Source organism: Halichoeres trimaculatus, unplaced genomic scaffold (genome assembly GCF_033239565.1).
Source record: "Halichoeres trimaculatus isolate MK-OKI-2021-1 unplaced genomic scaffold, fHalTri1.1 fHalTri1_scaffold_1, whole genome shotgun sequence".
In the NCBI taxonomy this organism is placed as follows: domain Eukaryota; kingdom Metazoa; phylum Chordata; class Actinopteri; order Labriformes; family Labridae; genus Halichoeres; species Halichoeres trimaculatus.
Window position 1 is genome coordinate 21276094 of NW_027437179.1, and position 124620 is coordinate 21400713.

The 124620-nt window shown below is 39.9% G+C and overlaps 10 protein-coding genes across 17 annotated transcripts; 5 read left to right on the forward strand and 5 right to left on the reverse strand.

Moving 5' to 3' along the window:
- Positions 1 to 10701: 10701 nt before the first annotated feature.
- LOC141798945 (calcium/calmodulin-dependent protein kinase II inhibitor 2-like) lies at positions 10702 to 12706 on the reverse strand. Its single transcript, XM_074680921.1, has 2 exons — positions 11899 to 12706; positions 10702 to 11051 (listed from the first exon to the last, which is right to left on the reverse strand). Exons 1-2 carry the CDS (start codon positions 12065 to 12067, stop codon positions 10981 to 10983), a joined length of 240 nt encoding a protein of 79 aa, XP_074537022.1. The 5' UTR covers positions 12068 to 12706; the 3' UTR covers positions 10702 to 10980.
- Positions 12707 to 14182: 1476 nt separating this feature from the next.
- LOC141794171 (trypsin) lies at positions 14183 to 21243 on the reverse strand. Of its 5 annotated transcripts, none has more exons than XM_074674958.1 (6): positions 21225 to 21243; positions 21036 to 21135; positions 18749 to 18872; positions 16643 to 16784; positions 15609 to 15875; positions 14183 to 14559 (listed from the first exon to the last, which is right to left on the reverse strand). In XM_074674958.1, exons 2-6 carry the CDS (start codon positions 21100 to 21102, stop codon positions 14389 to 14391), a joined length of 771 nt encoding a protein of 256 aa, XP_074531059.1. In that variant the 5' UTR covers positions 21103 to 21135; positions 21225 to 21243; the 3' UTR covers positions 14183 to 14388. The 5 variants fall into 5 exon arrangements, with proteins under 5 accessions (XP_074531059.1, XP_074531061.1, XP_074531057.1 ...); XM_074674960.1 differs by having other exon boundaries at positions 16643 to 16703; positions 18713 to 18872; XM_074674956.1 differs by having other exon boundaries at positions 18713 to 18872.
- Positions 21244 to 26483: 5240 nt separating this feature from the next.
- On the forward strand, positions 26484 to 28674 carry LOC141789320 (serine protease 1). Its single transcript, XM_074668701.1, has 5 exons — positions 26484 to 26547; positions 26647 to 26797; positions 26998 to 27139; positions 27934 to 28191; positions 28525 to 28674. Exons 1-5 carry the CDS (start codon positions 26484 to 26486, stop codon positions 28672 to 28674), a joined length of 765 nt encoding a protein of 254 aa, XP_074524802.1.
- Positions 28675 to 29331: 657 nt separating this feature from the next.
- Positions 29332 to 34194, forward strand: cdab (cytidine deaminase b). Its single transcript, XM_074676371.1, has 4 exons — positions 29332 to 29650; positions 30438 to 30549; positions 32510 to 32567; positions 33864 to 34194. The coding sequence occupies exons 1-4, from the start codon at positions 29470 to 29472 to the stop codon at positions 34002 to 34004; spliced, it is 492 nt and encodes a 163-aa protein (XP_074532472.1). The 5' UTR covers positions 29332 to 29469; the 3' UTR covers positions 34005 to 34194.
- An 88-nt stretch (positions 34195 to 34282) lies between these two features.
- Positions 34283 to 43263, reverse strand: dnajc16l (DnaJ (Hsp40) homolog, subfamily C, member 16 like). The gene is made up of 15 exons (XM_074678567.1): positions 42827 to 43263; positions 42612 to 42678; positions 42353 to 42498; positions 41599 to 41774; positions 40959 to 41143; positions 40365 to 40469; positions 39930 to 40088; positions 39655 to 39785; positions 39242 to 39419; positions 38847 to 39029; positions 38677 to 38753; positions 38485 to 38565; positions 38276 to 38365; positions 36307 to 36477; positions 34283 to 36230 (listed from the first exon to the last, which is right to left on the reverse strand). The coding sequence occupies exons 1-15, from the start codon at positions 43012 to 43014 to the stop codon at positions 35750 to 35752; spliced, it is 2418 nt and encodes an 805-aa protein (XP_074534668.1). The 5' UTR covers positions 43015 to 43263; the 3' UTR covers positions 34283 to 35749.
- Positions 43264 to 43861: 598 nt separating this feature from the next.
- On the forward strand, positions 43862 to 47681 carry b3galt6 (UDP-Gal:betaGal beta 1,3-galactosyltransferase polypeptide 6). The gene is made up of 2 exons (XM_074675167.1): positions 43862 to 44170; positions 44760 to 47681. The coding sequence occupies exon 2, from the start codon at positions 44770 to 44772 to the stop codon at positions 45787 to 45789; it is 1020 nt and encodes a 339-aa protein (XP_074531268.1). The 5' UTR covers positions 43862 to 44170; positions 44760 to 44769; the 3' UTR covers positions 45790 to 47681.
- Positions 47682 to 48065: 384 nt separating this feature from the next.
- LOC141789326 (voltage-dependent T-type calcium channel subunit alpha-1H-like) lies at positions 48066 to 56236 on the reverse strand. Its single transcript, XM_074668705.1, has 23 exons — positions 56207 to 56236; positions 56000 to 56125; positions 55635 to 55783; positions 55279 to 55455; positions 55048 to 55165; positions 54342 to 54515; positions 54174 to 54263; positions 53997 to 54082; positions 53602 to 53725; positions 53370 to 53438; positions 52483 to 52667; positions 52238 to 52364; positions 51674 to 51799; positions 51313 to 51402; positions 51005 to 51173; positions 50757 to 50914; positions 50555 to 50664; positions 50334 to 50467; positions 50145 to 50203; positions 49820 to 49898; positions 49253 to 49374; positions 48921 to 49079; positions 48066 to 48347 (listed from the first exon to the last, which is right to left on the reverse strand). Exons 1-23 carry the CDS (start codon positions 56234 to 56236, stop codon positions 48066 to 48068), a joined length of 2943 nt encoding a protein of 980 aa, XP_074524806.1.
- Positions 56237 to 64254: 8018 nt separating this feature from the next.
- On the forward strand, positions 64255 to 89947 carry LOC141798469 (mitogen-activated protein kinase 14A). 2 transcript variants are annotated; one of them, XM_074680441.1, is made up of 14 exons: positions 64255 to 64442; positions 65459 to 65590; positions 69558 to 69678; positions 77531 to 77660; positions 81770 to 81828; positions 82739 to 82850; positions 83261 to 83290; positions 83415 to 83462; positions 83567 to 83681; positions 84588 to 84659; positions 86723 to 86802; positions 87303 to 87381; positions 87629 to 87802; positions 87932 to 89947. In XM_074680441.1, the coding sequence occupies exons 1-14, from the start codon at positions 64433 to 64435 to the stop codon at positions 87997 to 87999; spliced, it is 1230 nt and encodes a 409-aa protein (XP_074536542.1). In that variant the 5' UTR covers positions 64255 to 64432; the 3' UTR covers positions 88000 to 89947. The 2 variants fall into 2 exon arrangements, with proteins under 2 accessions (XP_074536542.1, XP_074536535.1); XM_074680434.1 differs by lacking the exons at positions 69558 to 69678; positions 77531 to 77660; positions 81770 to 81828; ... (7 more) ...; positions 87629 to 87802; positions 87932 to 89947 and adding an exon at positions 66975 to 68235 and having other exon boundaries at positions 64261 to 64442.
- Positions 89948 to 91018: 1071 nt separating this feature from the next.
- srpk1b (SRSF protein kinase 1b) lies at positions 91019 to 113775 on the forward strand. Of its 3 annotated transcripts, XM_074667645.1 has the most exons (16): positions 91019 to 91114; positions 91734 to 91788; positions 104659 to 104786; positions 104917 to 105025; positions 105288 to 105375; positions 105497 to 105584; positions 107691 to 107797; positions 107903 to 108068; positions 108643 to 108668; positions 108784 to 109015; positions 109253 to 109678; positions 110693 to 110787; positions 110940 to 111047; positions 111315 to 111384; positions 111932 to 112024; positions 112348 to 113775. In XM_074667645.1, exons 1-16 carry the CDS (start codon positions 91102 to 91104, stop codon positions 112530 to 112532), a joined length of 1989 nt encoding a protein of 662 aa, XP_074523746.1. In that variant the 5' UTR covers positions 91019 to 91101; the 3' UTR covers positions 112533 to 113775. The 3 variants fall into 3 exon arrangements, with proteins under 3 accessions (XP_074523746.1, XP_074523737.1, XP_074523753.1); XM_074667636.1 differs by lacking the exons at positions 91019 to 91114; positions 91734 to 91788 and adding an exon at positions 95062 to 95246; XM_074667652.1 differs by lacking the exons at positions 91019 to 91114; positions 91734 to 91788 and adding an exon at positions 99095 to 99502.
- lhfpl5a (LHFPL tetraspan subfamily member 5a) lies at positions 113763 to 118606 on the reverse strand. Its single transcript, XM_074667664.1, has 3 exons — positions 117697 to 118606; positions 115445 to 115681; positions 113763 to 114208 (listed from the first exon to the last, which is right to left on the reverse strand). Exons 1-3 carry the CDS (start codon positions 118097 to 118099, stop codon positions 114198 to 114200), a joined length of 651 nt encoding a protein of 216 aa, XP_074523765.1. The 5' UTR covers positions 118100 to 118606; the 3' UTR covers positions 113763 to 114197.
- Positions 118607 to 124620: the final 6014 nt, after the last annotated feature.

Here is a 124620-nt window from a genome sequence, read left to right on the forward strand (position 1 = left end):
CTTGTCTTCTGTCAACAACAGAGAGTACACAGAGAAAGACTGAGAGAGGAAGATAGCGTGAGAGACACAAAGAAGGAGAAAGTAAGAGAGAGTTAGGGGCTGACAGCTGGTTGGTATTCCTGAGGCTTAGCTAGAGAGGCTGATGGTGCAGAGTGGACATCACCGAGGAATTTCAATGTGGATAGAGCAGCTTGCTGTTGTCAGAGTCGGTGCTCTCGCCTTTATTTAACAGACCTGACCGTTTTGCAAAACACCATTTCTTCAATAAAGCAAATCAAGTCAGGTTGGAGATATAATCACACAAAGGGGACTGATATAGGTTTGATGCTTGATGACAGTAACCTGCTCTGACAGAAAAAGTTGCACCTTATCATCAACTGTGTGATCATTAATATAAAACAGATATCACAAGTTTTGTGCATTTTGTTTTTATTTCATAAATATTTATACGAATAGACACTTCAGAGGTATGGCACCCGCAAAGAGGTACCTGCAAGTGCCTCTGTGTCTATGGTGGTTACTGGCTCCCATACATCGCTGACTGGGTCTCTAAGAGGAGTCCAGTGCTGTATTACCTCACAGGACCTGCCTCTGGTGCTTGAGGCCCTTTGCCTGCCTTACTTCACTCCGCAGGGCAGTGAGAGGTAAGATGGCTGTCAGGAAAGGTTTCTGTTGTTTGGGCAACAACATCAGCAGTGAGTGTGTGAGTGTGAGCTGCATGTCTTGTTGGGGAGTTGGTGAAAAAACTGTTCACTGGTCAGATGGCATTTGGCATTCTTTCCCAAAAGGCTGTCCTGAGCCCCTCCAAGATCAGGTCATTGAAGTTACTGCTCATGACCCCTCTTCCCTGTAGGAGGAAGAGGCTGATTCAGCAGAAGTCTTTTCCCCAGTGAGGGCCTTGAGACACAGGTAACCTCTGGGTTTGACTAATGATATCCTGTTTGTTTTAGGTAGATTTTTCAGGTGATTGAGGAGGCATGCAAAACAGACAGTCTGCCTTTGCCTCAAAATGTGGCCATTCCACCAGGAGTGTCTCCACACCCTGGGCTGCACTAAGAGGTGTATCCCTGAGGGAGATTTGCTCTGTAGCCTTCAGGGCTACACCATGCACATTTGCTTGTTTTTACAGAGTCAATTAAGCTCCTCCTCGCACACTGGCAACTGCTGTCTTTCTGAAATCCTCAGCCCACAAGTGGATATTTCTTGTGACCATGTTGTTGTCTTCACCCAGTGTTAAGAAGAATTAAATAAAACAAGAATCATGAAACTTACCGCGGTTCGGTCAATTCTATCTCCTAATATCTGTTAGAAGATTTGGTAGGGATAGTTTTCATGATGACACAGGTTGTGTTAAGAGACGCTTCTGGCAGTCATCCAGAATTCATAGCTCCACAGCTACAGCCGTAACCTCCTGTCAACTCAAGAGCATGCAGTGTCATTAATTTAATTCATAATCACGTTGCTCTTTTCTCGAGAAGTACATGTCACTGACAAAGTTGAAGAACAATTTGAAGGAACTCTATGTACAAAGAGGTCTTTGAATCACAAAACATACAAATACACATCCATTGAATCTTGGTATTGAATATTTCAGATGTCACAGGATCAATTAGACACTAACACCCAAATTCAAAGAAATAAAAAGCATAAACATGATGCTTAAAGGAAAACTTAAAACTTTTATTGAACTGGTCCAGTGGTATTGTAATGGCTTGGGTTTTTGGTTTGTGTATTTCTGGGTTTTCTTGTGTTTTAGTCTTCTTGTGTTTCTTTGTTATTCTGTGCTTGTCCTGTGTTTCTGTGTCACCTGTGTTATCATAGTTATTCTTCAGTGTTCTGTGTTTCCTGTTTTTTTTCTTTGTTTGCCATTCCTCTGGTTGTCCTGCTTCATGTCTTATGTGCTCGCCATGATTGGGTTCCTCTTGAGTTTTTGAGTGCTTTTGGTTTTGTTTCTCTTGTTAGTTTTTTGAGTTTTGAGTTTAGTTAAAATAAAAGTTTTGTTTATCTGCATCTGGGTCTTCCTCCTTTGTTCTCCCTTGGTTGGACCCTTGGTGGTCCTGGCTGGCCGTGAAGGACCACCACGCTTCTTATGATGGCCTCCTGTGTCTGGAAAGATGGCCAGTCTGGTTCCCCTCCAGGGAGACTAGTCCTGACCCTCCACAGTCCATTCAGGGCCACGAAAAAAATGATTGAAAATAAGAAACTTTATTTTTTTTAAATCAAAAGACTCCTAAAAATAGGCTGGATCCATCCAAGGTTGGGTCATTCTGTCAGGAGAACCCAGAGAGAACAAAGGAGGAGGACCCAGATGTAGATAAACAAAACTTTTATTTTAACTAAACCCAAAACTTAAAAAAACTATCAAAAGAAACAAAACCAAAAACACTCAAAAACTCAAGAGGAACCAAATCACGGTGAGCACATGAGACACAAAGCAGGACAACCAGAGGGACAGCAAACAAAGGACAAAAACAGGATATACAGAACACTGAAAAATAACCAAGTTAACACAGGTGACACAGAAACACAGGACAAGCACAGAATAATAAAGAAACATAAGAAGACTAAAAACAAGAAAACCCAGAAATACACAAACCAAAAACCCAAACCGTTACAGGTATAGATGCATGAATCCACACATTTTGACATATTTTGGGAACTTTATCTATAATATTTTTTATATCAGTACTTGTAAGAGAAAAAAAGGTAAGGTTTTATGACCAATAAAGGGTCAGACCGACATTTACTTGTTTCATTTGAAGTTTTATCCTTTGAACATATACATTTGAACTTTTAGATGGATTATACTGAAGATCAGTTATAATGATCAAAGCAGGTGGTGAGATTCATTTCGTTTGGAGTCAAACAGACATGGAGCATTAGCCTTCACAGGTTTGGTCCCAAGACTGACAATACAACCACAGCATCTGGATCCAGACTCCCTTCCTTCTCCAGGGAAGATCCAAGGCTCACTTAACCGAACCATTTCACCAAATAACCAGCTGGAGTATTACATAATTCAAGGTGAAGGCTGGATAGCCTTTAGTCCTTTGAAAAACCTAAAAAAAAGCAGACTTTTCGTGTGTAGTTTGAAGCTCAACAGTCATTGACAACCATACAGCCGTGAACATTCATCCACTGGGGCCAAAGAGCTCTGTGGCTGTCTAGGCCCGGCTCAACAATTTTCAATTCCTTAATAATTTATTAATGGCAGGCAGTCAAATTGCATATCAATAATGTAGAAGGGTTCAGTACAATGTTGATACAAAACACCCTTTCAGTCGGGCTCATTCATGCTTACAGACCTGCAGACATACAGTATGTGCTATGTTTAGTCCCACGTGGTCCAGCGCTGGCACACTGCATGAATTCAATCTGCATCATTGAGCTGTGTAATGTTAGTTGATGAGGGAGCAACAAAAAACGCTTCTCATGTTGGGAGTCTGTGTCTGAAAATGTATGTGGTAATGGAGTCACAGAGGGGAAATCTGCTTTTAATAGAGGGGCTTCAGAGAGGAACTAACACATAGAAACATTGATGGGGCAATTTGTTTGGATACAAATGTGATATAGTTTGACTGGGTGAATGTATCACATATGCAGTAACTAAATGCATCCTTAACTCTGTGCAAAGGCAATGTTTTTCTGTCCAACTCTGCGTAGAGAGTTTAACAACACTGTGGCAGCATTTTGCACACACGCATGCCGCCTCAGCTCTCCCTCCATTGGGCAGCTATGTTGTGTGTCTGGGCACAGGCCAATCACGCATGTAGGACAAATTAACTGACCAATGGCGGATTTCCATCTAGGTCAGTATCTTTTATTCAGCAGGCACGCGTACACAGTTACATGCCATCTCGCCCCGGGGGCCCTGCCGAGACCCACTCTGCCACCGCGAGATGGCCCACCATTTTGTTCTGTTTTGAAAATGATCTCCATGCATGAGATTAGCTAGGGGGCCTCCAAGCTCTTCCCTTTGTTGTGCATCCCATTTTTAATATTCCTCTAACAGTGTGTGTGAATGTCTGTGCAGGGTTGAGCATGACACCAGGTTGCATGTGCACGCCTGCATGCATAGTTTAAAGGAGGTTTTGCATGTTGCATTTGTATGCCCCTAAAGTGCACTGCAGCTGAGCTTTAGGAAGACACTTACGTCATCTTCACGGTGCAATGCACACCGTGCAGTTTGAGTCCCATACTGTGCACAACGCAGCAGACACCTGTGTGTGTGTGTGTGTGTGTGTGTGTGTGTGTGTGTGTGTGTGTGTGTGTGTGTGTGTGTGTGTGTGTGTGTGTGTGTGTGTTTGTAGGTGTGTGTTACAGCCCCAAGACTCCTCCTGGGGCCTTTTCTTTTAGCTGCTTGTGTGCACCGTTTCACAATACCTGTGACTGAACATGACATGTCGGGACATCATCAGTCTGTATGTTTTGTCAGACACGCAACCAGGAGCAAACCAGAAGCATTACGCTGAATCTAAATGCGTGTGCACTCTAGTATGTAAAGTTTGTCATGAGGATTTTACGATGCCACTGCACCAAAATGTTAAAAACTCTCTTTCTCTCTCCTTCAGCTGTTGGTTTTCCTCCACAGACTTAAAGCAACAAAAAAGCAACTAAGCAGAGAGGGAGAGAGAGAGAGAGAGAGAGAGAGGGAGAGAGACTGGGGATGTGGTTGCTATAGTAACCATCTGGTGGGTCTGAACAGTTTCTCCCTGGCTTTCGTTTCATCATACCAAGCCTCTTTCTCTCCCCTCTCACTTTTGTTTATCCCTTTTTTTCCTCTTTCTCTCCTGGCTCTCCATCCCTCTTATATCCTCATCTCCCTCTCGTGCCTCTTCACACCCCCCCCCCCCCCTCGTCTGAGCTCCCTTCACTTTCCTTGGAAAACAGCGAGAGTGTTTAATGATAATTTTGCATCTTTGTTTACCGTTATTTCCGTTTTTGTCACTGTGCTGTGAGCGTCCCATCTGTTAAACCTGGACTCTGACCTTTCACAGAGTGATGCATGCAGTTCAGATTTTTTGGACATGGGTAAGAGATGGACTAATATCTGAGAGGGGACTCGCTTGAAAGATTGACGTCATCCAGTATCACGATTTAGCAGCAAACAAAGTACCACGGTATCACAGGCTGGGCTGCTTTTTTTTTTTTTTGGTCAAACACTCAGATTTAGCTCTATGGTACAAAAATACTCGATCTTAAACCCCATTCAGAAGCAGACAGAATATTTTGGGGTGGCATCAAAATGGATAGTCGATTATTTTCCAAACCCAGACTGCTACAAGGACTGCATTTCCCCTTTCCCTCTTATCAGCGGTCGTCCTTGTGAATTCCCAGTAGAGTCTGAATCGGCGAGAGAATACCTGATCCCACTGCCAATTGAGCTTGTCTGCCTGCCACACACACACACACACACACACACACACACACACACACACACACACACACACACACACACACACACACACACACACACACACACACACACACACACACACACACTTACACACGCATGGCACACAGACGTACACTCCAGTATGTGCATATACCCTTGTAGGCATAGACATGACAGGAAATCTGGATATGTAGACCAACATCTGTACACGTGCACGTACACACACACACACACACACACACACACACACACACACACACACACACACACACACACACAGGTTCATGCACTACAATAAAATGCAAATGTCGCCTCAGCCATTTGCATGCAGTACACATTCTGTGACTGCATCGTATGAAGCCGGCTGAAGACACAGAGGAGGCAGTTTTCCCCCGTGAGCAGCGCAGTGTGAGGTCACTGTGGGTATTTCCCAGCAATGACACAAAGGTCAGATTCAGAAGTCCAGTAAGGAAGAGGCTACTGCCGTGTGAGAGACAGATAGGCCAGTGTTTGTGTCTGCACGTGTCTACATCTGTGTCTCTGTGTGAGTCTCCCTGTGTGTGTTAGCTCACAGGGTGTGGTTTTACTCTTTGTGACAATAACCCATGAATGCTCCTTACCCTCTCTTTTTGCCCTCTGTCTGGTGTCTCCTCTTTTTCTTTTTCTGCTGCTATCAAAGTGTTTGAACCCCCCAGAACCTCAGACTGCCCCATTCACAGCTTCAACAAGCTCTCTATCGATTCATACGATGATACCTGTTGGCCACATGATACCAAAACTTAAGGTTTCCCATTGATTGGCTGACAACACTGAAATTTTTGCATCCTTATTTCTCTTTAACTGAGATCAATCCTTCTCACCTGGAGTGAGCTGTGTCTACTTCTTTTATTAACAGCATCAGCATCTGTGACTGCATCTAAATGAACCGGTAACATTATAACTTTGTAACATGAAGCAGTCTGGGTTTTGAATAAACTCAACCCTTCATGTATTTCCGGATGCACTGTAGTGATGTCAGTAAAAATGAGAAGTTGGAGCTTTTGGTAGACAACCTCAAACAGATGCTATGTTGCTGCATTGTTGTGAATGTATGTTTGTAGTTTTGTGAAATGGCTGAAGCTCGTGCTTTAATTTCGTAAACTTCTCAGAACTGTAAAAGACATCAAATAAACACGATTCAAGACATGAATGGTTATCAGTAGCTCAGTCCACTGTCCACACAGGTCACAGACTTCAAATATACATGCACTAATCAAAAACAGATGTTACAGCACAAAAGTTATTGCTGTTCCGTTCTGTCTGCAAATGATCATTCTTTGAACAGCCTGTAAAAATGAGCCAACATGGCTGGGTGCAATCAGTTTCTCAAACAATCAATTCAGTTTCATGTTAACACATTTAATAGTATGAATAGTTGAAAATTAAAAGTGTCAGTGTTTCATTTGCCTCCTGAATTCTCCTCATTTCACTCAGCTAATTTGTCAGAAATTCATTTTGAATGTCTGTGACTGATGTGAGTCACATGTTTAGGTTTAGAAAACACAATTTCAGTATCCTAAAAGCCCAGCTTTTCTTCATCAAACACAGGAAAACAGCTCAATAAGATGGCTTTATGAAATTTTATGTAACAGATGGGCTCAGTGGTGCAGTGATTAGTGATGTTGCCTCACAGCAAAAGGTTCCTGCTTCATTTCCCAGGCTGGGCAGGAGTTTGCATGTTCTTCATGCATGCACGGGTTCTCTCTGGCATCCTCTCATTATCAAAAAGCATGCTCACCAGATCGCTCTAAATTGCCCATAGGTGTGATTGTGTGTGAATGGTTGTTTGTCTCTACTTCTTGTTCCTGTGAAAGGCTGGCAACCTATCCAGGGCGTAGCTCACCTTGCTCCCAATAACAGCTGTGATAGGCTCCAGCCCCCTTGTAACCATGACAGAAAAAACTTGGTAGAGATGATGGATGGATGGATGGATGGATGGATGGATGGATGGATGGATGGATGGATGTATGGATGGATGGATGGATGGATGGATGGATGGATGGATGGGCACAGCCTTTCAAAGACCAGAAGTAGTTTTGATTTTTCCATCAAATTCAAGTCCATAATGACTCCTGTATTCCCTGTCACAGTCTCTATCCATGACCGCTGCCCCTTCATTATCTAGTGTTTCAGCTCTTTGCTCATGTAGTTTCTCTGTATCTGGCACTAACAGGGGGTCAACATAGGAAGGGATCTCCAGGGTTTGTATATATACTGTTCACCAACAACAATTTTAGGGTGTACACAAAAGTATTGTTGCGTTGTGGCTTCAAGTTTACACAAAAACGGCGTAATGCAAACTTTTGAAAACAGCCTCCTTGACACCATTGCAGTGTAAACAATAAGCTGGTGTTCTTAGTGGAAATGCTTATGTCACACCCCCTGCGTGCAAGCATAAACAACATTACAACAGTACCGTTGTTACAATCGTTGCGGACAACCGTGTTGTGCTTGTGCTCAATCTGCTGAAGCTGCTGACTGTCCTTCAACAAAATGTGCATCTGTTGTACCACTTCTGCACTATTCGCCAATACACCAGATGATCGGCTCAACTCTACTTCAGTGGAGATCTACCAAAAGTGGCTTCTGGACAAGGCAGTCATAGCGCCAACTACAGGCCATTTGCAAACAGCAAATGATAGTTTAGGATTTAAGGGCTGTGCTTTGATTGGCCAATCAGATTTTTAAGTGGGCAGTGCCACCCTGGTCCCCCCACTATACACACCCCTGCTCTAATTATGCACCATCAACCCAGCCATGTTCTCGTCTGGTCTCTTTGTAACAAGTACAGTGTTGTTGAGAAAACCCACTCTTCCTTTCAAAGCTCTGCCAAAGGTGATGCAAGCTGGTAATTGATATTCCATTTACTATGAGTCACAGTTGTAGCTGTCATTGTAGAGTAGTTGTGATTTACTATGAGAGCAAAATTATGTAACAGAGAGAAGTTTAAAGAGTTATGGGGACACAACAGCAAATACAACAGAAAAAAATGGAGATTTCCTCTAAAGTTATTAATTCTGTGATTGTCCTTTGATATGATGCAGTATGAAGCTAAGTGGGTTCAACAGGTTTCCCTGAGTGAAGTATTACCCAAGCATATCTCTGATCACATGAAAACACAGCATCATAATGCATTTCATAGAATATCACAGATTATTAGTCTCTAAACGTAACTTTCTCTCTCCCTCTCTGAGGGAAAAGGCTGCTACTGCAGTGGACACCATTGTCATGGTTGACTGCTGTCTTGGAAGAAGGGACTATTTTGTCAGGATAATGCGGTCACACACTGAGTGAATAGGGGGGTCTTGAGAGAACAAGGCAGAGATAAGAGAAAAGGGAACATTCCATTAAAGATAGCGATGCTATCAAGTCAAAGGCTTGGGGAAAGACTATTCTGCACTGAAAAAAAAAAACACACCGCAGCACCCATTGAGTGCAAGGTGCATCTGTTACCATGGTACCCAGCTTAGGCAGCCTCCTTTCATGTCTGTCAAGACTGGGGAAGTAGAAAGACGAGCAGTATGTTTGTCTCGCCTGCAGTTGGAGCTCAAACAGACATGTGTTTAGCCTTCTTTTTTTTCATGTGTGTTTTTTCTCCATATATATGCTCCCAGGGTTTAAGATGCTGTACGCTGACTGAGACTCGTCACACGACATGAATCATTTAGCCACCACAGCAGAGTAGGAAATGTCACGTCTCATCAGTGTTCCTTATGCCTCGGTGGCCCTGCATCGTTTACATCTCTGGGAATAAAAAAGGAGGGACTTGATTAAAGAGAGGAGCTGAGATTTTTAGATGCAAACAGACATTTATTGCATTGGAAAGCAGTGGTGTACATTTTCCCTCCACAGAATCATTTGCAATACCGCAGCACTTTGCCATATCGTAGTCTGTTGTGCAGTTGTCCTCCCCAAGCGTCTTAACATATTAGGACAGAGAGTGGATTTCAGATTATTTGCTTGTCTTCTTTTTTCCCATCCCTGTCTCATTCCATATCTGATCTTTCCAAAAAATGGGATGCTACTTTTCTCACAGTGGAAAATGCTGACTTGGCCTCCTTAGGCTGCCAGATAGTTAATCCAATAACAACAGGAGAAAACTGTACAAGGGACATATCCAAAAGTCAGCCTGCTTTACACAAGTTTTCATCTATCTCATACAAAACTATACTTTTGTGTTTTTGCTACAGTTTCAAAACAATTTCAAAACAAGTAAAGCAACATCAAGTACAGCATTCCTTACTGTAAACCACAATCAATACTAAACAGTGAATAGTACTTTGTCATAATCTTTATTACAAGATATTAGGCCACTGTACAAATCAGTGTGAATCGTACAGTACAATGCAGAATTAAGACTGTTTCTCGAGGTTCGTCATTCAAAGCTGTATACGAGGTGCTTCAAGAATACACAAGAGTTTCAGAACTTCTGCCGTGCATGCATGATTTCAATATTTTGCCATGCATGAGTTGGTATTTCAGTGTTTTTAAGAAAGAGCCCTAAAAATGGCAACCAAACAAAAAGACTGAAATGTATGAGAAAATGTAGAAAGCACAAAAAAATAAAAAAAGTTGTCTGGTTACAGTTTATCCCCTTAAGAGATTTGGCACACACGATAATGCACAATGCAATATAAATAGTTTATCAATAGGGTGTGTACAGTCAAGTTACAGTATCAACCAATCCAGGTGAAAGCCTGGGAAGCTTACAAACAGGTGGGAGGTACACGGTATATAAATGACTCATTAGCTGCAAAGTATGGTAACAAAAAACACTCAGGCAACATCGAGAATCGTAAAGTGAAAAACAATGTCAGTCTCATTCACTCGTTTTTTTCTCAGCATACAAAAAATACTCCCTTGGGCCTTTCATCAGGGCAAACACAACTGATTTTTAAAGGATCAATAAATAAAGTCATCAACACAGAGAACAAACCAGTTTTACAGCCTCCCACTTTGTGCAAGAAAATATGGGCTACCCTTTCCATATTTACAAACGCTGTTTAATTTGCCCTCGAAAATGAAGAGCAGAAAGAATGGTACCATAGAATGATTAGTAAGATATAAGGAGAAGTGTGTGCTTTAGTTTCAAATCAGATCTATTTCTGTTTCCTGTCCCTGATTTCTGCATTTCGACAGCATCGCCTCCTCTTTGCTCCTATCCGTACCCCCCATCTTGTTGTGGTCTCCTGCGTTTAGATTTATGGCGAAAACCCTGGAATCAGAGTTTGTTTGTGTGTGTGTCTGTGTGTGCCAGCGCTCGTGTGTGTGTGTGTGTGTGTGTGTGTGTGTGTGTGTGTGTGTGTGTGTGTGTGTAAGGGGGGGTCCACCTTGGGGTCTCCTTTTGCTTGCTGCCATCTCCCGCCCCTGCCAGTTTGTGTCACCCTGATGGCCATGACTGACTGGGAGAGGAGGGCGTGGAAGTGCTGCTTGCTGCCACATGAGAGAAAGTGCTTATATACAGTGTCTTTGGATTAAAACTGGTAAGTATCGGCATAAAAAAATTTCAAGAGAGTCTTTTGGGGGTCGTCGGCGAGCTGAGAGCACTAAGCCTCTGCTGGGGTCTTCTCTGTCCCATTTTTTGCTTCATCGTCGCCATTCTCATCCTCAATCACAACTGTGGATGACAGGAAGAGAGAGAGGAGTTAATGAAGGGGCTGGGGTTGGGGATGGCGGGGGCAGCTCATCTTGGTGTGGCGTCTTGAAAATTCACCATCAAACTGACAGCAGGGCATGAAAGCCCAGAACCATTAGCACTGCGCTGTCTGAGCAGAGTCGATGTGTGCATGCATGAGAGAGCAGGAGCATGCAGAAAGAGATGGATAAACATGAGCGTGATCCCTTGCGTGTGTGTGTGTCCGTGTGTGTCCGTGTGTGTGTGTGTGTGTGTGTGTGTGTGTGTGTGTGTGTGTGTGTGTGTGTGTGTGTGTATGGGCATGTATGATGCACATTTTTGAATGTGCAGCATTGCTGGATTTCTGCATGTGCACCTTCAAAACCAGTGCTTGCATGTCTGCCTCATTGCCATGTTGTGTCTGTGCTGTGCGTGCACCTGTCTTTGCATGTATGCGTGTGCAATGAGACTGATCCTTTCAGGGAATGCGAAAAAAGAGCAAAGCAGCCCAAATGACCATGCAAACACATCAATCACTAGAAGATAGAAATATCAATCATTCAAATCCTTCAATGAGGAGGTGACACTCTATTGAGCAGCATTCAGAAAGCATTTAGCGTCACGCACTGCGCACCCAACTTGTGTTGCAATGCGAATAGAATATTTAAAAACTAGTGCTTTTCAATCAAACACATGCAAACAGATTATACAGAGTCTCTGCAGAGGAGCACGTCTGGCAAAGGTGCAGCCTATCTGTCTCCTCACAGACATCCTTAATGAAGGTGGTAACCTATGTGCGCATTCAACACAACACCATGCGAACAAAAGAAGGGCTAAATTCGATAATTACCCCGTTTGCTCCTGCCTATTTGTCCGAGTTTGGGCGGACGTTTGTTCTGTGAGCCATTGAAGAAGTTGTTGGTGTCTTGAAGACGACAGGTGAAGGAAAGGTGTCCCTCGTCGCCCTCATTTCCATAATGACTCATATTTTCTTCGTTGAAAGGTAGCACTTCCGACATCTCCAAAATGCGTCTTTATCACCAAGGCGCACGAAGTGTAATGTGGAGCTGGTCGCCAAGCTTGAACTCGGCGGTCTTTAACAAACAATAGAGGAGGGAGAAAAAATAAAACAAAGCTATCGGCTGACACGATCTAGCCCTTTCTGTTTACCCCAAAGACACGTGTCAGTCTCCCTAGGTACGCAACAGAAATGATACGAAATCAAAATGTCCTTAATTTCCTCCTTCGTGCAGCTTCGGCAACATTATTTCAAAAAATGTCCAGGGGTTTCTTCTATCTCCGTGCGTATTGCTTCAGAAATGGAGGCGCACGTACAACAGAGCCGTGGAGCGCCCGCTGGTTTCGAGCGGCTGAACCCGTCGCACGGAAAATCTGAGGAAGAAATGCAAATTGAGGAGCGATGCAAAACACGGATTCCGGGGAGACCTGGCAAAGGGAGCTGCACGGGGGTTTTCTGGTGCAGCCCAGAGAACCTTCCAGTTGGAGTCGTGGTGTGTAATAATGTTCCACTCTCCGGGATCTAGATGCAATCAAACACTGGCGATTCTATAGGCTGATCAAAGATGGCACACTGATGTGAGCCAAGACACACACGCGCGCACACAGAGACGTAGTTTACGCGCCACCAGTCGACATAAAGACGTCAAATGCTCCAACCTGTTTAACAATATGACAGATTTGGTGATTTACTTTGTTGGGCGGATTTTGAGAGCTGTCGTGTCCACGGAGTGTGACCTTACCGGTGGATGGCAGTGTTCTTCACTGGCTTAGGTGTGACTTTTGGCCCTGTGGCGCACTTCCAGCTTTGATGGTGAGGGCCTGCGCTGTTTTTTCACAGAATTTAAACTTATTGAGATTAAAGATCGTCTTAATTATGACCTCCAGGAACTTGATGTTGTGTCAGAATAACATTTGTAGGGTAAAACTGACCCTTTTCAAATTATGAAACGAAAAATTATTGTGGAAGATTGGATGATCCCCAAAGTTTATTGGGTAAATAAGGCAGATTCCCTACATGTCTATTTCAGATATCAGACAGTGATTCATAGACGGATTCATAGTAGACAGAGTGATGATTCATAGTAGACAAATAAACAATGTGTCCAAATTGAGCACAATTCAGTGGGGGACATCACAGCTGTTAAGTTACCCGCTCACGTGCAGCAGATAGTTGGTTTTCTTCATTAAATGAAGAAGCCCCCCCTGGGATCAACTTTTGGGCCACCACCCAATACAGCACGTACTATTTGCATGAATCCACCTTCTCCTGAAGCAGCAGCAAGAAAAAGATCTTCAGAGCAGATATAGAGCAAAAGACAAAGAGTGATAAAGACAGTGTTACATTTTTAACACAGACTACAACGACATGAAAAGTGATATGTGAGCCTGCAGCAGAATGCCATCAACTATTCACAGAGGAGGAGCAGTCATGACACACCTGCTCCCTGTGGACAGGAAGAAGCCTTGATTTTATCACAGGTTCACCTTTAGTATCAGAACACCCCAAGATTTGTTTCTCACATGTTGAATGGCACGTGATCATATTGAAATCTTATTAAAACTGATCATAGATAAGTTCAGTTAAAAAAACCTGCCTTTGTTGAACATAAAAGTAAATGTTATACATATTTTCTGTTCATGCACCTAAACAGTCATATCTCTGAATACATAAACGTGACAGGGAAACAAAGAGTTAGATTGTGTGGTTAAAGAGCAGAAAAAAGTGCACAGAATTAAAGAAACGAAACAAATTAAATGGATTATTAAATGAAAATTTGAAGAAGATTGCTAGTCAAGTCCAAATAGAGATGAGAACTTTTACAAGTATATACAACTGTATAGAGTAGCCTGCAAAAAATCTTTAATTGGATTAACAAAACCCTTCAAAATTGATTTAGTCTTTGATCACCATCCCAAGAGACTGGGTTCAATAGCTGGAAGACATCCCTTGTAAGAAAAAGAAAACACTTACCATGTTCATGTGTGAACTGGTGTCAAAGTCAATTGAAGGAGAAAAACAGTTTTTAAGAGGTCTCTGAGTTGTACAAGATGTAAGAATTCTCATTTATACCAATCTAAGCTTTTAAACTAAACATATATGTGCAGTAGTCAGTATTAATGATCCAGAAAAAAAGCCTTTCCTAATTTTTACTGTTTATTGAAAAGTATTTTGCATATTACACATCATAGCATCACATCAAGAATGTGTTTCGGAGACAGCTGGGGTACAAAGCGCCCACTGTAGTATGTCCAGCATTAACTGCGCTGGATGGGAATTGCATTTCTAGATTATTCAAAGCTGTAGTTTTGGCTTTCTCCATCAGTATCTGGTACAGCGATAGTGTGAGCGGTAGATGGTTTGGTCGATCCATCGGCGGAATCTGGACACCGCTGTATACACTCCTGGATACTTAGCATTACCACAGCCCTGGCCCCAGGAGACCACACCGTAGACTCGTCCCCCACACACCAGAGGTCCCCCAGAGTCTCCCTGCAAAGACAAGACCACACAGTGGATCAGTTCATATGACACAATGAACCGTATGAAAAAGAGTTTCCCAGTTAGGTGTAAAGCCATTTTAGCGTCCTTGAATTATGTGAAAAAAAACACCTGTTTGTTTTTTGTTTTTTTTTACAAAAAGTAATGTTTAACAGTTTTGAGGTCTCAAATAACAGAGTGTGAATAGGTCACCTCGTTTTTTGCATCAGGAAAGACATGGAAGAGGTGAGAATGTGATGAGAAAGCTGTTAGGTTTGCACGTTAATCTGGTAGTTTTTGAGTACAGATTCATGTTCATCACGTGTATGTGCTGCGTGGCGGATTTGTGATTCATCCTCGTATACAATTGTATTTTTATTAACACTGTAAGTTTATACTAAAACATGCTATAGAAACATTACAGTCCCCACACAAGATGGTTGGATTCATAAAATCATAAGCTGCCACTTGGAAATGCAGACAAACAAAGTTGCCTACTGCAGGGTTAAATATAGCACATTTTAATTAGTCATTCAGCTCTTTACCTAAGGCAGAATGAAGCCTACTGGTATATCACACATTGAATTTCACATTATTTTCCTCTCACACCAAATGTTGGGGCAGAATTTCTTTTAAGACACAAACAAATCAGAAAAAGAAGTTGGCAGTGGCGATAGTTGTCAGGACTTTGGATTTACAACAAGAGTTTTAGCCTTGATGCTATTTCAGGCTTGCTTTATCTCTTCTGTAACTATCAGAAGTCCTGAGGGTGGACTGCCACGACTGCTTAATAAAAGCTTGTAGCTAAATCAACACTGACATGATGAACTACATCCTCTTACTGTCAGGGGGGATGAGCTATCCAAAACTGTGTTATTGTATCGCTTTGATATGAGCTGATGAAAAGAGGACGACTCTGCACTATTTGATACACACACTGAAAATCAGGGCTGCTACCTTGGAGGATTTATTATTTCTAAATGGATCTTATCGTTTTGGCAAGATCAAAAGATTTTTTTTTTTTGTGAAAATGGAGCAGATTGGGCAGTGAGCGTGCAAACCTTGCATGCATCTCTCCCTCCGGTCTTGTAGCCAGCACAGATCATGTTTGCTGTGATATTCCCGTTGAAGGACTCGCTGCTGTTACACCTGGCAGTAGAAACAATGGGCACGGAGACAGTCCTGAGTGTGAAGGGGGCCTGGCCTCCACCAGCTTGGTTATAGCCCCACCCAGACACCCGGCACACCAGGCCCTCAACTACTCCCGTCCCTTGCCTGGGCAGAGGTGCCAGTGAAACATATCTGTTCAGCACCATGGGGGCTCTCAACTGGAAGAAAAACCAGAGAGGACAGTTTTGAGCAGGACAGCTTACAACTCAACCACTGTCGGTCATTATCAAGAGTTGCCTGTTGATACTGGCTGTCCTCTTTTTTTTTCCCCTTAACCATGTATTTCTCTCTGTCTCTCCTGCTTTATAGCCATCTAAACTCATCCAGTCATCTACAGTGAGTCTGGTTCGCTCTAAGTTTCTGCCTGTTCAAATAAAGTTTGTGCTCGCTGATGTTGACATATTTACTGAGTATTTGCTTACTGTACATTAATGTTTGGTCTCTTAAAAAAGGACTATTTAGGCCTGCTCTGACATGAAGTGTCCACACAACTTTTGTTACAATTCATAGGAACATATAAACAAAAGTTGATCATATATAGACCATAAACATTGCAATAATAGGCCAAGCTACTAATAAGTGTTTCTTCAATAATGAATCACGCAGAACAACTCAAAATCAAACACCCTTTTAATCCTCATCTCTATAAAGCAATTTTGTCTAATTTCTTCAGCCTGCAAACTCTTCTATCAACATCATTTTTATTTAGAAAAAAAAAATAATTCAAATCAAAAAATCTTTTTTTTTTTTTAATCAAAACTTTTTGTAATACAAACTGCGCTGAGAAAAATGGTGAACTAAAAGACCCCAAACTATATCTGAAACAGTATATTTGCAATGGCTTCACAGTACTCATAAATCTTAACTTAAGGATATGATGTCATGTTTGACAAGCATAGTGTTATTGTACATTCTCAGCGCTTACCTTGATGAGCATGATGTCTGCGTTGTTGGTGCTCTCATTGTAAAGTGGATGGGTGACCAGCCTGTGGGGTTTAGCATACTGCTCAGTGCCCTCAAAGGAGTTCACAATGTAGTCTCCTGCCACAATCATCATATGCTCTGCCCTAAAAGACAGCGCATTCCCATTTTACTGTACATCTGCAAAATGTCACAGCATTTATCATTATATGCCATCAATGTGGAAAGAGGAGACTAAACGTGCACAGTATGATTTACACAAAATACCATGACGAGGTTCAAAGTCACAGCAGAGAGTGAGACTGTGAACTCTGAGTGTCCATCCACCAGGAAACAAAGGTTTACTGTGTGAGGCCAGAGCCAGGATAGTATTGCAGAAGTACAGCTGATTTCAAGGATCCAGACAAAATCACCCTTTCCTTCCACAGACACGCATTCATAAACACAGCGATGATGTGCTAGCATCCACTGACTTGGCTGCATCTGTGTGTGTTTGACTTCCAAGTGGCCCGTGTACTGGTTAACTGTGTCATGATCAAGCGACATCACTTTGACGTAAGCTACTCACAGCAAAGTGGATGTTTGCTTTTAGGCATCTGTTGGGACCATCTGCTCTCACTATAAAATCATGCCAAGTTAGATTCAACACACTGACTTCTACGGGGTTCACTGTGAGAGCACCAGAGGAACACTGATGCCTGCTCAAGTGATACAAAAACAGTTAAAGCTGTCAGGTAACATTTTATGTGAGAAGAGTTGTATTCAAGAGGTAGAAAAGCAGCCTTTATTAATTATCCTCCCATAAACTCAGATTTGTGTTGAACAAACCAAAGTTTACAGAATAAATATAAAGATCAGTGCATGTGAAGCTCAACAGTTTATCATAACAAAAGCAGATTTGTTGTTGGTTGTTTCGTCAAAAAATTTAAGTTGGAGACAGAGAGACAGCACAGTACCTAACAGTCTGAGAGACACTCCCATGAAAGGAGAAACAATATATGGTTGAGCTCTATGGAGATGCTAGTGCCTAGCTGTTCATTGCAACATAGTATGGTGTCAAAAGATTTTCTGAATGCCCATTTTTCCAGAAGTTTGCTCCTTCTCCATAAGTTTTGTTTCTTGAGATTGTTCACCTAAAACAAAAGAATAACTTAGACTAGAATAAAAACTTGGCCAGGGTTTTTCCGTCAGTCATTTAACAAAGTGAACATATCATAGAACCAGGGTATAACTGGACCTTGGTCAAAATATACCCAAAAGTGTATTTTTTTTTCTGTCAAGGTTGTCGCGTGCACATGGGCCACCAAGTTGACTTACCATGTAAAAAAATATTATGTCGTCAAGAATAGTTATAAAAATACATAAGGTTAGAAATGCAACAGAAAGAAGACATTAGATAGCTACTACACCAGGTTTTAACATCCTAAACTGCCTCAGAGCATCATTATTTAAGTGCTGTTACCAATGTTACATTTTGGCATTGTTGAATTTTTATTTTTGCATATTTTATATTTGACAAACCCCATTAAATGTTGAAAAATAATTCTTGTATAAATCACTCATGGGGTATAATCTAACCTGGGCTTCTTTAACTCTGAGTATACTCTGGACAGAGGGTGTATTTTAGCCTGTTGCACCAGCATGGCATAATGTAATTATTTAACATGATATCTGTTATACCAGTTTGTTCTTACCAAGACCATTTGTGTCTATGTGTATTTTTTCCCCAGAGAGTTTAAGTTTCAAGTTTAGTTTAGTTTGATGTCTTATGAAGCAAAAAGTTTCATTGATCAGGAGGGTAGAGAAAGCAATGGTACAAACATTTATACAAGAGCTGCTCAATGTTCTGCTTCAAACACATAACTCTGTTATGATATGCAGAATGGTGAATTCAATACAGGGACACCATCACACAGCACAAACTACAGTTACACCTGGTGTTGTCAGCAATGGAGGCTTCTTTGGCATCACTTATGTGAAAGAAAAGGTTGTGAGGCCATCCATCTGTTTACAAAGTTGACAGCTTTTACTCAACTTTACAAACAGCAAACAGTGGACACTTAATTATTCTTACCCAATATTGCAGTGTGCTGCAGTCAGCACCCAGTACCTGTGAACCAATGATCCTCCGCAGAAGTGTTGACCTCTAGTGCTCTGCAGAGACACGATGTATTTAATGGAGTTTGGTGCAGCAGTGTGTCCACCCACGATACGGCCCTGCATCAGTACATGACCTGTATGGAAACAGAAACTCTTCACTGATACTACTGTATAGTTTCTTAAAGATATGATTAAATCAAACTAGCTTATTTAGTTGTGCCTGTTAAATTCATAAAACAAAACGGTTTCTCTGTGCTGTCTTGTAAAGTTTTTTTTTTTTTTTTTTTGGGGGGGGGGGCTTTAATGCCTTAAATGTGATAGGGGGGACAGTGGATGGTAGGAAAAGGGGTGAGAGCGGGGAACGGGCCACAGGCTGGACTCAAACCGGGGCCACCCACTTGAGGGCGAATCTCATGGGGCTTGACCTAGACCTCCAGGCCATCTACACTCCCTGTTCTTTCTTTTAAATGCTTCAAACTTTGTGAATCTATAGTAGCTGCTCCCTGGTATGGATTTCAGACCTTAAAGAGGGCATCTTATAAAACATGAAAAGCAGTTCAGTCAACAATAGAGAAAGAAATAGTGAGGCCATCTTAATCCCTCTCCAAGCCCATTGACTTGGTCTAACAATTAGTGGTTTTCTGTCACCTGGGAGACCACCACATAATGACGGTAATCCAATATAACCTGACCTTCTAGTATCACCACCTCACTCTGGTCTCTGAAACATAAGAGTGGGGGCTCTCCATGACTGTCTTATGCAACAGCTCAGTTTCTGTACATTAGCCCCAGGGTATACAGTAGAGAGCATGATGGGAACAGTGAAGACTAACTCCTGGATATTTCTACGGTCTGTCGCTCATGGCTGGAACCAGCTGAAGGAATGTTTTGACAGTGTGAGAGGAACCATTGTTTGCTCCTGCTTAAAATCTTCTTAATCAAATCTGTACACAGAATATGAAAATGACTATTCTCAATTTAACAGGGAGTTGTGTGCCAGAACAGTTGCCAGGCAACTAGTTTACATCCTGAGAAGTTTCTGTGCCCAGCGAATTAAACAAACAACCCTAATAGAGAGATTCAGTAGAGCCAAGGCACAGGTCGTTAGCTGGATGCTTCCCTTTGTTTCCATTATCTGTGCTCAAATTAGCTAATCTGTGGTTTATAAGATGTATGGATGTTAGTTAGCTGACACACATTACATATCGGACTACTCACAGAGGTAGATGCAAACATAGAGAGGACATGCATTTAATCATTATGGACTGGGTTGGTGCAAACACACAAATATGCAAAAAAAAAAAAAAAAGTTTTACAATTAAAGTGAGTTTAAAGGGACCACGAGGACTTTCTTGAACTTTCTAAGTGATCTTGAAAAAGTCTTACCTCTAGATATGCTTGAAATGAGATTATCAGAGCCAAATGTTGTTTATTACTCAGCTTCCCATTTGGGTGAAACAGGATTGGTTTACGGCATGTCTAAGTCTCTGTGACAGCACCAAAGTTTAGTAGTGAGAGGAAAAATCTGTGTTTTTCACTAAGACACAAGCTAAAGGCTAAAACACAAGCTAAAGGCTAAAACACAAGCTAAAGGCTAAAACACAAGCTAAAGGCTAAAACACAGGCTAAGCTGTCTGTGAAACTGTTCATTCCAACCCACATGTAGCAGTTATTCTGCAGTGATCTGTTCAAACTAGAGTATATCATTAAATGAAGAGTGAGCTAGCATTACACACAATGGATACCGGGCTATGAGTAGCGCTGAATATCACCAGATACTGAACTAAGGTACAAACTTAGGTTTGCTTTTGTCACTTTATCACTCTCCTATTCTGCTTTATTCTGCTCTTCTATCCTTTTTCTTTTGTCAGTTCAGCTCCTGTGTCCATCGTTACAACATAAATTCAAGAAATTGTTTCCCTTTTAGAAAATGGATGGATCTTGCTTCTCACTGCTAAACTTTGCTGGCCCCTGTTGTGTCATCAGAGGGACTTTTGTTCTTCAAGTCATGAACAGATTCTGTGATCAGGTCAACTACACATACATAGAAACAGTTTTTGGAAATAACTGATAATCTAATTTAACACTGAAGATTATGAACAGGCAAAAATTTAATACAAAGAGTATTTTAGGATCACTTATAAAGTCCTCACAGGGCCTTCAAAGTTACAACGCTGTGACAAAAAGTTGGTACTTACTGTGGATAGTTGTTGAGTTCAGCAGCAGACAACATACAAACATGAACAGGTTCCTCATAGCTGCGGAGGTCTCAGGTTGTTATCTAAAACCATACTGACCTACTGCATTCAGAAAACCAGGGTCCTCTGCTCCTGTCTGCCAGCATGCCTTCCTTTTCGGAAACATTAGGAGTCAAATCAACCGTTATCCTCCAGTTTCCTGTGAGATTCAGAGAAAAGTTGATTGATTTCATTCTTGGCAATGACAGGAAGCATTGATTGAAAAGGGAAGAGAGAAACAAAGTTCACCTTCAGGAACTGTCCAGTAACACCAGCCCACCCCACCCCAGCCCACCCCACACACACACACACACACACACACACACACACACACACACACACACACACACACACACACACACACACACACACACACACACACACACACACACACACACTATCACAATTCTGTCTTCTTCTGACCCTCCTGACTGTCGAAAGGGCCTTACACTGTTGCCATGGAAACACAGAGTACTGTGCTGAGCAGGTTCATCTATACTGTATCAGCACGCTCTGTCTGTGTCATCATCCAGGCTTATCCGTGCTGAAATGTTTCACCAACCCACTGTGTTGGTTTCTTTGTGTGTCTGTGTTTGTGTCAGTGTGTGTGTGTTTGTGTGTATGTGTGATTATATGTGTGTGTGTGTGTCTCATAACTGAGGGGGGTATTCTACTCAGCCGAGACACACAAGTGCTCCTCTGTGTGTAAGGAGTATTAGTCATGACTGAATCTGTGTCTGCAATGACAATAACTCATATTACTAGGCCTATCATTATCATTATCATCATCATCATCATCATCATCATCATCATCATCATCATCATCAGAAGCCTTCTGGCGAGTCAGCATCCTCGGCAGCATGTGAGGAGAATCTCGCCTGACCTCCTCGTGTCCCACATTTAGAGCGGGCTGAATAATTGATGCTTCACCCAGTAGAGCGGGAGAGGAGGCTTTGTGTGGCCTCCTGCTGTCAGGTGTTTCCTGGACCAACACAACACTCACACACAGTCACCTTCAAAAATGTTAAGATTGTAATGCTGCACATGCACTCAGAGGTTCAATTTTTAGTGTTAACATACTGGCAATAAAACTGTCTGGTTGAGAGCTAATCATTTTTCAATCCTCACTGATATACAAAACTATATTTTCCCATACACCAGTGTTCCTGGCTATACACTGACAGGTATGGTACTATTTGTCCAGGACAATTTTTGAACTATCAAAGAAAAACAGGCATGCTTTTAAAATCTTAACACCTGTAGTGCCATCAGCAACTCTGTGAATCTTCTTCAAAATGAGGTGTTTCTAGCAGCTGAAGAGCCATTTGATTAGCCTTGCTTTCATGTAGTATTGCTCATATTTTCTGTCATACTTTTACACAGATGATCATTGTAATGTTTTTGTTGTAGCTGTAAAGTATGATGTTCTCTGATAAAGATATATAAAATAGAATAGAATAGAATAGAATAGAATAGAATAGAATAGAATAGAATAGAATAGAATAGAACTTTATTGTCATTGTAACAAGTACAACAAAATTCAAGTTGCAGCAGCAATCAAGAAAACAAAAGTAAGAAAGTGTATAGAAAGTGCAAAAAGGTCCATAAGAAAATAGATGATGACAGCTTGTCCATCATTCTCCAGTTCAGCCAGCCTCCACCTCCACAGGGTCCAGGACTGAGCTTCTTCAGTCATGCTCCATCTCTGTCTCCCGGATCCTGTCTGCTCACAGCAGGTGAAGTTCTTCCAATGTGGCATTAGTGTCTGGTGTTAGCTCTGCTAGCCATGTCTGTGAATAGCATGATGCTACTCTGCCCTCTGGTATTCCCTCTGTTGCTGGGTTAGCACAGCTAGCTCGTCCATCTTATTGGAGATAGATCTTACGTTCCCAATAACGCTGGATGGAAGGACAGGTCGATGTCGTCACTACTTAGCTCACTAGCATGTCGTACTCACCTCCTTCTCCTCACCTTGTGGGAAGACATCAGGCCTTATACCAGTTAGCATTGACATGCTAAATGCTGCTAACAGCTGAGTTCACATGTAAACAATGCAGCCATGGTTACATGTAGGATCTCCAGACAAACACAGGAGAAAAAGTAGTAAAATATTGCTGAAGCCACAAAAAGTTTGGTGTCCATGACCAACAAATGAGCCATACAAAGTAATGATCCACTCCAAATACAAATATTCTGAAAAAGAGACGAAAAAATTACAAGGAACGGACAAAGAAGAGAGAGCTGCTGCAAAATGCAGCCATAGCCAACAGGGCGGCGCCTAGCAACAAGTGTATACCAATAGTATAATATACCAAGTGTTAACACTAGTTAGTCCCTATAACAACCCTCATCACTGATACATAGAAAGACATTGCTCTAGGTAAGTCACTTCATAAGTAATGAGATTGAATTTAAACTCTGAAACAATAGTTATGCTGCATTTTTTAACCATTTCCTGCTGGAATCAAATGGTGCTATGTCCTTTTATGAAGCTAAAGGGTAATTACTTAGATAAACTGTAAGCATAACAGTTGGACTGTGATTACTATTGCAATAACATATCAGTTGGGTAAAGCTAACCTGTCTCATGGCATTCCCTGTGAGTGGATAATAAACCAATATTTACTGAATTCTGCATCACAATGATAAGAAGCTAATTGTTTTCTAAGCTGTGTCTGAAGCTTTACCATTTCGTAACTGCTCACCGTGTGAGCTTCATACTTAAAGGACAAAAGTGGTAGTAAGTAATATGTTTGTGTAGTTAATAACATGGGTTGGGTTGAGATGATAGAACCACTATAAGAACATTTGCTTTTTTATTATAATTACAAGAATGATTACAGAATAAGAAAGTACCATAACCCTCAGAGTCATTGTCCAATCCCAGGTCTGGGATCCCCTGTATCAGTGATGTCCGCTGTCAACCCTGCCTTGCCCACACCGAACAAACCTCATAAAACTCCACCCTGTAGGCCTCACTGTCCCTCTCTGAATCCTGAAAACTGCAGCAGGCAGACAAAGTAACTGACTGTGCATAAACTAACATGGACACAGTTATTTCAATGTTTATTCAAAGATGATGTATTGTTTGTTCAAATCAGATCCCCGGCCAAACCTAAATTTATGCCAGACTGATTGATGCATTAATGACATAAATGAAATAGAATTTGTTTTACTATTATTCCTTTTAATTTTTTAGTTGTGTTAAAATTCCCTTGTATTTTGATTGGATAAAGTCATCTTTTTTCATCCATATACATCAAAAAGCTGTCCAGCAGGAGCACATGCCACAAGTAATGCTTCACACATTTTGAACTGGGTCTTATTGTTTTGTACAGTTTGTAGAGTTAACATCAGCAGAAAAAAATGTTTTTACGTTTTTTCCTGGAAAGAAATTATGGATAGCTTTTCAAAATGAAAAAGTGTATACAAGATGAAATCTCAAACAGTGACACATTCAGTCTTCTAATTTTATCACATCTCAGTGACACGTGTATTGCTCAGACTCAACACCAGTGTCTCTTCATGCAGCTCTGTGAAAAGCATCCCTCTCATTATATCTCTGTGTCAGTCACACACACTCAAACACACACACACACACACACACACACACACACACACACACACACACACACACACACACACACACACACACACACACACACACACACACACACACACACACACACACACACACACACAAGGCACGCTGCTTGTGAACAGAGCTTTGCACCTGAGGTAGAGCAAAGCAGACTATCACCTTTCGCCCCAACAGTTGAAACAACACCTCAGGGAGACCAGAATGTGTGGAAGCTATGTGTTACAAATCAAACACCCATGTAAGTGGGAGACAAGGAAATGGTGGGAACCAAAGAGAGATTGGAGGGGGCAAGATAATATAAACACAAAAGGACTCTCAGGACATTTGATTTTCTCTTATTGACCCATTACATTAACAAACAAATAGGTAACACACTGAGTCACTCTATTTCTTAGAGTATGCAGGATTTTTGAAATAATTTATTCACATGAGTAATAAAGGCTGTTTTGCCTGCTACATCTCATGCTGATAGCTCACTTGAGGATAATATTTAATTACCAGACATCCCACCATCTTTTGTCCTGCCCTCTGTTACATCACTGTAGACACCAACAACATGTCTGGCGGCTCTTCCCATCATTTTTCTCTTGACTTTATCAGGACTATCAGACAATAGGTTGAATATGTTTCAACAGGGACCAAAGAAAGTGAGGCATAGTGAAAGCCAAGGCAACTCTTTTTTCATGTACTAGGTCAGACTCTGCTTATATGATGGACAATAGCAGAGAACAATGACAGCAGTAGGTATGGTTTCAGTATAAAAGAGGCTTGAGATTCCTCCAGCTTTACTGCATGTTGTGGTGTGAGACAAGAGTGTGAGAGGGCGTGTGAGAGGGTGTGTGTATTTGTAAATGCTGGACTTGGACAGTTTTTTTCACTTGACTCTCGATAAGGTGAGACAGTTTTGAAAAAAGTTAAGGCTGTAAAACAAGATGAAATATTTATAAGATGTAGGAGCAAGGACAAAGTGTAACGAAAAGATGATGATTTAATCATTAGGTGGCTTGTTTATGTCAAGTTTTGAAGAATGCTCTGAAGATATGAATCTAAATCACAAATATTTCAGCTTGCATAATTTGAAAGTGCAGTTTTGTGCTTTAATACGACCTGAGATGTTTTTGGAATATTAAAACCTCTTAAAGACGGCTGTGTATCTTATACCTGTACCTGTAATTTTGAAGTGTGACAAACTTGATCTTGTAGAGCAGATGTCTAGAAAATCAATTATAAAACAAATCATTTAACAGATAAAAATACTTAAATGGTAAATAGCTGTGTGCATTTAAATGATATTGGATGACGCACAGTTTGGAGTTTGTCTTTTAGCACAGGGGTCACCAAGCACAAGGACCCCCCCCCCCCCCCCCCCCCCCCCCCCCCTCCAGTTTGTAATGCTGGAAACTGGAGACCCTCTGCTATGGTACACAAATAGGCCAATTTGAAACTACACAAAAACAAAGTTACAAAAATTAAACTGGCACATATTGCTTTGTTTCTTAAATTAATCTGCCACCACTAATACCATCCTTATCGTACATCTTAGGGGTCTTGTTAAAACAAACAAACAAAAAAAACTATTGTAGTTCATGTTCTAACAATAATCAGTGAAATATATTTTTGTAAATATTTGTTATTTATGGAAGACATTTTACAACCCATTCATCAGTGTTTCTCCAAGGGATTCTTACTCCCACTTTGGAAGCTGTTTTAGCACTGATTCACTGTGGTTGAAAATGCCAAATATTTTCAAACAAAAAGATGATTTTACCATTTTAATAAAACTGGGCCAAATTTAAACTAGCACCTATCATACAAAGGCTCTTAAACAAGTACCTAGGAGCATACAGTATGTTCTCTGAAACTGATCTCTCTGTCCTTCCTCTTTTCTTATCCTTCCAGATACAAAGATGAACCTGTATACATCTCCTCACCTCCTCCTTCTGCTCTTCCTGCTTGCTCTGAACCTAACAGGTGAGGTGCCATGTTATCCGACAGTTAATTTACATTACATGTCACAACACGTTTCTCTACCTCAACAGAAATTATACTGTGTCTGTATTCTTCTTAAAGGTGCAGATTCAAAAAGAATTATTGGGGGCTTAGAGGCGTCCCCCTACTCCATTAAGTACCAGGCCTCCATCCGGTTCAGAAACTACCACTTCTGTGGAGGCACCCTCATACACCCACAGTGGGTGGTATCTGCTGCCCACTGCTGGAGACCGTGAGTTACTGCAATATTGCACCTGTGGCACTCCCAGGGCAAAGTAAACTAAACATATTCCAAGGCACCTGTCTTTTTTTTTTTTTTATAAAACTGTGCAGTAGAAAGAAAAAATCTGGAGTATTTTGACATTTGAACAGTCTGACTTGTCTTTGGTAAATTATCACCTTTACAATCTGTTCTTCTCTGCCCTCTTTTAGGGGTCACCTGATCAAAGTGGTCCTCAGCGAGCACAACATTATTAAGGTGGAAGGTTTTGAGCAGGAGTTCAATGTTTCCTTGGTTGTTAGGCACTACCAGTACCAACCCTGGACTTTTAACAATGACATCATGCTGCTAAAGGTAAGAAGTTAAGTTAAATACAGTATGCATGATTTCAAAAGTCTGTTTATCTAATGTTTTTAGGATTTGGGCTCTCATTTCTTTTTTTTTTTCTTTTTTTCTTTTTTTTTAAAGTTATTCTATGGGCTTTTTATGCTTCTAATGGGAGAGAATAGGACAGTGGATAGAGGATCTGAACCCAGGCTACCCAGGCCGCCCACTCAATGGTTTGCCTCATAGGGTAACTTAGACCTCCAGGTTATACCTGGCCCAAAGTACATTTCTAAGGTTCTCAGAAGGTTACTGCTTAATGAAGACTATCTAAGATGGATATGGAAAATTTAAATTTACATTTCAAGCTTTTAAAAATGCATTAAAATAAACAAAATCTTTGATATACAGCCATAAAAAATAATTAGAAAATAATAAAACATCTAAAAAAAAGCATTACATCAAACATTAACATTATTATTAACCAGGATGCAATTTTTTTAAATGAAAGACCTGTATGTTGTAAACACTCAGATTTTAGAAAAAGTATCTGCAATGAACCTATATCATTATGTCTAAACTTGAGGTTTAAACTCCCTTTTTTTCTTTTAACGATTTTTTTAAGAAGTGGAAATTCCCGCTTTTGTTCATGTTGTCTCTTGCCCCATTTGATCACACCTTGACCCACTGAGTAACTTCTCCAACATCCAGTGACTTCACTTCCTTCTAGTAACACTAATTGCTCACCGCTCTTTACTCATGTTGTGGAAACTTCCATAAAAAACATTCAAACCTGACTGAAAGATCTTTTCTCTGTGGGTTAGTTGGACCGTCCAGCTGTCATCAACAGCATGGTGGAGCCAGCTTCTTTGCCGATGCCAAACTCACCACCACTGGACAGCAGTGCCCGGTGCACAGTGAGCGGCTGGGGCGTGACCTGGCTCAACAGCTACAAACTGTCACCTGTGCTGAGATATGTGAATGTAGACATTTTCCCCTACTGCTGGCGCTACTACTACTTCAGGATCACTAACAACATGGTGTGTGCTGGCTCTGCCACTGGAGGGAAAGACTCCTGTCAGGTGAGGCACAAGACTGTCGCCTGGTAATCAAAGAAATGAAGTATGAGACATAAAAGTATTACACAGAAAATCACCTGATAGTTTAAAAGAACATCCAACATTACTGGGCAGTGATGAGAGTTTTTTTTTTACTATCATAGCAGCTCACACATCTTCTCAGTTGTTGAAAATCTTTCACACTTTTTAGCCACACTTTGAATCATTATTATTAACATTATGACTTAATTCAGCTCTAAATTCGGTTACAGAGAATAACCAATATCAAATCCTCCTGTTTACGTGAACATGTTACACTCTTAAAAATTTGACAGTGTGTTTTTTTTTCATCCTCAGGGGGACTCTGGAGGACCTCTCATTTGTGATGGAAAATTTGAAGGCATTGTATCATGGGGCATTGGCTGTGCCTACGCTTCCTACCCAGGTGTCTACACCAAAGTCAGGAACTACCTGAGCTGGATCGACAGAGTAATCCAGACCAGATAATGACAGTCTTTGAGATTACTTCAAACTTCGGTGCGGTAAAGATATAAATGGATCCTGATGGACTTAATGAGCCTACATGTGGTTTTTACAATGTTTATAGTAATGTTTATATTTATATGAATGTGAAAGTTAAAGAACATAAAACTCAGTAAAGTGCCTTCTCTTCTCATCACATATAGAAGAAGTTTCAGGTATGACATTTTATAGTTTTATAGCTGTGACTTGATCATTGTCAGGAATCATTGCCTTCACAACCAGCCACACGTCACAAGAATTTCTCTTTTGCTGATCTTCTAGGGCAGCGAGTATTTGCTTTAATTTTCATACTAACCAATAAATAAGAAAGCAATGAAACAAAAATCTGAGGCAGAAATGTTTGTCAGTTTAAATTGTAAGTCATTCTTTCAAAAATGTTATTTTATTTCCTACTAAAGAATTCGAAACTTTATAATGTTATCTACTTGACTCTATGACATTTATATCTGTACTGTAAATCAAGTATGGCTCAGAGGACACTGAGAAGATAGACTTGACATTAAAGGCACATATTTAGGTAATTATTACTTATCAGACGGGTACAGCTCAACTACATGACAGAACCAGTCTCAATCATTATGTCTGCACAAACAGCAAAAACAGAAGTGCCGCATGGCAGCATGTTGACATCCCTTCCTGTGATTGGCTATAACCAGTTCCCCCTCCCTCTCTTCACTCTGCCCTCTTTCACATTTAAAACAGAGAGACACAAAAGACTCATTCACTGACTCACAAAATATAGACAGCACACAAACAAGAATGGAGAGTGTACAATTCAGCAGCGAGGTGAAACATGTGAAAGAGCACGACTCCTTATCCCAGGATGTTGTGAAAAAGCTAATTCAGCAGTCCCAGGAAGCAAAGAAGAAAGCCTACTGTCCTTACAGCAAGTTCAGAGTGGGAGCTGCCCTGCTGGCACACGACAACACTGTGTTTATAGGTGAGGTCTTTGTTTTGCTTTGATTTGGGTAAATTGTTGGGCCTGAGGATTAAAGTTTAGATTTTGGGATCAATAGAGAGAATTTTTACTGAGTCTCTGGTCTTTTAACTGTTAGATAGATGTCAGACTCTGGATTTGTTATTTCACTGTTTTAAGAGAGACTTATCAAGTTTTATCCCATAAGCAATTAAAAGATTTTACTGACATCTCTGAGAGGGCAATAAAGTTCACAATATCTCCAGGAAGTAGGAGAGTCAGATAAGTCTGTTTTGAAAAGTGGATAAATGAAAATGTTTGAGAGGTCACAAAGTTCACTACATGTTTCAGAAAGATGAATGAATTTTACTGGTTGTTAAAATTAACTCATTCATGGCGCTTAACAGTTGACCACAATAACTCACTAAATCCCACCCTGTAGATTAAACATTAAATCACAGTTCTCAAAATGAATAACAAATGCGCACATTCCCGTAAGTTGAAACTACCTTGTGCTGTTGTGTCATCTGTTCTGTTTACACAGACAGGGATGTCACATTTTTGTCAACAACCAGAAAAAGACATAACTCTCCTGTCTATTGCTGGACTCTACAAAGCTTAACAAGTCACATGTCCCTGGGGGCAAATACCTGGCCAACAGCTGTGAGAGCAAAGACCCTTTGAGTAACTGTTTGACCAGGACAGAAGTACATAGCCGGCTTGATGGTTGAAAGGCCAGTTTTCCCTGTTACCGTTTTATTTCACTGTGGCAACTTCACTCAAATCCTCCAATGAAATGCTTCTCTTGCAGGTTGTAATGTCGAGAACGCCTGTAACAACTTGGGTGTGTGTGCTGAAAGAACTGCCATCTCAAAGGCAGTGTCAGAGGGCTGCAGAAAATTCAAAGCTATTGCAGTCGCAAGGTAACTTGAACTTTTAAGAACACCAAACTTAACCAAAGAGAAAATCCGCCCATCTACACAAACTACAGATATCATTCATGAACTACAAAACAATCTCTTGGTACGTCACTCAACAGGAGGCAACTAACCCAAATACTCAATTTGAGACACAAATCAGAGTTATGTGAATATAAGAGTCAGATTGTTAACAAACAGCTGAGGCAAGAAAAAAGTGGATAAAAACTTTAGTTATTATTAGAGCCAGCAGGGCCAATTAAAAACCATTGGCGCAAACGACTACAAAATTTGCATTTCATAGCAACAAATGTATTGAAACGCCGAAGCTGGAAGTTGAAGGCTGTGAAATTAAGTTCAAAATGAAGAAATGTGAAATAGATAAAATAGTACAAGTAGTTGTAAAAGTAGAAGTAGTCAAAGTAGGAGTAAAAAAGGAGGTAGTAGTAGAAGTTACAGTTGTGGTAGTTTCTGATGAAGTGGTTTGAGTGGCATTAGTTGTGGGTGAAGTTGTACAAAAAGTGATATGAGCACAGAGAGTTACAGTATGAGTTGAAGTTATGGTAGCTTAAGTAAATTAAGTAGTAATGGTAATATCAGTATGTAAGTAAATGTAAATGTAAATGTTTAGTCTCTCTTTGTGTATGTGTTTGTGTGTATCTGTATTTTTTTGGTAGACAAGACAGTACAGCCTGTTTGTATGTGGGTTGGTAGGTGAAACAAGTAAAAAAAAAAAAAAAAAGTGTATTTTTGTTCCTGAATGTTTTGATAAGTTATGCATTAACAGCTGTGTGAGATGTTTCCATGGTAACCTGCTCGTTATGCTGCTTGATTGCAGCAGCTGTTTAAATTATGAGTGACACAGATGATCAACAATTGGATTTATGGTGAAAACAAAAACCAAAACCGTAAGAACTATCAAAAATGATTACACCATAAGCATACCAATACTCTAATGAACACAGTGATGTGTTTTTCATGCCTCCAACAGCAAAAAAAAAAAGACCAGAGGGGCAATCTATAAAAGTGGTCACCAGTGGTACTCAGCAGAGATTTCATATAAGAAATAACATAACATAACAGTGCACCACAGGAGAAACAGGTTTTGTTGGACAGTTGGTCTTTTACTGGCCACAGAGAAAAATCTTTTGCAAGAAAACATTTGGATGCCTTATTTATGTCTGTGGAGTGAAGTTTGTGCATTAATGGCAGATTGTTTGGCAGATTTCTTTTTTCTCATCAATAGGTGTTTTAAGTGACAATGTTACACTCCGTGAGATCCAACTTGTTTGTGACAAAACAAAACAAAAAATATCCCTGTTGCTTGAACCATAAAATGACAAAAACAGTGATAGATATTTAGTCTTTTTTAAACAGTTGAAAGCAGATGAAGTCTGTAAGTGGATTTATGCTAAGGTTTTGTATCTTGAAGGGAAGTAGTTTAACACATAAATGCTGAAGTCTTCCATTCATTTTAATAGTAATATTTTGTTGAAAAGTTTAACAAATCAAAAAGTTTACGGGTTAGAAATGTCAGAACAGTGAAATTTTTAGGAGAAATGTGTCAAAAATTGTAAAGAAGAATAAGTAAAAGAAGTATAACAAAGGATTGAATAATAATGTGTTGAATGCTGAGCTCCAATTTTAATATAATAAATTCACTATGCTAAACTCACTCTGATGTCAGAGCAAAACATCCTTTTAAATTTCCAAAGTTAGTATGCCCAACACTAAAAGATCCAATTTACATACAAGCTCAGTGTATGATTTCATATCTCTGTAGAAATGTCTTGCCAATCCCATGCAAATTCTTTATTTTAGTTTTTTCTTTTTTTTTACATGGTGTTGTATTATTATTTTCTCTATACCTTATTCTATTTGCATACCTTTTAGAATCTAAGAGAAGCTCCTTGAATTAGAACTGGTTGAACTATTTGGCAGACCCATTGTTTTGCTCTTTTTGCAGTGACATGAGTGACCAGTACATCTCCCCATGTGGTGCCTGCAGACAGGTCATGAGAGAGGTATGATCGATGGTTTGCTGGAGGTTTTGATTTAATGGTTAATAAAGCCCAAAAGTTTGGATACTGTGTTAAATAGTAACCAAAAACAGATTTAAATTATTCATGAATTTATTTGAAACTTTATTGCCAAATGGAATTACAGTGATGCTGAGTGTTATAGCTCTGCTTTTCAGAGTACTTCCTGGGTTAGCCAAGCTGCCAGCTTGGCTAACCCAGGGAGAGCATTACAAATCCTCTCACATGGGTAAACACATTCATACAAACTTAATAGGATATAAACAGAGAAACTTGGTTGGGGGAGGCTGGGGTGGAGGAGGCAATACTTCAAGACAGCAGCAAAGTGTGGGTAGCATAGTAGGGTTAGGTGAGAGTGGAGACCTGTTTAAATACACATTATCGCTATACATGAGCTGTAATTGGCTGAGAACAGTGATCCGAACATCAGCCTGTCAGCTGATAACAGCTGGGCATATGACCCCTGTGTCCTGCAAGACCTTAAATGAACTTATTTTATCATCATGTGAAAACTTTGATGCTCATTTTAAATTCTGTACTGGGAACAAGTTTTAACAAAGGTGCATCTTAAGCAACAAAACACTTAAAAACCGGTCGCTGATGACTGGAGGTACTCCTCCCAACAATAAGTCGATCTGTCCCTGCAGGTTATCAGAATGACATTCCTGAGACATAGAGTGTCTCTGAGGTAAAGAAGGAAATGTTTCTCCACTCTGTGAGAGGCTGCTTTTTGAGCAAAACGTTGAACAATGTCGGAAATGTTCCTCAGTGTGACTTTGAAAACATATTTGGTATTCATCATGAATGATAAATTTAAAGACTGGAGAAATATTTGCACGAAATGAAGAAGGCAGAAAACTAGAACTGGATATCTGTAAACTCTGGGCCCTTAGCTGGCACTGCATTAAAAACAGACACAACTCTGTAGTGGAAACCACTGCATGGGCTTCAAATGATCATGTTCTCTTTAAACACACTTTGTCCCTAGATTCACAAATGTTGCTCCTTTAAGGGTAAAAGGACCACTTGGTTTTGATCAGGCAACAATTTAAAAGCAAGGATCTCAGATAGCACAGGGAAACATAAATAAATAAATAAATAAATAAAAAGCTACAAACTAACAAGAGCTGTTTAATTAACATTTTACAGAGCATCCTTACTTTTCTAGATTTGTGGTTGTACAAATCTAAAAGTTTTTGTTTAGCTGGTTTGAACAAAGACCAGCAATTAACTTTTTCTTGCTTCTCTGTTTTCAAAATGTTTTTTTGGGGGGGGGTTCAGTTTGGGTCGGACTGGACTGTATACCTGTCCAAGCCTGATGGCTCATACCTGAAGATGACCGTGAAGGAGTTGCTGCCCGTCTCCTTTGGCCCTGAAGATCTGTCCATGAAGAAAGTGATTGACATTCCTGATGAGCACTGAGTCTGGATTCAAGTACCACAAACCCGTTAAACACATGTTCAATCTGTGACCCATATGACATGTTCCGTTTGTAATGCTACTGAGACTGCATTAAGCAAGTTTCTATCTATGGTAAAGATTTCTTTAGTTCCATCTGCAAATTGTAACTGTGGATTTTTTTTTTAAATAATTTCTGTATACTCTATTTAAAAGCATCAAAACATTAAGCTGGTTGCTGTTAACTTCATGGTATTTAAAAATACACTGGACATGAAAATGTTGAATTCTTTATTGTTTTGACTTGTTTCTGTAATAGTTTGAAGAAGCACAAAATATTGAGATAAGTATTAAAGCAGCTCTTCTATTTTAATAAATTAATATTTTAAAAGGACTTTCTTTAATAAGTTACAGTTCATTTCAATTACATACTGACGTTTAAAAAGTTTAAAGAGCATAAAATGAAAAAAAAAAATTCAGGTGTTACAGTGAACTGCAGATATTTTTGAAAAATCAAATTAATCCATTACAGAGTAAAAAGAGGAGACAGAGGCAATGACACATTTAAGCTGCCAGCTGTGAATTGCCTAATATTACCTTTTAGTGGCTTTAGATCTACACTTTTCATGCATTAACGTTAACAATTAGTTAAAGGGGCAAACAAAACAAAAAAGCATATAATGTTTCTCCCTGATTCAAAAAAACTTTTTAAACACATTTGCAAAATAAGACATAAAGGCAGCTTTGTAATTTGTGGGTAAGTGACCTTTGGGGTTGTTTAACACCACCTGGATTCAAACTTGTCTTGTAGCACACAAGCATAAGCAGAAAAAAATGGCACCTCGCTGTGAGGCGCAGAAGTTTGACATTGCACCCCCAAAATTTTAAAACTTTAAGACACGTTAGTAGTGTTTCATGATTACTGTGGCACACAGTGCGATGAAACTCTGTATCTAAGTCTTAAACTAGGTGTGTCATATAAAATCAAAGAAAATAAAAACTTCAAGTCCAAGTAAAGACTTCTCATAGTAAAAAAAAAAAACATGAAAGAAATCAGTGCATCTAGCCTTCACTTGTTTATCTCAGTGAAGATGTGATCATATGCATATGTGGGCAACTTGTTCACCTGAAAGATTTTTATTGGAAGTCAAGGGAGGTGAGTGTCTGCTGTAAAGACAAACTAAGGCAAATCTTATGGACTCGTTATGATGAGAAAAAAATGTGCATATTCTGATCAGTGTGACTTATACTTGAAAGGGACATGACTTCAGTAAAGGAGAAAAAAATATATAACTGGAGTTGCTCTTTGACACACACAGATATGAAGCCACAGCTTATGTCTTTACCACAAAGCTTATTGACTGCTTGTGGGAGACACACAGGATACAGATGTAGCTGGCTCAAATGTACCTCCTGTCTGTGTAGAGGTTAAAGAAAACTCATATGGAAGCTCTAACATAAAGGAAATAATTAGCTTTACTCTTTTCCTTCAAGCAGCTCAAACTCTTTGCCTCATGTGTTCATCGCAGCTCTAAACATGCAAAAAGTAGCATTTTAAAGTTAAGCCTCACATTTCAAACTGTTCTGCACTCTGAAATGGATAAACACCATTCTGTAAACAGGTTTCAACTGATCAGTGCAGCAACCTACCTGTGCAAAAGAAAACTTAAACATCTTTCAGAAACTGCAAGTTTTTTGCTAAAGAACTTAACCAGGGGTAGAGACCACAAAAAGTTTCTGCTGCCATTCATACCTCTGTGGGTGAGACCTCAGCTCTCTGCGGAGAAGTTGTTTGTTGCCTCCTCCAAAATGGGCCATGCAGGAACCTGTAATCTGGGCAAAGTGCCCTCCATCAGCCTCTCCATCCACAGTCCTAATCTATCCAGCTTGTGGTGGACGTCTATGCTTGTGGCCCTACCAGAGCCTTTCTTCCCTACGGCTCCATCCTCCCTGGAATGGGACCTGGATCTAGAGTGGGAGCTGGATCTGGACCTGGACCTTGATTTTCTTCTACTGTCAGAGGAGAATGAGGCGTCTGATGAGGAGTCGTTGGGATCGTCCCCTGTGAAGACAGGTCTAAAGAGGCAGAAGTATTTCTTGTGGCCATTCAAAGCCAGTACATAGCCAGAGTAATCTGAAGATTCCTCATCCTCTCCTTGATCCTGCATGGCAGAAGTTGAGTGAAGGAGAAATGGCATCCAGTGGCGGTGTTTATCGGCATTGAGGAAGGAGAAGTGGAGGTTTTGAGTCCTGTAGAAGAGGTTCAGAGTCACGAGGTGCATCTTACACAGAGAATTGAAAAATATCCTACTGTGCTGACACTTACCCAGAGAAGGAGAACACCTCCTTGGCAAATTTCCTGAGTAATGCTGTCTTGGAGGCATTAGTGAGCACAAGAACAACGTTTATGTGTCCGGGTCTCAGCTTAACCAGGTTGCTGGTGTATGTGAGGTCTGTCAGCTCGGTCACTTCCACAAAATCTTTCTTTGGGGGACGGCTGCATAGATCAAAGAGAAAAACAAAACAGATTTGGATGACATTTTGTTGCGGTTTTGGTTAATGGTACATTAAGAAAAGAAAAATTAGAAGGAAACAATGCCAAAGATGGTTACATGGTACCCAGACAAAGTTTATCCACTAGTATATGATCTTACTACATCATTTAGAATACTCCCAACACTATTTGTATCAGTGTTTGCATGAAAAAGACTGCAGCTATCTCTAATGCCACCAAGGCCCAAAACTCTTAAGTTTTATCCACATTTAAAAATAATCTGGTTTTTAACTGTATATTGTATAAAGTCGATTATCAGATGCAGCACAACGTTTCTCACATGTGATGGTAAATAATCAAAACCAAGTTAAAACGTTCAATTACTTATGATACAACGATGTCCAAAAATTGTAAATATTGGAGCTGTGCAGGGTTTTCCTGAAGTAAGGACTCTTGCCAATGAATGCTTTTTTTTAAAAGCAAATGAAGATCTGGTACTCCTTTTGATTGCTCATACTTTCACAGAAGAGACTGACACATCATGAATTAAAATTTCTCTCAGCAGAGGTAGAAAAAAAGAAGCTGTGAAGGTAAAAGTGTACATAAGGCAGCTGTAGATAAACATAAACAGTTGGCTGTGTGTTTAATATCAGCTACATCCTCCACAGATTTGTTTACCTCCTACAAATCACACCTCAGGTTTGTTTGGAAAAACACAAATTTCATGCTACACTACTGACTCATCATTTTTTTATGACTAATAACAGAATTTCTGCTTCTACAGCTAAAAGTATGCATTCATTTGAATAAACTGGGGCGCAAGTATGGACTAGCGGTTAGGTCGTGGGTCTCATGAGGCTAGCCCTCGAGCGGTCGGCCCTGGTTCAAATCCAACCTGCGGCCTCTATCCTGCATGTCACACACACACACACACACACACACCATTCTCGTCCCGTTTCCTGCTCTATGTGTCTCTGACTGTACAGTCCTCTCTCAATACAGGCACAGAAGACCTGAAAAATGACTAAAAAGTAGAATAAACAAACCACACTCCTGGTCCTGTTGGATGGAGGCATAGCCATTTGTGTGTAAAATTGAATACGGAACATCATTCAGTGTGTTTCACTGAATAGCTTGACCATACACCTACTTTTCACACATTAGCTCATTTGTTAAATAAAGACCACTGTGAGAAAGTAAAATACTGTGGCATTTAAGGCCTTTGCACACTGAGTCCTTTTTTTTGTCCAAAACGTATACATGTTAAAAAATAAATTGGATCTCATGTTATGTCAATCATGTTTGCACACTCGCCCCTAAACTTTCGTCCGTCATTATTTTTTTGGAACAGGTTCAATTATTTGCGTTTTTTTCACATCCGCCCAGCTCGTTTCTTGGGTAGTTTGACTCTTCAGAGATGCTGCAGGCTCATATTTTCCCATTTTCGGATACATTTTCTCTACACATTTTGGGGGATGTTTAAATGATGAGTGAAAACGTGTGTGTGTGTGTGTGTGTGTGTGTGTATGTGTGTGTGTGTGTGTGTGTGTGTGGGACAGTGTGTCTCTGTGCGTGTATACGCCATCAATTGCTTGATCACTGCTTGATGATTCCATTTTTCTTATACTGCAAAATTTCACAATTGATACAAAATAAACGGAACCAGTGTGCAAGGTGTCTGTGCGTGAGTTTTTTTTTTCAGATTACAGATCTAAAAAATGTATCAGAAAAAACTGACTCAGTGTGCAAAGACCATAGCACTCTGCCTCCATCTTCTGGTTACTCCCCTTCACTACATTACCTTGTGGTATTAGCTCTGCTGGAGGCATCATCCTCAGTTTGTGGTTGCTCCTTGGGCTTTGGTTGTCTAGGTTTGCTCTCGCCTGGTTCACTACAAACAGGACATTAAGAAATAGAAGGGAAAAAAGCTGATGACATGTGGCCTAGCTGGAGTCATAATCACAACTTAAACAAGCCATTCAAATTGCGAATGGCAACTGTTTGTCTCACCTGAAAGCCTGAATGATGACAGTGCCAAAAAGAATGAAGAGGGCTGAGAAGATGAGTGACAGGATGGGCATCATTTCTCGCCTTTAAAGGGAGGACATGTTATGAGTGAAAGGTTTCAGAGAAGAAGCAAACACTCCTTTGTCTTTGCAGTACAGTAATGCTGGAGATTGCTTTAGGAAAACATCATCTTACCAGTTTGAGTAGAGAAGGTCATCATATACTTGTAGGATGTAATCATAGGCAGCATTTATCCACTGGATAATAAATATCTATGAAGCATAAAATGAGAAAGAAAAAAATAACATCACTCTTTCATTTGATGTGTTTTAACCACAGCCTGAGCATGTGTCTGTATGACTTACTGGAGCCATCTCATTGTTCAGTTCAGGCAGGGTGGTGTCTGAGGTCAGGTAGGTGGGGTCTTTCTGAAGGAGCTCCAGCTGTTCATGAAGATGGTACTTATCTTCTTCGCTGCCGTTCCAGCCACCACTCACAGAACGGAAGAGGACTCTGCCAGCCTGGCTCCTCCTTTCAAGTATCACAACCTAAAATGATATAAAAGAATCATTTTTAGGGTGAAGCTGTGCAGGGTTGAGATTTAATCATATCAGTAATCTGACACACATCAAATTCTATATGTTAAAAAAAAGATCATCTGCCTTCAAACGTCTCCAGTGTGAGTTTTTATGGGATGGTGAAAAAGTCCAGCACTGTTAGAATGAAATGCTTGCCAGAGAGTTTTTATCACCACACAAACCTGAGGCTGAAGAGCTGCTTGATTATGGAGCAGAGCCTGACAGAGAGGCTGCTGGTGTCGCTGGTAAACGTATGCAAACCGCAGCACCTCTTTACTGTTCATGGAGGCAAAGTCCAGGAAGGCCTTGTTGCCTTGGAGGAGGGCTTGATCCTCCCCTGTGATCAGCAGCACACAATACCTGCAAACATCACAGAGTTAGTTCACCATTTACAGCGACAAATGTGGCTCAAAGGATTTTGATTCCATTTGCCATAGCTTAGTCCATCTTACTCTTTTTGTGTTACAGCATCAGTGGGAGAACACAAGAGAAAAGCGATGATGATGATGCATTATCTTACTACACAAAAGTTAAATTTCAGCAAGATATTAACAACAGATCCTGAGGCTAAGACGTTGGTTGTAAAATATCTTACTTCCTCCGACGATGAAACTGCTTAACAGGACAGAGCTCGTCAAAGAGTTGCTGGTTGACCAGCCGTGGGACCTGCAGGAACTTGTTATTGGAGACAAACTCATCCATGATCTGTCGCTTCATCCCTCTGGCCTGAAAGAGAGAAAGAAGGAGATGCTGTGAAGCATGAATACTGAATACGCTGGAACAATTTGCTCAAAGTGAAAACTGAAACTGAAATTAAAAACATTAAACTTTGAAGAATGATGCCAGGTCTGCAAGCTGCCATGGACGTACCTGTATGATGTCCACGGGCTTCTCTGTGTCTTCTTTGAACAGCAGCATGGTGGGGGCGTAAGTGTTTATGTTGAACTGAAGCAGTATTCGATTGTTCTGTGTGTCACCCTGATCCACGTAGCCAAAGCGCACATAGTCTCTGAAGGCAAATGCTGTTAACTGGAATGTGGACGTAGAAAGATGAGATCCTTTTTCACTCATTTCACTTTTTATCTCAATATTTCAGCTTAACCCTGAACTCTGCACACAGTAACCTTTGGTTTTAGTTGCATCTTGTTGCCAATAGGGGTTAATAAAACAGAAGTCCCAGTGCATTAGACAACACTGGGAATACAAATATGGGTAACACAGGAGAAAAAACTAAGATATTGGTTATTTAGAATTTTCTTTTCCAGCAAAAAAAGATGCAAGTGCATCTGTAAACACACAACTTACTTTGTACATTAAGGACGCAAAGGGGACGAGGTCAAACAAGAGAATGCTGGGCTTATTTTCAGAATGCCAGTTATTCAGAAAAGCTTGGTAGTTGTTGTCAGTGACCTGGAAAAACAACAGTGGTAAGTTAATTATAGTTTTCTCATTGCATATACACTGTACTGATCGTACAATTGCATATATCAATATTAATCATATATATCAATATTAACTTCATCGGGCCTGAAGATAATTTTTATGCCCAACAGCATTATTGTCTTAATCAGTTTCTTCCATGTGTGCCTGTTACCATTTGTTTCCAAATCTTTTTAAGACTATCATGATGTCTTCATTAGGTGTCACTCTCACAGGTTTGTAACATTAGATATGTTGAAAGCAGAAAGCTGCAGTCCTCACATACCAGAAGTAGATGAACTGCATTGACTTGAACATAACAAACTGAACCCATAACAAATCGTCATTTTTAACTGTTCTTCTTTTTCCCTCATAACCTGACGCCAAGAAACAACACAGTGCTGGAATATTTGAGAACCAGTTTGTGATGAGTTTTTCTTTAAGACATAACACATGCAGCAGAATGTCATGTGTGTTTACCTTTTCCACCAGTTTCTGGGGCAGCAGGTCTTCTATAAACTGTCGCAGATGGTCTCGAACCACAGCCTGGTGGAAGAAGGTCACCCTGCCATTCACCAGCCCGATGATGGAGGGAGCGCGGTGAGCACCCAGCTGGTTGGCAAGGCGACGCTCATAGCCCAGATCCACGATACCAATGCCAATACCTGGTTAAATAAATAGGTAAATAAATATAATTTGACACATAGGATGAAGGTTTCTGTGTTCTTTTAGGAGAGGACAAATATGACTTCAAACTATGGACACTTCAGTTTGTAAACTGTACCTCAGTTTTTTAACTTTCAAATAATAATCACACAAAAAATAAAGACAATAAAAAATATATAAATTTAGTTAATCAAAGTCAAAAGTGATACTCTTCAAATTCACAGCTTAGAGATGAGCAGTAAAATCAAACAGATAAAAATGATATTGTTGACCTTGTTCTGTATTTCACCCAATGACTTTTGGAAAGTTTTTCAGAGGATGTGGGATTGTCTGTCTAATGGACTGAATGGATCCAGAAAAGATGCATAAACCTGAGTTTAGACCAGCAGTTGTGTTTGTCCACTCAGACCAGACTTGAAATATGTGTGTAGGAGGTGTAGTAAGAGCAGATTACCCAGAGGCTCCAGCTCCTGTACTGTCTCCTTCCACACAGGCTCAATGTGGATGCATGCAAAGCACCACTCAGAGGTCACTTTGATGAGGTATGGCCTCTTGTGGCTGTCTGGGAGGACATCGCTGTTAAACTGTGCGTGGTGTAGCAGGTACTTGCTGTCTGCAAAGTCCCTGGACCTGGAAGAGGATCAGAAACAAGCCAATGAGTCTTTTTATAGCTGCTGTCTACAGGGTGCACTACTGCTAGGGCACAACTTGAGAGAAAACCATCTTTGACTGTCCTATCTGTTCAGCTCTAAATCTTAAGACCCGCTGTTGAGACATCTAGTGACAACAAGAGAAAAACATATGAAAGATTTCTCTCAAAATATGTGTGATCTGCAATAAAAGTCAAAGTATATGGCTCAATTCTGGCTATGACATCCATTTCAAGTGATTATTTTTTACTCATCCAGTAGGACAAAAATGTTTTAAGAAGACAGAGCATGCAATATTTGAGTCAGTGTGTCAGGAGTCTATGATGAAAGTTTGAAAAAAGTAGCTGAACCATGGGAATGGATAATAAACAAGGACAATAAATCAGTGATAGAGGATTATGATCAAAGAGTAAACAGGAAGAAAGCACGAGGAGGAGCCAAAACAAAACCCTGGACTGGACAAGAAAAAAAGAAACCTGAGTGTTTACAAAACAAAGCTGACCAAAAGTTTACTGATCCTGACGAAAGACAACAAAAATAGACCAATAAGGAAAGTACCTGGGAAAATGGAAAAACGACTCATCAAAGTAGAAGCTATTGTGGAAGCTGCGGAAACCATGGTGCTGAGACTGTCCAAAGGGCTGGTTTTCATCCATCTGTCCATAGCGGTCAAAGTTGGACCTTCGTTCCTCATTTGACAAAATCTGTAATAAGGAGAGAGGACACAATCACTGATGGGATGATAACAGACAGGGAGTGGATCAGGCAGAAAAGGCCACATATGTATATATATATAACTGTTTTTGTCCGTATCTACCTCGTATGACTTGGAAACCTTGATGAACATATCCTCAGCTTTGGGGTCCTTGTTTTTGTCTGGATGCCTGAAAAAGACGACATTTGGCATTACAAACCATGTTGTGTCATAGGTGTTATACAGAATATAAAATGTATGACATGCAAGGGAATAGGACCATCTGCCATAGCTAAAATGCCACGGCCGGTTGGAGGGACCAGCTGTCAGTCACTCACCATTCCTTTGCCAGATTCTTGTAAGCCCTCTTGATTTCTGCTTGACTCGCACTCCTGCTGACACCCAAGATTTTATAGGGATCAAATTCAGATGATGTTCTCACCAACTGCACACCCAAAGTAAGCAAAAAAAGGACGAGCAAAACTGGGTATGTCCGAGGATGTCGGCTGCTTCTCCTCGCCGTCATTGCTCCCCACTGTCCTCCTGGACCAGCGTTTCTACCAGTTAGCAGCTGAGCAGCCTGGGTCTGTTGACGTTTCAAAGATATGCTGTAGATGTCAAATTCATTAACCCAGAAGGTTACATGCTCGATTCTGTTAACGTATCAAATTTCGAATTGATTCCACCTAACGTGCTTGGGGTTTACTACGGTTAGGCCATTATTGTACTAGCTAACGACTAACGCCTTTCGTCTGGACACACATACAGTGAGAGGTTGAACTTCCGCCCATGTTTTTTCAAAATAAAACTGCTCCCAACAATTTACTTCTCACACACACACACACACACACACACACACACACACACACACACACACACACACACACACACACACACACACACACACACACACACACACACACACACACACACTGGCAGGTGAGTGACTTTCAAGGCTTTATTTTGTAAGGCAGGAAATGTTTCGGATGTTCAACTTAAAAAAGCGCATCCTCGAGTCCTTTCAGTGCTACATTCTCTTATAAAAATATTATTAACTCACATGTGATGATGACATCCTTCATTTTTTTCATTTTGCTCAAGTTCAAAACGTCAAAAGCAAAGCGTCGAGTTGTTTGTGTAAACCATAAGTTTCGTAATATCATCATCTTTGAGTATTGTGTAGAGGGCTCTGTGTATGATTATCATTTGAAAATATCTGGAACTTAAAAAAAAACAAAAAACATTTTTTTCCGACAAGAAAATAAATTTAGATTTCATTTTCTTCTTGTACTTCGTTGGAATTTTATGGCGGTTGGCAGCAACCATCCTAAATTATTACATTTCAGTCAATTCAGCCAAGGGCCACACTTCCGTTTCCGCTACGTCATCGCAGAACTGATTGGGCTTCAGTTTAACGGAGGCATTAAAGATGAATACGGTTATATCTGGCTAAATCACCTGATGACTGATGAGTCTTTCCAAGTAGGCTAACCACCATTAATGTTGAGGTTTTCATCTTTCGTTTGAATCAATATGAACGACTCGGGCATGTTTACATTCATTGGAATGAGCCGACCAAATGCGCATAGGCTCTTATCGCGGTAGCTAACGTTAGCCCTGCTACTGTCTGTGGCCCGCTTTGGCTACATCACCCACGGGACTGGTACTCTGAATTATCTGAGGTAACTCACAACTACTTCTTTTATTTATTACTGAATAGAAAAAAAATGATGCGACACATTTCACGTTTCACTTAAACCTTCAAGCATATAAAAACGATGGTACTATATCTATGGCTGCTACCGTGATGGGTGAGCAGCCGAGACTTGTTTGTTGGAGTCTAATCCTATGTAAAGTATGTGATCCAAACGTAGAGTTTTTCCTTTACTAGTAGACTTCAAATTCGGGAACTGGACGTGTTAAGCTCAATGTAAAGCACGGACACAACTAACACAAGACGTTCAAGATGTTATACAGGATTCTTTTGAAAATTTTCTGCGTGTACATCATACTTTGTGAATTCAGCCCCAGAACAACCTGGGGTGATCAGTATAGTAAGTATTAGACTACAGCGCAACATACTTATTATTGCCCTCCCTATCAAACTTCTAGACTCATTTATGACTAAATGAGAAACTCAAAATTCAAATTTGTCCTCTGGATATCAAACCTTTTTCTCCCCATACGGCCTTCTGATATAAGTTGTACGATTATACCTGCAGAAATGCATCAATACCAATCCTTATTTATATGTTTGTTTTACCCCCACAGGTCAAAAGCCATGCATCTGTTGCGTCTTGTGTGCCGCCACAAGACAGCCCTAGTCATTGCCATTGTGTGCAGCTTTGCTGTAGTTCTGGTCTTCTTGGCCAAATGCACATCAGAAACTCTGAAACAGGGCCACCAGGATCCTCCAGGTCTAGCCCCTCGAGTTAATGTATTGCATTCAAATCAGGAGCATCATAACCCCCTCTCCGCATCCAAAGACTTGTCTGCATTGCTAGTGATCCTCATTACAACTGGACCAAAGTACACAGAAAGAAGGAGTATTATCCGCAGCACCTGGTTGGCCAAGCGGGACTCTGATGTTCTGGCAATGTTTGTCGTGGGAACTCAGGGGCTTCCCAGTGAGGACCTTCAGAACTTGAACACAGAGCAGGGGCGGCACAAGGACCTGCTCCTACTGCCAGACTTGAGAGATTCGTATGAGAACTTGACTCTCAAGCTGCTACACATGTACTCCTGGCTGGACCAGAATGTCGAATTCAAGTTTGTTCTCAAAGCAGATGATGACACATTTGCTCGCTTGGACCTCTTGAAGGAGGAGCTGAAGGCGAAAGAGCCCAGCCGATTGTACTGGGGCTTCTTTTCAGGGAGAGGGCGTGTGAAAACAGCTGGTAAGTGGAGGGAAAGCTCTTGGGAGCTCTGCGACTACTACCTGCCCTACGCGCTGGGCGGGGGGTACATTCTCTCAGCAGACCTGGTACATTATATTCACATCAATGCTGGATACTTAAAGACATGGCAGAGTGAGGATGTGTCACTAGGTGCCTGGCTGGCACCGGTGGATGTTAGGAGGACACATGACCCACGCTTTGACACAGAATACAAATCACGCGGTTGCAACAACAAATACTTGGTGACCCACAAGCAAAGTTTGGAAGACATGTTGGAAAAACACCAGACTCTACAGCGTGATGGCAGGCTCTGTAAAGAGGAAGTTAAGCTGCGGCTGTCCTACGTGTATGACTGGGGTGTTCCCCCCTCACAGTGCTGCCAAAGGAAAGATGGCATCCCTTGAATATTGTCCTTTCATGAGACTCAATTTCTCGCTGTTTCATATCACACTTCTTTTTAAAACAGGTCTCTGTTGGAATAAGATTTAAAGTTCCTTAATGGGTCCCAGACACTAGAATAAATGCCTTAAAACTGTTAGCAAACACATTTCAGATTTGGAAAACCATTTAGCTATTGGTTTAAAATAAAAAAAACAGCAACTACGTTTTTCTTCATGTAAATGAAGTGAGTCCAGGCCAGGAGTGAGCTTACTGTCTTGCCTTTCTTTAATGCTGCAGCAAATAGAAACTACTTCAATTATTGTCAGATTTTCCATCAGTACCCAGAAGTTTGGGTATAATGAGCTTAAAGCTTGACTATTAGGAATGTGGGGTTAATGTAAGACAAGTAATACATTACTTCAAATCTACAGATATGCTTCAAAATGAATCTGTGGCAATTTTGTCCTGGTTTGACCCTTTTTTTGTACCTTAATCCTGATTTACTGTGGTCTGTACAGAAGACAGACATTTGCATTACACTTGTGTTGTATTTTCCTCTAGCATGTGGTTCTGAAAAGCATTACATTTTTGCAGCCAGTAATTCAACTCTGAATATAAAAAAATGGCACAAATGAAAAAGAATCTGGCAAGTGTCCCCCTCAAAGCTTTTATGAGGAACTTTTGACTTGCATATATCTTGGCACCCCTGCTGTCTTGCTCTGCTTATTCTGGGGTGCACATAGTAGGGTTTTTGCACTACTTTTTGCACACACAGAGGATCAGCCAGCTCACTGACATAAGTCACCTCATTTATGAAAAGTCTTTGCTGTAAAAAGTGTTCAAAAGTTGCACACTGCTGAACATTTCATTTCACACCACCACACTGGGGTAGTTTGGGAAAAAAGGATTCATAAAAATCCTCAAAGTTGTCACTGATGGAAGCTTTTCAGACACCAGTAGTCTGATCCCAAACCAGCTACAATCTCCTGGATGGAGATTTAACTTATTCGTTGAAAGACAAGATAAACCTTGTTAAAAGTTCAAGATAAACCTTGTGTTCTTTCCAGCTATTTACCCTGTTTGGCTCCTCATACTGCATATGAAGCACATATGTGGCCTATTCTCCCTGTATGTTCTTTCTTCTGTTATAAAAGTTAAGTTTTATTACTCTGAAAAACCTTTGAGGATATTTAAGTGTTAAAAAAGAAACACTTTTTTTACCCTGCTTTGATGTCAAGATTTCTTTTAATGTAAGGCATTTTGTCTTTTGTATTTTATTTATTGTTAATTTATTTAGCAGCAGCATATTACACTGGTACTGATTTGGGACAGCAGCACAGTGGCTGTGATCGCTGCTTGTGATTTAAAAATCTATTTATAAACCACTTAGGAGAGTAAGAAGTGCTTACTTTTTTAAGTGTCAAACTTTTGTTTACAATCGATGGTCCTCAAGGTGTCATGAATTAGACTGTTCAGTGAATGTGTGGCAGAATGGTTGAATGTCATTTATTCAACAGGCTTTCCTCTTTTGTAAACTGGAGCATATGCAAGAAAGGCACAAGTAATACTTTTATATCAAGGTCCTTACATAATCTGAGCTGATATATCAAGATGACTGTTTGCAGCAAATCTCAGATGGAAACTTCTTTTAGGCTGCTAGCTGGCACATGGTCACTTTTTTAAGTAAACAAAAAATACAACTTGAAGGTCGAGGTGATGACATAGAGCTGAATTTTCCTTTGATTGAAATAGCCGTGTCCTAAATGTGTAAACTGTGTACAGCACTGGTTAAAGCCTATGATTTGATTGAGCAAAAAAAAAAATTACTAATGTGACTGCTGTAAAGTTTTGGTGAAAAACGTTATTTTCTCACTGTTTAGTACAACTGCAGTGTCAGTGTTTGGTCAGTACATGGTCAGCCTCTTTCAGTGTTTTAATAAAAAAAAACTTGTATTTTTGTTTCTTTTATTCTTTGTTGATTCTAGTATGAACACATTTCAGGTCTTAGGTCTTTACACAGGTAGTATCACTTGTGCTTAAATACACATAGATTAGTCTGATATATTTTACAATATATATTTGGCCTTGACAGCACTAGTTTACTCCTAATCTCCTCCAGGAACAGAGAGAGTGGGTCATCCCCCAATTACAATGTTTGCTGTCCAAACCCCTTTTTTAAAAAAAGAAACACTGGAAGTTGACGAGGCGCCATCGCTGTGGTGGAAAAAGCTCCTTAACTAGCATATGTTTAAATGAGAGGGGTCAGAAGAATTAAGCGACTGAAGCAGTAACTGTGCACTCACCGTACACTCACACCAGAAGCGTCAAATTCGCTTGTCGACGTTCTGGCCGCTCTCATCGCGCTGCTTGACTGTGCACTCACATCAGAAGCGGTCTGAGCGTCGGCGGCGTGTAGCCTCCATTCATTTTCTATGATCGCCGGCGTCGAGGGGCGTTCGAGGCGGCAGCGATCACGAGCGTCACGTTGCGAGCGATGCGCTAAAGTTGGGAGAAACTCAATTGTGCAAATGAGCAGCAGCTCGAACGAGGCGTCAGCCAATGACAGGCCGATCTGTATTCCCTGGCGGAAGATTTTGAGGGGGAGAACGAGGGTAAACAATGGAGGACAAACTTATTATTGCTGTGTTCGGCTTCCCGGAGCTGTATGATGTGTCTCTGTTTATCTACAGGGACATTTAAAAAAAAAGACTGACTCTTGGAAAAAGATATCTGACATTAGATTGATTAGGAGTGTTTATTTGTAAAATATTTGTGCAATCAATGTTTTCATCCAGAGCACAGCTGATCCTCCCAAGGTGACACATCTGCACCGCAGCTTGTAACCCCCGCCCCTTCGGCCGCTCGCAGGGCTTCCCCTGCCTGCGTGCTTCCGTGTGTTTTTAACTGCCAAGCAGCGGGATGAGAGCGGCCAGAGCGTTGACAAGCGAATTAGATGCTTCTGGTCTGAATTTACAGTAAGGCTTCAGTCGCTTGGCATCCTGATCACGCAGGCCTCCTCATCACAATGGTTTCTCTAGCTCTGGCTGATCCGGTTTGCTTGCTCTCTGTTATCCTGGGGAAGACAGAAGTTAATGAGCTTCCTTTGACTGTATAGAACATAGTTTTGAAATCTCTTTCATTAAAGGGGCTGCACCTGGGTGCTGTCCTCCAAAGCCTGCATGATGGCTGCGATCACCAGGTTGAGCAGCGTGAACTGGGCCATCACCACAAAGCTGATGAAGTAGATCGGGGTGACCCAGCTCAGGAAGTTCGAACAGATATATGCATCTGGAGGACATTCCTTCAGTGTGTCCTAAAAAGACAAAGGGTAAGGTTCAGGGGCTGGCACATAGGTGGAATGCTTAGTCAAAGGAAAGGAAGTTCAACACTAATTGGGTAAATATAATCAAGTCACTTCCACCTCTGAACTACAGGTCTACATGTTTGGGTAACATTTGTGTGGAGCATGTGTAGGACTTTGCATACCTTCAGAATCCCACTCCAGTTATCTCCTGTGGCGATCTGGTAGAGCGCCAGCAAGGCCGTTCCAAAGTGCCTAAAGTTGATGTACTGATTTATACCCAGGCACCGGTAGTCCTCTGTGCACACTTAATGAATCAGAAGGAGAGACACTGATTTTTTTGAGCAGGGGTCATGTTGGGTTCAAAAATAAAATCTTTCTCAGCTGTTTTTAGTTGCCATATAGCCAGCTTGATTCAAAGAAGGCAGAAATCTTTGGAAAATTTTAGCAAAAGAGTTTTTTCTAAATCCAGGGGAAACGTCTTCAAGACTACCAGTTGTCTTTGGGTCAAGCTGGCATTATCAAACAAAACTGATGCAAAATGTATCACTTTTCAGGTATTTAATATCCTGTAGCATTTTTTTTTACCAAGCTTGGGAAAGGTATGGTATCAACAAAGCAACTACAACCTTAGGTTTATTAAAGCGCTCTATTGCTTTCTTTGGCAACAATCTGAACACTGACTAAATATGAGATGAGCTCTGAAAGCTGAAGTGTAAATGTGTAAGTAACTGTGTGTGTATGTAACTGACCTAGCCTGCCAAACAGCTGCACCCCCAGCGCAGCATAGATGCAGAAGAAAAACACAAAGAGGAAGCAAATGCTTCCAACCTAGAATCAAGATGCAGATGAGATTCCCCAAGTGAAAACACTGCAACAAAGTCAACTTTCAATCAGGGATGTCTGCTGCAAGGAAATCACTGCCTTATTACTTCAAACTTTTACCCAAGTTGGTTACCTGAGGGTTAGAATCTGCAGAAATGAGGACACTAACAGCTCTAACTAATAAAATCCCCTTAAAACACACATTTGTTCTGGAAGACATAAAATGATGTGTCTCTGTGCATCTGTGTTTACCTGTAAGATGGTTTTCTGAACTGTACTCAGAAGAATTCGAGCCCTTTTGTTCCTTAGTACTACAGAGGAATAGAGTAACATGCATGAGTTTCTTCTTTCGGAAGATTTAAATGTGAAGAATCAAACAGCACGCCACAAGCTCTTACATGCACACACTAATTGACATTTTCTACTCTTAAGTGTGTTTACCTTGTGACAGCCTGAGCAGTCGAAAGACCCTAAAGAGGCCGGGATTGATTGGAATTATCCTGGACATATTCAGCTGGTGGAAGATGACTTTGAGCAGGGAAAACAAGACAACAAGGAGGTCCAGCAGATTCCATCTGAGCACAAACACACAAAGGTTCCACGTTAGGAAATAACACAATCTGAAACGCTGGAACAAAGGAGCGGATTCATTCAAGTGTTACCCGTCTGTCATGAACCTCAGGACACCAAAAGCCACAAGTCTGAGCAGGACCTCAATGATGAGGATGACCGTGAAGACTCCAAAGGAACACTGTACTATCAGACCAACATACTGAAAAAAAAAGACACTATCAGCTTAAACTGCACCACTTGCAGAGACTTTAAATACCTGTGTGTGTGAGTGTAGGTGTGTGTGTGTCTTACATGAGGCTGGTTGTAATGTTCCAGACCCATAAAAATGGTACTGACAAAAACAACATTTGCAGTAAACAACTCCATAAATCTACTGGTGCACAGAGTGTGGATCCGTCGACGCAGCCAGGGGTAGTTTGAAAAGTACTGGGTGTCCTCAGGCTCTTGAACTTCACAGTAAGTAAAATACAGATTATAATATTCTGAGGGAGAAATTAAAAGAAGGCTTCTCCCAACTCATCATCACTCTCATTTGTTACCTCTGTGCTGCTGTTGTTCATCTCCTGCCTCATCCCCTCTTCTTTGCTCTCGGTGACACTCACGGAAGGTCTCCACCATTACGCCAATGAACATGTCCAGGAGGAGGAAGTTCACGACCATGAAGGAAATGAAATACAGGTGCATCCAATCATTGTAATCTTTTATAGGCTGAGGAAGAGGAGCAGAGAGGATGGTCAGGTTTGTTATCCAGCTGGTATGTATTTGAATATTAATAAACAAACTCATGCAACTTCAGCTTTTGATGCATTGATTCCCTGCCATAACAGGGAACTGGGACCAATACTACCTGTAGGTCTACTCCGACTGCATCCAGCCCATCGTACATGATAGTCATCCAGCCACTCCTGGAGAACATCACAAACAAGGACAGCATAGCCTGGAGATATGAATAGAAACAACTTAGGAACCCATAATTAGCAAAAGCTGAGAGTGAAGATGTGCAAATTTCACTCCAATCCAGCTATTTGAATGAAAATCAGGTTTAAAAATACTGGAAACACTTTTATACAGACATGAAGCTTGAAATGATTTTATATTTGATGCAAAATACTAAAAGGAGACCATTTAAACTTTACACTGTGCATGTAAATATGTAAATATGTAAAACAGCGAATATACATCTGTCCTCTAATAAATCATTTCCATACCTGAGGGGTGTTGTCAAAGTTGAATGGCTTTCGGACCCATTTATAGCCAGCTGTGAGGCAGTCGCTTTTGGTGGTGATGTTTGTTATGTCCTGACCCAGGCAGTGGAAGAATTTCCCCTTGAATAACTTGTTTACAAAAATTCAGGAGAAGAAAAGACAGAGATTGAATGATTGTGACAAGAGTAAAGGTATTTCTGCTCAAACCTTCAAGTCGTTTTAAGTTACAATTTTACTTCAATCACAAAGCAGGCTGTCCAGAGGAGAGGTCAACTGATATATATATGTCACCAACTTCATGCTGTTTTTTTTTTTGGATGCATAAAACGGTTTTATAACAGCATGTATTATCCCTTGAACGTTAGACTTCCAATATATAAAGTTATTTCAGTCAGTACCATGTTATAGATGGATTCAATTCATATCAAAAACACATTATGATTGGATATGCCGTCAGTAAAGAATTAGGAGCCTCACAAGCACAGGTATTGGCTATTACTTAAAAAAAAAAAACATTAACTGGCAAAGTAAAAGCTGTGTCGATGTAAGTGTGTGTCCTCATGTTACCTGCACCCCAAGCGTGGCGTAAAAGAGGAGCCATGCAGCGCACATGAGAACTACGCTACTGATGGGTTTAATGGAGGCCTGTAGAGCTTCCACAGCCAGCTTTAGTCTGGGGGCTCGCTTGATCAACCTGAAACACAAAAACACCATCAGACAAAAGATGCTGCTAGTCCTCCTACATACAAGAGTATTAAACTCAACCTGTTCCAAAGATTTAACAAACATGAACCGAAGTATTCTGGATGTACCTCAGAGATCGTAGCATGCGCAGCACACGAAAAACTCTGAGGGTGCTCAGCACTGTTGGTTCACTTGTACCAACCAGGGAGATGCAGATGTGGACCAAAGATAGGATCACCAGCAAACCGTCCATGATGTTCCACCCAGAGCGGGAGTAGCTGTCTTTCCCAAAGAACAAGCCCATGGCAAAAACCTGGAGGTAGAGCAACGATAGCTGTGTTTCCATGACATCTAGAATTGTGCGAAATGTAAATAGTCCAATAAAAATGGCAATGCAAACACCAAAATTTCCAGAAACCTCTCAAATTTTGATAAAAAGGTTTTACATTCTCATGAGGTGGTTTCTCATAATTCTGAAGTTTATCACAAAAGTGCAATGGAAACACCTTTTTCACAAAAACATGTCATGTCATAACCTCCCTCTCCTCCTCAGCCACGATCCTCTCCTAACAGTCACTCGTACATGTCCACTGCCACACATACGCACTCTAATGTTCATATTGTGTTCATATTTTTATTCAGTGTTTTGTTCCTGCCTGTTTTCAGTTGGCACGGTCAAGGCCGACAGTTTGACCAGTAAATAAAAACACTAATGTTCATGAATCAGCATCATCACCAGTGCAGCATCCAGACGGATGTTACGTATTACTTTACTCAAGTTATGTGCAGTTCTAGACGTAGTAGAAACACTGGCAAGGAGCAATTGTTCGTCATTGAAATCTCAGAAAATTTTATTTTGCAAAAAGGTGTAATGGAAATGCAGCTAATGAAATGATTCATCTGTGGCATCATAACTTTAATTAAACACTCCTGCAATCTGCTAGGTATGGAAACACCAGGATTACTTTATCTCAGTCTGAATTTGATTATATAGGTGAGAGTCTACAACGTTCACCTTTAAAAGCATCTCGACCAGGAAGACAGCAGAAAATGTGTAGTTGGACACCTTTAGGAAAAATCGCTCCTGAGGGACAAAGTCAATTCAAATATAAGTTACAGGGAAATTCACAAAGTATTGTGTTTGTGTGATTATTTCTAGAGACAGATCCCTAAAGAAGAACTAAAGTTATTATTAATAAATATTTAATTGTTTGATTTACTAGTAGAAATATAACCATGTATCTCACCATGCTTTGAGGGTTTATTCCTGGCCTCTCTATAATAAGTGGGATATAGCTTAAGAAAATTAATACCAGGAACACAATCTCGAACATGCTGTGAAAGACTACGCGCTGGCAAAACACACGAAACCTGCAAAGCAGACAGAAATTGCACCTAAGAAGCATGAAAACAAGGAGAAATAACAAAGTGGTTCATCTTTTTACTGGCCCTTTTTATATCAATCTGACAAAAGAATAAAAAAAAGCTGCACAATTTGTTTGCAGATTACAGCTAAGACTTGCATCTTTAATTTTATTGTTATTTGTTTGTAACATATAGGAAATAAGCACAAGATCACAAACTGTAGGCAGGAGATGTTTACGATAATGTGGACATGATCCGATCAGAATGAAAGAGGTACCTGTTACGTGGGGACAACATGAAAAGAGACCAGTCCATGTGGTTTCTGAACCAGCGAACAATCCTTTCAATGAAGGTCAGAGACTCCTGGAAGGATCAGAAGAAACACATCAGTCACCTGTGCATGGTAAGCCAAGGCATTGACTTTATAGTTACAAAACACAGACAATGATCCTACATCAATGATGTCGGGCAGTGCATGGTGTTGGTCAGGGGCTAGGATGGTCACAGGGGTTCTGCTAGGCCCAGGGCCGGGGCCAGGAAGGAGCTGGAATGACAGGAAGTACAGTTTCGTTTTGGAAAGCAGGTATGGTTGAAAACACACAAAACTCCAAATCAGCCTTACATTTGTGTTTGGCTTAGGAACGCTCCGAAAGCTCTGGATCACCATGCCCACGAGGACATTAAGGACAACGTAGTTTCCCAGCATGGTGATCATAAAAAAGTACAATGTGGCCCAGGGGGAGGTTGAAGAAATGGCGCTGTAAAGCACCCTATTCCAGCTGTCCTTTGTGTAAACCTGTATAGACAGATTTATCAGAAACATAAACATTAAATTATTATTAAACACAAATTGTTTAATGTAAGACACTGACTCTGTTTACGTATGGACACCTCACTACCTTTTCCTATTTTTTTTAATCTCTTTATTCTCCTTCTACTTTGCTGTTTTGGTAAAAAATAAAAATAAAAATAAAAAGCCTCAATAGCTTGAATTTGTCAACAGAGCTGCCAATTAATCACCACTTTAACATGAAATTAAAACTGAATTTCTTCAGAAAATTAACAACTTGATAAGAATTAACATGAGGAGACCTAACCAAAACATGAGAAGACCCAGCCAAAGCAAGTTGCTGTTGTTTCTTCAGCTGTGAGACCATCGAGATGATTAAAGTAAATGATGACAGCAACAGATGGGCCCATTCTAAAATCTGAACGCTCAATGTCATTAAATTCTAATTTCTACACACTGCAACTTTAAGGCATCCATCTTGATATTCAGCTTATAGGTATCGAATAAATAATCAAATGAGAGGGGGCAGAAATTTTACCTCAAACACAGTTATCATGGCCAGTTCCATGGTGTCAAAGTTTTTCCGGGCAGAGTAGATGTCTCCATATACCGTCTCGAAATGGAATTTACCACCAAACAGGAGCATGCCAAGAGTACTGCAGAGAAACAAGAAGAAACAGAGTCACTCAAACACTGAAGCACCTTTTTGCTTCATCATCTTATCAAGTGGGGAAGAAGAGTTCTGGGTGTATTTTCAGTGCGCAAATACCTAAAGCTGAAGGTGATGCATAGCAAGAAAAGAAAGAAGCCAGGTGACTTTTTAACAGCTCCGAACAGCTTCCCCAGCTTCCTCTGCAGGTACGGCATGCACTGCAGAAGCTTCAAAAACCGCAGCACACGGAGCACCCGCAGGATTGGTAGTTTGCCTGTAACAAACTCATTCAGACTGAAGAAAAAACAGAAATAAAGGCACATATATAAGAATATAACAAACTCATTTCAAGATTCATGTTCAAAGGTCAGAAGAAGAGGGAGCGCCAGATCAATTCACTGTTAAAATGTGTTTTTTTGTGTTCTACAAATCAGGTTAAATGCTAGCAGCAGACCGTGGGAGTTATGAATTACCTGGTGATGATGATGACGAGGTCTATGATGTTGTATAGATTTATGAAGTACTTCCCTTTGGAAACCAGCAACTTCAATATCATCTCCACAAAGAATATAACACCACAGATGATGTCAGCGATCCAAAGAACCTGTGTAAGCCTCTCAGGCTGCAGACAGACAATGATGACATGGTGTTAATGATGGAGGACAGATTTCAAGATGTCTCTCTCTCCACTCTGACACACATTTCCAAAACACATCAGAGAAGTAACCTGAATTTGAGCAGCTCTCGACAGACACAGCTCTCAAAGTTTTATCCTCATCTTTCACTTGAACCCCAGAATGAATGAATAGTAAGCTGACAGGAACACTTCGGTCCTCACCTGATTATGGTGCTCCACAGCCAAGGAGATAACACTAATGGTCACTGTAAATAAAACGAGACAGTCAAACAGTCGACTCTCAAGGATCTTTTTAAGGGTTTCCTCACAGGATGTCCAGACCCGGGCCTGGAAGAAAGAGGAGTTAGAAATGTGTCACTTTGTTAGTGAGGAAACAGAGCTCCGTGAAGCAGCATTGAGCGCTCTTACCAAGATATTAGTTCGACTGTTGCCGGCCATGGTAGCAACCCTGTTTTGATTCCGGAAAAGTAAAATACAAAACATGAATGAATAACTGGAATGTGATCAGAGCGGATTGATCACTTTTGTATTGATATCTTTTTTATAGATTTCTTGAATAATCTATTTAAAACAGTACGCTAAGTGACCTGTTCTGTCTGCAGAAGATCCTTTGAAACCAAAAGGTGAACTTCTGAAGCAGCTCCGCCAAAGCTGTGCTTTCTTGCCTGCTGAGACATTGCTCTTCTGTCGTCCTCCCCAAGTTCTCAGCAAACTTGGTGGCGATGACGACAGCACATATATTCATTACAAAAACAGAGACTGTCTGTTTAAAGAGAGAAGTGTTGCTTTTAGAGAAAATTTACAGAAGACTCAAGGAACACTTTCACAAAACCTCATTGTAGTACCAGTGCCCCAGGCCCGAGAGTTTAAGGCTTCAAACTAAAAATAATGCAGAGATTCCAAGTCCTGAAATACAAACTCTGATTTTTTGTTAATTTAGGAAAAGCAATCTTAGGTAGAAATCTTAGTGTTTACACTAACTACTTCTATTTAGTTCACCATGAATATGTTTCATGTAGACCAAAATAAACACCCTGTCATGTACTTTAATGATCTTGTCGAGTTTCAGAGTTTAGAATGAAGACAACAACCAGCTCTCAGGACAGCTAAGTCAACAGCAACCAAAATTTACTCTTATTAATTAAAAGCTAAACACTGTTTTTAAGACTTTACTCAAGCTAGGAGACACAGGTGGAAACTATGAATTAAAACAGAAGTTAAAAGAAGTGAGCACTTACAAGAGTAGCTAAGATAAAGTAAATAAAACCCCAGTAGGAATACGTGTCCATGACAAAATACATGATCTGTGCCCATCCTTCCAGTGTCAACATCTGGAGACAGAGAGAGGGAGAGAGAGGTGATATGTTAAATAATAACAATGCTTTAAAGTGAACACATCTGAACACAATCCGAGCAAAACTCTTAATGGTACAACAAATTAAAAATTTTATTCACAAATCAAAAATACATATATTTTGTAGCTTAAAGGAACCCTGGCTGCATTCAATCCACATTTAATACATTTTACGCATAGAAAAGCCATTCCCACCTGGAATATGGAGATCCACGCATAGGTAATGTGGTCAAAATTGACGACACCCTTGTGAGGGTTTCTGTCCCCTGCTTGACAGACATTGTAGTACTGGTTCCAGTTGACACAGTCACTGGTGTCATTCACAGCAGATGATGACCTATTAGCAGTTTGACTGGAAGCATTCAGCAAACAGGTTTTTCCATCCACCCTGAAGGGTGGGATATCACGACAAGTCCTCATCCCATTGTCTTGTTCAGATGAACAGAGGAAAGGTTTAATGTCACCAAACTTTGGAACATAAAATGGATGCAGGTCCACATTGTACATTCTGAAAAACAACAAAAAGGTTTAGAATCAGTTCAAGTGATTGGTTTCAGATATCGTGAAATAGCTTTAAGATCTAACTAGATTATCCTGTGTGCTGATAAAAGCCAGGTACTTGCTGAGTTGAAAAAATAATGTTTGATACTTTCATGCAATGTGCAAAAAGTTGGTCACCAGTTCATTCTGTTACATGTTTGTTATGATTTTGTGCACTTTTGGCCAATTTTTATTTTGAGACAAGTTACAAACTACAAACTGCAAGAATAGACCAAGATGTTTCCTTACGTGGGAATATCCTCTCCAAGATAACAGCGGTTGCGTAGGCGACCCGCCCACATTTGAACGCCCCCAACAGCAAAAGCATGGATGACTGTTATGATGATGAGGAAAACATTACAAAACATGGGCAAGGTTTCCACAAGCACTGCCCACAAGACTCGCAAACCTGCAGAAAATAGGCAAAATAAGTTGTTTAGAAAACCACTATTTCAACCAACAGAGTGTTGAAAACTGGAGAACACAAAGTAGTCTCAAAAGTGATGATATATGCATTTACTTTGTAGTCTGCCCAGCAGTCGCATTGGCCGGAGAACTTGGAAAAACTGCCAGCGAGGGCTGAAGTAGCCCAGGAAGTAGTCCAACAATCTAGAGGAACAGATGATGCAATGAGGGAAGATCATATTTAACAGTCAATATTTATTCATTTTATTTTTTTAAAGGGCAAACACCAATGGCACAGAAAATAAAACATCACAGACTTGTGGTGCAAAAACCTTACAGTAAAATTCCTCATTGAAATGTTGTCAAAACCATTTTTTATCCTTAATCTGAGCTTAACAGCAAATAGTTTTCGCAGATGTAAGACAACATAGAGACACTTCTTACTAACTCTCCAAAGTTGATGAAGACAGCAAACTTGTTCCAATTGTTGCCAAGGTAGCGACCACCTCCCAGGGCCATCATTTTAGCAATCATTTCCACAAAGAAGTAAGCAAGGATAAAACCCTCGCACATCTTGACACAAAAATCAGTGAGTAAGAGTAAAAATACAGTCAAAACAATGCAGGAATTAGCATTCACAGATTTCTGACTTTACTACTGTACTTCTTACTTTTAGTAACGCAGTAATTGTACATTTATTGACAAGGCAGAGAAAACACTGACCTCAAAGTAGATATTTAGCTCTTCATAAGGCTTGACAATGCACAGAGTCACACAGCTGAGAATGACCATCAGTCTGGACAGGTAATCAAACCATGTGGAGGAATGGGTTAAGTTCAACACAGACAGAGATGACAGAAATCCTCATGTAAGAGGCACCTGGTTAGAGACTGCTGAAATGCTCAGGAGTTCAGACTCAAAAGATAAAGCCTGAAATTATCTGAAGATAGCAACATGAACACAGATATTCTATGAAATCAAGTCTAGCTCTTCCATATCTAGTCTTACCAGGAGACACACATTTGCTGGACTGAAAAGGATATCGACTGCGTGTTACTTGTAGACACCAACTTCGAGGTATTTTGGTCTGATCAAGGCCAAGAACCACAGGAGGCAGGTCTGGGTAGGGTAGCTGCTGTTCTTCAGTGCCGGCTCTCTCTACCGGCTCCACTTGGTTGGGGGGAACATCCTGCTGCCCCCCCTCATGTCTTTCCTCAGAGATCATTATCAAGCTTAACCAAAACCTTAAGAAAGCAGAAAAAATCAGAGGAAAGCAGGTAAGTGTGAGTGAGGCAAAGTACAAAATGATGCATAAGTCTGCACCCTGTTCAAGGATGCTGTTCACTGATGTCACCAATGTCATGTTTATGTGAGCGAAACCACTTGTGAAATGGCCAGGAAAAAAGAAGAGGTTGCAAAAAGCCATGCCAAAGCAATTAAGAAAACGTTTCAGGAGGAAGTGTTCTGTTATTATTGATTCTTTTGAGGTTTTTATAGATCCTCCCTCTAATCTTACAGCCAGTCACAGTTTTCCACAATATCTCTCTCTTTTTTACTGTCCTCCTCAATAAGCTTTGATATGCTTTGGTAGTTTTTCAACATTTATTTGCAGAAAAGACATCTGAGAAAATAAGATCTGTTTTTCAAAATAATGGCCTACAAGTCATCACCAGCTCCCAAATGCAGAAATTAAACCAAAATAATGACAATGATTACCATAAGTGGGAGTTGGAAACTCAATCAATCAACAAATTAGAATGTTATAGTTTATTAAAGAGAGAATTTCAAGATGCTTATTTAACAGTAATTAAATAGCTCTTAAAGAGTCAGACACTCACTAGATGCTGATTATAATTGGTTGAATCTGGTTGATATAGAAATTAGTGGTTAAAGAGATCTCAGACATTATAACATGTACTAAGGTATTGAGTATACTGTTTTTCCCAATTATTTTGGTATAATTTCTGTAACTGGGAGTTGGTAACAACTGTTTTCTCGAGCAATATGTTGAAAAAGAAAATCCTGCCAATCAAGTTTATTTCAAATTTTTTGAATTTGGATTTGAATTACATCTTAGAACTATATTTGACCATGCACTTCTATCTCCATCCATTCAATGGTAACATACAGGGATGTCCAATATGGCTGTGCATTGGGTCAACTAACCAAACCATGATGGCAGTGCAAACAACCCAACATGACAACGACATTGTTCTGGATTGTTCTATTTCAATAAACCTCTTTTTGAGGCACATGACCTCTGTTTTTTTTTTTGTTGTTGTTTTTTTGTCTAGTTGTTACAACAGATAGTCATAGTCCTCACATGCCACAAGACTTATTTTTTAGTTTTAATTTGTGTTTTAAGAGCCTGAAAAATTGTTTTTAAAAAACTCAAATGATATTTAAAAAAGATTCTTGTGGCATGTGAGGACTCTGAGTATCTGTGTTGCACAGTTACTTTGACATTGATAAGTCACATGGACGGGGAGAGTAATTGATTTACATGCCCTTTTGTGGAATTCAAAAATATTTTAAAAATACACAAAGGATATATTTCAAAGGACTATGAGTATCTGTGTTGCCAAGTTACTTTGACATTGATAAATAAAATGGCCAGAAGAAATTATAGGTTTAAATATGTGTTTTTCCTGGAGAGTGAAACGACGACGAGTGTGAATGTCCAATATCAAACTTTCTTAATCTCGGTGTCACAACCTACCCCAGTAGTGGGCTATGTTATAACAAAGAACCAACATGTAGGCTATTTGAAATTACCTTATGTGAAATTCTTGCAGAGGTCTGAATTGGTGCCATTTGTGGTTTAAAAAAATGTGGGTACTTCGCATTAAAGTTTGAGTACTCTGACTAAAACAATCAGTGAGATGTCGGTTCTGAAGCAAAAGGGTTACATACCTGGTCCCCCCTACTTTATCAATCCCCCTTCTGGCTGGTGCTCGAATGCGCTGGCACGACACAGAAATATTATATAACTTTACCCAGGAGACGTGAAGTGGCATCAAATCGTTTAAATAACGAACATCAAAATTCACAAATTAAAGCTAGTTTCGAGAAAATAGACATAAAACATATCCGGCTTATACACTCACCAGATACCGCATAAAACTGGTGTTTGAGTTGTTTTGGCTCGTGACAGGAGTAAAATAGTTCTGATTCAAACTATAAGAATCAAATCAAAACACCACAAAAAGAGTTATTTTCTTGACACATTATACAGCTTACCACAGCAAAAAATACACATTTCTCATCCTATAAAAATAAGTTAATGTTTGCTAACAAGCCAACTCCTGCCTGAGATGTAGCATTAAGTAAACAAGATAGCTAAGCTTGTATTTTTAAAGCTTAGCTATCTTAGCTATCCACACAAATCGGTCAACGTTGGCGAAGATCGCTTTCAAAATTTATCCAAGACCAAACTGTACATCTTAAAGCTAGTTTCCATAAACAGACATAAAACAAACACTTACCAAATATCCTCAAGTATGTCACTGATGTGTTCAAAGGTGTTTTCGAAACAGAAGTATCGATCGTTCTGGTTCAAACTATGATATTCATATCAAAACATTACACTTACAATATAATGATTTTTTTTTTGGAGTGTTTTTTTTTTTTTTTTTTCAGACACAATCTGCAGCTTGGGTTACAAACAGATTAATATCGCTACAGAATATAAGAAGAGAAAAAGACAAGCACAATGTCAACACTAATAAATGAGATTTAACTAAATATGGGCTATTATTTAACACCAAAGGCTGTGCGATTAAAACAAAAAACAAAACAAACAAAAAAACATTTATTTTCAAATTATATAATCAATTAATTAACTTTAATCTTACTTAGAGTGATTTTAACTACAAGTTTTAACTTTGTTTACCAAATTTTAGATAACTCAAAGAAATTTAAAATGTCTTGTATTATCTGTTAGGTTGACAAGAAGTAACTCATCTGGTCATAAGTTAACCCTTGCAAAATATGTGAGATCTTCACCTTTTAAAAAAAAAATCTTTTTCATTCTATTCTATTCTGTTTTGTTTTATTTTGTGAAAAGAATGACTAACATAGAAAAAAATGTTATTTCATTTGGAGACATGTTGTATGAAGCCATTTTTTAATCACACAATTATGTGTGCCCTTTTAAAATTGTAATAACTCAAACCAGTCAAACAGCCCTTATCAAAAGTTAGCATTTCTTTAAATGTTTTGATTGATAGTTGTCACACAGGTTGACACACAAAGGTTTAAATGGCTATAAGGCCTAACTGCGACTCATCTGATTGTAATTGGTGTCTGTATAATAGTCAGTAAGTTTCTTTACTGGAGTGAGCCCTGTATATTTTATCCAGAGCTACAAAGATTTTTGGGATATTGAGCCACTTGGACTTTCTGGGTTAAGAATAGCATCACTCCAGTTAAATCTATCAACAGCTTATGGTTACACTATGTCTTGACTACTAAAGGTATTCTATGCCCAAAAATGTTCATCTTAGAGCTACAGTTTGCTTTGGAGTGCAAAATCAATCTTTTCTAAGGACGTTGTTTAGATATTTTGCACATAAAGAAAAGGACAGATGCAGAGGCAGGTGACTGTGCTGTCAAAAAAAACTAAAACATAGTGCCTCAAGCGACAGCCATTGCTGGCATAGAGTCATTATAAAAAACACATGCACTTTCTCAAGAATGTAAAATAGAAAACCAAGAAATGTATTATTTCAGACTTAATTGGCAATAAATAGCTTTACACAAAGAGCAAAAGAAAAGTTCACCCAGCTGGATATTCAACCAGAGGAACATACAGATTTATAAGAGCGTGTCAGAGAGACATGAGCAGGAATACTATATGTGCATTCATCGCCGTTTTATCAAGCCCCTGCAGCTGGCATAAGTTTCAGTTTACTTTATGATCCTGCTTCTTCTCAGACACACACACCCAAACACACACTTAAACACTAAGAATATACAAATTTAGATGATCCTGTGTTTCTGACTCGACAGACAGTACATCTCTTCTATCTGCTGGGTCAGTGGTACAAATGAGAGTGGCTGCAATGGCAATCACAGAAGCATTGAATGTGCACCGTCACATGGGAAGTAGACCTGTTACCTGCTCATCACTCAGCACCACAGACCACTTTCATCTGCAGCTCTTAGGTTGCATCAAACAGTGACTCATGTATTGACAGCAAATGCATGAGGACACAGAATACAGATACTCTAAAAACACAAGGCAATGGTGGCCTGGCAACTGTGGCCATTGGAGTGGATCCAAATGTGCCCTTGCATGCTTGTCTAACCCTTCATCTCAGTTCAAGTCACTAAACAGCTCTTTTTTTTTTTTTTTTTTCAACAGATGAAGCCAAAAAGCAAATGTACACAAATTTCATTTTAGAACACTTGGAGGAAAACACAATATAAACTAGTCTTGGTTGTAGTCTGGGCTGAGGTGTAGGCTGTGGTTCGGGCTTTAGGTTTGGTAACTCTAATGGTTGCGGTGTTGCAGTCACTGCAGAGCCCTGTGTCATTTTTAAGACCATCTCCTCATTTCTTTTTTGTTTTTTCATACCCTTGATTGCTTGCCCTAAAAGTAGAAGATGTCACTTCCTCCTCCACAAGCTCTTAGGCCTCCCCTTTGTGTGAAGCCTTGAGTCATGGGGTAAGACGACATTGTTCCTGGTCTTGTTTTTATTAGTTTTTTCTGCTTTTGAGATGGACTGGCCCTCCCAAAGTCCCAACCTCAACCCCACTGAGCTATTTTTAGGTGAACTGGAAAAATAAACTGGACACATATCTTGTAGTCTAAAGTCAAAGGAAGGCCTTGGGTTCTACTTGCAAGCAGCATAAGATTTGTATTTATAAGTCATCAGGACTATATTCACACTAGGCCAGAGACACATACGTGGACATATCAAATACCAAAGTTACATGTAGGGGAGAAGGACTCACTTCATCTAATATTTGTTGTGCTCAGAGCAACCGTCTGCAAGTCTCATCAACATTATAACATGAAATCTTGATTTGGAAGCAAAAAGAGGGGCAGTATTTTCAAATCTGTCAGGTTTTCTGACAGTTCCTGCCACCACCGAATTTCTGAGGTAGTAGCTAGTGTCAATACTCCGCAACAGATGGTGGCAGTGATGTTCCATTAGGGCAACTGTTGGGGAACTAAACGAGGAAGAAGACAGTAAAACAGGAAATGTCAACGGCTGACTCCAGACCGAAGTGGTTGCATTAAATAATATCGCCAGTCTGAGAGACATCATGGAATCCTAATTTTAAGGACGACAAAGGGTTACATCATCGTCTGACAGCAAACAGCGAATATGACAAATGGTAGGTATGCTGTATTGGAGGTAGCTGCAGATCAGGGCAGTGTAAGTTAGGCTAACACGGAGCTAGGCTAGCTGTAGACGTGGCCCTGAACAGCGCTGTTTGTAACACCTGTACTAACTATTCTTGAACCCGTTTATCATTAATACAGATCTGATCCACAGTTTAACATATTTTCTTAAAATAAGTGTCCATATATGCAATCTGTGCCAGTAACGCCGGTTTTAGTTCGGCCGCAATGTCTTCTAGTTGTTCAGCTTTGCCAATCACCGATTTTGGTCTAACGTGTCAGAAAGTTATATATTACAAATTAAGCAAGAAACACGTGTAAACATTTAGGCGACGTTATCCCATCATGTCAAACACGTTTAACGATGCAGTCATTTATCGAGGTATCAAGTCCAGCTTAAGGAGATTCTGGACAACATAAAGTCAGGAACACAGTGCTTTTAGTGTAGTAGAGGAAGAAAAATCCACCTTATGCAGGTGTAACTACTGCTGTCAAGCATATGTCCACCTGTGCACTCATGACAAATGTCAAAGCTGCAGGTTTTGATGTATTTACCATATAACCTGACATCAGAGCACAATCATATGAGCACATCCTTGATGGACACGTTGTGCATATTATTGATTTTAACTTAGATTACTCTTTGGATTCAAGATTTCATTTGGGATATCAAGTTAGAAGATGGACTTGCATGTATACCGTTAAGAAAAATAATCTAGACTGTTCAATTTTGATATTTCCTACATTAACTGTTCCACCTAGTAGGGGTTTACTTGCTTATTAAAGATATAATTTTTTCAGTATTGGCTCACTGCTTAAACTTTGTTTAAACCATTTGCTGTAACACTGTAAGTAACTGGTTTAACTGGTGACCTCTACCAGGGGGTTTATTTGTATGTACTGTTTCTGTCCTTTGATTTAGGCAAGCAGTTTTTGTTATATATCAAGTAAATAACTAAACCAAGACACCATCTAATTCACAATTTTTTTCTATTGTTTGTTTTAACAGTGTACTCTTTCGATGGCATCCTGGTGTTTGGGCTGCTGTTCATCTGTACATGTGCGTACCTCAAAAAGGTCCCTCGCCTTAACAGCTGGCTGCTGTCAGAGAAGAAAGGAGTGTGGGGCGTCTTCTACAAAGGTAGCTCTGGAGAGATTAAATCCCATCTTTAAACAAATGCATGACATTTCTGTCAACTTCTTAATAACTTAAAATGAACCTGCTTTAATAATTTAAATATGAAAAATCATTCTTAAAAATTGCTGAGGGAGTTAGTAGCATTTTATATCTTACTTGTTCCATACCATTGGATCTCTTGATCTCTTGTATACATGTCACAGTAAGTGAGCAAAGGATCACACATTTCCCAGTTCAAATCCTGTCATAGACAGATCATTTTAGGATCAGCCCTAAAAAAAATCAAAAAATTTCTTTTGTGCTCCAAAGCTTCTTTTTTTTTAATGAGAAATATTAATTTAAGCACATCATTGTCTTGTACAAAAAGCTGCATCATTTCAAACACAGTTCATCAATACCATAAACAAAATACAGGATCCGTTCTGTAAATAACAGGTTTGCTTCAAAAACAACTTTATGAGCTGTCGATGTTCAACACTTAATATATACACTCTGTCATTAAACAGACGTGTCTGTACCTGGACTCCCGCAGCACATGCTGTCTGTTTGTCATAAGATCAAGCTTAGAGCTACAACCTACAGCAGGTGACAGTTAAGAAATCCAGTAGCAACACAACCACCGGCTGAACCTTGTGTAATAAAATCAGAAGTAATGAGAGTGAATGGAGAATAGTTGAGGAATCATTTGAAGTTATAGTGCACAACTTAATAATACACAGTCCTTTTATGTGTGAAAGCTTGCAAGAAGTCAAGTCGCAGTATCAAAACCTGGACTGAACTATTTCATTATTCTTAAAGTACATTCCCATGACACTCATGCACACATAGACACGCACAAGCACACACCTCTAAAAGGAGATTCCTTTTCATTGAGACTGCAAGATAATTCATTGGCTGTACACTTCACAAGGATGCATGTATTATTGATTGTTGGATAACATACAATCGGATCTTGATCTTGTTACACCATTAGACAGCAGTAACACACAGGTGAGAAAGCTTACTAGCCAGCAGGCACAGGTATTTTAGTAGTTTTATGGATCTGAGCCATTGCTACTGAATTTCTTTACTGTTAAAGTTGTATGATTCACTTTTTACTGTTAGAAATAAAATTTCCCTTTCATTGTAGGGGTTCATCAAGGTGGTATACAAAAAACGTGCAACCTATGGTCTAAATTTGGACTCAGTAACTGTCATTTCAAACAGCAGTAAAAGCTTCACAAATCAAATTGCTTTATGTCAAAGGATCTTGTTTACAGAGCTCACCTGACATCACTGACGACACATTGGTTTTAAATTGTTTGCCTTACTCATCTTGATCATGTTTCATGCATGCTTTTATGACCTAGCATTGTCTTAACTCATCATCTTCAATTGTTTTTCCCAGCTGCAATAATTGGGACGCGGCTTCACATTGCTGTGGCCGTCTCCTGTTTGGTCATGGCTGTCTACATCGTCTTTTTAAAATGATAGAGTGAGACCTGAATGGAAGAGACTGGACTGCTGCTGGCTGGAGATGGACTGATCTCTGTGGTCATGTGCTAGTCCCTGTGGTGGGACACCCTCTGGATTTCATGACCAACGAAACCCTGTGGCCCTGTAGGGTGCACCCATGTGAAAGACTAGCTATTGCTGCCCCCTTCTGGTGACTGGGTATACAGCTCCTTTCTAAGTGAAGTGTGTGCACTACAGACATGAATGGCATCCTGAATACACCCCAAAGGGAGCCTGCTGGGTCACATCATCATTCTGTTGTACCGTAACACTGTTTACTGTCTCCATCCACAACCCATTAATATTTATAGTGAAGGATGCAGATAATAAAAGAGAAATGTGTGCACAATAAACTAAACATGTGTACAACCTGACATTAGCCTAGCTGTAAATATTTGGGAGAAGACCAATAGAGATTTCACAGAGAATCAAACTGTAAAGGTTACTGCTCCATTTTTTCAGACTGTGTTGTTTTTCCTGTAAGACTTTCTCTGTCAAAGGTGGAGGGGAAGATAAACAAAGCTAATATATAAAGATATTCTTGCATACACTATTTTCCCCTGATTTTTGAACCATACTTCTTTGTTGACAGCTTTATTGGCCTTTCTAAAACTTTGATTTAGGTTTGAAATTTACATTTTGCACAGGTAAACATTGTATTCACTTTGTAATCTTGTTCATGATGCCCTGCTTTATGCTTCACAGATGTTACAAATCAGTCATTTAAGAGACAAGGTCTCATCTGTTAAGTATGGGATAAAAATTGTCAATTTTTCTGGGAAAAATGTATTGCCAGATTAGATTGAATTTCAATGCAATGCTGAATGCTTCTCTTGTATTCTCAGTTACATTCTGTATTTTTTAATTTCCTTGTGCCCCCCTTTTTATGTTGAAAAGTTTTTTTGGTGGGAAGGGATGCAATTCAAAGTAAAGCATTATTGGAAAAAAAGTGTTTTTTTCTTTTAAACCAAGTCATGTCAAAGGGGTATTCATAGCCTCGACAAATAACCATGCCTATGGAATTTTTCTAGATTTTAGTGACATATAATCTTGATTCACAGTGTATGTACAATTTTTGCACTAATCATATAGTGTCCCCAGAGTCATTCCAAATGAAGAACATGTTAAAATAAATGCCTATTCTCTATCTTCAAGTTGAGACTTATTTGTGGGAGTTTTGACTAACAGATTCTTGCTGGGACCTCACCGTGCAAGACTAGTAAGTACATCTATTTCTGACCACATCAAACATAACTTGTAGCCTAATTATAAAAAAGAATTATGTGGTTTTCTCAAGATATTAGCATACTTCCATTTTTATTTATACACTGTCAAAACAGTCTAGACTTTAGTGGCATCAGTCTTCATCCAAACAGGACTTGGCAGCAATACCTGCATGCGGCGACGCCCATCTCACCTTTTGGACCTAATGAACCCTGTATCTTCTTAACACCTGACGTAAGCCTCTTGGTACTCTGGCCCTTTAACAGCCTTGTCACGGACACGTTTTTTTTAATGAAGACAACTTGCATCCCACATTTTCCTCAATGTGTCATAATGCCCCCCATAACTGTACTCAATTTCAGTGTTTTCAAAAACTGTTCTGTGGCTTTATCTTGATTGGTGTGTAATGTCACTACAGACATTTGGCTTTTTTTTTTTAAAGGTGAAAATGTCTAGGTGTTGACAAGATGAAGCAATGCTACTTTTGAACACATGCTATATCAATATATTACAGTCAATCACATGTTAAGGCTTATGTTTTTTTCATTCACCTGATGCAATAATGCTGCAGATAAAAATGGCAGGATCTAGTTTGGTGTCTTAAACAGTAAACAGATATAAACCAACCATTGATCACATACAGTATTTATGATAGTCTATGACAATAAATTTTACTTTCTGTATCAAAAAGTACTGAAATTTGTTCGACTTTAGTCAAAATGTTGGTGAGTTGTTTTGATTAAACTGGCCTTCGTTTACCACAAGTGCCTGTACAGGCTTCTACCGACTGATTTCAACATGTTAGTGATCGACAGAGGGAGATTCCCACTTATGTTCACAGCACGGACGGGATATCCCCTGATTTCCCAATGAAGACCCAGTTCTCGCGAGGAAATAACGTTTGTCGTGAGCGCGCAATGACTAAAGGACGTGCGCGTTCATGTTTCCGCGCGCCCTAGAGGAGATCTAGACGAAAATTTCAACGAAAGCCCCTCCAGAGAGTGAGCGCTCCGGCCTGAGCAAGTTGTCTCCAAGCGGCCCGACGTGCACGGAGAGGTGGGATAGTTTTCTGCACAGGTGCACCTTCGGGGCTGCCGAAGTTTAGATAGACACAGGGCCGCCTTTGGCTTGAGTTGTAGCAGGGAGCAGCACCACACTCCGACGTGCCACACAGGGAGGAGAGGAGAGAAGAGAAAGAGGGCAGAAGTTTCCGCTGGGTTGTTTTGTCGCTGCGCTGCTGGTAAATCCGCAGGAATGTCGCAGAAGGAGAGACCCACTTTCTACCGACAAGAGCTCAACAAAACCATATGGGAGGTCCCGGAGCGGTACCAGAACTTATCTCCTGTTGGCTCTGGTGCTTACGGATCCGTATGGTAAGCAGCTGTTGCAGAACATAGCTCCATTGCACAACGACCGAGAGGGTTCCCACCACCCACAAGAGGCCCGTCAGTTGTCTCCCTACGGTCTTCTTATCAGTCGGTAAAGGCTGCTAGAAGATGACGTGAGAAATATTAGATGCACCTTTTTGTTTACATTTCCATGCTTTGGCTAGTTTCAGTCGAATGTACATCGTGCATTCTTCGGCGCTGATCGTATTAATTCGGCGGGTGGGGATTATTTTTGTTTTTGTGCACATTTTTTGCCTTGTTGTTGGGCTTACTCTTTTTCTGTAAATACATGTGTGTCTCGATCGCTTTCAGGAAACTCACGGGCGCGTTCAGGTCAGTTTAAATAGATCCCAGCATTAAAAATGCAGAACTGGTTTTAAACTATTCATCAGTCCCTCATGAAGAAGGCACATCAGGGGCATGTCTGTGCCTGCATCATGTGCCAAAGGGGTCCCTGCGTATGAGATCTGAGACCCTGATCTGTGCTCACTAAACGGGCAGGGTCGACCAACTTCTACCTAAACGCTCACCTCACATCAGAAGAATAGTGTCGTACTGCTCGTCCAGCATGGCACTTTACACACCCGCACACTGCATGCACTATGCAATTTCCAGTTGGGTGCAGCCTGCAGAGTACCAGAAGGTCACGTGGTTTTCAGAAAGAAGGCCCCCCTCGTGCATAGTGAGAGCTTTCTATAGGAGCCCATCCGAAGAGGATGATGACTCTAGAATGATGTCACCCTTTCTCCCGTTGTAGTACACCCCATGACTCACCGTCCCGAGGTTAGGTAGTGGCCTCAGCTGTGACGTGTTTTTAGTCATCACGAAGTCATGGACGGGATCGTTCAGTCTTCTAAACTTGGATGTCAGTTTTCACCCCTCATGCTTCCACATTTTCAGCTGCTTGATCATATGTGATTTTGTAATTGTGAGGGATAAAAATAAAGATAACTACCTGTGCCAGTGAGAGGTCGATACAGGCCAAAACAAGGGTGCAGCTATCCCAGACACAAAACTGAACTTTCCTAAGCTCTGAATTATAGATTTGCAAAATAAACAAAACATTTGATTTTGTGTATTGTTGATAATGTTGTATTGGGTGGAATTTAACTGCTCGAACAAAGTTCACACTCCAGCTGGATGCTGCTGGTGTGCAAAGTGCAAAGTGAAACTGAGAGCACGGGTCAATAGTACAGTTTGACTTGAAAAAGAAGCATCACCCTGATCCTGCACTAGACCTTTCCTTCCTAGGTTATCTTTTCTTTCTTTTTCTCTGTCTACCCCTTAAAGAGTATCCTCTCTGTATGGGAGAAATAAAATTATCTTGTATTTGGTCACAGTCACTTTGGCAGTGTTTCCCAGAATAATCCAACTTATTGGTATTTTTAAACTAGCTGATGCCCCGGGGATCAATTTGATCACCAGAATTTGGCTCAACCCCTCTCCCAACAATTAAAATTGTTGGCTTAACTTTGTTTACTGGCATACGTATAAAATATTAGATGATGAACTCAAAAGTCTCATGACTGCTGTCGCTCAGCATGGAGAAAATCATGAGCAAGGGACATTAACAAAGTCAAATCTTAATCTGCTTTTTGAAGTCTGCATTGGTGATGTTTTGCTGACTCCATTGCGTATTCAGAATCAGTTTCATGCTTATTCAAATGGTGCGCCTTCTCCCATTCCACAACATACACGTACTTGTGCTTTTCCAATAAATGCCTAAAGATTGGTGTCAGTGTTTCAGTGCTTCACACTCAGTACCTTATTATAAACAAAAGCCTTTGAATAACGCAGCCTGTTTTACTTACAGTCGACTAAAAATTAGCTTTCCGATCACAACAAACTGTAAAACATGTATCTCGTTGGAGGACTCCCAAGTTTCGCCACAGTCTAAATAAAAGTGAACTGCATCATTCTTGTATTCTGAAGCTACTTTGTAGTTGTCTTTTGAAGAAATGCCAAGGTGTGTTAGCGATATATAACAGCATAATCTACCAGAGCAAGGAGATGCAGACCTGTCAACACGTAGACAAACAGCCTTTTGATTCCTACGATAAATTCTGCAGGCAAAGGGCTCCAAACAGCAGGGTGTCATTAAAACCCTTCAGAAGGTATTTGAAAAGTATAAATAACCTCAAAACACTTTCTCCAGCATGGCATGCCTGTTGGTCAGCTGGACACGCGCTCCCAGTTGCTCAGCCGACAGACTCTTTGTTGTTGCTGCCATAACTTCATCAGGCTCTCAGCTCGATTTCTTCCCTGGTTTCTTAATACACAAAGCATTTAATATGTGTGTTTTTAGGTCATTTTTCCCTTTCAAACTGCCTCTGAGCTTGAGTACTTCTAAGAAAATACTCCCACAACAACTTTCTCAAAAATTTTCTGACCTTTATTTTGTTTTTGAATGTCAGACTTGGAAGGGGTCCAGGGTTAATGTGGAAACAGAGGTTTCATAGTGAATGTTGCTGACTAGGATTATAGTATGGGCTGTGGGCTGCTGAGAGCCTCGTGTTATTTTTCCCCAACAGAAAACACAACATAACTAATTCAGACCCACAGGGCATGTATGTATATTATACATATTATATATGTTATTTAATAATATATATGTATGTATATTATACAAATATATCATTGTTTCTTTCTCAAGACCTTTCTTTAATTTTGTGAAGAGAATTCCCCCAGCATGAATTTTTTGCCTAAGTGTATTTGAGTGTGTTTATTTTCAAATGACCCGGAAAACAACTCTATTCCTCTTACTGTACAGCCTCAGTTGTGTTCTCCTTAGTCCTCTCTCTTGCGTTCTCTGCATCCAGCAGCACATGTATTTCTTTATCAGTGTGTCTCAGAATCTCATGTGTTGTCAAACACTCTGCTCCCATCACACCGTTTTTTTTCAGAAACAATGAGTTGCAACAGACATTTTGCTAAATAAGACAGATTATTTGAGGAGGCCATGTAATGTAGTGTCCAGCTCTCGCTGACGCACTTGGTTTTAACCAAGCAGATGTGCACCGACTTGTCACCTCTCCAAACAAACAGTCGGCTTACATTTAAAACCAGCAATTTAGCTGCAGCATTGAGGCATGGACCGCACATGACTAAATACATCTGTGACACAAGGAGGAGTAAAACCATTCATTTTGGTTTGAAGATGGGTTTAAGAGCTTCAAAATGACCTGCAAAGTAGCATCATTGGTACAAATACATCTAAACATGCAACTTTCTGCTCTGGAATCTGCTGAATTTGGTATCATTGGTTGAGGAAAAGGAGTTTTTTTTAAACTGACTGTTCAGTTAAGCTTCTCCAAATAATCATTAAATTATTCGTATTTAGTGAAAAAAAAAAAGAATTGATTCATCTTGATGCTTTGACAGAATATGCTTTATCCATTTATAGAACGCATCATCTAATAATAAGAAATTCCTCCAGGGGTGATGGTGGACTTTTGAGGCATTATGGTGCAGCCAGAGATAAACAGTGGTGCGCAGCAATAATAATGATAATAAAAAAAGATAAAGAAAGTATTTCTTATAGGGCTTTCACCATCAACATTATTATTGTTAAATTTTCACCCCTAAAACATGTGTGTAAACAGCATTTTTAAAGCCATTGTTTGAGTTATCTTGATATGCAGCATCTCGTTTCTGAGGGGGTCCCAATATTTATATTTTAGCATTGAGGATATCATCTTAAAGCTTGCACCTACAGAAAGATTCATTATTGCAAAGATGTAAAAAAAAATGGTAATCAGAAATATACTGTTAATGTAGGGTTACAGTGGCAAACACCTTACAATAAATTTATTAAGCACTGTATGTCACACACCCCTAGGGAAAAAAAAATAGTATCTAGAGTATGTATTTAGATGAAAAGTGGAGTATCATCCTGATTGGTTTATAACATTGGTTTATAACATGTTGTGTCAGTTAATCTGTTTCTAGAGTGTCTCAGTTTCATTGTAAACACTAAGTTACACCTAGGCTTCACTTTGGCTTACCATAGTTATACTGAATTAGTATAAACCTAAAAACAATACAAGTTTCCTGGTTATTTAGCAATGATCTAGGGGTCTAAGGTTTTTCCTGTATACTGTAAAGCCTGCTGGTATATGATTGGTCCATATCACTTAAACTACCAACAAGAATACCTACTTAAGTAAAACCCTTGTGTCCAAGTACACATTTTACAGTTTCCAAAGTCTGTAAATAGAGATTACACTGTGCTTGGTTTCAGTTTTGAGAGTCATTAATGGAAACAGTTTGAAAATCAAACATTTTAAAACACATATCAAGTGATAAAGAGAGGAGACCAGTCCTCATGAGGTATTGTTGTAAAAACTAACAGCTGAATTCAACCATAATTGTGTTAAAGTAAAATGAAGCATGCATAACTTGTCAGTCTTGATTCTCAAACTTTCAAGAGGGACCACAAACACCTGAAAACCTGTTTATCTGGGAGATAAAGGAGGGATAGTCATTTACATTGCTTGGCAGAGCACTAAGGAAAATCACCATGTTTGTCTGCTCCAGCATAATCTAATTAAAGTGAATGGTGGAAATGGGATGAGAGTATTGCTCTTGTAACCATGTTTTCTTCCTTTTCACCAAGGTTATCATCACAGAGAGCTTGCTCTTTTTGAAAGACTGTTACATTTAAAAAGTCATTACACTCATAAATGAGATAAACAAATGTCCAATATCTCCATGATGAGTGGAGGATGATGAGCAGATTACTGCTGAACGTCTGAAATTTGCTGATCACACACTTGTTCTGCTTCTCCCCTCTGGTTATATTTGTTTTTGAGCTCGCCATGTTCTACTTGACTTCTATATCACAGATGTTAGTTCCTGTCATAACCATAAAAATGTTACAAAACAAGTCATAATAAAAACTGCAAGCCTTTATTATAGATAGTGTAAGTTCTGTGGTTACTAAAGAAGCACTGTTACGGACAGTTCATAATCAAGTTGACTTTTAAAGTGAGCACAGTTTCGTGTATCAAAACGTAATGCCAGATATGAGGACAGGAATCAGTTAGGACTAGAGAAAAGTGCCAGCAGAATTAATTTGCGTTCTTATTTCTCTCCAACAATTGAGTTGGATGGCTTAAAGGTGAATTTGACTGTTCTGTTCTCTGAAGCTGGGAGGGGTGACATTTTCTCCGTTCTTCTCTGGACTGTGTGTGGATGATGAGTCTGAGCAGTCAAAAGCTTGTAAAACAGGTTGTTTATTAATCTGATTATTAATCTCAGTACACTTCAGTTTTGGTGTTCCAATAGCCAGTAGAGCTGGTTTTTCAAGACCTGAACTCAGAAAGCACATGCAGGAGGAGTTATTAAATTATGCCCTTGTCTTACAGGCCTATAACAATAAATAAACAACTCAAGTATTTAAATCATTTTTTTTAAATCACAGCGCTACATTGAGATTTTGACGCATGAAGCTGTTGTGTTTTTATGTGTTGAAGTCCATATGCTGGTCAGTATTGTTTTGTCCACCTGTCAGACTGTTGAGAAGGTTGAGATTGGGTTAGTTAGATAAAAATACCATTAGCTTATTGGTTTATTATATTCAAACACAAGATATGAACACTAGTTTTGGCCACTTTGAGATTAAAGTTTATTATTAAAGAGTTAGTTATTGATGAAATCTTTTTAGAATTTAGTGGCGGTGTTTCTGCTGTCCCCTGGCTTTCCAAAAACTAAAAGTAGTCGTCAAACTTATTGAAGTGTACAGTGTTGGAAACTGAGAAGACATCTCAACAAGTTGTCAGCTCATATGCCCCCTCTTTCTATCTGTTAGTCAACATATTGCTCGTGATCCCTCCCTTACTAAGATCCCAGCCTCATTATGCTGCTCCTTTTTACAGCCCACACTTTTATGGCTGCCTCTTATTGCACTTCCATTTATTACCCACTAATTGGATAGTGTATGCTCAGACCTGTCCTGTTTGTCCTCCAGATTAGCAGCAGTTTAGTAGACATTATGCATGTGACTTTGTTTTCACATTTAACTCTGGTAAACTCAGTGTTGACAGACTTTGGGTGATACATTTACGTGTTGTTCTGCAGGCCTGAGATGTGAGGCTCAATAGATGTGGGAGATTATCCCTCGCTTACTGAAACAAACATGCTGCTTATCTTTGTACTTTTTCTAATGGATGCCTGAACCTTAACATAGTTCTGAGAACACAACACAAATAGCTGGAAAAGTTAGTCCGTAGGGCTGTGTGGTCGTGTAGAATTTATATACCTGTGGGGGTGAAGGTAAACAGTTCAACTCATTCAGTAGGTGAGAGAAACTTAAGAGAGGATATGACAACCTTCTCCTATCAGACGAAGAGTGTTGGCACTGAACAAACTAAACTCTTGGGCAAATTGCATTAGTGCACATTCAGACGCGCTAAGTAGTTTTTTTTTTTTTTTGCATACACTAATTTGATTTAGTTTTGGACTTCTCACGGCTTCTCTCAAAAGCAGCATAATGATGGAAAGAAAGCTCCCTATTTCAGTGCTTCCATCTGCTGTGCTTGGATTGCAAAAAGAGGAAACAGTGCTTTGCAGCACAAACACAACAGATTTTTTTTTTAGTTCACATTTTGCAATCAGCATTAGTGATTAAGCTTAAGTGAGTGACCTGGAAGGAATGTGGTTTGTTGTAAGTGGGTTGTTTCCTCACAGATACAGGAAATGCAGAAATGTCACGCTTCTTCAGGGGGCCAGGCCCATCTGCCTCTCTTTCTACCATCCTCTCACAGTGTCTGTCTATCTGAGGAGGAGTGTCCTTTTTAACAGCATGTATAGGCTCATGCTATTCAATATCCATGCAAAAGAATGGTTGCCATTTTTTTCTGCCTTATTTTAAAGCCATTGGATCAAAATGCACATTTCACTCCAGGCTTTAGTGTTACACAGTATTTGTCTTGTCACGTTCCTGCAGCCACACCTCTTTCTGTTCTTTTTTGCATTTTACTCTGGCTCTCACTGTCATGGCAGTGATGTATCCTGTTACACCCTCGCAGTGATATGAGAAAACAAATGAATGAAAGAATGACTGATGACTGAGCACAATCATAATGCAGGGGAGGTGCAGATGCAAAGTTTAGAGTACAATTCTGTATGTGAAATCATTCTTAGTTAACAGGTATATACGCACTGAAGAAAAATTGTGTTGCAAAGCTGATTAGCAGACAGTTTTTTTTGTTTTTGTCATAACTGTGTTTCAGTTCCTGTTTCATATATTTTTTTAAAAACCTCTGCATTTTATATTCAGGGTCATTTGGAGACATATTTTGATGGATTGATTCTATAATCAGACATGTTAAGGCCAGCAGTTAAGAGTGAGAAAATATAGAGCTGTATCACTCAGTGTGAGTACATAATGTGCTGAACCAGATGGATGAGGTTTGGTTCCATGGTTGTACCACACCTGGAACATGTAAACATCAGTCATACTAAAAAGGTTTGCCAAAGTCTCTGTCTAACATTGCTTTTTTTGTAAGCAGATGTCTTATTCATTCATTCATCATGCAGTTTAAGAACTGGTTGATTTCCTTAACCTTTATGTCATTTTTAGAGATGCAGAAGGCTCATTCATGTTCTGCATTAGACTGCAGAGTAAAACAGGATGAAAAGAGTTCTGTGTTATGCAATTGTTTTGTTTGTTCACTGGGTTAAAGCCACCCACACATTCTTGTGAAACGTCTTATTTCAGTTGTATGAAAGAATGGCGTATATTTGAATAAAACTATTTTCAGCCTCATATAATGCTACTACTGTATGCAAATAAAGTCTAACCTTTTCAACCCCCCCCCCCCCGTGTGTTTTTCAGTTCATCCTATGATGTGAAAACAGGCTTGAAAATAGCCGTGAAGAAGTTGTCCAGACCCTTCCAATCAATCATCCATGCAAAGAGAACCTACAGAGAGCTGCGGCTGCTCAAACACATGAAGCACGAGAATGTAAGTCACCTACACTCCGCCTCTTCGCCTCTGGCCTCCTGTGTACATTGTATGCATTGTTTGTCATTTAGCACGTGAACCTAAAGTTGCACATGAGCTTTGCAGAGTATGTGCTAAACCACTTACACTTAAATGTTGAGCGGTGTGTGGAGCCTTTTGGGGATGTAGCCATGTGTCTGAAGATCACGGTGACACAGGAGCTGATTGGGAGCTTGGACTTGATAATGAAACTGGTGAACAGCTGAATTGACGTCAGAGCCAAGGATGCATGCTGGTTTGTTATGCTGTGAAATATGAGCCAAGGCCATTGTGCAAAATTGACTGTAATGTGCAGTGTCAGGTGAAGGTGTGCAATAATGAATAAATGTATTATATCTCTGCAGTTAATGAGAATTAACAAAATTTCACATCTCTTTGAAAATATATTTGTGAAATTCTTATATTGTTTTAGGCTAGCTTGCTCTTATTTAAAAAAAACCTGTTCTTTTTGATTCTTTCAAACTGAGTCACTTAACTAAATACAAAATAAAAACAATGAAATCACAGTATTGACAATAAACGGCACACATATGGGTCACCATTCATTGTTGCTGTTGCTGTTGTTGTAGTAGTTGTTGTGCAGGTATCTTAACTTATCAGTTGTCATCGCTAGCTTTTCATATTTCGTGCAGTGGTCATTTTTACATTTTTTTGCAAAATCATTGACCAACACAAAATTATTTTTTGTACTTCATCAGTCAGTGGTCCCCAACCCTGGGGCCAGACTGGTACCAGTCCGTGGGTCAATCGGCTGCACATAAAAAATATTCAACATACAGTATTTCAGTTTGATGTATTATCTGGTTTTAAACTATGTTTTATTTTGAAAACTGACTTGTTCTTGACGCCAAACCCCCAAGCTAGCAAAATTGGCAAAAATCGAACATCTTAGGAAAGTTTCTTTAGGCAGGGTACAAGAGCTAATGATGAGACAGAAGAAGAAGCAGATCACCTGACCTGCCGATACCGATTTGGGTAGATACTGATTTTTTTTTTTTTTTTATGACTGACAGCTTATACCTTCAATGTTCCAATCTTATTTTATTAAAAATCATTGAACAATACCTGTGAAGCAATAAAATCTTTATGTTTTAACTTAAAAAAACAATAAAGTGTCCTGAGTTTTAGGTCTTAGAGCAAAAAGCAACAATGGCTGGCTGTCAGACTTTCCCAGAGGTATACAAGATCAGTTTCATATGTAAGGATGGGCTGATCACCGATCCCGATCCCTGATCACCAAACACCAGTCCCCCAAAATTAAGGAAATTGGCACCGATCAATCAGCCAGCAGATCGATTGGTGCACGTTTAGTTCAAATGTCCATTCCAACCCACATGCAACAGTTTTTCTGCAGTGGTCTGTTCAAACATGAGAGTCAATCAATAAAATTGAGGAGTGAAGTGATGTTAGCTCTGCTTGATGATTTAAGCACTGGAGGGACATAACCAGATCTCTCACAGCAGTGAGTGGCCCTAAAGAAAGATGTCAATTAAACTATGGTACAAAGTTAAAAAGTTTGCTGGTTTTTACATTTCAAACAATTGTGCTACATCACTGTTGATAAATACATTACCTTGTCACTTTGTACCCAATAAGAAGTTGTTTTGACCAAAACAAGTTGTGTTAAAAAGATCTGCTGTCCTTCATTTGCTTCAAAACAAATGAGTGCCTTGGTAAGAGTCACAACCTCATGACAGTGGGTTGCACTAGCTTTTCTAGATAATTCTCACAGCCCTTTTAACTAGGACAATGTATGTCACAGACTCTGTCGTCTCAGGTCATGAATTAATCATCCCAACATCCGTACATTCATCTGCGATAAGAAGTTTGATGCAAAGCCATCCTCTTACTAATGCTGCTGTTGATTAACATTACAAAGTGGATTTATGAAAGGATATCCCCATGTCCAGAAATGGAAAGTAGTTTCTTGTTTGAGTTTCATGTTTGATTGTGTAAACAATTCACTAATGAACAAACTAGCCTTGAGCAAAGAGGACAGGACAGCTAATTTGCAGTAAAGGTTTCCATGTGAGAGATTAGAGACTGTTGTTCACTGCATCTTGAGCAGCAAGTCCCCAAACAGGTTTGCAGCTGAAGGCTGAACACCCTTTGTTGTTAAGCTTATTTATTTACATTTTTGTGCCTGTAGCAAAATTTTCATCCTATCATTCCATACATCCTATGGCTCTGGGTTTCCCAACTGAAAACTCAGATTTGTTTCTTTTTTCATCTTCCGTGTTTTGGCTCTTTGTAGTCAAGGCTTCTGCAATTACTCCTGAAACATTAAAACAGCATGTAGTTCCTATAGGCTGCTGCAGCATTCAGCTAACGCTCTAACCCCACAGCTTTGTTATGTAATATTAGTGGTTCGGATTTCTGAAGCTGAAGAGCAGCTGATGGGAGTCTGAGTGCTGTGTGGGAGCAGCTACGCTGCTGAATGATGTGTATTAGTCACTGGGTAAGATGAGATGTATCTCTTTGTGCTGGAAGTTTTAGCTGTCAAGAATTTACTCAGTGGTTTACAGTCTACTGTGGTAATAAGTAGACGTAGCATGTTATTGGTGACACAATATCAGTGTTATCCATAAAGGACCCACAACACAAGAAATAACTTAAGTTTTAAAAGCAAATAGCATTTTGTAGGGGCAAAGACCAACTGGACTACAACTGTAGTTAATTCAGTTTCCTGTGAATATGATTTAACATCAAATCGTTCTTCTCATATCACATTTCCTGGATCCTCTATGCAGGCTCTTATCTTGCTACTTGAACTGAAGCAGTTACATACTGAAGGGTGTGCTGTTATAGCCAAAATGCATCAGTGTAGCTGTTTCTAAAAACAGGTTTTACATGCTTCAGATTAAACAGATTTAGTGCTTGTAACGCTGTTCCAAATGCAAGCTGTCAATGTCCAAAGACTGTCCATAAATTATATGAAAATATTTAATAACTAAAATCATTATTCCTTCGGCTTATTGCTGCAGACAGCCTCATTAAAACACATTTCTAATTATTAATAAACATGTTGTATGACACAGTTTCATTGTACCAGGAAAATTAACATAAATCCGCCCTTTTTGTGTTTTTAATCATCAAAGTGTTTCATTACCTACCTCCTCCTCTCTCAGAGAAGGATTCTGTGTTTTGCTCACGCTGTTGCCAGGAAACTCCCTGCGTTTTGATTTTGGAAGGCCTGTGTGGACCAATCAGCTGTTTGTTGTGGCATCAGCCCTCCAATCAGCTGTGAGTTTGTATCCTGTGTAGGCGGGCTGCTCGGGTGTTTTTTTTTTTCTTTCTTGTAATGCCTTTAAAACCTCAGCCTCAGCTCTCCAGGGGGGCGGGGGCTGGGTGGGCACCAGGAGCTACTGGGCAACCGTCTGCTGGTGTCAGTGCATGAGTTTGAAAGTAGATACATGTATGATTATCCTCTTGCAGATTTTCTTTTCTTTTGCCCAAGTCCAACCTAAAAACTTAATGCAACCTTCATTCTGTTTCACTTTCAGACAACATTCAAACATGCTTTAATGTTAATTAGTAAATAAATTTAAGTGCTAAATACACTAAACATAAGGCTCCTGTTGTAGAAATCGTCTCGTCAAAACGGCTCAAACCTGTGAAACACATTGCTCCTGGTGTCTTTAATGTGTGTTTTCCTTCTTCACACTTAGACACGGCTTTGGCACTCTGCTGCTGCCTGCCCTGTCAGCCTGATGTAAAAGCTGTTAGAGATAATATTAGCTGCCTCTTCTCACATATCTGTCGTGGATGTTTTCTGCCCTTATTTATGTGATTAAACCACTTGGCAACCTAAACATCATTGCTTGTTGAACCTTGTGTTCATCATTTCACAAGTTTGCACGTTTTGAAAGTAGAGCGGTGAAAACAAGGACATTTACTTTTGCTTATCAAAGATGTTGCATTGAGCAATCAAAAAGAGAAGTTAATGGTCATACATTTCTTTTGTACTAAAGATCAACAGCATTATTAAACACAAAGTTAAAGCTGGAAGAGTCTCTGCCTTGCAAATACAAAGTGTCTTTTTAACCTTCAGTGTCTCTCTCTACTTCCAGGTGATCGGTCTGTTAGACGTTTTCACACCAGCGACGAGCTTAGAGGAGTTCAATGACGTGTAAGTCTATATTTTTTACCATGCTGTGGTAGTGTGTTGAGTTTTTCTTTATCTCTCTTCTCGCCTGCCTCCTTGGTTTCTCCTTCTTGTCAGCAAGAAGTATCAACAGATGAATGTGATATTAACAGAATGAAACACAACTCGAATTGCAAACCAATCCCAGTCTCTCTCGTGTCAAGTTAAACAAGAAGCAGATTTGATAAAGGTGAATGTAGGGTGGACACGTGTGCCATCACATCACAGCTAGTCTCCATGGTAACAGCCACCTGGAAGTCTCTGGGAGTACAGTGTGCGTGTGTCTGTATGAGTGTTTGTGTGTGCAGAATATTCAATCAGCGACCTTGATTTCTCCACAAGCAGTGTCGTCATCAGCATTTATAGCACATTTCTGGAAATGTGTTGTGAAGCTTCAGAGACATATTTGGGCACATGCACGGCAGTGACGTTGTAAAGATACAACACTGAACAAAACATTAATCCTTTTGCTGCAATGCAAGAGAAGCAGGCATGTGTACATGGCCGCTGGTGAGCCTATGACTTGTCTGTTGTGGCATGAAGCCAGATAAAGCAGATTTACCATAAACAGGCAGCACATCAGCACTCAAATGATTTGAAAAACATTCCACTGACATGAAACTAGATAAGTAAACAACAAAACCATGACTGTCTCTTCACTCTATATCAGTTTCTTTTCACACTCCCTCTCTAAAAGTATTGCTGATGTTTGCATATTCCAGGAGCTGAAACAAATAGAATTATCCCTGCAAAAAGTAATAAAATGTTTTTGATGTTTTTCCCCAACAAATGAGTTCGTTTAGCCTCCCAAGAACCATAATGGCACAATAAGCAATATGTAATGGTAACACAATGACAGACTCATGTCTAAATAACGTTACTGTCTGATTTGCAGCTACCTGGTGACACACCTAATGGGTGCAGACCTTAACAACATCGTCAAATGTCAGAAGCTGACTGATGATCACGTCCAGTTCCTCATCTACCAGATCCTCAGAGGCCTAAAGGTCAGTGACACAGTAACACAGTTTCAACATGGAGTCTCACGCATCAGTCAGTGTTTTGTCTGACTGATCTGATCCGTGTCATCCCTTGTTAACAAAAACAACAACAACAAAAAAAGTTTTTTCCATGTCAGGGGGGTATCAGAAATCTGAAGTGTGTTACTCTTACTGATGTACTGTTTCTTTTTGTAGCACTGATTATTTTGTTTCTACTGATTTTTTTTTTTGCAGTATTATTTGTACTCTGCAGTGACTGTTTGAGAAAAAAAAGTTCAAATAGACATATTGAGCAGATAAATCAGCAGTCCTGTTATTGTACCTGTCTAACTTTATCTATTACATATGGTAATAAACACACAGACATTATATTGATACTAAATAAAAATTGTTCTTGTGTTTTTTTTCCCATACAGTACATCCATTCAGCAGATATCATCCACAGAGTGAGTCATGATTCTATGTTCACACTAATGCTCTGTCATGCTAATTCTGTATGTTTTGTTAACATTAACATGCCTCTGTGATCCCTGTCTTGACTTTCCTTCCTCTTCTTTTTTTTTTCTCCAGGACTTAAAGCCCAGTAATCTGGCTGTGAATGAAGACTGTGAGCTCAAGGTGAGGAAAACCTGATTTACCATTTATGATTTACGTATCCTCACGGACTATGATGCGTTTCCCTTTCTTGCTTTTCTCAAAATAAAACTTCCTCCTTGCCTCAGATCTTGGACTTTGGTTTGGCGCGGCACACAGATGATGAAATGACTGGTTACGTGGCCACCAGGTGGTACAGAGCTCCAGAGATCATGCTCAATTGGATGCACTACAACATGACAGGTACACACACACACACTACACACACACTACACACACACTACACACACACACACACACACACACACACACACACACACACACACACACACACACACACACACACACACACACACACACTGGGTATTTCATCTGAATGTTTCATCTGTATTTCGTGACATATAATTGAGTGAAATTGTCCTGTAATAGCTCACTGTCATCAGTGTATCGAGGACTGATGTGCTTTTAAGGTTATCGATAAAAATCCACCATTTTACCCGATGTATATAGCTTTTTATTCTGAGTCAGAGCTTGTTAACAGTTTATGACGTAATAAATGATAGGTATTATTGTAGAAAAACCAGGCCAGCTTTTCAATGATCTTGTCGTTTCAATGAAAAGAAAAGGTGCAACACAGGTCATAGCACAAAACTCAGTTGTGCAACATTGCTTTGAGGATCTGGTGTTATTGGTTGTAATAATTTTTCAAGTGTTTATAGCATTCATGTTTTATAAAACAAGTTTTTTATTCAGATTAATCTTTGTTAAGTTTTCAGATTTTCTACACATACTGCACGCCATTTCTGCTAAGTCTGTTCTGCCACTAATTACTACACAATGCACCGTTAACATTATCATTTTTAAATGCACTAATTTGAAATAGCAAACAGTGCCTTTAGCACACAAAAGCAATGAAAATGAGCCCAAAGGAAGTGAGAAAATAGAAATCACAGGTCAATGTGTTTTTAGAAGTTTGTTGATGGACAAACAAACATGCTAAATTGAAGGTGCTGCAGGATTCGGGGCTGTGCATTGACGATTAACTAATCAATTACTACACAACAGCCTGAACTAAAGAGTGTAATTCATTTGATGCTAAGTATGAGGCTCCATATTTTAATGCATGTTTGTCTTCATTACATACATCAGTGGATATCTGGTCAGTGGGCTGCATCATGGCTGAACTACTCACCGGACGGACGCTCTTCCCTGGCACAGACCGTATCCTTTCACCACTGTCCATGCAATGTCAGATTGAGGGGGCTGAACCTGCACTCTTGGTGTATCTGCAGGAAATGTTAAATGCATGTATACTGCTCTTTTTGTACAAACTCATGATGAAAGTTATAGGTTTCTTGCTCTCTGTATTCAAGACTCCTGCACAATGTAAGATCACACTGCTTTACCCACACACACACAGAAGCAGACAAATTTCCCACCCCTGAGCTCTCTCTCTCTCTCTCTCTCTCTCTCTCTCTCTCTCTCTCTCTCTCTCTCTGTGTGTGTGTGTGTGTGTGTGTGTGTGTGTGTGTGTGTGTGTGTGTGTGTGTGTGTGTGTGTGTGTGTGTTCAAGTAGTCCCCTGTGGCCTCTGACTCAGCTCTGCCCACTTTGGTCTCCGCTGTTGCTCCAAGATACTGCACACCTTCTTGTTTCCCCTCCCACAAAGTTTCCCATGCACATCAGCAGAGCAGAACAATGTCCAAAAAAAACTCACTCAGGAAGATGCTGTGTGCTGAGGAAACACACACACACACAGACACACACACACACACACACACACACACACACACACACACACACACACACACACACACACACACACACACACACACACACACACACACAACACACACACACCTTAGGCTACAGAGGCTGGTAGATAATACTAAGGTCATGGTCCTGTTTAAGGTCAGTTGGTCAATTGTGAAGTCTTGCTGTGGTGTGATGTGTTTGTGATTCTCCCCAAGAATTAGTCTCCCTCCTTCACTGCATGTTGATATTGTGCATAATTGAATGTTTGCTTCTTACCAATTGTAAAGTATCTCATGGTGGAGTTATCTCCACATATAAATACTTGACAAAGTCCAAAGGTCTTTTTTAGTCTGTCCTCACATACCCGTCTCAATGCAAAGTGTTCTCTGAACATTTTATAGAGGCTACAGGTGTAAGAAGTTCACATGAGCAGCATGAAAGTAAAAAAGCTACACATCGACCTGAGATCCTGTACGTCGTTCACTCTATCTACTCATGTAGTCCAGTTTTCAGTTTCAAAGACAGTTAGTTGCTTTCTCAGACCACCTGTATGACCAAACAACTTTTAACCCTCACATAGCATTTTAGTAACTCTTGCATTTCTGGTCCTTTGCTTTTAAGTGCAAATGGTTCATCAATGAACTGATAAGAAAAATGATATCTGCTACTAACTGCTATTAAAATAATTCAATATACAGATTTCTCCTTGAGGCACACTCTCAGGTCCCAGCTCCTCTGAGTGATGACCACGGGTTAGACAGAGCATCAAAGACTTGTTGGGAACTAGAGCCATTAAATTTCAATTCAAAACCTTATGGTTCACTTTTCATTCTTGTAATATTACTATCATGGCTCTGTTTTAGTAGGAGCTTGAGATTTTGTTACTTCAGCGGACTTTTTTGTGTGAGGATGAATGACAGATCAGACACCAAGTTCAGCTTTGAGTGTTGTACCTCTCGCCCCCTGTGTCCTCCCTCATCACCCTCCATCCCTCCCTGTTTTCCTTCATGTGAGTGCGGTAGACATTGATCAGTTGATGCGTATAATTGAGCTCGTCGGTACCCCGGGACCTGAGTTAATGGAGGACTTTTTTTCAGCATCTGTGAGTGTCAAATACCAACCTGTCTAACTCTGGTATATCCCTCCTGTCTGTAGAGCTGCCTCTGCCTTAGCAAGAGTGGGATGGTGTGCTTTATAACTCTGTCTTGACACTTCTTTTTCCAAGCTGCAACTGTTTTTGGCCTGAACTGGTGTTTGCTTCAGGCAAGACTTTGGTTCTTACTTCTTTCTGGCTTGTTCTGGAGCATATCTTTTAATTTGAGAGTCGAACGCTGGACATAAAGCAACAAATGTTTTCTGAGCACCTCACCATGTTACAGATACATGTGTGTTTTGCTTTATTTTGTAGCTCAGTCTTCCTCTGTGTTGTATTCTCTCCTTGGTGTGTATTTCTTTCTCAACCCAACCCTCTAATTCACTCCCCCTTGCCCTGACATCCATGTTGCAATGCCCCTTGACTCAAAGGCCTTAGATATAAACCAGCTGCAGCAGATAATGCGCCTGACTGGGACGCCCCCCGCCTCTCTCATAAGCAGGATGCCCAGCCATGAGGTGAGACACGTGCACTCCGCCCTCCCACTTGCCCTGGCTCTCCTCCCCATCAAGGCACTACCCCACATACCCACAGTCCTGTTTACAAAAAGAAACAGTTAAACCTGATGTGTTGTTTTTAGTCAGCAGCCTCTGCTCTCACTCCACTCACACCCCGTTTCCTCTCTGACTCACCGTGCTTGTCTCAGCAAGGCTTCCCAGAGTGCTTTGCAAGTGTTTTCTGATGAGCTGTCTGTGGTGACACACTGGTTCTGAAAAATAGGGCACAAAGCTTGGGAAATGTGGGAGTTGTGGGTTCTAATTGAAGGGCTTGAAGCATGCTGCATTACTGGAAAGACAGACCGTGGTGCTTGCAGCATCAGGCAAATTATTTAAATGGTGGGTTTCCAAAGGTTTCATAGTTTAATGTGCAGCATGGCCAAATGCAACCTTCCCCTCTGAACAGTGAAGGGCTAAACAGTGCTGGAGTTTGGTTCATGACTTTCTTTTTGTTTTTACAGGCAAGGAACTACATTAACTCACTTCCCCAAACGCCTAAGAGGAACTTTGCTGATGTGTTTATTGGTGCCAACCCTCAAGGTATTCTTCAGCATCCCTCTGTGACTGAAGTCACTCCTAACTCACTGAGTCCCTCTAGTGTTTCCATTAAGTCACTGTCTAGTTCAGGGTTAGTCCAGGGTGAAGTGCTTCAGCTTTGTAATAACAGTTTCAACAACTTTCCTTTCATATGACAAAACCGAAAATGGATAGTTAATACTTTCCTTTCTTTCCCTGTCTCCTTTTTGCTTTCTCACACACTTGTGGTTTTCTTGTTACTGTGTTAAAGCTGTTGACCTGCTGGAAAAAATGCTTGTGCTGGACACAGACAAGCGGATCACAGCGACTGAGGCTCTGGCCCACCCATACTTTGCTCAGTACCACGATCCAGATGATGAGCCTGAAGCGGAGCCTTATGACCAGAGCTTTGAAAGCCGCGAGCTGGAAATTGAGGAGTGGAAGAGTGAGTTGGCATTTAGTTAATGTCTTCACTGTGTCTGCTGGGGTGAACCTGAGCCTTTGTTAACATTTTAAACCTGCTTTGATAATAGCTGATGAATTAATGCCCAGTTTTATTTTTGACATCTTCCAGGGTTAACCTACGAGGAGGTCCTCAGCTTTGAGCCACCTTCGTTTGACAGTGACGAGATGGAATCATGAGGAGGAGGAAGCACTTTTTCTTTCCTTCCATTTTTTTGTTTTCCAAGAAATACTCTTTAAGGACTATCAGTCTCATGTGACTATCCTTTTTTTTTCCTCACACACGCGCACAACCATGACATTCAAGTGCCTGCCACCATTCATCTCAAGGGGACATGGTCCTCTGTTCCCCCTCACTTTGCTTTTTTAGTTCCTCTAGATCTCAACACGCGGAGGCAGAGTCATAGCCCTCTATATTTTTAGCAAGTGTTTTTTTCAGACATTCATTGTTAATATCAATCCCACCATGTTAGTATTTTAGGGACAATTTGACAAACAAAACAATTAATGTGTATTTTATAAAATGGTGCCTCTTTAACAGTTACTCTTACAGGAAAATCCATCTTCAAATTGCGGTGTGTCTAAACTTTCTTTTTTCTTTGCATTTTAATATGAAATGTAAATATGGAAACCAGTATTTGTACATAAGTACTTCTGCCAAACCAGTTACAGTAACTGTTATTCATAAGTGCTGAGTCACACCTCAGCCAGCCCCCTTTTGGCAGTACGGATTATATCACTAGAGTTTAGTCTAAAATGATATATAAAGATACAGTTTGTACATTAGCAGGAGTATGTATAGGGTAGACTAATATGTACAATATTGATGTCTAAATGAAAAAAAAACAAGGTTCCATGTTAAAGGCTTAGTGTGTCCCCTTTTGAAAAAAGTATGGATTTGGAGAGTATGGAGGATTTGCTTGTGTATCCATTTCCCTTTGAACACATTTTATTTTCTTTTAGTACTTCTGATTTGTTGTTTCTGAAGAATGTGTAAGTCACCATTATCTTCACTTTCGCATGATCAAGCTAGATCGGGCTCATCTGTTTATTGAATTTTACAGTTTCCTGCCACAACACCTACTGACAATGTGCTTAAGTCATATTGAATCTATAAAACACAGTACTTTTAATGTGTAATGAATGTTGGGGGTACCTGACCGCCTCGTATTTATGATCTTTTGTTATGATGTTTGTATATCAATGTAAAAGATAATATTATTTGTCTGAATTTTAGGTTCTTTTTACTATTTATGTAGAGCTTACTGTATCAGAAATCAAATGTATCATCAGTGATCTCAAACATTGGCATAAGCCGTGATGACTGCAGCTACAGCCTGTGTATCAGAGACAACCATAAATACAGAATCAGTTGGATTAAAAAAATTTTTTTTAATTGTTCAGAATTTCTTTCACTGGCTTTGTTCCTAAGGTACTGCCATCCAAAATAATCCTAATATAAAAAACTTTCCAAAGAAAAGAAATAAAGAACCACAATGAAATTTTGCCTTAAGTCCAAATTTGTATGGGCATATGGCAAAATTTTATTGTGTTTCATCGTTGTCAAACCATTTAATAGACTAGACTCCAAGTTCTGAAAAGTGCTATAAAAATTATGAAAAACATGATTTTTTTCTGTGGGATTAAATCCATTCATGACATACAGGCTTTACTCTCAGTCCCTTTCGCTAATACCAACCATACAATAAGAAGTATCTTCACCATTACATTCGTATCTGCTTGTTTTCATGTAATATTTTTTTGTAATGTATTATTTTACTCTTCGTGTTAAATCAAGTTCCAATGTTATTCTGTGATTTCTGATTTCTACTATCGACTGTTTTTTTAAACTATATTTGTTGTAAATTTGAATTATTAAGCAGGGCACATGTTTGAGGGGAAGAGTGCACGTTTACCTACTGGATGCTGAAAGGCAAAGCTAAAGCCTGACTGTGTAGTTTTAAAACAATTACGTACATCACATTATTTATCTTGTCCATATCCCAATGTCGGTAATTAATTTGGTCATGCTTTTTTGCCCAAGATGTGTTCATATCTTTTTACAATCTCCTCTACCACCTGTACTAAGGCAGCACACCACTTGTAAATATCACCATTAGAAAATAAAGGCTACTATTTTTCAAACTGTAACAGTTGCAGTGTTGTGGTGAGTTTTGTGTGACAATGCCCCGTCACTAGGCAGGAACTGTGCAAGTGGAGCAAAACCTAAGCTTATGACAATGAAAGACCAAACTAATAACAATCAACTTTTGGTTGCTGTGGAGACTAAGCAGTTCACCAGAATACACAATCCAAATGAAACATTAGACTACTTACAGTACATGCATACGCAAACAGGCAGAATCCTCATCCTGAATGTGAAATGTAAACACAACCACTTAGTATTTGGATTCCTCACTCCAAACACTGAAATATCAAGTAATTCAAGGCAAACTGACCTGTAAAATAAAAAAAAATATATTATTTTTAAGACGTCACCTGAAAACAAGGGCTTTATTGATTTTCATAGATAAAAATGGCTGTCAAAGAAAAAAATAAGCAAGGTATAATACTTACCTTAAGAAAGAAAAAACATTCCTTAATTGAGTTATGCATGTTAGTATTTAGATGAAGCGCAGTTAAATCACTTTGAACTGCTTCTAGTCTTTTGTGTATGATTGCTTTTTCACTGATGGACTCAGAACCTGGATTCCTCCTCAGAGGTCTATGTGCAGCCGGTCAGGTCACTCTGTTTTTCTTGTTCCGAGCACTACTATTCAGTTTTGACCGACAGCCTCAAGTTTTTTCAGTTATTGGAAAGTTGACTATCTTTATTAAACCAGCTGATGGGCGATGCATTATTTACCAACATTTGTGGTCATCACTGAAAATGTAGTATCGATACTCCCCTACCGTATTGCGCATGGTGCCTGCCCATTCCTATTTTGTCACAATTATCTATAAAATTGCTGTCATTACTCCAGGGGAGTCCTGGTCGTACTGTATTTTGGTGGGAGCATGGCAAATCCAATACATCAACCGCACAGTCGCTGTTTAGAGGGGATCTATCTACACAATTTCGCCCTTTAAAAAGTCACTAAAAGTAACATAGTGAAAATGTAAAGACTTTTGTACCGGTAAATTATGCCTTATAAAATATCACTACATCCACCTTACACTCCGCCCCCACCAGCTCTACGGCGTTCGCTACATTTTCGCGCACTTTAAATCTTATTTTCCAACAGCTCCTGAACGCAGCATATCTCCAGTCCGGTTACCAGCATGGAAAGAAAGGGTAACGTTGTTACTGCTCTTCAGTGTTTTTTACACCTGCTACATGAAACACACACGCCGCTCTCTCAGAAATGTGTCTGTCAAATTAGTCCTTATTTTGGTTTTTACGACTGTAACGAGTCGCGTAACATCTGAAAAGTAAAAGTAGACCATGCGCTCTGCTGTGTGTGTATGTGTGTGAAGTCTAAGCTAGCCCTAGCCATCAAACTAGCATCTGGCGTTGGACAATTATGCGCCAGAACTTTTATCTTGGTTACATGTAAAAGATGAAACATAATTTTCACCAAAAATATCTTGCTATTTTCCCGGCGCTCAGCTTGATTTTAGACCCTGTATGTGTTAATTACTCGCAGTGAAAAGAACCATGTTAGTGTTAGCGGCTAACTTAAAATGCTTCTTAAAGGAGCAGCACACCGCCAAGGCCGGTTTACTTTATGCTTTTTAAAAGCGTGTACTCCTATTCCGTATCCTGCCAGCTGCTCTTAGTCAGTAACGTAATTTTAGATAATTACTTGTTTTGTTCACTTGGAGTTTGGGACACACTGTACATTTTTCCTGGAAATACAGATTTTGAACGTTGGGTTTTCGCTCACAGTAATAATTTTCTGTCTTTCTTGTAGTTCTCGCAATACAAGCAAGGAAGAAGAGGACAAGGCCCAAAAAACCTGGCAAAAAGTAAGTATAGCATCCTCTGTTTGTTTTTATTTCCCTGTTTACTCTGGAAGATGCTCAAGAGAACGGGTGTTCGCATTTGGTGGCTGCCTGCAAACGTTGCAACTTTTTCATCTGTGTGAGATGTCGTACCCAGCTGATCAAATTACAGGCCATGTGCATATGACATAATTAATAAAAAATATATCTGCATACAGATATCAACGAAATTTATTTTGGATTAGAGGACATTAATTTTATTCTACTGCTGTTAAGTAGTCTTGGTCCTCTATCTGCTGTTCAAGCAGTCATCCGTATATCACATGTTGTGGTCCTCTGAAGAAGTGTTCTAGGTTGTTCTAGGAAAAGTGATTTTTTTTACTTCACCAGAGATTTAGAGTCTTAAACAGGCTGAAAGTATCAGACAGCCACATAACAGGATGATGTGCGCCAGTGACAATGTAGTAGCACAGTAATTGATAATAAAAAGTATTAAAAGTTGATAAATCAATTTTGGTAAAATTAAGGCCCTTAAAAAGTATTAAAAAGTCTTAATTGTGGTTTTATGAGGTATTAAGTTTCATAGGTATTCAAGCTTTGACCCCAAAAATATTTATGAATATTGTTTCTCCTCCTTGCAACTGTTGGACGTTAAACAATCAGGCAATAAAGTTCTAAAATAGAATAGAATAGAAAAGAATAGAGTTACTTTATTGATCCCAAACTGGAAAATTGTTGCGTTAACAGCAGAAATCGATGGAGTCAGTAGAAAAATATAAATAGAAAAAAGAATAAAATAACAAAAAATACATAAAGACTAGGGCTGCACGATTATCGCAATCGCAATGTCAGCACATGCAATTACGTAATCGCAAAAGAGGATATCGCAATCGCAATGTCAGCACATGCAATTCAGATTTTTCTCCATGATAACCAAGCAAATCTGTAGACTCATCATGACACAACCTTTTTTATTAAATCGCAAGCACAATCGCAATCGCAATATTTTCCACCTAATCGCAAATCGCACCTTTTCCCCAAATCGTGCAGCTCTAATAAAGACTCTAGTTACAATAAAATACAACAATAAGTATTGTGAGCGGTATAAACACCAGCTATAAACTAACGTCATTTCTAGTTTCATGAAGAGAAATTAAATACAACATTAAAGCAAATCACACAATCTCCGGCACGTCCTAAATTTTAAAAATGATTAAAAAAATTCTCTTATTCTTCAGCAAGTTGGCCTTGAATAATTGCTGTTTCTTGTTGGGGGAGTGTGGATAAACCTGCCTTTAGTTTCATTTCTTCTTTCAAGCTTCATTCCTCCTTAGCTTACATCATTTCTGTAAAAATGTAAACTACAACTGTTGAAAAGTGGATGCCAACAACATCTGAAAGTTGCGATAAAGTCTTAAAACTTTTTTAAAGGTTTTTGAAAAAGTCTTAAAAAGGTATTGAAATCAACCTCAGGATTTTAGCATATACCCTGTCTAGGCATCCTGCACTTGTTACTGTTCTGATTTACTAAGACCAGAGTTTGGCTCTTTCTAAGAACCGAATTCAACTAAAACAATGTCATCCTTTATGCTCTTGCTAGGATTATTCTAGTCAGACAAACTGGTTTTTCCTGTCACAGTTAGTGCTGCTTATTCAGTTGGGCTGTTCACTTTTCTCTTTGATTTATCAATTTGACTTCTGTGAGCTGTGGGGAGACAGTGGTCAGGTAGAAATAGTTCCGTATCTCAAAATAACATTTATTACTGCCACTGGTGGTGCTCACTGTTGGTCACCAACTGATTCACTGAAATAAAATGAAAGTAAATAGGGCCTCTGTACTTGGCTGTCAAAAATATAAACCTCATTCATTGGTGTATTAAAAAAATTATCGGCCCTCAAGTGATCTGTGTTTGGGATGTGCTATCACCCTGCAAGACAAGCCGTGTCCCAAACAAGGCACATTTTAAACTTCTAAATTTATTTAATGAAATTACCCTTTTTTGATGTCCTCAGGTCTTGAAGTCATGTTAACGTATCGTACATGTTTATCTTTTGGAGAGGGGTGTTCAGTTTCCAAATGCCACTTATGCTTTCATTTACCAACACCTTACTGAACAAAACACACTTAGGTTTTTGTCCTCCTTTGTCCTCACTGTATGAAAATTCATTTGTCATGAGGTCTGTTTTGTTGCGTTTAAAGATACTCAATTTGCATGTCATGTGAAAACAAACTTTTATAGGTCTTCTTCTGTACTTGGAATGGCAGAGGTCAGTTAGCGTCACAGGGAGTTATAGCCAGCTTTATTTAAAGTCTGTGAATAGACTGCATTCTGCTGCATTAAAAGTCTCCTTCAAAATAAAAGCACATGTTTTTTTTCACATTTTTTGGGGGGCCTGTGACCCACTTTTGGGTCATGACCCACTAGTTTAAAATCATTTAAAGAAATTCCCATACACTGACAGCACTGACCTAAATGAACAAGCCAGACGTAAACCCACTGCAGTTTGAAGCCAACTGCTTCTTTTGCTTCTGGACCTCTGATAGCTGACGTGCTGGACAGTTTTCCAGTGTAATGGGAAGTATTTTCCTCATCGACAAACAAGTTTGTTTTCAAAGTTAATAGGACTCTTTTGACATACAGTGGTCTGAGAATACTCAGGGTGTGTAAAGGTCATGCTTTTTTTGACATAGAAACATAATCACATCCTAAATTAATACTCCTAGCTCAAAGACTAATCTGTCCAGCTGTTAAAGCTGCTGTCAGGTTTCAAAGGTTTCTCCTCCTCCTGTGGGAGAAGTCGGTGTGTGCAAGCTGGAGGGTGATCAGACATGTTTTCCAAGAGTAGAAGAGTATTTATGGGGTTAATGGACATATTTTAATGTTTGAATAACACAATCTCTGATGGTGCATAAAAACATCCAGCCCTGGTTTGTCTTACTTGTAGTTTTCTATTTGAAATATCTTACAAAAAGCCTCCAGAAGCATCATGTTACAGCGTATTAAACACTCAGATTTATACAAAGCATTTATCCCATTGATTATTCCCCAACTTTAAAAACGAGTGTGTTTTTGTAATCATTGAAACAATCCAAAGATTTTTTGTATAAAATGTGGAGCAACAGTTTTCATCAATAGAAACAGAAAAAAAAATCTGCATGAGGCTTTTAAGCATCCTCCCCAAAATCTTATCTCTCCCTCGTTTCTCTCTCCCTTGCCCTCGCACCCATCACGCTCCTTCCCTCCCACTTGCTTGTGTCAGTCGCTCTGTTGTGGCTGCTGTGCTGAGAGGACTCAGCATCCACAGTTCAGTCCAGTAGCCAGGGGAGACAAGAGCCGACAGACACCAAGTGCCAACTTTAGCTTTATGTAAAGTGGTGTTGCATAGCTGTAGCTGAGTGTCCCCTGGGTCATGTGGCTTCTGGACTGGATCTTCTCCATCAATACAGCTGTGGTAAAGCTCGCCAGCGGTCTCACATGCAAGTGAGTAGTGGGAGAGTCTTGTGCTTGTGTTCAAGTTTAAGGGGGGCGATGTAAAAGTCTGACTTATTAGTGTCTTCAGTGCTTGTTCAATCTGTGATAGTGGAAAGTACACTGGTCTGGATTATTGATAAGCTGATCCATTTTTCATTAAGAAGCTGATGCTGACCGTTGTTGCTCTCGGAGGTGCCGACTACCTGCTTACAGTGTGTGTTTGCAAGCAAGTGAGAACAGAACTCGTGATTTCCCTGGAGAGTTATCCTGTAAGCTTTTCAAAGAGCTTGCTATTTTCATTTATATGGTTTTATTGCATCATTTTGTTGTCTTTGACCCCTTTTTACTCTTTTCCAGGATTGTTTTTCTTTTACGTGCACTCAGGAGACTGAAAAAAAAATAAACAGGCATCATTCTGTTGTATTTTGCTTTCATCTCTCCTCTTCTCTCTCAACCGTAGCTGCAGCACATTACATAACCCAACAAATCTTTTACCATCTGCAGCCCCGCTCAGCTCTTTGTCCCTCTGTTGCTCCCTGATGCATTACTTCTTCACAGGTTATCCGTAGGTTACCCTCTATCATTCTTTCCCATGAGCCTATCGGTGGCATTAGGGTTTAGATTTTTTGTGTTGACTATGAAAGGTAGTTCGATCCCTGCAGGCATGAAGATCTTGGTTTTCATGAAGGGGGGTTTGTTTTAATGACCTAAAAAACCCTTCCATGGTTTAACTCTACTTAAGTTCACAAAGCTGTACTGTCTTTCCCCCCACTCTCCCCGTGTCTCTCTTCCTGTCTGATAATATGCCGTGCTATCTATATTATGTGCACTTGCTTTGACTCTTTTTTTAACCTTTCTGAAAATATCAATTCTATGAAGACTTAAAGAAATGTAAAGCATGGCCTCTTGTCTGGCATGTGCATCCTTCAGCAGATGTTTACATGCTGCAGCAGCACACTTCTTTGCTCTGTGTGTGCATTGCGCCCTCTGTACGGTTACGTAGAGCTGCTTTTTGATTCTGCTGGCCCTGCACTTGGCATTGATTTTATCTGGAGGGAGGGGAGGTGGATGTTGACATTTTGGCCACACTCCATTCCAAAGAGCTTTTTCTTCCCCCCTCTGAGCTGTTGTTTACTTTGCCCCAGAAATCTGATAAAGCTAGATGGGTGGAAACAACACAGCCAGGAGAAAGCGGGAAACTCTGACACTCTCTGTCATGTCAGATATGTGCACCAAAGTGATGAGCATGTCAACTGGTTGTGGTTCTGTATGAGTATTACAATCACTTTCCCCTGGGAACTGTGGCTCAGTCTGAATCCAAATGTGGCAGCAGAGTCATCGTTTTAGTGGAAATGCAGTCACCGGCTCTCTGCTCTTTCTAAACACAGATATTTATTTTGTCATAGCAGAACAAGCCCAGCTCCAACTTATTCCATCTAGAATTTTGATTACATGTTTATATGTAGCAGTTACAGAGCTCTTGGGCTAGAGCACTTTCATTGAATCCAGTAGTTTTATTTTTTACCATCCAGGCTTTTAAGTCTACAGTGAAACAATGTGAGCTGTGCTTTGTTTTATGTGTGATACAGTCTAGAATGAAAACTGTTGCTGGCGAAAGCCACTGATGAATCAAAAAATCAATGAGGATTGTTCATTGTTGAAAAAGAGAGAAATAAATATGGACCCAACAAGCTGTCTTAGATTTTTTAAATTTTATTTCACAAGATAAACTTAAGATAAGCTTAAATTGCTTAAAATGAGGTGCATGCTTTTGTCATTAGAGGCCCAGGATGCTAGCAGGGTTTTTTTTTATCTAAGCTGAGGTGCACAGAGCTGTTACTAGTCTATATTGTGGCTCCAGTTAAAGGAAACTGCTGTAGTGCTCACTACTAATGCTCTACTACCCAAACATAAACAAGCACAGAGGACTAATGGCATTGGCATCCCTTAACATAGCAGGGTTTTTCAGTATTTTGTTCTGGAAAATATAAATAAAAGTTTTATGCAGGCTGTGGGTTAACTGGCACAAAACCGCTCTGCAGGCTTCGTGTTAGAGGGAGCTGCACTTGGCAAAACAATTTGCCGTTCTTTTTTCTCACTGTGATTTCATGCTTAGCCATGTTAGCATTTTTTTTTACTCATTTTTGACAGTTTTCTCAGTGTTTTACTTCCTTTTATCATTCACCAAGGGTTCATAGTCTTTACAACTTTCCAGAAATTAGTTGCTCACATCAGCAACAGAAAAAGGGCAGTTTGGTCAATACATCTTTTCATTTCTAAAGAAAATACCTTCGTGTCTAAAAATAGACTAGGTCAACAAACATTGTAGTTCCCTCTGTGAATCAGGGCTAGTCTGCAATGAAGTAGTTTCACTCAGAATACCTTGGAAAAAAATGCCTCTAATGCTTCATTAGATGCGGTATCAATGCTTGATATTAACATTCACAGCAAAAATGTACAGCTCCAGGTAATAGGGATGAAGTCATCACTGCAAACCATAGTGTTATGTGGTTTCATTGTTGAGTAGTGTGGTTACGTTTAAAAGAACGTTTTAGTTGTCAAATATCACACCTTTTAAAAATATCTGCTTGTTTAGCCCCCTTTTATTTTCATTTTTTCCACATTATTTTAATTAGCTTTCAAGTTTTATAATAGATGGTGAAGGGATAAAATTAAATGATATAAATAAAGAACTAGCTCAAAATACAGACATCCATATACACACCCATTCAAACTAGGTAGATTTGTTTGTACCAAATGGCATAAATATACATGTACGCACACTTATCTAATTGTTTAAATGTCTAGATGCTATCATGTACATATACGGTTCCCATTATTGTACCAATTCCTCTAGTATACCTTTGGTAAAGGTTCTTTTTTTATTTTTTTTTTATTTTATATTTTATTTATATTATTATTTATTTTTAATTATGCTTTTATTTTTATGTTTTTATTATTTATTTTTTATAGATTTTTAATAGAAAATGTGAATGGTGAAAAAAGCACACCAGTGTATTATTTCAAACATAAATAAATTAAAATTCAGAAATGTTTAAATCAAACTATGAATTAAAAAGTGTGTTCTGTATTTTCTTTCAACAGAATATTAATGAGTTTAAAAAATCTATTTGGTGGTACAACCCCTTATTTCATGCATAATGGCATGTTCACATTCAGTTTTCTTTTTTTTTTTATTAAGCTGAGATATGTCACTCACAATTAGTGCTGTGCAGTATGAGAAAAGATTTCTATCACAGTATTTTTTAATCCTTAGGTAGTGTTATGCTTTATCCCAGTATTTTTCCTATTCAGCATGCGCAATGAATATTAATGCAATATCAAGACATTAACAGCTGTTTAGTGGAGCTACAGCTTGCAAGCTACACCTAGAAAGTAAAGAGTACTACCGTGAAAAACACAGTAAAGTTGTTATCCTCATCAGATTGAAATTAAATACCTGCCAGTTTGACTAGTTTGAGTTATTAAACTGTTGGGGAATAATATCAAGGCAAAATTAATTTCCCCTTGATTGCAAATAAAAATTGTTAGAGGAAAAGTGTAAAATTGTATAACCAGTATTTCAGAATGATTTACAGAGCGTGCAGGGCTGAAGCAGAGTGTGTTAATGTCTGAGTAAAACACTGTTTGAATGTGAGACGTGCCAGATGAGGCCAACGTTGATGGATGGCAGAGAGGAAAGAGAAACGGTGTTGTTTTGGTTACACAGAGGGGAGAAGGGGCTGATGTCCTCCCTCACCTGCAATGCAGTGTTCGTCTGCATCACCCAATCATCTCCCAGCTGTCAGTGAAAGGGGCGGGGCTAAAGGCTGACGACAGCCAAGGAGAGTTCTCGGTCAGACAGACAGAGGGAGAGTATGACTGAGAGTGTTAGAGTCAGCGAGTGTGCAGTAGTGCTGTGTGCTCCAAGTCTCAGCCTGCAGCAGACCTTCATTTCTATTCTTCCTCCTATTCTTCCTCTCATCTCTGCACGTGTGTTTAATGCTCACTGCTCCTTTACAGCCTTCATTTTCATCTTCACCTTTTCTTCCCGTTTCCTGTTCTCCATAATCTCAGCTTTTCAGTCATTAGTACCATTCGCTTTCCTCCTCTTTACTTTTGGCTCTACATTTCTTCCTTCTTATTTGGTTGTCTGACTGCTCGTTTTCCTTCTCGTATGGAGCGAGTCAATTTTTAACACCTGCACAGTCCGTCCTGTCCTCTTTTTCTTCATCACGTCCCATGGGCATCCGTGCTTCTTGCAGGTAAGAGCTGGATATATACGGGCATAAGAGTGGACAGTTGGAGGGCATTTTCAGACAGGTCCAGGTGTTTTTGAGGGTTGCAGGAGTCCTTGCTGTATCATGCTTTGATTTTGTGCCTTCTGGCTATCACAGGGAAATAAACTGTCTCTTTCCAACTGTAGATACATTGCAGACAACCAGAAACTTGCATGCACAATCCTCTGCTGTTTTATTTTTGTGTGATTATTATCTTGTTGGGCTGAAATGATTCATTTTTATTTCTCATGTTTAAAATATATATGCATGCTGCTTTTTTCTTTCCTTGTAGATTTCATAACATTTGACCTCCATCATTTCGTCCCCACATGTCTGATTTTGCCCCCTACTTACTGAAAAGAGTCTCCATTTCATCAGCTATTTTTAGATGCACCCCCTTTGGGGGTTCAAGGGTCCTTGTGTCAGTTTTTTTGCTTGTTACTTTATATTGGGATGTTTTCTTCTGACAGTAGCTGGCATATATGAACAGTCAGTTCTGCATGTTCTCGTTGTTGGAGTTTGGGTGCAAAATATTAAACATAAAGCAACTAAAGTACTAAATCAACAGGGAGCAGCTCAGTTAAGCTGTACCCTGTGCTCAAAGTCCTCAATGTAGCAGATTTAGATTCAGATCCCTCAAGATAAAATGTTTTGACATTAAATCAAAACAATAAATATATTAAAGTTGTTAGCTTTTTTCAAATGTTTTCTACATTTTTCTATCATCATCTGTTGAGTAAAGGAAGATTAACATGAAACGGAAGAATTAAAAACAGAAGAGATTGATGTTCACATAGAAGTAAACAAAGGTCGTCATTTTCCTTTTATACTCTGTGAGTGGGCTGACAAGGATCCTGCAAATGAGTGCCAACGTTACCTGAGCCACCACCACGGTCAAAGCCAGAGAAGCAAGAGGCAGCACATTTGTCTTAATATAACTGTAACACAGCAGCACGTGAAATGTGAAAGTGAAACTTCAAATCCCCAGTGTGTTTTTTTTTGTTTTCATTTAACGTCTTTACTCAGAGACTTAAAATTAAATCAGGATCCAGTGACACCTTTTTCTGAACTACTAGAGAGAAAAATCACACAGCAGATGGCAAGCATGAAAAAGCGTCATCACAGAATGAATAATAATGATTAAAAAAACAATCTTGGTCACCAGTTTTCTCATTTAGACACATCTGCAGGCCAATAATAATATGTGCTTTTGGATAATGAAAGGAACGATTTTTAGAAGCAGTTGTTAATGTTCTCTTACTTTCTAATGTGTGTGTCTGCATCAAACACTAAGAATTGGTTTCTGGCTTCAACATCATTATCTGCTGTCTCCCCCCTTGAGGAGTGCTCACAAACAGTTGAGTTTTGCAGGCGGATGAGCATGACACAGCTTTGTAAGCATGATTTGCTAAGATGCCTTCAAAGTGGTCCTTCTGCTCAGAGTTAAGCCAATGAACTGATTATTCAGTCATGATAATCCCAGTGACTGCGACATTTTTTAAGCAGATCACATCAGAGCATCCTCAATCACAGCAAGCAGACTGATGCCTTAACAGAGAAGTTTCAGATGATTGACTGTAGGTTATTTATACAGTTTAATCAAGAAATGTGACGGGATATGAAAATTCTGCTGCCATGTAATAGCTGAATATGTAAGTACGGGTCTATTTAGAAGACCATGGAGTGGTCGACTTGCTTTAATTAGCTCCAAATCCTCTTCAGCCCAGTCCAGGATTAACTGTTCAACTCAGCTATTTAAGCAGCAGCACACATGAGAAATGTGTCGACCAGTTTTGATCTGAAGACAGTAACAGATGAAGTATGCCTCTCTTATCTGGGTTCATTTGATGAAATGAGTAAAGAGGCGGGTTTAATTGCGAGGGTAACATCTGTCAGCAGGATGACGCTGGAAGCTGTTTGCTGTTAATACCTGCACAGTGATCACTCAGCCCCGTGCACGAACACACTGAAGCTCATTTGCTTTTCTCTGTTAAAACAAAGATGATGTGACAGTCAAATGCTGTGCTCACTCAGGAAGGTTTGCTTTGACTTGTAGTCATGTTAATTTTTTTTCATGCTTGTATAACCTTACAAAGCATGCAAAACTTCAACAAAGTAACTTATGTATATTACAACATATTACAAGATAAAGTAACTGTTTATAACATGAAAACTTGTTTTGTAATCCCGTTTTTTTTTTTAATCTACTGTGACATCCTCAAAAAGTGGCTCGAGATGGATGGTTGTGCATTGACAAGTCTGGTCCTGTTTGAGGTTTCTGCCTGTTAAAAGTAAACCACTGTTGCTTGCTCATTGATTTACAGTGTTGGGTTTAACGGCATTACTTACAAACATAACAAATCTACAATAATTAAATAATTCCCTTTAGTGGACGCTTTTGACCAAAGTGATGTACAACACAAGCAAGAATTTAGACTGGATGGAAAAACCTTAGAAAGTGTGACAAAGTGTTTTAATTCGTTTGGCCTCAGGTGTCAGTGGAAGTGTTGGTTTTTTAAAATCTCATCTGAAGTAATGTAGCCACACAAGTAATAATAATAATTCAACATTCAACAATGGCATTACTGTTACTGACAGTGAAATCTCTTTACAAAGCACTGATAGTTATCAGCTATTATCCAACCTGACTCGCTCAGTCACAGGACAGGAGCAGAAAATAAAACGTGTTTCTTCTTCCTGATTGTCCTTCTTTGGTGAAAGGGGAGGGGTGACAGACATATAAGCAAAGTTGATTGGTTAAAGGCAGGGTACAGTTGCCAGAGTTCAGGTAGGTGGGTGTTGTTTTTACAAACCTCAAGGCGTGGAAACAGCCACACAAGCTAGAAGAAAATAACGGTGAGTTTGGAGCGGTCTGTCAGGTTGAGACTGGTGTGTTCAGGATGAAACTACTGGCACTACTTCAACATGAATGATAAAGATACATTTGAAGTATTACGTCCCAGATTAAACCCGCTCAAAAATATGAATTCTTTTACATATTTTAAAGTTTTTCAAAATAATAATGCAATAACTACTTTCCCTGGTAACTACTTACATTTATAAAGGAGTAATTCAGTTACAAATTCACTTACTTTACTTTGGGAAAGTAACTTTTTTTAAGTTGAATGCCCCAACACTGTTGATTTAGCTGACTCCCCCTTTTGTAACTTGGATCTTTAAATTTCACTGACCCACACAAAGCACTAACAATTGTTGGCGTTACCCATCTGTTCCTGATACCGTGAAATGAAGCCAATCTAAGGACGCAGCCCAATTGTTGTGACGCCGCCTGCGAGTTTCCTGTCGAACAGCGACAGGGCACCCGACAGTCACATGACCTGAGCTGTGTCTCTGATTGGACAATCAAACAAACCTAATAACTTCTAAACTGTGGAGTTTGAAAAATAATTCACTCACCGTACAGTGTGTGCAAATACTAAAATCAGTGTTTTTCGAACCAGGCTGTAAATTCGCTTTTCAATGCTGTAAAAGTTTGTTTTTATGGCTGGGTGTGTATGTGGCTTCCAGTCTTTCTGTAGCCAGCCTCAAGTTGATTCTTGATAAACAGCAACTTGTAGCACTTCCGCATAGGCTTCATTTTTTACTAACTGGATGTTGCCCCTTGGTTAGGATGCATTGAGAGACGGTCTTCTCTTTCAGCACCATGGACAGCACCAAGACCAGTCATTTACTAAACCAAGCACACAAAATCTGGTGTAGATGTGTGAAAGTAATCTGACTCTATGTTTACAGCTTCATTACATGGTGTAGTCACCAACCCAGAGTACGTAACGTCACAGGTCAGAAATTTGTGCAACTAGATGCTCCCTGTGTGGAGGACTGTTTGAAGTTAACATGCTGAGCAATCACCCTCTGCTGGGAGGCCTCTTGTTTTTCTTGTTCACTTTATAAAATGAATTCTGTGTGTGTGAGTTTGGTCTTTGTTACTCTACGACAAGCATCCCTCTCTGAACAACTGCAGCTCTGGTTCTTAATAATTCATTACAGCACGTTTAGATTCACACAACACAGCATGCACATTAAGTGCTGTTAAATCACCAACAGTTATTCCACAATACAATGAATGTTTAATGACATCACATCTTGGTTGAAGGAGCCATGTTATTTCAAAGTGCTTGGTCTTGCTCATGGCGTTGTTGGTCGGTTAGAAGGAGGAATAAATCACACATTTCTTCGGCCACCACTTCTTTCCTTGTCTAGACATTATCTTTTTTCTTAATTGGATTTGTTTTCCTAGAAGTAAGTTATTCATGGTAAATGATACTACAAAATGATAAGGCCACAAGCTGACCTTGAGTTAATATGTAGATGAAAAGATGATAAAGACCAGTGTAAATGCCACAAATGAAACTGGAACAGTAGCTGTTGGCTTCATCATTTAACTCATCATAAACTCAAGGTGGCAGCAAAGATCAGAGCAGTCTTCAGAAAGCAGCGCAATGAAACTGCTTAGCTGACTTTGATCCTCTTGTTAAAAAGAGGAGGAGAAGTGAAAAACCCCTGACTGAGTTGGAAAAAGTCCCCACTGTGCTGCAGCTCTCTAACCAGGACACTCATCTGGTCTGATCCACTTTTGTGCTGCAGCGTGGCCGTGCCCTTCACAGGCGACTGATGTCTCTGTGCCAGGCTTTCTGGGTATGCATTTGCATACACCCGCAGTGCTGCTCTCAGTGTTTCCCTTTCCACAAAAACATTGATTCTTCCTGTAAAATGGCTTTTAGTTTTGACATGCTAATAGCCATGGAGCAGCAAGTAATAGTGATTTCTCCTCTGACAGGGTGTAATCTCCCTGATCTCTCGCCAGTTTAAGAGCATGGTCATATTTTGCAACTCTGAACTCATCTGCTTTTTCTTTTTGAATTAGATTAAATGTTCACTCCAGCCATCTCTCCTCTTTCCTTCTTTGACATGATTTCTTTCCGTCTGATTTCTTATTAGCCATTTGCTAATAGCCATCTGCTAACTATGGGTATAATTGTTCAAAATTTGGTGAGCTAGTGTGACACGTGTCCAAGTTTCCCCCACTGTCACACTCCTTCCTTTAAACCTTCTTCTTGACTTTTCTGCTTTAACCTCTCCTCACCACCACCTTTTCCTCTCTGTTTGTTTTCTTCACTCAGATCAGAGCCTCATGGTCGCGGAGGGGGCTCTCAACCAGGCCAGGCAGACTCTCCTCTCCCTGAGCAGGACGAGGAGATCCTGGGCTCTGATGATGATGAGCAGGAGGACCCCAACGACTACTGCAGGGGTAGGATGCCTGTCACTCTTGTAGAAATAAGACGTGCAAGAGAACTCTCTCAGACTTGGATTTAATAGTATTCTCACCTCTTTGGATACAGTACGAAAGTCTTTATGTGTTTGTGTCTCCATTGGCTCAGGTGGATATCACCACGTGAAGATAGGAGATCTGTTTAACGGTAGATACCATGTGATACGCAAGCTGGGCTGGGGACACTTCTCCACTGTGTGGCTGGCCTGGGACATACAGTAAGTTTGCACTGTGAGCCTCAGTCTGTGAGTGTCGGATTCACAAATCTTAGAAAGCTGTGGCTGCTACATGGCAGTGAAGTGTTCCTCTTTGGGCTTAAATCCCTCAGAAAAAGGGTCTGATATGGTGCCAGAATCTCAGCATGCATTCTCAAGCTTTGTGGCTTTAAGATTTTATTAAAAGAGCTATCAAAAAATGTTTTAAAGACAAATTCTCTTCACTCTGTTGAGTTTATTCAGATATTGTGTTGTTCTCTTTCAGGGAGAAGCGCTTTGTGGCCATGAAGGTTGTAAAGAGTGCTGAACATTACACAGAAACCGCACTAGATGAGATCAAGCTGCTAAAATCTGTAAGGCACTGTTCTTCATGACACACATTTTCACTCCCACTCCTACTCAACAAAACAGCGCTCTCTTTATTCACAACCCTGTTTTATGCGTTATGGGGTTGCTTGTTTGTGTGTTTTCCAGGTGAGAAACACGGATCCCAGTGACCCAAACAGAGAGAGGGTGGTGCAGCTTCTGGACGACTTCAAAGTGTCCGGCATGAACGGCACTCGTATCCTTTGTTCAGAACAAACAGTCACATTTGCAAACGAGTGCCAAGTGAAAGCTATCATGGCTCAGTGTTTCCTAGTGCTGTCTCTATGAAGCAGGGAAACTGCAACAACAACTGAATGTTTGTCTTTCCATTTTCTCTTCTCTGCTGTTGCTGTCTCATTGTGACAGCTTTGACACACTGATCACTCTCGTCTCAGCTCAGATAGCTACTTTAGTGTTGAATGTCATAGGATTAGACTTTGCCACTTCAGGCATAATCAGGATCATCCATGTTGTTTTGCTTGAAAGCCACATTTTTCTGCATTTCCCTTTCAGGAATGACATTTAACTGCCTCACATCTACCAGGGTTATTGAGTCTGAATGAAAATAACATTAGTAGGCGATAATTTACCAGTTATTTTTCAGTCCAGCACTTCTATAACACCTTCACATTCACACCCACCTGGCACTGATATAAATGGTTCACAGATGTTCTTCTGACGTTCACTTTGCTGTTGGCTTGGCACGTCTTTGAGTGTCGCAGTCCCTGATGCACCTCACTCTCACTCCCACTCCCTCTCCTACGCCGTCCACTCCGCTGCTGCATGTTCAGGCAACATGCCCAGACCTCCTCAGGTTAATCAAGTTAACTTTGTGAGCTTCATTGTTGGATTGCTCACAGTCACAGAGGCACTTTTGTAATGACTGTTGATCTTTCTAAGGTCAGTTCAGTCTGATTATATGACAACAGAGCAAGGCGCGAAAAGGGCAATCGAGGTTATTTCATTATTTCTTAAGTAGTTTCAGGCTGATATGTGCTTGGCTGAAGGGAAGTACAGTTTTTAATATAATCAGTCCCTCTGTAAAATAAAAACATTGAGCTTGTAATCATAGAAAATATGTAGTTTTATGTTTTACATTTAAAGCTTCTGTGGAGAGTTTTCAGCTTGTAACAAAACTAGGGCTGCAAATAACGATTATTTTATAAATCAATTACTCTGACAATTATATTTACGATGAACAGATGAAAAAATGGATGACAATATATAATAGTAAAATTTGCAAAACCAAACATGCGCTATTTTAGTTAACGACTATTGTTTGCTTTAAGTTAAATTCAAAGAGTAAGTTAAATTCAACAGTATAGGCAAAATAATAGAAAATAGATTATGTCATCAGATTAGGAACTTAGTGGGCTAAAAAGTCAAATAAATAAAAATGTGTCCTCAGTCTTTTCACCTGCAGGTCTAACAGTTTACCCCCTCTGCCCTACCACTATCTGTAGCAGCTAACGCTAATGCTAATGTTAGTTTAATGAACTCCTTGTGGTTTTCAAACGGGGTGAAGATTTGATAAAAAGACAAAACGAGTCCTAAAAGACAAACCATGCATTTTACAACATATAAAAGGGGCTGCTCAACCCGCTGATGAGCTCCCGACTCATCACCGATGAGCCCAACATGTTTGCGTTGTGAGTGCTGGATCATTACAGTCGAACTGCTGTGCCATGTGAGGTCATTTTTGCAAATGTTACAGTCAACTGGCTGTGTGCTTTTACTCAGCGTGAAATACTCCCAAACTCTGAAAGTTTTTTTGACGAACGGCTTCTCCAACTCTGCCATTATTCGTGTGTTTACTTGTTTTCCTCACCTGCTGGCTCGGCTTCTTCTCCGCCACGCTGTTTACATGTGACGCATACAGCCCAGGTGATCTACACTCCAGTCAAGTAGGTGGGGGTAATGCACTTTTAGCTAGTTGCCAACTGCAAAATAATCTGACAAAAAGGAAGAAGACAAATAAACTGAAGACAAACTAATACAGTAGTGACGCAGCACAGTGCATCGATTATGGAAAATTGTGTCGATGCTTTTACCAATCAATTTTTATCGATTTATTGATTCGTCGTCGCAGCCCAAACAAAGCAGACTGAAAGCAATACTGATATCCCTATGTGACCTATAAAAGTTAATGAGACCATCACTAGATGTACTGATTTGTCCACAGGGGGCACCAAATTCAACACAAACAGAAAGACCCTCACAGGAGCTTTAAACTTTAAATCAAGAAAAATTGGAGTCATTAAGATGTCCTGTTCTCTTAGTCCTTGACCTTGTACGTCTTCAGATGTTTGCATGGTATTTGAGGTGCTGGGATATCACCTCCTCAAATGGATCATCAAGTCAAATTACCAAGGCCTGCCTCTACCGTGTGTCAAAAGCATCATAAAACAGGTACTTTACAGCTAAACAGAAATGATTTCTCTAACACAGTGTTTGTCTTAAACAAGAAAAAACCTCTCAACCTCTTTTTGTGACCCTGACTTTTCTATGCTGCAGGTCCTGCAGGGTTTAGACTACCTCCACACCAAGTGTAAGATCATCCACACAGACATCAAACCAGAAAACATTCTGCTGACCGTCAACGAGCCCTACATCAAGAAAATGGCAGCTGAAGCGACGCAGTGGCAGAAGACTGGTGCTGCTCCACCCTCTGGCTCTGCAGGTCACAAGCTTTCCTCCCCTTCAGCACTCCACTGAGCATGTTTCCAGGTTTGATTGACATGTTGCTGACAACAGAGGGTTCTGCAGGTTCAGTACCTGACCAGACTTACATGTCACTCAGACGTTGGTTCACATTACTAATGTGAGAAGATATTCTCAGTTGCTGTGATTACTACTGCCACCAACTGATTCCACTTAGTGTTTTAATGTGACCTTTTTATTTTTAGATTGTACTTTTAACCATCCCGTAAACTGAAAATGTTCAAGCTCTGTGATTATAATTCTTTACGGATTGAAACTTGAGGGGTTTGACTTTAAAGCTTGTTGAGGTTTCTAATAAAAGTAGCGCACTTATCTGTGTGTCACTATGAGTCACCACAGGATTGGTTATGGAAATTACCAGCACGCTCAAAGGAGTGTGTGACTCCTGTCATCTCGGGTGCCGCAGCAGTGATACTCCATTAGCGCAGCTCGTATGAAATCAACTCGGCTGCCCAGCAGAATACTAATTATAGAGAGGCAAAGCTTATGCCACATGTCCTCATTAATCTTCTTATTTTTCCTGTTTCCCACAGTGAGCACAGCCCCACAACCCAAACAGGTACGGTTTCCTTTCATTGGGCCATGTAAGGTGACTGTAAAGGAAACATTTAGTCAAGTTTAAATACAAAAGGAGATAACAAAGATTACATTTTGTCTTCCCTTCATCCTCAAAGATGGCCAAAATGTCAAAAAACAAAAAGAAGAAGATGAAGAAGAAGCAAAAGAAGCAGGCAGAGCTGCTGGAGAAGAGGATGCAGGAGATGGAAGGAGGGGCAGCGCCTGAAGGAGGAGAAGAAGAGGACGAGGAGGAGACAACAACAACAGAGACCACTGAAGATACTACGTCCTCAGCCACAATCTCTATGTCTGCCACGTTGCAAGACATTGCTAGCCATACAGTAACAGGTAAAAATGCTGAGGTGTCATCATGTTTGTTCAGTAGAGCACTCTGTGCAGCTCATGTAACAGAAATTAAAAATAAGCAGGCAGTGATTTGCACAACTGATTGATGATTTGGTGCCTTTGCCTTTCATTATGGTGGGAAATTTATGCATGTTATGATTAGACTCGAGTATAAAGAGCTTCATAAATAAGGACATAAATCAAGATGAGTTGGATAACTAATAATCTGCTCTGCCACAGACTCTCCTCCTGATGAGCCCCAGCAGGTGCCTGAGCTGAATGAAAACACACAGACTGTGGCTGAGGAGAACAAAATGGAGGTGAACTGCAATGGCTGTGCCTCCACACCAGAGAGTGAGACGAGTCCAGAGAAACAAAGGACCAAGCCGTCAACAGAGGAGCAGGAGGACCAACAGAACGCCAACCAACCTGACACAGATGCCCAGCAAACTCTAAGCAACAATGAAGAGAATCAGACCTGTAATGGTTCACCAGAGGACCCCAACACCAACCTGCAGCAGCTACCAGCCTCCCTCTGCCCTGAATCTGTCAGCGTGGAGCTGAAGGAGGGGGACAAGGAGGGGGACAAGGAGGAGAAAAAGGAGGAAGAGATGGACACTCAAGGGGAGACCAAAAGAGAGGATGATGAAGACGACAGCCAAAGTGGTAGGTCCAGTATGAATGGTAGAGATTCAGTGTTTCCCACAAATTGAAGATACCTGGATGAAACACTGACGTATATCTGTCGACCATTTCATATTTTTTATTTATATGTTAAACACAATCAGTAATAATAGTGTACTAAAGATATGCTCTCATTGCTCCTCTGCCCTTGTGTCTGATTATTTGCCATCTCTATGAAATGAAGAGCTGTTGCATATTTACAGTATTGGATAAACTAGAGTACAGTAATAGATGGTGGAAGGTAATAAGTTGATGGGTTTGGATATCATATTAAGACCCTTCATCCAACAAACCCACCCTGTCTCCACCTTCCCACCATAGATGCAGTATAACACCAAAATACATTATTTATGTAATTTCTTTTGTCACTTCAATGATGCTTTGGATTTGTGTTTCATAATCATCAATCTGTGAAAAACTGACTATCTTTAATACATTTTTTCACCTAGATTATACAGCAGAAAAAGATAAGTGGTAATAAAAACATACATCATGAAATGTGCATTTTTTTTTACAACAAAGTAAGAATCTAATTCCAGTTATGAAGGAAGTTATTTTGTGTTAGGACACATGCAGTCCAGTCTGGACTGGAATTAGACTTTTTTATACACAACAATGTGACAACATTCTTTAAAGTTGCAAAAGCTGTTGCATGGGTTTAATAAGCATCGTGACATTCATACATTTCCAACATTGTACCTCTTTACAGAAAAGCCCAACTAAACGGGTACCTACTGGAGGCGCTGCACCACAACATACTACAGACCTATCACTGCATTTGAAGTCTGTTATTGTAAAATATAGAAACCATGGCGTTGTGATAGAAAGAGTTTTTATGTTAAATGTTATCCTGGAAGTTGTCAGTTTATCAGGAAAAGCATCTGCAGTTTATGGTTCGGTGGTTTAATATTGTCTCCTGGGTATCTTAAGTTTTTTCTTTCCCCTGCTTTTCTGTGTCAACCCCTCATATTCTCTACTCCTCTTTTTCCTTACCAGGAGCATCAGGGAGTTTGTTAGTCAACCCCCTAGAGCCTGTCAATGCTGACAAGGTGCAGGTGAAGATCGCTGACCTGGGAAATGCCTGCTGGGTGGTGAGTGCAAATATACTTTCTTGTCTTTCAGTGAAGGGGTCCTTTTGGGACCTTGAAAGTTTTTGTCTTCAGCATTTTTAATATCAGACAGTACTTCCTCTCTTCTGAGTTGTTACTTTGTGACAAAGTATTCTCTCTTTTTCTCCTTCTAGCACAAACATTTCACAGACGACATCCAGACACGGCAGTACCGTTCTCTGGAGGTGCTGATGGGAGCCGGCTACAGTACACCAGCAGACATCTGGAGCACAGCCTGCATGGTAAAACAGACACAGTCACAATCCCTTAGAGTGCCTGCACAACATTCACAAAAATTATAAATGTAGAAAAGAAATGTAGGCATCAACATCATGACAGTGTTTGGCTGTTTAAGTGTCTGTGTTCATCATTCTGTGCACCCATTAGTTTGTGTTTAGAAACATGTTTCATTTCTGACACATTAATCATGTTCAAAATCTATAAGGAAATATTGAGTTTACAAATTTGAACAATCTCATCCATCGTCAGTGTATTTGTCTTTTTCTCAGGCCTTTGAACTTGCAACTGGAGATTATCTGTTTGAACCTCACTCAGGAGAAGACTACTCCAGAGATGAAGGTCAGTTTGTTCTTCATCCAAGACATCTGTCACCAAAAGTGAGATTCTAAGTTTGTTCAACAAGGAGCAAACACTGAAGTGTTTTAAAGTTGACTGGTTATGGAATTAGTAGTTAAAACTGTATCTAATACAAACAACCTCAAAAAAAGGAAATTTAAATCTTTAACGTTTAGTTATAATCAATCTCACTAACAAAGTTATGGGAAACTCCAGCAGGAATCTGTTTAACTCAGGACAGAATTGTACAAGCGGAACACTCCAATGTGAATTTTGATACATTTGAATGATGTTACAATAGGTGAGTCCAAGAGGAGTCAGAGATAGCTGTGTACGCACAGCAGGGTCGACTTTGATCTGTTATTGGAGATGCTAGGTGATCCAAAAGAAGGAGGGAAAGGAGTCCAGTGACATCCAAAGATCCAGGCAGAAAGACGTCTGAATTATTTTGATCCTAGTTTTATCTTTTTTAACACACTTGTTGTACTGCCTTGACTTGTGAAATGTTGTAATGTTCAGTGTCTGTCTTTCTGTTTCTTTCCCCCTGCAGATCACATAGCACTTGTCATAGAGCTGCTCGGTAAAGTCCCTCGGAAGTTGGTCTTGGCAGGCAAATACTCCAGGGAATTTTTCACCAAGAAAGGTAAACAGCTCACTAAGGGCTGTATGGCCCTTTTTTCATTCTTAAAATACATTCAGGTGTAAAAGTTAATATTCCAGATGGAGCACCTGGAGGCCCGAGGACGCAGCCATCTGCTGTATCTGAGTACAGGAGTTTTTAATTTAGTGTAGCTATTTCCATTTCATTGTAATGATGCAACAATTGTCAGCCCACCTTTCAGCTACAGTATTTACCCATAATCCCCTGAGAGCAGGAATTTCACTGACTGTTAGAAATCTATAACTGTCTAAACTTAAATACACTGATTCACACTGCAAGCGTTATAATTGAACATTTTCTCCCAGGTGACCTGCGTCACATCACCAAGCTGAAGCCCTGGGGTTTATTTGATGTACTGGTGGAGAAGTACGAGTGGTCCAAAGATGAGGCACACACCTTTAGCAGCTTCCTGCTTCCCATGTTGGACCTGGTGCCTGAAAGGAGGGCCACTGCAGCCCAGTGCCTCTCCCATGCTTGGCTCACATCCTAGAAGCCTCTGACGTCTCTGCCTCCTCTGTGCAAACCTCCACCCTCACTGTGTGAAAGGATAACTATGGTTTGAAGACGCCAGGCTTGACGACATCTAGTAAACAAACACATTCACGTCTGCAAGACCCTGCGACTGCATCGTGCACTGTGCCTGCATCTTCCTGTCATGGCCCTCAAAGGCCATCTACACACTCTTTAATAAACACAGTACAAAGATGATTGGACTACACTGGTGATAAAGGAAACTCTTGGGCTCTTCCCTCTATTTATGACTTTTTATTGGCTGCCTCGCTCTTAACAACCTCTCTTTATTGCTTCTCTGACTCCTGCAGGTAATTTTTTATTTTATGGAAGTACATGAGTTATTTGCTCCATACAAAGACACTGCACTTGACTACAAATGCAGAAAAAGGCAGGATGTTAAGAGAGTGCTGAGGATGGCCAACAAAACACTTGGTGTATAGTGGGTCAAGAAAAAAAAGCCAAATCTGTCATCATGTCAGATTTTTTCGCCATTTGCTGTAAAATATCTGCCCAGCATCGATGGCTGCACAATGGGAACAGACAGGATGAGCCACTTTTAACCATCCTAGCGCTGTCAACCTTGCTTATTGCCTGAAACCCTTTGTATATTTGTATACTGGAGAAATGAGGAAAAGTTCTCAACTCCACTTTGTCTGGTGAGGGAAAACACAAACCAAACTGTTCTTTACAGCTGTATTTTTAACTCTAGCATGCTCTGAGGTTGTCTTTCAGAAAAAGCAGTTTGCACAATAAAACATAATGTGAGAAACTCCTTCTGAACTTCAGGAGACTGCTGCTGTTTCATACCTGGAACCCTGTTTGAAAAGCTTCATGTCATTTCCCACTCTTATAATGAAATTCACAGTACAGTTCAGTGTACCAAAGAGTTGGCCTTCAATTTTCCCCTTTCTGCAGCGAATGCTTTGCAATTTCACAAAGAGACTGCAAGGTCAGAAGTTTGAGTGTTTTATTTCACACTTTTTGAAGTTGTCTCGAAGAATGTTAAAGCCGACTTTCAGCTGTGCAAGAGTTTGAGCTTTGTGTCTTGTTCTGGTCAGAAATAATAGATTGTACTAAAAACGAATGCTGTAATAATGCTTCAGAAATGAATGAGGACTTGTATTTCTTGTTTTTTAACGGTCTTCTCTCATCCTAATGTCTACCCTCCTTATTTGATTGTCATTTTTTGTAGGCAATAAGAATAAACATGTTTCAAACCCTAAATGGAAAGTATATACCTCTTTAATTATCCTCATAGTACTCTGCCTCACTTGAATTTAACCTTTGTTTTCTTTATTGGCTACACAAAAAAACTTTATTTTATCACCTATGCAATTATGAAAAAGTTTTCAACGTAATGACAAAGGCTAAGTGAAAAACACTTTATTTATACATCTTAATGTCACAAATATATGGTCAGCATTTCTGACAGTTATCTGCCCCAAGTAACAAAATGTATTGGTAGTTTCAATAACTAGTCCCCCGACAGATAATTTTCCTATTTTTGTCCAAAATACAAAGGCAAATATGTTTTCTTTAAAGGCTAGTTTGTAATTAATCAACTCAGAACTTTCCAAGACACTTGAGGTCCGTTGTACTCCAGGAAAAGTCTCATTCTTCTGTTCTTTGTCCACAGTATAGATTAGGCGTTGTCTGTGAGAGGAGAAAACAACAATGAATGGAAACTTAATCACCAACAATGCTTGGTGGTAACACTTGAGAAATTCAGGTGCAGCATGTTTAACCCAAACATACATTAGTACAAGAAGTCAATGTTCTCTTTGCTATCTGCAAATATATACACACCGTTTGTGATGTCACTGAAGAGGTACCGCAAAGATTTGCTCTCTATCATCAGCAAATATAAAAGGGCAAATACAAGATGGATATCTTTTATTTGCCCCCCGGATTGGATTAATTCATCTAAAACAGATTTGATAGGATCAGCAAATTTGGATTACCAGTGGTCTAGATAGGACTTATGGACTTATGACTTAGATGGGACTTTGGTGACCCATTTGGTCACAATGTGTCTAAATTGGGCACCAAAGTCTACAGTTTATTCCACTTCCACATTTTGTATTTTGGTATTGCTAATTGGTGATATATTTCTTGGAGAAATTATTCTTGATTTTGTTTTTAACAACCCCCAAGTCTTCCTCATCCACTCAATCATAGTAGTACAATCCACTGTAGCAGTACAACTATTCATGAACAAAATGTATATTAAAAAAGTTAAAACACACATCGACATACACAGACTGTTTTGACTTTATCAAGATTTCCAGCCTGATTCCAGCCCTCTGTTTGAATCATAAGGGTCCAGATATTTGGAATCTAGGTTATCACAACCCTGCAGTGAAGTTCAGAAAACTGAAACCAGAGGTTTCAATTTAGTTTTAAAAGTCAGACCAGTTTCTTTCAGTTTTATGTGGTGTCTTTTGAACAACTGTTCACTGTGGACAATCAAATTCTGCACTTTTTCATTGTTGCAATCGCTGTAATGAAAAAAAACAGCTATTAAATAGGCTGTCCATGTCATTTATGTTTACAAATTTACCCCTAAATAATTTATTTTGATATAATAGTAGTGTAATGGTAAAGTTGAGGTCAGAAAAAAATGGAGATTCATACTCTGGGAACCATGAATTTCTGTGCTATCAGTGTGAGAACTTGAATGTAGCAAAAGACACCAGTGCAAATACCTAATATGTTGTCCTAATGTTACAGAGAAAGGGAAATACAAAGAAGAGATAATAGTAGGACTCGACAGCTTGAAGATGCTCTAGACAGAACTAAAATCTTTCTCATCTTCTCTCTAGATAAATAGTATCAGGTCTCCCTTCTCTCCCATCTCAATGTTTCCCCTCCCTCCTCTTTCTCTGCTACCTTTTTCCTCCACCTGGAAGTCCTCAGGCAGCAGCTTGTCCTGCCGGCTTCCCAGGCTGAAGGCCAGGAAGGAGAGGATGAGCGAGTCCATGATGCTGATGATGGCCAGGATGTAGGCCCAGCGCACCGTGCAGTTGCCCAGGGTGTATTTGTCGGTCCGCTGGCCACACATGCGCTTTACCTCATCTGAATCCCAGCCATCAGGATAGATCATACAGCCGATCACCATGCAGGTGCCTGAAATAAAGGGAGGAACCACAGGAGAACTTTGTTGTGGACAACCTGTGGGACTGATGTGTGCTTGACAAATGAACTGATAAAAAAAAGCTGCTCTTGTGGTGATGTATCACACACATCAACTTTTCCGCCTCCACAGCTGAAACAACAACCAGGATAGAGAAGTCACCAGAGAAATTTAACACACTCTCCTCTCATCAGGCACGCACGCACACGCACACACGCACACACGCACACACACACACACACACACACACACACACACACACACACACACACACACACACACACACACACACACACACACACACACACACACACACACACACACAGGTGTTGCCTGGCAACTCCAGGGCACCTGAATTCCAGATAGATGAACTTGTCCATTCATTATTGACTCTGCAGAAAGGTGGCTGCCTCAGTGTGTAGAGACCTGTGAACTATTAGGCGACCTGAAGAAACATTAGCCTACAAATAGTCACTCACTTTCACTTTCTGAGTCCTCTCATATTCTTGCCTAGTTTGCTTTTAAAAATATATTTTAAAATATATTTATTTTTTCATTTTCTCCATGACTGTATTGGACAGCTGAAGAGAGACAGAAGATGTGGGTAGTAGTGAGTGGGGGTGGACATAAGGCATCTGTCTGAGGCCAGGAGCTGAACCTTTGACCTGAGGACACTGAGGACACAGCCTCTAAACATGGGGTGCAAGGGTGCTTTGCCTAATTTTGAGAAAAATTAACAAAGAAAAATTAACTACAGCATCTTCATTGACTATGTCAGGCACTATGACACTGATACACAGAGTACTGTCGACACCAACCACTCTTTTTGTAAAGTGTTTTGCAGAAACATTTGTCATGATTTGGCACTGCAAAAATAAAGCCCTATGGAGACTGATTGAAAAAGACTGTCAACCTGTCAAAGTTGCAATCAAATCCATTTAAATAAGATTATTTAAATTAAATGATATGGATTTAAGGTTAAAAATGAAATGAAATAGGTTGATATAAAAGTTGCATTGAAACTGAGTCTCTCAGGCCAAGTACTTCATTATGTAGACAATCACTGTTTACCGCTTTGTTAAAAAAAGAAAGAAAAATAAGTATAATTAAGAATTTGGCATCCAAAATCTCACTAAGAGGCATAACATTGCCATACTGATTAAACACATGGGAACCACCTTACCTCTGCATTAGAGACCCAGTCTAAAACTTGACTTTAGATATCTGTACTGTACTCAAAAAACGAAGACATCAGTTTCCTGCAACATACGCACACACATACATTTATGCACACAGTAATGAAACTTGACTCTGTTTGTTAAACATAAAGCAGCTTGAGAACAGATGTAGCTGCAAGTGAAAGGATGAGCCAGTAATGAGACAAATAATGAGATTAACCTGAAGGTGTGCTGTTACTCTCCCTTCGCTCCAGTGCTCAACACACTTTACAGTAATGGCAATAATGAATGTGGTGAGAAGCTAATTCCACTTGAGTAATTTAATTTAAATGTTCACGCATTAAAAAGATACAGCACAGTTACTAACATTTGGGAAGTGGGTAGTTTTTTTGTATCATGTTGTTGTAGGCCACTGCAATCTGTTTTAAGGTAGCTGTATGGATTTTATTTTAACAGGCACACACAATAAATTATTGGATGACTGGTCATAGCTCATCTAAAATTTGCTTTAAAAGGCTCCATGGATCAAAAACATACAGACTATAGGGTTTCAGCCATTAGTTGTTGGATCCGTCAACAATAAAAAAAACCCAATTATTTCACTTTTTAAGAAATCAGTAATCTTCTGTCATTTTTTAAGAACTACAGAGTTCATAGCTTTGCTTTGTTAGGTTATGCATGATTACAAAATTGGTTACTCAGGAAAATGATTTTGTAGATGATGTACTAAGGACAGTACAACTTTTTACAGCACTCTGATGTAAAATAAGCCAGTTACTTTCTACTGTTACTTCTACATGCACCCACTGAGGGGTCACCCCGGAACTCACTGGAGGCCAGCTGCATCCAGGCGCAGATCTTGTAGACGCTGCCCGCGTTGCAGAAGAAGAAGAGGCTGAAGCACACGATGCTGCCCACCACCAGCAGCATGGAGATCCCCACGAAGAACATAGCCGTCTTGAACGCTCCAGACGGGATGGATCCAAAGTCCAGCGCGCTTCCTTTGCATGTGAGCTCCGAGGTGAGCGCGTTCCCGATGCAGTAGTGAAAAAGGCCAAAGTAACCCGCCTGTGGGGTGTTCACGCTGTCCCCGATCCAGTAGGGCTGGATGAACACCACCACAGTTATGACGGCGAATGTGATGGTGAAAACCTGCCACAGCACGCCCACCGCTCGCGCGTTACGCACGTAGTTGGTGTGGTAAATTTTGGCAGCCTCCTGAGCCGGGAGCATGGCGCGAAGGAAGGCCTCTGTTGTCTAAAATATGGGTTAAACGCCCTCTTTCTAAACGTTCTTCTGGTTGTTTACGACAGTGAAAACCCCCAGTGTTTACCCATCTCCTCAGCAGCACTCGATCTCCACACTTTCACCTATCGGGCACTGTAGCTGTTCATTCCTGCCCTGTGGATCGGCAGGCAGTGTTTCCTCCCAGGGGAGACTGAGGTATCCACATTATAAATGATTAATGGTAAAAAGATCCAAAACATCGCTAGCATCTCCAGGTGGCAAGCTAGCTACCCATTTCACTTTCAGATCAAAGGGCTTAATCACTTTTCTTTAGTTTCACTTTTCTCTCCTGTTTCACAGCATTAGTGTAGCAACAATGCAGGTAAGGCCTCAAGGTTTCGAAGTGTCTTCAAAGCAAATGTGATCATTTCTATAACCCTAAACTTTATGACAATATTGTGGGGAAAATAAACTCCTAAACCTATTGTAACCTGAGTTCCACGGGTTGCTAACGTCTTATCTCATCAAGCACGTGCTAGTTATTTGGCTACACCTTTCTGGTGTAGCTACTTTGGTCAGCTTGACATTAGCATACAGCAACCAAAATCAATTTGAGTAGATTAAGTGAAAAGAAAATTTACACAAAATATCAAAATTGCATGATAATCATGTAGACAAGTAAGATAAAAAAAAAAAAAACAAAAAAAATACTTAGCTCAAGCACGCTGCTGTCCCTCACTAGGACGTTTCCCATAATTCCCTCACATTCGCTAAGGATGGTGGTCAGGCTGATGTTTACTTCTAGTTTTATGACCTTAGAAAACAAAATCTGCTGAAAATATGTTTAATGCTAAAATGATTGACAAAAATCCTCAAAACTAGTCCCTTCCGTGAAGGACTGAAACTTTCCTCTGTATGTGTTATATTCTACCACTAGATGGAGCTACTGACAACCATAAGAGCTCCTGATGATGTAGTGCTGCATCACCTCTTTGTCCCTGTGGTTGTCTTTGAGTCCTATAAACCAGTCTTTCTCAAAGTGGGGGCCCAGGACACCCAAGGGTCCTTGAACCATAGCTAGGGGGTTCAGGGAATTAAAAACAATTGTAAACGTGTGGTATTTGATTTAAAAAGGCATATCAACAAACTGGGATCTCTTGCACCAATAAAATCAGCTATTTTTTCCTGATACTCCTGCCCAACTGAGTTTTGTGCCATGAGATCAGTTCTCTGATCGTGACATGTTTATCACTTTATAATGTGTAACAACAGAAAAAATACTTGAAACAAAAACACTTTGGTGCAATGGTGTGCACAGACTTTTTCAAGGGCAGGGGCGAAAAGAAGAAAAATCAGGCACATATAATGAATGTTTTTGCCTCCCAATAGGGTAGTTTATCATACTTTAACCACACAAGTGGGCAGTTAAGAGTGTTTTTCCAACCAGGAGGGCACTTTCGCACATGTTCTAGGCCCTGAGAGATCACTTCAGCAAAGTTTACTAAATGAATTACTTGGAAGGTATAAATGAAGCCTGATTCTATCATTGCAAAATTCTACGTATTTCATTCTGACATAGTATTTATATTGAGCTAATCATTGTTAAGATAACGAGTTGGTCCTTGGAAAAATGTCTAACCACAGTCTAAAAAAGTTTGAGAACCCCTACTTTAAACAGGCTGCTTGTCAGTAGGTTAAATTCCACATATGTCTTCTGTAGCTTGTCAAGGTGAATCTCATTTTAATAACTTTATATACTGTTTAGATGTCATGCTTCAATAAGTCATCATGTCTCTTTGGTAAGTGATCATAGCAACAGTCCAAAATAAGAAGCCTATGGGAAGCACTCAAAACTGTAGTTCTTCGTGATTCTACTCAAAGCTGGATGCAGGAAGACTGGAGACCACATACACACAAAGCCAAAAGGGGTCTTTTACGACAATAATAAACGTGTTCACAGTTTTGTTTAAGAAAACTGTGTTGATCTGGAAAGCTAATTTCTCCAACAGCACACGCTGGGGTATTTTTTTCATTATACAGTCTATGATTATGTATATGTAAGCTTTTGTGACTAAACTAAATGTAGATAAATCGCACATACTCCCCCTGAAATTCAGTGGCAGAAAAAGTCTGACTACCTTTAACACAAGGCTGTTTTGAGCTTCAGCAGCAGTTATTGTAAAGCAGCATACCTCCTCTCATGTGCTGCATTTTTTCAGCATTAAACGACAAGGCGGGACAAAGAAGTATTGACTTGGCATGTTTTGGCACTTGTCAGATTTTCACATGCAAATGCAGCAATGTATTAAACTTGCAAGCTTAAAACTGAAAGATTTGACTCCAGATGTGTTCTGATGCCAGTAAGCCACTATTCTAAGGCAAAATTGCTTATGATTTATGCACAAAGTTTTCATAGGCTCAGGTTTTTACCAAGAAGGTTGTTCTGTTAGTTGGCACATGACTGTTTTACGTATATGGATTTTTTTTTGTTTTTTAACTTTGTTCAGTGAAATTTATTATCTTTCTTACCGTTGTTCTGGTTTATGTAACTTTTACCATAGATCTGCTGCAGTGTGTGTGCCTGTGTCTGTGTGTCTCTGTGTGTTTATATGTGTGGGCAGTGTTGTGTCAATGCACTTAGCTTTATTAAGTGATACCGCTCCAGAGTGAGAGGGAGGCTGTTTATAATCAAGTTATTCACGAGAAGCAATCCAATTTTCCTCATAGAGAATGGAGAGAGAGAGAGAGAGAGAGAGAGAGAGAGAGAGTGTGTGTGTGTGTGTGTGTGTGTGTGTGTGTGTGTGTGTGTGTGTGTGTGTGTGTGTGTGTGTGTGTGTGTGTGTGTGTGAGTAAGTGGAATTTTATGCTTCGACTGCACATGGGTGTATTTTAGTATATTGTATCATGTTAAGCATAGTTCATACATTGTTAAAGGATAAATCAGTGAAGATCATCACAGTGTTTTCTATTTAGCCTCAGGTGGAGATGTGTGTCTTTGATTAACCCTTTACACCCCTCTTCAGGCCTTTTTACTCCGAGAACCTCCAGGGCACAAAGACGCTTTTCTGCTATTTCAGCACCCCTTCCTGTCCCTTTTTGCCTGCCTCCTTCAAAGGCTGTTTCCATAGAAACAGGGCACCCGATGAGAGGCTAGGTGACGGGGTAACATGACACAGAAATAGAGACATAAAAGCAAAAGCTCATTATACAGATTTCATGACAAAATGTTTCTGTCATGACTCAGTAAGCTCTATATTGTAAACTCTCCTGAATGTAGCCATCAAACTCAAACCCTCAAACTGTTCAGATTGAGTTAATTTTAATATGAAGGAATGTTTTTAGCTGAATTTCACATATTACAAAGTATATAAATTAATTATTAAAACATTTAAATGGGTACTATGAGTGGTATGTTAAGCTATGCATGTATAGAAACTATAGATGCTAAACTTCAGAGTGCTGAAAGTGTGGGGTGGGGGTCAGCTTTCACAGATGGACTCAATTAGTCTTTTGGGAATGTGTGAATAAATGCATGCAATGGATCTGGGGCCGGGGTTGAGGAACAACCGCTCCTTGTTGTCCTCCACCTCCTTCCATCTCACCCACATTTATGCACGCGTACACACACACACACACACACACACACACACACACACACACACACACACACACACACACACACACACACACACACACACACACACACACACACTACACACACACACAAACACACTAAACCTCATGTCCTGTGATGCAGCAGTAAATCAGTCAATGAGTGTCACTACCTCTCTTACACACCCCTGGGGCTGCAGCAGCAGCAGCAATGAGCTGGTCACCAGCCTCTGCAGGAAGCTCCAGAGCCTGGGCAGAGACAGAGTAAAGCACGGGTCAGCCTGTGCCCTGGGGATGGAAGCTGGAATGTGGGTCTGCTTGAGAGGAGACTGTGATCATTTCTACATTACTGATCACTCACTACAGTTATATCTCTTTATAAATGATGTGGATGTGCACAGTTAAACCATATACACAGAGTTTCTAGGGCTGATGTGTCTTTTTCTACAACAGTGTATTTGTTTTTCTTAATTTGTTAATTGTAGGGAACAGAGAGCAGTGATCATCTTGATGATACATAAATGTCATGTCTTAAGATCATATCAGTCTACAAATGATGTATGAGAATATTTTTTTCTTTGATTGTTATGATTCTTTGCCTGAATAGTTCTAAATGAGTTGTAAAGAGCTTATAATACTTGTATGTTTTGGTTACCTTTTGCAGGTATTTCTAACTCAGTTTTTCAACATTTTCGAACACATTTTCAACACAAAACCCTGCATTAGAGCAAACACCTTGACGAGGAAGACTAGTTAGATTTAGGGTTGAAACTATGGGATATTTTCTTTTATTTTTGGGGCTAAATTCAAGCTAACTGTGTGGCTGACGGACATGATAACAATTGGACTAAGAATCAATCTCACAGTACATGCAACTGGCAGCAGTGTTCCTTGTATGCTCAGGAAGAAAAAGACTCAGTAAATAAAAAAGTATTAAGGGACATTTTAGTTCATTTTTATTTAGCTGTAAGGTAGAGATACACTTAAAACCTTTCCAGTATAAACAGGAAAGCCAAGCTCAGGGGCTGATGGGACAAAGCACCTTGGGGGGTCCAGCTTTGCCAAGACCTGGCAAGGACCTGCTCAGCTTTATGCGGCTGCAGCTGACACATAAATCCAAACAACATAAGTAGCTTCTATATGTCACACGTATGCAAACATAAAACACGCACCATCAAACGTCTGCACACTCACTCAGTGCACTCGGTCATGTATTCTCACAGAAATAGAAAAAGGATGAATAAACCGCAGTATTCATCCACCTCTTTCTGTGCTAGCCAGTAAATCACCAATGCGGCCGATTCAAACACTTTTGTTACAGTAAAGAATGGAGGATTAGTTTATGGAGCTTCAAAGCTGAATAAAGAAAATGCTTAGGGATTATAGACACATCAAAGAAAAAGGACTGAGAATACATTAGGGTACGGTCTCGTCTTCCATCTCCATTTCTCCAATAGAACTGGACTTCCATATGTATTTAACAGATCTTTGTCTTTGGCTTGATTTAAAACACAGGTCTGTTATACAGGTTATAGAGTTTTGTTCAAGTATAATGGTATATTTTATTTTGGGGATATTTCTGTTTTTGGCATCTCACAAGTGTTGCCAAATCTATTTTTCACTGATGCAGTGCTACAATATGTCTTAATTACAAATTGAATAACAGCATATCAAAAATAGCAACAGACAGCTCACAGTAAATTAAAGCCATGAGTCATTTTCTTGTTTTTTAGGTCAGGATGTAATCACATCCTGCAGAAATGAGATGAGGGACCATAAAGTGTGATTCGTAAGCTGTATTCGTGTGTGTGTGTGTGTGTGTCTGTGTGTGTGTGTGTGTGTGTGTGTGTGTGTGTGTGTGTGTGTGTGTGTGTGTGTGTGTGTGTGTGTGTGTGTGCGGGCGTGCGTGTTTGCGCAGAGGAAAAATGCAGAAACCAAGCAAGAGAATTAATTTCTGACTTCACCGTGACTGACGGAAGAACCTGAGGCCAGTTGAAATGATTGTATTTGAACGCCTCTTATGTAATTAGGCTGCTTTTTGATGGCATGCAGCCCTAAATAGAGGGATTATGCTATTGCAATATAAAGAAATCTTAAAGGTATTAAAAGCCCACACAGATGATTATGAAATGTGGTTTTTGCATTGAAATGCTCTAAGGGGGAGGTTGCATACGGAGGGTGAACTCAGCCAGAGAGGATTTAAAAATTGTAAACAGGCCTGAAGAGGAATGAAAGGGACTTAACACATGCTTAGGACAACAGTGCTGCCTCATTATGTAACAGTTTGTGTGAGTTGGTCTTTAAAGGCCACATGAAAAGGTGAGTGTGTTTGGGTGTTCAGCAGCCTTGTTTGTGTGTTTTGTTGTCCCAGTTGAGGAAGCCGGTGGCCGGTTCCCAGCATATCTAGCAGGATTGCAGCTTTATCCTCATATCTGGATGTTAATCTTGTGTAGAATCCTGTGCTTCTGCTGGGGAATGTAGACTGTGTAGCACTAACATCGCCACCTGGTCCTTGGGACACCAGCACACACACAAACACACATGGTTAAAGTCATAAGCTCCTCTGCACACACATAATGGGCTTGTAGTTCATGCAACAGTTGGAGGGATATGATCCATTACATAAAAGTGATTGTCTGTGTCAGTGCAGGAACTTGTTCTTTACCTTGAGACGGATCACTATGTTTCTTGGATAGCTTTTACACAGGGTCATGATGGACTCTCTAAGGCCACACTTGAACTGAATATAAGGGAAACACTGAGAAAGTTGTGTGTCTATGAAGTTTTGAAATCTGAACTGATATGTTCTTGCATATCATTGGGAAATTACTTTCTGCAGTTCAAATGTGATGTGACTGTCACTGGCAAACTGTGAAGTTTTGATCTCTTCACATAACAACATGACTCATAGATGA

Bases quoted from the DNA above. Each gene is read 5' to 3' on its own strand.
- LOC141798945 (XM_074680921.1), bottom strand. From the start codon at position 12,067: ATGTCGGAAGTGCTACCTTTCAACGAAGAAAATATGAGTCATTATGGA. The intron at 11,052-11,898 runs GTAATTATCGAA...TGTCATCCACAG, and splicing joins AATAGGCAGGAGCAAACGGG to TTGTGATTGAGGATGAGAAT.
- LOC141794171 (XM_074674956.1), bottom strand. From the start codon at position 21,102: ATGTTTCCGAAAAGGAAGGCATGCTGGCAGACAGGAGCAGAGGACCCT. The intron at 15,876-16,642 runs GTAAGCGCTGAG...TTTTTCTTCCAG, and splicing joins CAGACATCATGCTCATCAAG to TTGAGAGCCCCCATGGTGCT. The intron at 14,560-15,608 runs GTTTGCACGCTC...TTGTCTTTGCAG, and splicing joins GAGGGAGAGATGCATGCAAG to GGAGACTCTGGGGGACCTCT.
- LOC141789320 (XM_074668701.1), top strand. From the start codon at position 26,484: ATGAACCTGTATACATCTCCTCACCTCCTCCTTCTGCTCTTCCTGCTT. The intron at 26,548-26,646 runs GTGAGGTGCCAT...TTCTTCTTAAAG, and splicing joins GCTTGCTCTGAACCTAACAG to GTGCAGATTCAAAAAGAATT. The intron at 28,192-28,524 runs GTGAGGCACAAG...TTTCATCCTCAG, and splicing joins GAGGGAAAGACTCCTGTCAG to GGGGACTCTGGAGGACCTCT.
- cdab (XM_074676371.1), top strand. From the start codon at position 29,470: ATGGAGAGTGTACAATTCAGCAGCGAGGTGAAACATGTGAAAGAGCAC. The intron at 29,651-30,437 runs GTGAGGTCTTTG...CTTCTCTTGCAG, and splicing joins CGACAACACTGTGTTTATAG to GTTGTAATGTCGAGAACGCC. The intron at 32,568-33,863 runs GTATGATCGATG...GGGGGGGTTCAG, and splicing joins GCAGACAGGTCATGAGAGAG to TTTGGGTCGGACTGGACTGT.
- dnajc16l (XM_074678567.1), bottom strand. From the start codon at position 43,014: ATGACGGCGAGGAGAAGCAGCCGACATCCTCGGACATACCCAGTTTTG. The intron at 39,786-39,929 runs GTACGTCCATGG...TCTCTCTTTCAG, and splicing joins AGCCCGTGGACATCATACAG to GCCAGAGGGATGAAGCGACA. The intron at 36,478-38,275 runs GTAATGTAGTGA...TGATCTATGCAG, and splicing joins AGCAGAGCTAATACCACAAG to CCGTCCCCCAAAGAAAGATT.
- b3galt6 (XM_074675167.1), top strand. From the start codon at position 44,770: ATGCATCTGTTGCGTCTTGTGTGCCGCCACAAGACAGCCCTAGTCATT.
- LOC141789326 (XM_074668705.1), bottom strand. From the start codon at position 56,236: ATGGCCGGCAACAGTCGAACTAATATCTTG. The intron at 54,516-55,047 runs GTAAAATTTCTG...CTGTCTATACAG, and splicing joins CCATGATAACTGTGTTTGAG to GTTTACACAAAGGACAGCTG. The intron at 54,264-54,341 runs GTAAGGCTGATT...CTGTCATTCCAG, and splicing joins TTCCTAAGCCAAACACAAAT to CTCCTTCCTGGCCCCGGCCC.
- LOC141798469 (XM_074680441.1), top strand. The intron at 65,591-69,557 runs GTAGCTCTGGAG...GTAAATCCGCAG, and splicing joins GTGGGGCGTCTTCTACAAAG to GAATGTCGCAGAAGGAGAGA. The intron at 87,803-87,931 runs GTGAGTTGGCAT...GACATCTTCCAG, and splicing joins GGAAATTGAGGAGTGGAAGA to GGTTAACCTACGAGGAGGTC.
- srpk1b (XM_074667636.1), top strand. From the start codon at position 95,176: ATGTGGCTTCTGGACTGGATCTTCTCCATCAATACAGCTGTGGTAAAG. The intron at 110,788-110,939 runs GTGAGTGCAAAT...TTCTCCTTCTAG, and splicing joins TGGGAAATGCCTGCTGGGTG to CACAAACATTTCACAGACGA. The intron at 112,025-112,347 runs GTAAACAGCTCA...ATTTTCTCCCAG, and splicing joins GGAATTTTTCACCAAGAAAG to GTGACCTGCGTCACATCACC.
- lhfpl5a (XM_074667664.1), bottom strand. From the start codon at position 118,099: ATGCTCCCGGCTCAGGAGGCTGCCAAAATTTACCACACCAACTACGTG. The intron at 115,682-117,696 runs GTGAGTTCCGGG...CCTTTATTTCAG, and splicing joins CTGGATGCAGCTGGCCTCCA to GCACCTGCATGGTGATCGGC.